General features: G+C 42.5%; 1 protein-coding gene across 1 annotated transcript; it reads left to right on the forward strand.

Moving 5' to 3' along the window:
• The first annotated feature begins 12,367 nt into the window (after positions 1 to 12,367).
• bean1 (brain expressed, associated with NEDD4, 1) lies at positions 12,368 to 89,737 on the forward strand. Its single transcript, XM_079559983.1, is given in 6 exon segments — positions 12,368 to 12,875; positions 24,992 to 25,121; positions 69,179 to 69,385; positions 71,543 to 71,687; positions 88,832 to 89,027; positions 89,029 to 89,737. Coding segments are annotated over 5 exon segments (798 nt in total). The 5' UTR covers positions 12,368 to 12,875; positions 24,992 to 25,096; the 3' UTR covers positions 89,254 to 89,737.
• The last annotated feature ends 54,442 nt before the right edge of the window (positions 89,738 to 144,179 follow it).

The raw sequence follows: 144,179 nt of genomic DNA on the forward strand, positions 1-144,179 counted from the left end.
ATGTTTTTAACACGTAGCCAGAGACTTTGAATCAGAATCTCACTGTCAGTGATGTTTTCTGGAACTATTTGTTGATTTCTGCCAGACATCGCTGATCCTTAATGGGAAAATAGCGAGAGAGGAAGGACCGCGGTGTCCGGAGATCACACTCGCCTGTTCACCTTATTCCGCTCCGCCCACTTTTGCCTCTTTTTGCTTTGTCTCAGCACTTCCTTTGAATTGACTCTTCTGGTAAAACGCGAAGCCCGTGTAAAATGTCCAATGTTCATTTGCACCAACAAGTCCACACTGCACCGTTTCTCTGTGAGGCCGAGAAACAGCTTTGTTTTCATGTAGTAACTGATTTTATCTGGACTTCTCCAGTCCCATGTTAGGTAATAGGAGAGAAGGGGGCAGGCACAATTCATACCGGTGCCCACGCAAACCTCCGTAATAAGGTGAATGTTATGGAATACTAAAGTATTCCGGGGAAATGTGAATGGAGAGATGGGGCACAGTCTGGATGTCTTAAGTGGAAGAAGTTACCGTAATAATTATAGTAATAAAATTACCGTAATATAGGCCTGGAGACATTTGAACAGTGTTCAGAGCATTGATCATTCAGAGTCTGGCGATATCCTCAGTCTATGCACAGACTATGTGACACGTTGATAGGCCACCAGTCGTATAGAAGGTCGGCGCCCAAATGTTCCAATTTGACAGTACGATATGATAAAGGTCAGTAAATATTTGTGAGGCATATGTGAAGGCCGAATAAACTATAATTCTCCATCAGTGAATAGAACTGTCTGACATCTCCTTATGATAATGCGTAAAAAGACGTCCAGTGACCAACAGCTCAACATATTGTTTTTATTCATTTTATTCACTTAGCATTGGTCTAAGAAAAAAGAAAAATGAGAACTTTTTATACAAACCTGGTTTAAAACTGTCACGTCATCATGTTTGGCTAAATAAACCTAATCTTTCTTCACCTAAATCAAATAATTTTCCTCACCTTAGCCTTAGTTGTTCTCCTGTTTCTAAACTTAAAAGTGTTTTCCAACTCCTGGCCCTTAACCAGTTAGATATTGTCTATATCAACTGGCTTTTTGCTTTTTCAACTGGCTTTTTGTTGAGTTTTTCAATGGACTTTTTGCGTTTTGTTGGTTTCAAGTGGCTCTTTGGCGGAAAGCCAGTCCAAGAGCTTCCCCTTTCGCTGTCAAGTGACACCACACAGGCTTATGGAAAATATGGCGCTGTCGCGACTGCACACATCTGCAGTTGCGTGCATGAATGACCAACATTTAATTCACACACACTCATTACGCTATTCACATGTTTTTAGTGGTAAATTGAATTCTTGAAAATACGCCAAAATGCTTTTCACTTTAAAACGATTTGTATAAATGGTGTGTTTTTTGCCATTAGTTAGCACAAAGCTGTAGCCTGGCTAACACCAGACTAAAATCACAAGCGTTAGCCAGGTTAACAAAGCTGTTAAACTGTTGATAGATTGACTGTTGCGTGGTGTTAGTGAGTGACAGGCAGCTTACCCAATCACAGAGGGGGGCGGGGACACCAATGTTTAGACACTTCCTGGTTTTGCGTGTAGCTCGGAGCTCGCGTCACCGTTACGTTTATTTATTATTTCTATGGGGGCTACGGTCACATTCTTTGTTTTAAAGAATGTCTAAAGGCCAAATGCTGAGAGTTTTCGTGAACCAGCGTCTGTCTGCGGCCGCGGAGGAGATATTCATGCTGTTCGAGAGGACGATCCTGGAGTACGAGGAGGAGCTGTGTCGCTGCGTGGAGGAGAACCGGAGGAAACAGCGGCTCCTGGACACGGTGCTGAGCCCGGCAGCCCTGCCTCCCAGAGCGGCCACGGGGCTCCACGTCCCCTCGCCGAGTCTCTCCGGTCCCGGTCCTAGCGTGAACCAGGAAATGACCACAGAGACTGCACGGATTAAAGAGGAGACCGAGCAGAGCGTCAAAGAGGAGGAAGAGCAGCTGCTGCCAGTGTACGACTCAATCACAACACTGTGAACACACATAGAAGAGGTTTAAACTACACCAACGGCATTTATTTTATTTGTTTGTTTTATTTATGAGACCCTATGGTAACGGTCAATGGGTCAAAAACACAACTCGTCGCCATTATGGAGGGTGCAGATATCAGCCTATCAACACTCACGATTGATGCCACGCTGATTCAATGGCGTGTGTTGATAGGCTGATATCTGCACCCTCCACAATGGCGACGAGTTGTGTTTTTTTTTTTTGACTGATTAGCAAACTACAGAGCTCCACAGTCCCACCCACTCCCGGTCAGGGTCTGACACGAAAAATCTCATGTATTTTAGCGTTGACTTTTCGAAAATGTCAATTATTAACAGTTTAATGGCACGACACCGGCTAATCAGCTATGTGCTAACTACCGACACTTTCGCGGGTATTTTACAAGAAAGAAACAAACAATACTCATTTTCGACGGAAATGCAACACGTGACCGGGAGTGGGTGGGACTGTTGAGCTCTATTCACCTTATTCCGGACGTTCGCGTGGGCGCCGCCATGAATTGTGCCCGCCCCTTTTCTCCTATGTGTTAACATGGGGCTGGAGAAGTCCGCATAAAATCAGTCACTACACGAAAACAAAGCCGTTTTCAGGCCGCACAGAGAAACGGTGCAGTGTTGACATGTTGGTGCAAATGAACATCGGACATTTTACACAAATCAATCGACTAAACATCAGATTTGAGCGGAGAATATTTTCCCTCGTTCTCCGTTAAAATGAACGGGCTTCGCGCCCGACCGGAAGTGTCAGGAAAAAGAGGCGCCGAGACGACGCAAAAAGTGGCAAAAGTGGGCGGGGCGGAATAAGGTGAATAGCCACCTGCTATTATTTGTTAATCAGTTATATCAGGTGCAGATGTTGAGGAAAATCTTTAAAAACAGCAAAAAATGCCTCCAAACACAAGTATTGTGTATTGATATAGTATCGGTACTTGGCATTGCAGCAAGAAGTATTACGATAAGATATTTTCGTCCCAGCCCTATTGACTAATAAAATGATTGTTCGTGTGTGACTAGTCCAGTCACATTATTGTTATTTTTTTTTATTATTGAGTTAAAGTGATCATCTGTAAATTTAAATGTTTTACTAATGTACTTGGTTGCGTATAATTGACCGTCTAAAGGTGCGTACACACCAAAAGCGTCCGCGCCTCCAGCTTCCATGTTAACCCTATGTAGAGGCGCTTCAACGCGCTTCGAAATGCAAGCAAAGCTGTCCGCGCGTGTCAAGCGTAGCAAACGCGAGCGGATGAGGAAGGACGCGCGTCAAAGCCAGGGAGAACAGCGCGGTGAGCGAACAGGGAGGCCACGCCCACTGCTTCATGCACTCAAGTAATCCAATCTACACGTGCGTTCATTTATGCCTTGTTAACCAATCAGGGATGCTGACTGGGCTCAGGCGTCACCTGTTACCTGCAACAAACCATGCCCGAGTCGGACTCGGTTCCGGACTTTGGCCGCTTGGAGGAGGGGGGCGGAGCGCGGCTCGCGTTTGCTCGTGTATGCGCACACGCACGGATACAAGCGGCTGTTATATGGGCGGGTGCATTTGTCACGTAAAACGGTGAGAAAAGGCTGTATTTATCAAACAGAGCAGCGGCTGCCTCGCTCTCGTCTCCCCGGCCCCCGACCGCTTCGCTCCCGGGCGGCTCCCCGGACCCCCGGCCACATACGCTCGTCTCCGCGACTGCTCACCCCGACGCCCTGGCCGCTTCACGCACGTCTCGGGCTGACTTTACGGGAGCGGCTGCGCTTCTCACGCCCTCTCTGCTACTGTACCCGGTTTAGCCGCAGGCTTTAGTGGGACAGATAAAACCTGCGGGTGATTTTATCGCTTGTGATTTTGGTGCGCGTTCGTGTTAAGTGCTTTGTCGTAACTTAAAGCGCAGACTTCCAGGAGTTCACCAACATAAAGCTGTTTAACCAGTGGCCGAAGCAGCAATGATTGACATAAACTGAGCGTCATATCTTCTGTTCTCGTAGCCTTTTTTGAAGGCTGTATGACTCCAAAGAAAGGCTCAGAGCCCCCCCCCCCCCCCCCCCCCCCCCGCCTCAGCTGAGCGGGACAGAGGGACGCGCACTTCTCTATTTGTCTGCTTTATTAAAATCGACTGTTATATTAACCATAGCCCTTTTTGTTAAACTGTAGTAAAATGCAAAGAAAAGTGGAGTGAAGAGATTTGACAGGGGCTCATAGACATTATTTCACGCAGCTGTTTTAGGTTTTTTTCTTCTTCCGCATTATGTTGCGCTGCTGCTGCTCACGTACACTTGTAAACAATTCCTCGTGTTCGGCCACGGCTCGGTTCGTTTGTGTAAGTGTGAGCGCGGGCCGTTCGGGGCATCCAGGTCTTTCCTCAAATGAGCTGGAGAGTGGCAGGTTCGGAAGTCAAGTGGGAGTGCGCCCTGAGTCGACAGACACGCCTCCTATGTTTGACGCTTGCAAAACTTCACGCGCCAGCAAACAGGCGTTTGTCGCGAGTGTGAAGTATGTGAAGCGGCGTTGTTTGGCGTCCAACGAGAGGCAGATGGGGCGTGGACGCGCGTTTGGTGTGTACGCACCTTTAGCGTGCAATTCAGCACAACATAAGTGACGGTAAAATAGGTTTTTTCTAAAGTCCCCTCCCTTTGCTGATGTCAGACATTAAAGTGCAACTAAACCATAGACTGTAGAAAATAATGGACGTCTTATGCTCACTCCTCCCCGTTTACCAGAATGACCACGGCCGTGGGGCAATTCATGGCGGATTTACAGGCTCCCCCTCCCCAGCTCTGACGAAGCATGTTCCTAAAAAGGACATACGGGCGGGATTTTCACCGTAGACTCGGCCCTTGCGTGACGTGTAGCTCGCGCTGCTCCAATGCTAACAGTCCGAGCCTCATTAAGTACGAGATTTCAAAAAATCATATTACGAAAACCAGCCTGGTTTCATATAGTGTTATTAACCCAGCGTTATCTCAGGAGGAAGATCTAGCCTAGTCTAGCGTTGAAACAATTGAAACCAGGCTTTAAAGTAGTTTTTAACGTGTCTAAAGTCCAATGCTTTTCAATGGGGGCCTAGCGGCGATATGGAGGTACTGCAGCAACGGCGGAGCAATGGCGGCCCCCACGTTTGTGGTCAAAAAGCAGAGCAGCCAGCGGCCATTGAACTAAACAGGCGTGGCAGAGCCTTTCCCCACCCACAAACAAAAGTCAAAAAGTGCTGAGAAAGGGGTGGTCTCGGAGGCTTTGGGGGAGACGAGGGGGGGGAGTGTGTGGGCGGGGTCTGCTCTGTTGACAGTCTCAGACCAAGCCCCTAGATCTGACAGGACTGACAGACTGCTGTTACCGCTGTCACGACTGTGCGCAAGGTTGATTTTTTCGTAGGAGAGTTGGTACATTCTCATGACTTGTGATTGCTTGATGTAGCAACTAGTGATGCGCGGGTGAGGGTTTTTTTCAACCTGCGGGTCCCGCATTTGAAGCAGGTTCTAACCCGACCCAGCCCGCCCCGCAACGTTGTTCTATTTTTACAACCCGCCCCGCCCCGCACCCGCAACCATTAAATATTACGCGTTACAAATATGATCCGTATGAACAGTACCGGCGTGTCATCGCGCGCTCTCGCTTTCTCTCCCTCCGAAGAGCGCTGGGCAAGAGGGAGAGAGGAAGAGAGCAGAGGTCGGCCTAACGCAAAGTCACACACAGTCGCACATACGGTGGAAAATAGGAGACATGAGCTCCACAAAAGCGTTCTCTGGATCACAAGCTGCAAAACGCTGCTTGTTTTATGAAAATCCGACGTATATTTACGCCAAAAACCTGCTGTAAAGACGACGGTGGAACCCGCAACCCGCGTATCACTAGTAGCAACTATCCTACGAAAAAAAAAAAAAAGAAGATGGCCGCTGGTAGACGATTCGCTCGCTGTCAGTGACTGCGAACAGAGAGAGAGCATCGCACAGTAGCTTTTCTAAGGGATTTATTCCTCTACACCACCTCAGCCCAAGTGTGAGCATCGCAGGGGCGCCATCTACTGGTTTGACTCAGGAGCTCAGGCGGTGTGTGCGCGACGCGTGTCCTGGTTGCTACGTGACGGAGGCGGAGGCGTGTGTGGGCGGGGCCACAGAGGCACAGAGGCAGAACTGATGACGTTTTGTGGACGCCGTGGACACACTCTCCTCCAACCACAAAATATCAAATGTAGTTGCTGCGTGAAACCAGTAGGGGGCGCTAACCCTGCGGTTTTAGACACAAAAGTGAGATTTTGAACAAGTTTGCACCAAATGTCAACATATTGACTGGGACATGTAGCTAACTCTATTCAACAACCATTTAGACCGTTTATCAGCAAAAAAAAGTGGATTTGGTGTTTAGTTACTCTTTAACCAGAATCCCCGGTGCCATCACATTGACCAATAAGACGAGCTTTCCTGTGAACTGGCTGCACAGGTCCAATCAGGAGGGGAGGGGGAGGGACCTGGATCATTCATTTCTTCCTCTCCTCATTTTGCAATCTTCCAGCCTATCACTTTAATTTCCTAATAGTTATTTCATCACTACCGAAATAACATGATTTCTTTGCCGCTTTGTGACTTTACTTATTGCAACAAATTCTCTGTTTTCCAGGCCCGTCCCAGAGTTCACCACCGTCTGCGTGAAGACCGAAGACTCCCCGCTGCTTCACCGCGGACAAACCGAGCACGAAGAGGAAACGCCGGGAGACGACGTCGGCTCAGAGCCACGTTTCCACACAGAGCCTGAGGGGGAAACTGAGCACTCTCCAGACACTGACGACGACGACTGGGGCGCTCCGTTCAGCTGCTCGGGCGCGCTGATGCCGGAGACGGAGGCTGACGGGGAACACTACGACCGCGTCCAGGCCGGGGACGGAAGCGCGGCCGCGGCGGAGACGAGCAACGGAGACGCGGCGGGAACTGGCCAGAGAGCCAAGAAATACCAGTGCTTCGTCTGCCACAAGAGATTCGAGAGTAAAATCATCCTGCAAATCCACATCAGGGTCCACACGGGCGAGAAGCCGTACAGCTGCCCCGTCTGCAAGAAAGCGTTCGCCCAGAAGAACAATTTAAACGCGCACAGGAAGATCCACACGGGCGAAAAACCTTACAGCTGTTCACTGTGTGAGAAAACGTTCGGCCGCAGGTGCACGCTGAAGAGACATATGAAAATACACACGGCTGATAAACCGTCACCCGGTAGCGACGCCTTTACTGTGAACTGTGACCTCCAAAGATATCTCACTTAGTGCGAGGGAATAAACACGGGATCAAAGTTCACCCTTCTCTCAAGTGCTGGAGAGAGAAACTAGAGTCTAATCAGTCCATAGAAGTTACGCACACTGTGTTTTAATTTATTCAGTCATGTTCCAATGGCCACCGTTTTTACATACTGAGATATGTTCTTACCTTAGCTTTGACGAGTTCTTTAGGACCTGTCTGATCTTCACCCGTGCCTTCAGGGGTAATTTGGCATCCGCACAGTAAAGTGAAGATTACTGCGCAGATTTCGAACTACTCCTGGTATTACTACGCCTTACAATATAGTTCCCCCTTTTATCCGCTTAGAAAATCCACATTGTTTAATTTTGTGTAATTATACTTTGTAGTGTAACACTTCACGTAACCATATTTAAATAGGGAAAACGTGGAAGAGCTTGGTAGCTTCTATCTTGACCTGTTTTGGAGCTATAGAGGAGAGCAGGAGAGGCTAAATGCTAACGCCGTCTGTGCTGTGTTTACGTGACTGAAGGCACGGGTGAAGATCAGACAGGTCCTAAAGAACTCGTCAAAGCTAAGGTAAGAACATATCTCAGTATGTAAAAACGGTGGCCTGTTCCTTTAAGACTTTTTGACGTGTTTTTGTCTCTCTTTTTTTTTTTGCGCTTTTCTGTTGTGTTTTTGTTGCTTTTTTTTTGTAAAAATGTGTATTGTTGCTTCTCCAGCACATTTTGGTTTGCTCTTTTGTCGCCTTTTTTCTTTTCGGGTTTTTTTTTTTTCAAGAAGCTTTTACATTTGGGTAAAGCCAAACTGGCGGAAATGTGGTGGGTGAACAGAGCACATATTCTCCTGTTTGCTATTACCCAAATTAAAAAAAAAAAAACAGTCGTCTAAATAGCGACGAAAACTTAAACAAAGAGCAACAAAAAACAATGAAAAAGTGACAAAAATATGTGATAAGCACACAGCAAACAGACAAAAAAGGTGACAAAAAATGTAATAGAAAAGTGATGGAAAAAAAAAGGTGACAACACAGTAACAATGAGAGGAAAAAGACTCGGGTTAGATGAGTTTTGTAGGTCTTAGCTTTCAAATGAGGCACTACACCTCACAGATTTGGGTAAAGTTGAACTGGAGAAAATGTGGTGAGTTCAGGGGGGGTTAAGAGGTTAAAAGGGGTCGATGGAGGAAACCCATCCAAACGTTCAAACTTAGCAAAGAAAGGCGCTCACGGTTCTGCCGGGATTTGAACCTGGGACGTTATTGCTGTGAGGCAAAGGCTCTAACCGCTGTGCCACCGTGCTGCTTGAGAGGAAAGTCATTCAGAAATGTTTCTTTTGATAATAAACCTTTCAAAGCTAAGCCTTGGAGCCGGGGTCTGTTTTTGACCAGAGGCAGAGCTGCAGCTTCTATAGAGTTCGCAGGTTATCATTTCTGAAACGCAGACGCGCTTTCACTCCAGGTCGGCTTTACCCAAATCTAAAAGCTTCTGGAAAAAAGCGTCAAAATAGCGAGGATGAAATGCAACAGAAAAGTTACAACAAAAGCGGCAAAAGTGCAACAAAAACATGCTGGGAAAGCAACAGTAACACTCAAAAAGGCGACAAAAAGATGACTAAGGCTCAGTCACCTCTGGACACAGACCTCAGAGCTCTGGGAGGACGGCAGATCTGCAGCAGCTCTGACTAATACTTCAGGCACTTAAAAATAATCAGCAGATGTTTAAACTTTATTTGAAAAGGAAGTGGGAGCCAAAGTAAAGAGGACAGAATGGGAGTGATGTGCTCTTGTGCCGGTCAGAGCAGAGCAGAGTTCAGGTCCAGGCCTGTGTAAAAGGAGTCACAGTAATAATGAAGTGATTAAGGCGTGGATCACTTTCTCTCCATATTAAGATGTTAAAGTATTGCACTGATTTAGTGTTTCTCCATTGTTTTCTCACATGGGGTCAATATCTCCACAAACTTCTATAGCGCCTACAAACTTCAAATGGTCCAGTCTTGAACTATATTTCAAAGTCATTGTTTTTTTAATATCTAGTCCCTATTCTAATATGTAATTGCCTGATTTAAAAAATAAAACAAGGCACAATTTCAATTTTTACAGATCTTTCCACTAATAAACAGCTCAAACTAAAAAGGATGTCCTAAATCCCCTCTGGAAAAAACTGCAACGAATATGTCACAGAATGAAAGCATAAATTGAAACCTGGTTGGTGCTTTTCCCTATAACCTGTTATAGCATAGCATTCCTTGTTGTCTTATGGCCTGTGTTGTGCATATTTATTATTTAGATTGATCCTGTATTGACTTACCATGAGCCATGTGTATTTGAACATGTCTATGTGTAGAGAGCTACAGTGTATTCCCAATGATAAAAGAGAAAAGATAGAAATGCATTGAAAACGCTGAAGATGCAGTTGAAGTAGCGGTGTTGTGTCTCCCTCTTGTGGTCAGAAGGCTCCAGTGCAGCACTAGTTAACTGAAATTCTGGCTCAAACAGGATAAATTATGACCACGTTTTTGCAAAGAAGCATAAAGCATCTTGTTCAAAGTATACTTTGACTCGAAGTGGAAAGTAAGTCAGGTTAAATTAGACCAATTATGCGGCCAATTTATACTGTTTTCCTAACCTCTTAACTTAGCCTGAGCCAAACACGTTTTCTCCAGTTCAGCTTTACCCAAATCTAAAAGCTTCTTGAAAAAATCATTGGAAAAACGAGGATGAAAATACGAACAAAAAAGTGACCAAAAAAAGCAACAAAAGAGCGACAAAAAAAAAACAATGAAAAAGTGATGAAAAATCAGAAGAAAAGCAAAAGAAAAGCCACAAAAAAGTGACAAAAAAAAAAAAAAAAAAACCCAAACTACGAAAACAACAAAAAAGTTACGATTAGTTTTGTAGGTCTTAGCTTTCAAATGAGTTTTTACACCGGCCTAGAGGCATATTTAAATATACCGTGCATTTCCTACACAAACTAACTCAATGCGCTCTCCAGTCGAGAAGCTTTTAGATTCGAGTAAAACTGGACAAAATGTGCTCGGTTAAGGCGGGGTTTAGAGGTTAAGAGCATGTAGTGGAGTAGAGAGTATTATAATTATCTTTCAACTGTGATCATTAAGTTAAAAAAACAAACACTCATGCCTCGTTCACACTGCTTAGAAACAAGAGTCCCCATAGGAAACACTGGGCTGGTCTCATGGACGTAATGGTTCCACTGTGGGACCTCTAGATCAGTGGTTCTCAACCTAGCGGTCGGGACCCCCAAGGGGGTCGCGAGATGAATTTGGAGGGTCGATAAAACATACATACTTCTTTTGTGTATACTATAATATTGTATTGTTGTATGTTTGTGCTATTTTACCAGAGTGCCATTATATGTTCGTAATTTGATGAATTTTATTTTAGCCATTTGTTTTTTTCTTTGTTTTTTAAGAATTATGCAGGCTAATGTTCCGATTTCTCACAGTGTGACCCGGGCGGGGGTCACGAACCCCTTTAACTGTTATAATGGGGGTCGCGGCTCCAAAAGGTTGAGAACCACTGCTCTAGATTACTGGAAACAGAGGAGGTCTATACAGTAGATGTGCTTAAACTGCACTCATAGATGTGGATACTAAAGTAACATTATTACTATTTATCCAGAAGAAGGCTCACCCATTTTCCACCGGGTATTTTCACCTTTTCAGCTTTACCCAAATCTACAGGAACAAAGCGTCAAAACACTGACGAAAACTAGGATGAAAATACAACAAAAAAGTGACAAAAGAGCGTCAAAAACACAATAAATATCAGCAAAAAACAATTAAAAAGTGCTGAGAAAGCAAAAAAAAAAAAAGAGCCACCAAAGTGACAAAAACAAAACAAAAATGCGAAAAAGAAGCAACAACAAAAATGTGCCGGAAAAGCAACAACACAATTAAAAAGCAACACAAACATGACTAAAATGTGACAAAAACCATAAACCATAAAGACATGTAAAAAGAAAACTCAAAAAAGCAAGGAAATTAAGCGATGTAGAAAGCAACGAAATCTATGTAGTTTACGAAAGTCTATGAAAACCAGACAAACAAAAGCACAAAAAGTAGGTCTTGTAGGTCTTAGCTTTCAAATGAGGCGTTACACTGGCCTATAGGCCGTGAACTCCAGTCGAGAAGCTTTTAGATATGGGTAAAGCTGAACTGGAGATAGTCTACGCTCGGTTAAAGCGGGGATTAAGAGGTTAAAGGTGCATTGTGCGACTTTTTATGCAAAAAAAGGTGATTTTTGTGCGTAATTGACCTTGAGGTGACCCAGCGACTGTATGAATGGTCAGCATGGCGCCTTTACTGTCCATCACAGTGGTCTCTAGGAAAACCTACACCAGAAACAATCGATTCTAGAGATAACTGTGGTGGACATGCTGACCACTCATACTGCCACTATGGGTCACTGAAAGGTGAAACAATGAAGTGTTTTTGTTTGTTTGTTTGTTTTTCATATAAAAAGTACCATTATACTGTATATCTTTAAAGCACTTACAGAGCAGATTTTTCAAAATCTAGTTCTGCGAATCATTAGTGGGGCTCAGACCCCGGTGGAAGATTGAATGAACGACAGGAATGGGTGAGTGGTTGGTGGTGGTCGGAGGGGCCGATGGCGCAGATTGGTTCCCTCACTTTCGTCAGTCTGCCCCAGGGCACCTGTGGCTGACTGCACTGAGTGTGGAGTGAATGAATAATGACTACAGTGCAGCACTTTAAGAAACTTGGTAATAAATACAGGCTTGTGTAAAGTATATATATATTTAATACAATGACAATATATAGGCTAAATAACTAATAAATAACTAAACTAATCATTTTGATCGATAAAACCTAGTTCTTCTGTACTTCAAACTTCAAATCAAACTTTTTCACTCGAACGGTTACTCACAGTACTCAAGTAACATTTTAAGTACTTTTATTTGAGTAATTGTTTCGGTCACTACTTTTTACTTGGCTACCCTACACAATCTTGTCACAAAAACTACACTGACTCACCAAGTGCGAATAAACTATCAACACACGTACTACTTCTTATGTTACATAATTTGCACATTTTCGTGCAGATCGTTCCTCGAGTGTCCTCAAGTCTCTCCCATCCTCTTCCCGTCGTCCTCTCGGTTCGCGCTCATCCGGACCGCAGTGCTGTTGCATCCGCCACGATCCCTCTCTAGTGTCCCCCCAATGCCTCCCCTACACCGAGCATGACACGCTTCACCCGGGCTACCGCCGCTTCCCGCCTGCCTGCTCCTCTACGGGACACGGCACCGACACACCGACAGCTCGCCCCGCCGCCTGAGGAGCAGATATCGGGATTCACGTCCTCCGGCGACGCGTGCGCTATGCTTCGGAGTACGCGTACGGAGAGAGTTTCTTCTTCTTTTTCTTTTTTAACGCACGGCGCGCTATTCTGAGGAGGTGGGCCAAGTCCCCGGAGGAAGCTACGGGAGCGAGGCGGTAGAAGGAAGGAGGAGGGGCAGGACAAACGAAAAAAAAGAAAAGACAAAAAGAGGAAGCGAAAAGTGTCCGAACGGAACGGAGCGCGTAGGAGAGGATGCGAGGACGGCATGGATGACCGCACTAAGTAAGTACCCTCATCTACAGTTGTGTTCCCCCGCGATTCTGCTCGTTTCCGCGGACTGTTGGAGCTTTTTTGGGGGGTTGTGTGTGTGTGTGTTTTGTTTTTTGGCAAACGTGAGGGAAGAGGAGAGGAGTACGGAGTGCAGGACGCGGCATCTCGGGCTGTACACATACTCGCTGCTGTTACGTAACGACATTAGCGGGGAGAGAGTGGTGCACTGCCAGCAGAGGAGGAGAAGGGAGACTGCAGTTTGGGCAAGTTCAGAGTCGCGATGGTTTCGGAACTGGAGAGATTCACGACACGGAGAGGGCTGCGCAGGACCGCCAGGTGAATCTGCCAAACACTTCTCAAGCTGTTTCACTGTTTACGTTTGTGGCGAAGAAGGGCATCAGCTGAAACGGTGTGGAGCGGGAAGAATTGTGCTTAGATTAGGCGTGGAGTTTGACTATGATGTCGGGAGAGCTGAATGGGTTATCTCAGTTCTCGCACAAGTAGTGAGTCTTCCTCACGTAAAGCCTGTGATGATCACAGATGTGTGCGGCTCACGTGGAGTCTCCCCAACACCTGTTGGAGAAGTCTGCTCGTTTCAAGTTAAAGGCAGAGTGTGCAGTAGTCTAAGGTATGTTTCCAAACATGACCGATCTGTGTCCCCAGATCAGAGCGAGGTCAGCGTGTTCGAAGCAAATATTGTTTTAACTGATTACTATTGTAGTGTAACTGGGCACTGAGTTCTGGAGGTGCTTAGCTTTCAAATGAGGAATGACATATACAGTTGTAGTTGTAGTGCCTGTTTAAGAGTTCAAATGGTTCTTTTGGTGTTCTAGTGTTCAGCCAAGCCTGCTGTCAAAGCTGTATCAGTATGTGCCTCTTTAAAGCCGGTGTAACCAATTGATCTTGTTGTTGTAAGTGCATTTTGTTTGCCAACATAGATCTGTAATGATCATTTAAATTATTGGTTTCTTTGTGTTAATGAACACACCACACCGGATTGTAGGCATGGGCTATTTTGCATCCGTTGTCCCACCATCGCACTCTCAAACATCTTGGCCTATTGTACATGTTTTTTGTGGCAAGGGAAACCAGAGTACCCGGAGGAAACCTATGCAGACGGGGAGAACATGCAAAATCCACACAGAAAGGCTCCATCCAGGTCAGGATTGAACCCGGGACCTTCTAGCTGTGAAGCACGAGCTTTAAGGCTGCACCACTGTGCCACCCTAAACACTAGGTTACAAAAAAACAAACTTTTTGTGAGGTGCCTGAAAGGTCAGGTCAGGTTTTTGTGCCAAGTGGATTTTCCAATCTCTGTTTTCCTTGAGGCCCATGATTTTGACTTTCTGTAGTTCTGGTAAAACCAGCCCTAAGAATGTTAGGACCAGCACCAGCGATTGAGTCTGGTGACCGTGGCATCAACTACATTTCCATTCACAAGCAAACAGGAAGCGGAGTAACCCAATCAGCGAAGGATGGGCGTCTGCCGTTGATGTGGTGTTATTAGCGGTTCTGTGTTAATATTTGCACAAAACTCACGACTGTCGATGTGTTTTTGATCATTTACTGTTAATTATAAAAAAGCTCTCTGTCTCTCTCGTGCACCGTTTGTAGATTCTTATTGAGGAAGTTCCACGTCCCGTGAGTGACACTGCTTGCGAACAACACGTGACCGCAAATAAACAAATCTGATGGCTCGGGCTCGTTTGAGTGTTGCCTCAGTTCGTCTGTTTAAAAAAAATACAGAGGGGAATCATTCTGGTCCCGCCAGGCTAAGCCAAGGGGCCGTTTTTAACTACATTCTTCTGCCATATTTTTTGGCATCATTTGGCATTAAATGAGTCAACCTGAAAAGACTCACAGAGACAGAAAAGGCTTTAAGAAAGTTTTATTGAATGAACGCGAATCATGATTGGGGCTCAGACCCCGGCGGAAGATTGAATGAACAATAGGAGCTGCATGGCGTTGATGAACGATAACCAGAATCTTCCCCGGAGCCTGGAGACTGGTGGTGGAAGAGGAGACCGGGGAGACCGGGGAGACCAGTCGACGACGAGCAGAGTTGGGGAGAGGCCAGGCGGTGAAAGGGGTGGAGGAGGGCCATAGCACGGCTGGGAAACTCTGAGTGATTGACCAGGGGGCTTAAGAAGGGGAACCCGTGGGAAGAGTGGCTGGAGCAGGGACGAGCGCTGCAGTGATTGGCTGACGTGAAGGTGTGGCTTGAGCTGGGTCTGTGATTGGATGATTGAAGAGCTGCCGTTGATGAGGCGATGATGAATGCAGCTGGTAGGTCTTCCAGGTTGAATTTGTGCAGAAGCTTCATTAGAAGTACCTGCAGAGTACAACCGGCCCCAGTCTCCCCCTAACTGTGGACAGACCGGCCCCAGGACGGAGGACATTATAAACCTTCAGACAAATTTAGCCAAGGGGTAAAAAATGGACCTGATTTAGCAAAACCTCTGTAATTGGTTGTGTACGAGTGTAAAACAAAAAACCTGTTGTGTTTCCCAATGCGAACATTGACGTAAGAGACTAAATCAGAACACTGTTTTCTTTGGCGGTCCACCCCGTTCACTTCTCAACAGTCAGATGACAGAAACGTGCATCTGATGAAATGAATAAAACTTTAAACATTATGAGAATCACTCCTCGATTACAGTAGAAATAATAAACGCAATCATGTTAGTCATAATTCAAATCCCCATAACAAAGAAAAAAACAAATGGCTAATTACAAATGACACCAGGTATGTGCTGTAATCAAACGCAGAACTCATTCAACTGAGTCTGTATCCACACGAAGACAAAACGCTTATATTTTCAGAAACCTTCTTTGTAAGCACGAAGCCAGCTCAGTAAATGTGTGCGTCCACATGGGTCGACTCAGCTCGGTGAAAACAGTGTGATTCATCTTCCAGGCCTGTGTGAGGCGCTGTGACGCTAACACAGATAATAGAACAAGATGTAGAGGGCGCATGCGAGGTAAACTTCAGTGGGATGTAAACAGTGAAAATGAAACTGATTCAAGGATTTAGGATCTACAGGTCAAGGTCAAGGTCAAAGTTTATTTATAAAGCACATTTAAAATACAGTTGACACTGCCCAAAGTGCTGTACATGTTTCAGTGACGAGTAAAGAGATGAGGAGGAGTGTTTATTCTTCAGACATAACATGACTAAAGCAGAAAAACCTGTCAGTGACTTTTACTGTCAGTCCAAAAACACAGACTGACTCGTGTTTTTCTACTTGTCACCTGTGGCTTGTGGACGGCAGTGGAGCAAAGAGGAGCGGAGTAAAACCATCATAGATCCATGAGTAAAACTCATTATAAGATCAATAGATTATGGATAACAGACACCACTCTGGTGCTGTGATGTCATCGTTTTAGTAAAAGCTGCACAGACGTCGTAACAACGGCGCCACGTAAACGGCGTTTTGAGATCTTTCCACTCTGGGACCGAGTTTGGAAAATGTTCCTTTACAGACCCCCAAAACGTTTGACTTCGTATGGACAGGGCCTTAGACTTATGAACTGCATAGAGTGTATTGAGGGGCGGGGCTAGGTAGCCTACGTGTGCGTGCATTACACACATTATAAAGTTAGTGTCAACAATCTTTTCTAATTGATTCATGTGAAATTGTAATTGAATTTCAATTAATTGCAAAGCCAAAAATCATTTATCATCTTTTTTATTATTATGTATTATTTTTTTATTTAAAGGAGACATGGTGTATTGCAAAAATGTACTTAAATCAGTTTGAAGACAGTGTTAATATTTCTCAACACCCTCAACACTGTTGAAAAAGGTGATTTTGCCAGTTGCTTATATTTTCATAACTCCATCAAAAAGGTGATACTTGTCCACAGTGTTCACCTCGTGGCCCTTGACCCTATTTGAATTGTCTTCATTGTGCGTAATGCGTCCGGTTTGCCCTGATTTTACCCTTCAGCACCTGGCGCTTCTTGGGAAGGCAACATTGTCTTCGGAGAATACAATTTTGTGACAGAGCAACAACAGTGACACAACACCACTTTACTGAGGAACAAAACAAGCCAAGTGCGCGCCTCACCTCGGCGGGCCCCGTGCAGGAGCTGAGAGGGAGTGAGTTTTTGGATAGTGCACACGCTTCCCTCCTACTCGCTCCTCTGTGAAGTGAAGTGCCCGCGGATCCAGGCCAGCGCGCTGTTTTTAATAGGCCTCTCCTCCATCACTGAGAGGGCCATGTGATCTCCCCCGTGTTACATAAAAGTACCAGAGGAGAGGGGACCCAGGCAGGTGCAGGTGACGTCAGCCGCAACAATGGACTAATCACAACATACATTACTCCTCAGTATACTGGATAGGTTACTTCATGTGTTTAAAGGGCTTATACACTATGATAAACTGACAGGTGCGAGATTATGACCATGTTATAAAGTTATAGCCTCATCAGAAAAAGTTATTATTTTTTATATTTATCAAATATAATTTCATTATTATTGTTTTTTAGGGATTAGTGGTGTGATTTGTTTCTTAAAGCAGTACTAAGTAGCGTGTTTACCTTGATGAATCCTTTACGTAGTCCCTGTGGGGGTAATGCAAGTGTTTATGGGATGATTGGAGGGTCTTTCATCTTCCCCTGGTGTCTCTGGCCAGAAAACCATGTGTGCAACTTGACTGCCACTGGGCCGGAGCCACCAATACACACTAATAGAATTACGAAGAAGAAGCTAACATGCTAACGGGCAAAGCTAACTGTGGGCTAGCGTCACTTTAAACAGTATTTACAGCCAAGTTTGAGTGAAAAAAAATATTTCCATTGTATAATTGGATGAACAATATCCCTCTCTCCCTTCGCCTTTTCTTTCAGCGTAGTATTTACTCTCCAAGACAGTTAATAAGTTAAAAAATCGTAACATGCTACAACACCTGCAGTTGCGCTTATGGCCTCTAGGGGCAAGAGTTACTTTGTACTGCTTTAAAGGAACAGGCCACCATTTTTCCATACTGAGATATGTTCTTACTTCAGCTTAGACAGGTTGACACGTACCTGTCTGTTTTTTGTGCCCGAGGAAGAGCGTGGTCGTTTCTAACTTCACCCTGTTTGGAGCCATAGGAATGCATTGGGAGAGGCCAAATGCGAACAACATCTTTGGTCGGTTTGCGTGACTGAGGGCACGCACAAAGACCAGACAGGTACGCATCAACTCGTCTAAGTTCAGGTAAGAACATATCTCAGTATGGAAAAACGGTGGCCTGTTCCTTTATGTCTCACGATGTTGATTTATAAAGATGTTAAATGGAAATGGTGAAGTCCACACTGTGACTGTCCATACTAAACAGAAGAGCCCATGTCCAAAAGTTTCTCAGTGCCTGATGTTTTACTTATTTATTTTGTCTTAATAACAGTACTGAGATGGTTACTTGCTACTTCTACTACTAGTTGGCCTCTTTTTGCGTTAGCCTTACTGGATTTCCATACGGATTTTCTTGTTTGTTTGCGTGAAGCAACTTCAGCAAGTACAGCATTTCAATAATTTTTTCTGCAACAAAATTTCGCTCGATACAGACATAATAATAATAATAATGCATTGGTTTTATATAGCGCTTTTCTGGACACTCAAAGACGCTTTACATTGCACTATTTGTTCACTCCATATTCGGTGGTGGTAAGCTACTATTGTAGCCACAGCTGCACTGGGGTAGACTGATGGAAGCGAGGCAACCAGTCTGTGCCATCGGCCCCTCCGACCACAACCACTCACTTATTCACGCATTACATTGGCTTGGCTTCCTGGTGTTCCCAAACGGTCTCCCATCCAAGTCCTGCCAGGCCCTTCGCTGCTTTGCTTCCAAGGTCTGACGGGATTACATGCTGTATCTCTTTATTATGCATTTTCGCAGTTAGTTTTACAGATGCAAGTCCTTAAGCATAAAGCAACTTAAGAATCACCAGACTCGTTAGCAGCTAAGTTAGTTAGATGAACAGAACAGATGCCCTAGCCACCACAGCTGTCCACGTCCTTTCGACGTGAAGGAGCAGCGACTCTACTCCGAGCTCCTCCCGTGTAACTGAGCTCCTCACCCGATCTCGAAGGGTGCGCCCAGCCACCCTGCGAATGAAACTCATTTCATCCGCGAACTTGTCCTTTCGGTCATTACCCAAATCTCATGACCATAGGTAAGAGTGGGAACATAGATCGATCGGTAAATCGAGAGCTTTGCCCCGACTCAGTTCCCTCTTCACCACAACAGTCCGATACAGCGACCGCATCACTGCTGACGCCGCACCGATCCGTCTATCGATCTCACACTCCATCCGTCCTTCACTCTTACTACGTATCTAAAGATTAGAAAAATAATGATAATACTTTGTTGCTTTCCACCACTTCATTCTGTAACCATTTGTATCCTCACTTATGTGTATTACTTGAAGTCCCTCCTGGTTGAAAGACGTTGGCTGTGTACATGTAGAGCAGTACGCTGACAAATTGAAGTACTTTATATGATACTCTCAGTGCCTCTGGGGCGTATGAGCACAGTGTTCAGCATGTTCACTCCGCTCTCAGCTCAAACTCTCCGAGGATGTGATGGGAGGACTTGGCAGCAGAGACTGTTAGATTTGAGAGCATTACGAGTCTGTGGAGAAATTACATCATCATTTCCATTTTAAAAATACTCTTGGCTAATCTGACTTTGAACAATGTGTTCGCTGGGCATATGGACTTTTTCAGGTTTTAATGGTTTGTTCCATGTGTTGCGTTGTGAAGTCGTGGACAACAGTGCTCGACCAATACTAAGAAGTCTAAAGACATAAAAACGTGTATGTTAGCATCATGTGGACAATAGCCATGCTGCTAATTTCTCATTTCAAAATGCATCGCTCCCTATTTTTCCCAAAAAGATGATATCAGGCTCCCCCAATCCATGCGTTCACAGTCGGACATGGGGGTCATTCCGCCAAAATGGTGCCTTTTGTGTCCCAAGAAAATAAACAGCCACAAAATGGCAATCACAACCAGTTGTTGAAAGACAACTATTACATAAAATTATTTAGATATTTTTTTAGGCACTTTCTTCAAGAAGCTAAAGTTGACTCATTCTCAAATATTCGTTGTTGTTTTTTTTGTATTTGTATGTCGAGGGTGGAGTTATTTTGGGTTTGTTTGCTTCACGCTTTCTACCATACTAAAAATATTTTCCCTCACCAAAAACACACCTAGAGTTGTGTTTTATTCCATCTATATACAGTATCCTTTACACAAGAATTATTATGCAAATTGTATTTCAGTGCCATAAAGGTAAAAAAAAAAACATCAATCTCAGACGCCTGGGATGATTAGTTGTCATTTAAGCCCAGTTAAAGGAAAAACTACTGAAAAAGGACGTTCCAGACAGATCACCATTTTCAAGCAATCTGGGAAAGAAAAAGGATCTCTCTGCTGATGAAAAGCATGAAATAGTTGAATGCCTTGGACTAAGTATGAAAACCTTCGATGTTACATGGAAGATCAAGTATAATCATCGTACTGTTAAGAGATTTTTGGCTGATTCAGAGCACACATGGGTTTGTGCAGATAAAGGCACAATGAGGACGGTTTCTGCCAGACAAATACATCAGATTAAGAGAACAGCTGGAGCAAAGCAGCAAACGGGTGTTTGAAGGTGTAGGATAGGGCTGAAGGATATCGTTATCATATCGATTTGGAGATATGAACATTCAAAACATTAAAATTAAAAAAGCAAGATATAAACGATATAGATTTTCATCAATAAAACTGCACTCTTTTGTATTATGTTTTTATTTTTCTGAAAAATGCTTGGTTTTCACCTAACCCATAGTTATATCGTATTGTATCGATATCAAAATATCTGACATGAATATCGAGATATGAAATTTTGTCCATATCATTCAGCACAAGTGTAGGACCCTCCAGAGGCTGCAGTTGTGCATAAACCGTCTATCTGGCCTCCCCTAAACTGTTAATTGAACTCATGAACAGAAACGGCTGCAATTTTTTTTTTTTTTACCAAACTCACTATAACATTACGACGCTCTCTGGTCTTCCCACACTTATTCATTCACTAATATTGACTTTTTTTTAAATTTCCACGTGTAGCACGAAAGTCGACAGAGATGATGCTGTAATTCATCCATGGTCACTTCCTTCCTGGGAAACAGCAGTTGTAAAAGACAGCAGTGACACGCGCACATACGTTAATACGTTACAAAAGTTAAGGCCCGTTTTCAGAGGAGCACTGAAGGCAGTACTCCGGTTTCCCCAACCTGAGCGCTGTAATCTTTTCCAGATTTATACAAATCAACAATTCTCGATCTTAGATCTTCAGACAGCTCTTTTGAGCGAGGCAGGGTGAAAATCAGACAATGCTTCCCAACAAGAGAACAATTCTTAACTTTTTCAGTGGCGCGGGCTGCTTTAAACCACACCTCAGTCATTGGACTCTAAATGTCTGCATAAATGTGTCTAATTAGCTCTCCGAGGATCCTTAGCCAGGAGGTTCACCCACTTATTCCACGCTGTCCTGTGAATGTTTACATGTTATGGCCATTAATAATAGGACAACAAGTAATTGTTTGGGTGGTATTAGTTTAAGCAGACACTGTTTACTCATTCTTGTGATTTAAATAAAGATCAGACCATTTTATGACCAATTCTGGCAAAAATGTGAGAAATTCCAAAGTGTTCACATACTTTTTCCTCCCACTGTATCTCCTAAAATAACACGCGTGTGCCATGCTTCATCCTGACACGCGCCATGAAGAACTCCAGTCCATAGGCGATAAAACTGCCTCTCGGATCCCCCTCAGTGCGCACTCCGTCTGTAAAAATAGCACCGTGACATCCGTCCGGCGCGGTAATAGCACCTCTGACCTCTCTCTCTCCCGGACGCACTGCCCGGGCCCATTACCATTACAGGGACCGGGGACCCACGGGCGCGCGCCCAGAGCCTGGGTTCCGATCAGGTTTGTGTGCGTGTGGGAGGCGGCCGTACAGAGCGCTGACAGGGTGAATGGATGACAGGGCGGCTCGGGCCTAAATAGACTGTCAGAGGAAGGGGGGAGGAGATGGATGAGGGGAGGGACAGTGGGACATGGGTACAGGTGAGGGGGGGTGTGGTGGGGCGGGATGTAGAGCCTCGGGAGATGCGGTCCGCTTTCAGGGAGGTTATCGCCGTCCGACCTGGCTGTGACCTCAGCTCCCGGCGTCTTATTCTTCTCTGTCGTGGTCTCCCTTAAAGCAATACAAAGGGGATGATTGGAGATATTGTTTTATTGCATTGAGACCTATAACAAGATATAGAATACAGTTGATGAAAGTACCTGAATATTAATCATGAACAACAGGAAACGTAAAAAATCCATGAAAAGAAGTTATTTATATTCGACGTATCGGCGATAGCGTCACATGTCCAGTGAAGCTAACCAGAGTAGACTATCTTGGAGGGCAGCACCTTGTGACATCAGCAGGTGGTGAGGCGCTCGGTCTGTGAGGGGAGAGGAGCAGCGTTATGTAAGAGCACAGCCAGATCTGAGCCGTGAGTCACACAGTGCAAGTGCTGAGTGCGAACAGGAAGTGAGGATTTTAACTCTGAGCGCGATTGGTCCCAATACAGGAAGTGCACTGTGATTTCTCGTCTGGATTATTGGACAATGGCAGTGTTACCTGACAGCTTACTCACAAGTGTCCGGACAAGTCCTTTTCAAAGAGGAATGTCTGCTGTGGATTTGGTGGAACCTTGGGGGACCGAGCCTTCGCCATCGCCGCCCCCACCCTCTGGGACTCACACTCCACCTACAAATAACTGCTCAAAACTCACTTGTTTCAGCTCACTTACAACCTACAATAGCTCTCCCATCTTTGTTTGTTTGTCTCATTTGTAAAGCGTCTTTGAGTCCCTTGAAAAGCGCTATATAAGACTTATGTATTATTATTATTATTATAATGATTAATCGAGACATTAAAAAAACATGATTAAGGATTTGACTTTTTGAAGGAACGCGGTTCATTTGGCAAATGACATTTAAATATACACTCAAGTAAGAGCAACGTTACTTTAAAATCTTCATATAGAAGTCTATAGTGGAACTGCAAAGGCTGCAAACAACAAAATAGCATGTCTAACATGTTTAAAACTTGACTAGTTTAAATGTGGATTGTGGATGACAACTTGTTTTTAATAATTGCCTAATCTAATCTTAATGTTTTCTTTTTTTAAATTAAAAGTCGGTGTTGGGATCGGTCTCACAGTCTCCTGGTTGCAATCCCCCTAGTTTTCTCTGTTGTAGTTTTATTTTCAAAGTGTAAAAACAGACTATATGAATATTTCCTTCCCCCCCCCATTAACCTGCAGTGATATGCCGAGTGTTGCCTCTGATACAGTGGCCTTGTTTGCGGCGTCCGTGTGGACCGAGGGCCAGTGTTTGTGTGTCCGCCCACACACTGTGTTATGGTTCCACAGGGACATGACCTCAGGCCTCAGTTCTTCTACTCAATAAACCTGCGTCTGTGTGTGTTTGTTTTACAACACACACACCCCCCCCCCTTTTGTTCAAAGATTAAGTGCGATTACATAAGAGTAAAAGTCTGGGTGCAGTCCACAATTCTTTTTTTTTTTGCCATGTAACCCCTCCCCCTGTACGCCAACCGGTCGCCATGGAGACAGATGTAGTAGATGCAACAGATGGAACGGCGGTGGCCCCGGGGTGTGAACTATCAGCCGGACTGTCTCCTCTCATCACTAACCAGTTTACTCTCACTCTCTCCACCTTCCCCCCTTCTTTCTTTCCACGTCATCTCTCTCTTTCTCCATGCAAGCTCTGAAATGTAATGGAAAAAACAATAGTGCACATTAGAACCATAGGAGCATCAGGAGGGGACGGCGTCATCCCCTTTAGTCAAATAGACCTTCTTTGTCCAAGCTTTTCGTTTTGAACAATCAGAAACAGAAACGCATACAATTTATTTAAAAATCAACAAAGAAACAATGACTCCTCGAAAATCATAACTGTGAGCACTGACAAGACCACCTCTCGCTGCCCCCTGCTGGGCTCTTGGCTCCTGTTTCTTCGTTGTCCCTTGTCTGTAACAGTAATTATTGTCATAACAATTTGATGACACATAACATCTGTCCAGGGACCATGGATGAAAAATGGCCTTCAGGCTCTGAGCTTGCTGAACACAATCGGCAATCATTTGAGTCAATGTAGTAAAGTATAAGGATAGCAGCATAAGTAGCTCTAACGTTTCAGTTGCAGTAAAGGAGCTGTTGTTGGCGCTCCCTAAATGGGATTTTTACTTCTGTGACTGGGCGGAGCTTCGACTGTTGAGCTCTGTTTGCATCTGCCCTTCATCTGAGATTATGACATGATCAAATTCTAGCACGTGAACGCAACCTATTGTGTCATATTTACAGTCATGTGTAGGTACTGATATACACTTAATCATTCATAAATGAAATAAACAATGAAAATGAATTATTTGAATTAACCTCTCACTCCGACCTCTCTCTTTGTCTCACCCTCCCTCTCTCGGTCTTTCCTTCCTTTTCTTTTTACTTCTTTCTCTCTCTCTCTCCATACTTACCTCCCTCTCTCTTCCTCTCTCCCTCTTGCTCTCTCTCGTTTTCTACCCTCTTCCTCTCCCTCCCTCCTTCTCCCCATTCCTTTTTCTCTCTCTCTTCCTCTCTCTCTCCCCTCTTTCTCTCTTCCTCTCCCTCTCTCTCTCCCTCCCTCTCTCTCCATACATACCCCCCTCTCTCTCTCTTGCTCTCTCCCCTTCTCCCCCTTTCTTTCCCTTCTCCCTCCCTCTCTCTCTCCCTCTCTCTCACTCTGTTCCTCTCTCTCCCCTCTCACTCTCTCTCCCCTCCCTCTCTCTTCCTCTCTCCCCCTGACTCTCTCTCTATATCTCCCTCCCTATCTCTCTCTCTCTCCATACATACACCCTCTCTCTCTCTCTTTTTCTCTCTTTCCCTCCCTCCCCCTTTCTCACTCTCTCCCCCTCTCATTCCCCCTCTCCCTCCCTCCCTCCCTCCCCCTCTCTCACTCTCTCCCCTCTCACTCTCCCTCTCTTTCTCTCTTTCCCTCCCTCTGTCTCTCCGACCTCTCCCCCTCTCTCTCTCTCCACAGTCCCGGTGTATAAGAGCGCTCGGGGAGGAGCTGCGGAGCAGCAGACAGAAGTTGGGCTGCCTGTTGAGATGTGCCAATAGGAGACTCTCACACACGGAGGGGTTCATGCTGATGAAACTGATCTGCTCAGGTAAAAATAAAAACACTTTTCTACAACCTGTTTCTTTGTAGGAAATAAATAATTTTAAGGCGAGATTGTGAGATTTCTGCTGTAGAGTTCTCTATCATTGGATGTTGGAAAGCCTGATGCAAAGCTTTATTTTGTTGACGTATTAGTTTATTAGTTATTTATTTTCTTTTTGTTATTTTAAATCTCATTCATTTAAGCTGCTTGATTTTGATGTGGAGATGTAATTCCTATAGAAATTGAGGAAAAGTGTTTCAGTTTGTTTTTGTCTCTTTGGAATTAAGCTTGTTTTATCCTTTGTTATATTTTAAAAGCAGTCATTTGTGAAACTTTTTCTCAATCGTGAACTTTATGTACAGCTTCCCCAGACATGTTTTCTAAACAGTTTACCTTCTGCTATCGCTCATCTACACTGCTTCATTAGCCTCTTGTGTGCCACTTCACTATTTTGTTGTCAGTCAACACTATTAACACTATTAATTCTTCATTTATGTACATTTCATATACCAAATTCATTTTTAAATGTACCGTCTTGCAGAGGAATTATTTCAGATTAAGAAAAAAAATTGAAAGTAGCAGAATTTTAATATTAATTTCAAAGGACATAGTTTTAATGATGTTTAATGATGACTTGGAGAGTATTTTAGCTTCACTTTGGACACAACACACTCCTACGTATACCAAACAATCTTAGTTTAGTTGGTCACGTTGTAATAATATTGGCAAGATCCTCGAGATAGGGGGTGCTCGGAGTCTAAATGAATAACACTTCTAATGAAGTGTTACACGAGACTAAAACGTTTGAGAACCGCTGCATGTTCAGTTTTCGTCGTCTGCACTAAAACACCAGCCCACACTCCATGAAGCTCCGGTTTCATTTGAACCTGCCTGTGGTCAATCTCTCTTGCGCATGTCTGCATGTTTACCAGGAACATGCAGATATGTGTGTGGTAGACAAAAGCGCAGGGATAGATGTGCGCCCCCTGCTGGCGTTTTGAATAACTACATTTTATAACATCTTAAAGGAGACACACTGTATGCAATGACTTTTTTGAGCATTTAATCACATTATCCCCTCTTCACAAACAAACCCGGTGTAGTATTTTGCTTCATTTTGCATAGTTTTGAGTAATCCTGTTCACTTGAACATTCTTGAACGCAAAACTATCAGCATCGTTTACATAGCAATGCTGTTTGCTGTGACTGAGGACTTGTTTTCACTGTTTCTATGTCTGCCTGCCTGCAGAGGGCGCAGTCGGAAACTCTGATCAGCCCAGCTTCTAACTCAAAGAAATGTCATAAAACGTTGTGTGTCGCCATGTAGTGACTGGCCGGCGAGGCTAAGTCATTTAGCCAATGCAAAACCACGACAGGAGCTACATTCTCATGGACTCAGCGACAGAACGGGAGATACACTCATTGTTTGTGATCTGTTTATTACTTCTAAGTTTAAGTATCTCAGTCAGGATCAGCTCATTTATTTGAAATGTCTTTTTATTTTGTCGTGTTGTTTAGCCACATTAGCGTTGTTTTGTCTATTCAATCCCTGGGTTCAGTAGCATTCATTGTGTCATTGTTAAATAAACATTAATGTTTGATATAAATAGAACTGAATTATGTGTTTGACAGAGGAAAATCCATTAACAAATGTAGTGGGGCTGCCAGGTTTATGGGTGTTGACTGCTGCTGTAGTCTACAGTTTGAGTGATAGATGTCGCCGATCAGAATTGTCAAGCCTTGCGATCTCACATAGATGTGATTCCATCCCGGGCATATTTTAGTCACGTGTCTGTCCCCCAGAGGTACTCTGAATGTTGGGGAAAGGTGGAAGCCAAACTCCTCCAGAAGAGGGCGCTGTTTACATGAAACTAAATATTTCTGAAAGTAGATTATTGTTTATTGTTCTAATGTGGGGACATTTGAGCAAGAATATGTTGTTTGACGTCTGAAAGTCACATGACTTCCTTCACTCATTGTTTTAGCAGTTTATGCATTTAAATCGAATCACAATATATGTCTGAAAAATCGCAATTAGGTTTTGGTGTCAAAATCATACAGCCTTAAAATGTATCTAAAGTATGTGCATCCTCTAAAACTGAAATAACATTTGAAAATCTGCAAACCACATATTCTTGCCAGACCTGACATAAGGTCAGTCACAATGAACAAAGAGTCATGAAATGAACAAAGAGTCATGAAATAACTCAGAATTGATCGAAATAAGTGGTGTTTGATTATATTGCACTGGATTAGAAGGGCCAGTCACAAGATGGCCGCCAGAATCGCCATTCGTTCCAACGTATTGCTATGGCCATGTCCTATCTAGAGTTTTATTGAAGATCTTCTCTCCTTACTTTGAACTCCTTACTTGATTTTCTTTCTTTACTTTTCATAGACAATATTTCCGATGTTTAAACATAATATTGTAGAATGTTTTAAAGCCTCAAATAAATGATATGTCCATTTTAAGTAATAAGTTCCTATTCACCAAATATACTAAATTATTAGCAAAAAGCCGAATAAGACGCATTACTTTTGTTATCAGTGTTATTAGGACCTCCTACAAAACACCATCCTGCTAAAGTGGAGAGGATTCCCTTGATCTATTTTTCACCCAATTTCAGTTACAGCTTTCAAACTGTCTAAAACAGACATTTATGGACTCCCGCTAAAAGATGCATTAGTGAGTTACGCAACAGTGCCCGATCACAGACAGACTCTGACAGAGAGAGTAGTAGGCGACGGACAGGGGACAGATGGAGAGGACGCAGCTCCATGACCTCTGCAACGTGTGGAGATTCGTCAACCTTGACTTCTGAAAACATGTTTCCATCAGGAGACATCGGTCGAAATTTTCAAACCTCAGCGTGCTCTTCACAATCGCACTGCAAACAAAGAGTCGTCACGGGAGGTTTAATCGTGATTCAATTCATTTTACTGCCCCACTGTCTGCGCTCGCTGGTGTGAGGTGAACGTTCAAAGCAAATAGTCATTTATTAGTAGTTGGTTTATTCACAATCGCACACAAAAAACAGAAAAGGCGAGGCAAGTTCTTTACAGTTGAACTAGCTTTGATGTAAATACAGTTGAAACTATAGGGCGGTGTGGAGTCGACCCACAAGGCGCTCCAACATGTGTGAATAGAGATACTTTGGTGTGAGTTCATGAAGAGATTTGTAAACAAGCATAGCTGTTTTAAAGTCTATTCTCTGAGCGAGTGGAAGCCAGTGCAGAGACCTGAGCACTGGACTAATATGGTCTTTTATCCTGGTTATAGCCAGGACTCATTCTGGTTTATAGACACAATACCTTTGATCTTGTCTATGTCTTTATTTGGTCAAATCTGCAGTTATCATTGATTTAACGTGCTTAAACGGAGTTTAAAAATGTTCAAATGAAGTATTTTCCATACCTGAAAACATTAATGACAAAGACCAACAGTACATACTCCGCATTCTTTTGCTGATTGCGCGGAAGATGATTACTGTTAAGTGGAGGAAACCTTCCCCCCCAACAACGACAGAATGGACGCAGAGACTTAAACAAGTCTACATAATGGAACAGCTGACCGCAAAACTCCAATTGAAAATGGAGTTGTTCTCACAAAGATGGACCCCAGTGACACACTATTTGCAAATGTGAATGTAAAACCCTCTGTCAATGTTGTATTTAAACATAACATTCATACTTTATTTAAATAAACTTGAAGTTCAAATTAAGTATTTTCCTCCCCCTACATGTTCCAGCCATGTCCGAATGAGCCCAGACCTGTTCACCACAACTGCCTCGAAAAGTTGTTACTTCGGGTCCAAAGTGCCGTCATGCAGGAGCTTAATATAGAAGCTGCAGTTACACGTATGACCTGAGGTGGCAGTGAGTATAAAATGGCCAGCTTGCATCTAGTCCCTTTAAGTTTAGGTCTGAGTCTGTTATTACCCGTAGAGTTCTCACCTGATTTTGAATTTATCTTTTTAGTTTTTGTCTTGAACTGTTGACAAAAAAAAGTGTTAATCTGTGTTAGCTGGAACACATAGGTGAATTTGCAGTCCACTGTGGCTCCTTGCGATGTGGATTTCTAAATTTCTTGAGCTCTTATTAGTTACTGTAAAATGCAGCAGGCTGTGAGTGACTGACAGGCGGATCAAAGGGAAAACACAGTCTTCCTGTTGGACACACTTCCTAATATCTCCCTGTCTTTATCTGCTATCCATTATTCACTGATTTTTCCCCGCTTAAAGCGCCCTCCTGCCATGATGCATTCATGGTCCCCCTGACAGTCCGACACTCCACGCGGGATAAGAGAAAGAGCGATGAATAAAAGAGCGGTCCCAGATAAGGCTCTGTATGGATATGTCAGCTTTTCTCTGCAGGAGGTTGGCCCAAAGGCTGACATTTTCTGCTGCGTCTCATAAAGCTAACACTGGCAGATCAGCTGGAGATAGGTTTCTATGTTCATTTTCCAGGCATTGTGAAGCCGAAAGAGAAAAGTTAGCAGATGGCACGTTTAAAGGCCTTACATTATAAACTAAAGTAGACATATCATGCACAATTGTTGCTGATAAAACCGCTTTTGGGCACCTCAGCATTGATATTTTGCAGTTGTTGCATCCCACATTGCATTGCGAGTGGCGCAACCTTTGAAACAGCGAGCTAACTTTGTCCCGCAGAAGCAGAAACAAGCTCCACTCCTCCTCTGCCTCACAGTGCACCCCCAGCACACCCCTCACCTGCCCAACACACCCCTCACCTGCCCAACACACCCCTCACCTGCCCAGCACACCCCTCACCTGCCCAACACACCCCTCACCTGCCCAATACACCCCTCACCTGCCCAGCACACCCCTCACCTGCCCAACACACCCCTCACCTGCCCAATACACCCCTCACCTGCCCGATACATCCCTCACCTGCCCAATACACCCCTCACCTGCCCAGCACACCCCTCACCTGCCCAGCACACCCCTCACCTGCCCAGCAAACCCCTCACCTGCCCAACACACCCCTCACCTGCCCAACACACCCCTCACCTGCCCAACACACCCCTCACCTGCCCAGCACACCCCTCACCTGCCCAACACAACCCTCACCAGCCCAGCAAACCCCTCACCTGCCCAATACACCCCTCACCTGCCCAGCAAACCCCTCACCTGCCCAACACACCCCTCACCTGCCCAACACACCCCTCACCTGCTCAACACACTCCTCACCTGCCCAACACACCCCTCACCTGCCCAACACACCCCTCACCTGCCCAGCACACCCCTCACCTGCCCAGCACACCCCTCACCTGCCCAGCACACTTAGTTCTGGAGCACTGATGTTCTAAATGTAAAAAAAAACACAGACTTGCATGAAAGTTGCAGTTTATCAAATAAATATACAGTAAGTCTCAAAATGTTTACTCTGCTACATATCTTATTAGTCCTTATCGCTTTGTCTGCCCGACCCCGTCAGATCTCGGAAGTGAAAAAAAACAAAAAAAACACCTCTGAAGTTGTGTTTCGTGCCACTCGCACATCTTTGAGTGATTTTTGAATCTTCCCCTTTTCTCAGCACATTAGCGACAGCTCCCAAAAAAGCTCCTCCTGATTTCCTACGTGCCCCGGAAATGCTTTCCTCACCTCCTCGTCTCTTGCTAAGCTTAATGCTTTCACTGCAGAGTAAAAACACTCTCCATAGCTTCACAACAGCCACACTCGCCATACGGTCTGTTTTTCCTCTCTTTTTCTCCGTCTTTATTGAAACAGTGGCACAGGCAAGGGGAGCAAGTGATCTCCACATAAGCCCCTCCCACCCTCCTCGGGTGGGAGGGGCTTATGTGGAGATCGCTTCAAAATCTGGAAGTGTGTCTGCTGGATATTTAGTTTCAGCTGTTCGAGATCAATGTGGCATTTTCAATCCAACAAAGTCTAAGATGATAAAGATGTGTTTGAGATTATTAACAAATAGCTGCAAAATAAATAATTCTCCCTCTTTATTTCTTCAATTGTATATTATTTTTAAAGAAAGTGGAGACAATTTGCAAAGGCTTGTCATGAGGTGACCGTGTGAGCTAAGCTGTCGTCTCCATGAAGTCATTCTGAACTAAATTGAACTAAGTCAGTGGGTTGGAGTCCCGGCTCTGACAACTTGCCGAATGTCTCTCCCCGCTCTTCACCCTGTTCTGTCTAGTCAAATAAAACCTACAGGCTCAAAAATCCTTCATAAAATCCTTTAAATGAATGTCGAGCGATTATGTAATCCCAATCTGGACCACCCTTGGGTGCTGTCTGGGCCTGAGATAGAAAGCTGACATGAGCCTGAAGGTTAAACGGTGCTGGCAAACATCATCTGTCACGGATGTTTGTAAAATATATACGTCATGAACACATCTGGGTCCAAAGTTGTTGTTTTTTTATCAGGTTTTAAATGGAAGGCTCACATCCCGGACGAGCTATGGTTCATGTTAGGAAGCTTAATTTAGATTCATTTTAGAATGTTTAGACTTGAAGCTAAAACTGCTCCAGGTATGTCTGTGTTGGCTCTCAGTTGTACAGGAGTTATCCATCTTCAATAAAGGTACTTGAGTCATCTTGTGTACTCTGTAGTTGAAGTGTAGAACGTTTCGCCTCTCATCCAAAAGGTTTTGTCGAGCCCAGATCTATTCAGCACAACTTCTCTAAAATCCTGCACTGTCACTCAAAAAATGGTTACTTCGGGGCAAGCTTCATATAGAAACTGCATCTAGTCCCTTCAACTTTAAATGTTGGACAATTCAACACGAAACAGGAGCAAGAAAAAACGAAGATGAAGCATCGACATCTACACAGGTACATTCTTGTTAAGTACATCTAAGGAAATCTTGTACTTGTGGTTATCGGTTCCTGTCGCGACAACATGCTCTGTGAATGGATCGATATAAAACAGATTTGATTGGCTGTTAGCAAAGTTCCAAACGGTCCTGCTTTTGAACAGATACAAAAAGCAGTAGAACTGAACACTACATCACGGAAAACTTGTGACACAACTCTTTCCCTCTTCTATTTATGTCAGTAATCTGCAATTAAAGGTTACAGCAGTACTAAATAGCTCATACCCCTAGAGGCCATAAGTTGCGTTTTTTTTACTCATTAATTGTCCGTGAGAGTAAATAATACGCAGACAGAAACGACAAAGGGAGAGAGGGATATATTGTACATCCAATTACACAATGGAGATCATTTTTTTCACTCAAACTTTGCTGTAAATACTGTTTAAAGTGGCGCTAGCCCACAGTTAGCTTTGCCCGTTAGCCTGTTAGCTTCTTCTTCGTGATTCCATTAGTGTGTATTGGCGATTCCGACCCGAAGGCAGGGAAGTTGCAAGCATGGTTTTCTGGCCCGAGACATCAGGGGGAGATGAAAGACCCTCCAATCATCCCATTAACACTTGTATTACCCCCAGAGGTACTACGGAAAGGATTTATTATGGTAAACAAGTTACTTAGCTTTCTTTAAAATTTAAAACTCTTTTTTTCCTCTTCACCTGCAGCGTCTTGCCTTAAAGGAACAAGCCACTGTTTTTCCATATTGATGTATGTTCTTACCTGAGCTTAGACAAGTTGATGTGTACCTGTCTGGTCTTTATGCGTGCCCTCAGTCACGCAAAATGACCAAAGATGTTGTTAGCATTTGGCCTCTCCCAATGTAGTCCTATAGCTTCAAACGGGGGTGAAGTTAGAAGCCACCATGCTCTTCCACGGGCACAAAGACCGGACAGGTTTGAAAAACGGTTGTTCAAACAGTTGTTCCTTTAAGTTGAAGTTTGTCTAAATCTATGGCGTAATGTTGATAAAATAGCGATTGCTGTTTCCGGGTGAAAGCATGCGTTAGGAGAGCACTGACCCAAAGTCCTGCAGCCTCTCTTTGGTATTGACAGACTGTGTTCTTCCTCTTCCTTTTTTGGCCCTTTTGTACCCCTATTAGTTTTCCGCTCTTGCCCTGTTGCCCCTGAGCAAACATGTCAGCAATAACAAAACCCTTAGATGGGATCGGTGGCATATCCATTCATTTCATGTGCGTTTGTAACGTATTCCCCCCTCACCCTATGCATGCCAAGATCAAATCTACATATTTGCCATTAGAAACGGAATCTGCCTGTGTTCCCCTTGACTGCGCGCATCATCTCCGCATCTCCGAGCCATCAATCACCGCAATCACGCTATGGAAAACTCACGGGGGGAAAAAAAAATACACCAGATTTAACGGCGAAAAAAGAAGAAAGGAAGAATAAAAGGGGCGACGTAGGGATCGCTCATTTGAAATTGAAATTCCGAGGGGTCAGGAAAATAGCAAGGTTGTTCCGCTCGGCTAACCTCCTCCCATTAGGGCCAAGGCCGGGCGAATTAAAGGCGCGCAAAGGTGAAGTGAAAACGGGGGGTATCACACGTCTTATCAGCGGGACCGTCGCTCAATGGGGAATCTATGAGCCGTGGATGAGCAGAGGGGAAGAGCGGAGAGGGAGATGGAAGTGGCAAATGAGGCGTAGGGCCGGCCGTAAAATTAGGCCGAGAGTGAGTGCGCAGTGGGACTGGAGAGAGGGGAGTCGGGGAGACAGTGGAGGGATCATATGTCAGGCGTGCCCCAATGCAGCTTCAAGACTCTACTGCCACCGTGATGTTATCATGTCTCACATTAAAGGTGTTCATGAAGAGGATGGACTTTTCTTTTCTTTTTTTAGCGGGACATTCAACTGCTGATTGACCTTATGAAGAAGAGCAGTTGTTCTCATCCTGCTATGGCCCTGAGACTCGCTAGGCCTCAGAGGAGCTGAGAAATGACGCGGTGAAAAATCTGCTGCAAGTTTGTACACCTCGAAAAAATGTTACGTTGCAGACATTTACTTTTAATCTTGGAATCATACGAGACAGACTTTTGTTTGGGAATCTGCTGCTTTTTGCTCCTTTTGAAGTGCCTACTAAACATCAGTGCCCTGAATAAATCAGCCCTATATGCACCTAATAAAGCGCCCCCTGCTGTCAATGCTCGACATCGACGGGCGGCACGGTAGCGCAGCGGTTAGCGCCTCTGCTTTACAGCTAGAAGGTTCTGGGTTCGATTCCCACCTGGACGGGGCCTTTCTGTGTGGAGTTTGCATGTTCTCCGGGTACTCCGGTTTCCCCTACCACTAAAAACATGTGCAATAGATGAATCCTCCAGCCAGGTGATTCTGACCATCAGCCTGACTCCACATCATGGAGACGGGTCCCCGGGCGCGGAACTGCTGTCGGGTTGTCCCAGTGGCATCGAAGGATGAGTTAAATGCAGAGGACAAATTTCCCTACGGGGACATTAAAGTATACAAATCAAAAACACATTTATAGTACTATTGGCGGTATATATCGGTATCAGCCAATAAAAATGCCCAAAAATTGTCATCAAAACCCATATCAGTCGACCTCTAATATTACGGCCCAATCTCAATTCTCGCCCTTAGCCCTCTGCTTAGCCCTTCCCCTCCGATTTGCGCTTTCACAAGGGACGAAGGGGTGTCTCAATTCTATTTAGCAGCGAGGGGTAGGGGTGTGGGAGGGGGCCACATAGCCCTCAAAGCGAGGGTTTTACTGATGAACACTACAGACGAAGGGGTAGGAGGAGTTTGACAAAACACGGAAATAAGCTGGGAAATCAATTCACGAACATCAACACTTAACACTCTTACAACATTTATTAAATTGCCTTCGTACCTTTAGTCGCTTTGAGCAACAATTATAACCGTCCATTGCTATAAACGTGTCAGTTCTACGTTTTCCCTTTGCTGCTGTAAACGCTCTGTTTATTTGCACTGTATTGGCTGACTTTGGAGTTTCTTTCCCAACTTTAAATGCATCGCTATTGACATGAAAAGAAAAGATAATTGAGATTGGGCCTAAGCATATTAGGCACACAATGATGAAGATTACTGAGATAAGCACAACAAAAACAAAACATATGTCTCAGTCTATTTTTTGATCAGGCCTAACAAAACTACAAAAGTTGGGACTAAAGCTGAACTTTGGCACATGGTCAAGTCAAGTTAAATTACTTATGGGAAGATTTTAAAATTGAGAGCATGGCAATAAAAAAATCACAGTTTTGGTCGTAATGATAGTTTACCGATATGTCTTGGTGTAGCAATGGGTCTTAATGCATTACCCAGAACAGGACAGATGCTGGCTTTACTTTAAAATCCCCCCACCATCCAGCTGCTGCTCGGGGGGGAAGCTGGAATGCTCTGTTTTAGGATAATGGGTTAGGTAACAACATTGTTTCAGACGCATTAAAAGATTTTCCTCTAAAAGTGCATTCTTAACAGGAAGGATATACCTCCGTGTCCCAGCTGCTCGGTCCCATTCTAATGTAGTGGGGTTTTGGAGGGCACTAAAAACAGAAGCTTCGTGTCCCTAATATGCACTGGACACCTGCTCCCGGGTCCCGCTAATCTGTCTGAGCGCAGAAATACTTTGGGAAAATATTTACTGAAGAGTATGCTCAGCTGAAAGTCCATTGTGATCCCGTCACTTTGTGTTTGGGAATGTTTTTATGCATTTGGCTTCCAGTTAGAGGATAGAAAGGTTTCTGGACAAGTCACTTCTGCCACGTAGTCCATTAAGATTAATATTGTTATTGCAAGTTTTTTCAATATCGTGAACGAGAAGCCCTACTCTCAAATTCTAAACCAGCGTTTACCTGTCATAAATCAGCCTCATATTAGTGGGACATGTATTCATTTCTGAAGGAGACGGGCTGTTTTCATCAACATTGATAAAAAATCTCAAAGAGATGATCAGAGGATGAGGAGAGCAGCCACTTTTGGAAAAAGTCTGATCAAAATGACACTTCTGCCAGTGCCTATTGTTGAGTAATCTGTCTGTCAAAAGTTATTTAAAGACAGAGAGAGAGAGAGATTATTACAGCCTGCCAACCTTCATCTCAATTTCCAATACTTATCGAAATACATTATACATTTTACATTGAAGCTGACTAAAACTTGCCTAAAACCTTTTGAATTTTCATCGGAATAAAATGTGATTATCACATTTAGAAATGGCTAAAATGGGACTGAAACTAGAAGCATTTTTGTAAAGACAACAAAAACAACACTGACGTCTATTGTAGATTCTGTTGATAAAATGTTCAAACATCTAGTTTGTCAAAGCTGTGGTGTTTTGAGGCTTAACAGACTGAACAGCAGGAGAAGTTTCAGATCTAGCCTATCGGAGCAGGATGGCAGAGGGAACCATAATAATAATGGATATAGTTCCGAGGGGTTCCCCAAGTTTTCGTGCTGAAACCCCCAAAATCACTAGACCAACAACTCGGGACGCCCCACTGTATAATGTAATTAGCATTTCAAATAATTTCAGCAGCCAAAATTTTAAATCTAATTTTGTGATGTTTATTTGGATACTATATTTTCATATTCAGTTTAGTACGATTAAAATATTAGTTCATTAGTATTAGGTAAAAGAATCCCACCCCCGCTAAAATCAAGGGTAATCCCTTGTTTACAAAGTTTGCAAATGTGTCTCTTTATCCTCCCACAAATCTGCCGTTCTCATTTTGGGTCATCCTGATCTGCTCACCCTACAAAATGTTATGATACAGTCCCCTTTAGGTAATGGTACAGAGTAAAAAGTATGGGGGAAATCACACCGACCTGAGGGGAACCCCTTGTGAAAATAATCTATTATAGGGTTTAGAATCCCTCCTAAACTATAACCCAAAGCTAAATGGCCATGTATTGCTTTAAAGGGTGGCAGCATTAGTGGAGGGAATCTACACGCTGCTTCACACCAGCCTATTCCCCTTGCGACAAGGCAGTCATGATTGCTTTTTGCACCGAGAGCGCGTGTGCATGTTGAGACCATGGCGAGGCTGTACTCAGGGACAGAGCGACTCATTTCCAGTGGCTTTCTCCAGCTCCCCAGCCCCACACCTGCTCATACGGTCCACTCACATCTCTCAGCCACACTCATGCGGGTACAGAACGCGAGGACGTGTCAGGGGCTAGCTGTGGTAAACTTCAGCTAAATGGTGATATCAAAGTCTGTATTGAGTATCGAGGTTTTTCTTTGTCTCAAGTTTGAAATCAACAGCGATTACTGATCAGCGGAAAGCTGGCTGTCCTGTGCACTCTGTCTGACTGTTGATGATGTGCGGTTGGCGCAGATTAGAAGCCACGTTTATGGTCCGCCCCATGGCAGTTTTGGCTTATTACCAGCAACAGCCTCTCCCTTTGAAGCTGCTAGAAGGGGGAAAACAAAGAGGGGAAAAAACGACTCTTTCACCCACTACTACTGTAACAAATGCTGAACTATGGATGTATTTTTTTCTCCCAAATAAAGACAAAGACAAAAGCACTTATATGGACCCAATTTCAACTGTGTGTGTGTGCTAAATATGCTTACAGTCCGCCAGAAAACATCTAAACAAGCTAACAAGTTTTCTTCCCCCTCGGCTGGTATGAAGCGATGCCGTCTGTATCTGGATTCGCTTGGTTTCACAACCAAACGCCAAACGTCTTCAGGGCTGGGTTGGCGCTGATTTCGTGGTGGAACCATTCTGAAGTTCTACAAACAAGGGATGCACTGATCCGATACTGGTATTGGATATTGGCAAAAATACAATATTGGGTATCGGCAACAAATATCTGTTTTGGCTCTCACCGCTTTAAAAACACAACTTTCACCAACTATATCGTAAAGGAACAGGCCACTGTTTTTCCATACTGAGATATGTTCTTACCTGAGCTTAGATGAGTTGATACGTACCTGTCTGGTCTTTGTGCCCGTGAAAGAGCGTAGTAGCTTTCAACTTCACCCCTATATGAGTATCAGCACCTCCAAATCCGAGGCCATGGGTGTTTCCCCTCTACAGGTCGGTGGAGAGGCCTTGCCTCAAGTGGAGGAGGTTAAGTGTCCTGTTCACGAGTGAGGGACGGATGGAGCGTGAGATCGATAGATGGATCAGTGCGACATCGGCAGTGATCGTTGTTACTGTGTTTGTTGTGGTGAAGAGGGAGCTGATTTACTGATCGATCAATGTTCTACCCTCACCTATGGTCATAAGATCTGGGTAATGACCAAAAGGACAAGATCGCAGATACAGGCGGCTGAAAGGAGTTTCCTCAGTCAACTAAGAGGAGCTTAGAGTAGAGCCGCTGCTTTTCCCATCATAACTTAGCAGATAACAAACCTGATGATTGTGGAGGTTTAAATGTAGAGTTGTGCCCATATCCTAAATTATTCATGCTCTTCAGAATATGCTGGAAACAAATCTTTTGGCGATGGCACTTATTGAGTTGTCATCCTGGACTGTGCCACCTCTGCAGGGTTCAGTATCACCTCAGGCTGACAATATCGAGCCCAGTCAAATGCAACTAGAAAACTGTCTCTCGGAAGCTCAGCAGGCTCCACCTCTGAAACCATTCCTGTTTAGGATTGTCTCTTGTTGCCTCTTGTGCACATTTTATCTCAACACCTCAACAAGTGTAGAGTGAAAAAAGAACATGCAAACTGTATCATGAGAATACTTTATCCAGCACAAGGAATGTATCACAAGTGTCCTTTTGTTGAAATTTGTGTTTTTGAAGATACTTCATATTCTCAGACTGGACTCAACAAGGTGCACATGAATGTTGTATAAGGAGATGAAAAACAGCAAATATGCAAAGGGAAGTGGTGAGGACAATGCAGAAGAACAAGAGTCTGAGGCCGATTGATTTTAGATTTGGACATGCACAGAGTAGGGATCGAGGTCCAGAAGAAGACAACGAAATGAAGATTTATGGATATTCTGAACTTTTACAACTGTTTGTGAACTGTAATTCAGATAATGCATTTCAATTGGAAGCTGTACGTTATTGTCCCTTTACAATAATTAACCATTTAACCCATCCATCTGCCCCTGGAACATGTCAGGAACAGTGGACAGCCATGCTCATGTTCAGAATCACCAAGTTAGAGGATTATCCTCCTGTGCATCTTTTACGTTGATGGAAGAAACCATCCATCCATCCATTCATCCATTTTCTTCCGCTTTATCCGGGGCCGGGTCGCGGGGGCAGCAGTCTCAGCAGAGACGCCCAGGCTTCCCGATCCACACACACCTCCTCCAGCTGTTCTGGGGGGACCCCGAGGCGACACCAGGCCAGCTCGGAGACATAGTCCTCCATGGTCTCGCTCCTTTTTATTTGTCTGAGTTGTTGACCGTACATCGCCCCAGCAGAACTCTCCGGTCTGCCAATCAGATGGTTCTGGACGTGCCCAGGTCCCGGTACAAACAGTGGGGCGATTGTTCCTTTGTTGTTGCCGCGCCTAAACTGTGGAACAGCTGCCCCTCAGTCTGCGTGTTCTCACGGACCTGTCCCTTTTTAAATCCAGATTAAAGACTCATCTCTTCAAACTTGCTTTTAATACTTAGAGCACTGAATTGTGTCTAGGTTGCAATTATTTGGTGTTTTTAAATGTGTTTTATCTTTCTGTGAAGCACTTTGGTCCTCCTGGTGTTGCTGTAAAGTGCTATATAAATAAACTTTGATTGATTGATTGATTGATAGTCCCACCACCGTGTCCTGGGTCTTCCACGAGGCCTTGTCCCACTAGGACATGCCTGGAACACCTCCCGCGGGAGGTGACCAGGAGGCATCTGGAACAGATGCCCGAGCCACCTCAGCTGCTCCTTTCGACGTGAAAGAGCAGCGACTCTACTCCGAGCTCCTCCCAGGTAACTGAGCTCCTCACCCGATCTGGAAGGGTGCGCCCAGCCACGCTGTGAAGGAAACACATTTCGGCCGCTTGTATTCGCGATCTTTTGGTCTTTACCCAAATCTCATGACCATAGGTGAGGGCGGGAACGTAGATCGATCGGTAAATCGAGAGCTTTGCCCTGACTCAGCTCCCTCTTCACCACGACAGACCGATACAGCGACCGCATCACTGCTGACGCCGCACCGATCCGTCTGTCCATCTCACGCTCCATCCGTCCCTCACTGAGAACAAGACCCCGAGATACTTGAACTCCTCCACTTGAGGTAAGGACTCCCCACCAACCTGAAGAGGGGAAGCCACCTTTTTCCGGTGGAGAACCATGGCCTCAGATTTGGAGGTGAAAAAAATCTGTCCAGACACAGACAGAGGATGTAAACTCCACACAAAAACACCTAAATTGAACTTCATGCTGAGAGGTGAGAAAACGCTAAGCACTAAGACTAACCACTGAGGGCATGCAATCTCTCCTGCGCATCAAACACTTTTTGGGCCAGATCTTCCACCTGGCGCAAGGACAGCGCTGCTCCAAACAAGACAAGACCCACATTCTTTTCCTAGGTTACATCGTGCTTTAGTGTTATGGGCGTCTATAAGCTCTATCAGGTCAAACTAAAAACTTGAGTTAACCACTGTCCGTGTCTGAGAGAAAAAGATGTGAAGCCGGTCCTGCTATGTTTCCAGGTTGTACTCAGCCGTAATTCACCCCCACTCTTACACCACTTTTCCTACCTCGCCCCTTCCCGGTCGCGGAGTCTGGTTGGAAGAAAACACAACATTGCCATTGGTCACGAGTCGCCATTGTCAACTGTTGCAGGAAAAGCTTGGTTCTTGGATAACCAACTGTCTAACCAACTGCAGTTTGTGTGTCTTCTTGGACATAAAGGTTTTCCCTTCGCCCTTTTCTATCAGCATAATGTTTTTTGTACAAGGGGATTCAAGAGTGACTGAATGTCTAGCTGTCACCTCACAGCAAGACGTTCCTGGGTTCGATATCCCAGGCCATGTGGGACCTTTCTGTGTAGAGTTTGCATGTTGTTCTTTTCGTTTCATGTCCCCTGAGTCAATTTTCTGTAGAATCCAGTTCTAGTACGGTACAGAACACCTTGGTACTTCTAACCTAGCTTTTGGCTCAAAATCTAGCGATAGTAAACCCCCTTTTGTCTTTTTGGCCATTCGACGGCACAACTCTCTAGAGGCAAAAGATAATGGTGTCTGCAATGTTATATCGCTAGAAACTTTATTTATTTACCAAATACAAATGTAAAATGATGTGGTTTCAGTAGTGAATGAGTGAAAGTCAATGAGACTGTCAGTGAGTGCATTGTGTAGGCTACATAATATGGATTTTTTTTTACAATTTAGGATACAGTTTATATTATACAGAATAATTGTAATTTTTATAAATGTAATTTCAAGTTGCATTGGCCTGTCCTGGACAGAAAGTCTCACCAGCTGTTCCAACCTTAGAATGGCAGATATAGGCTTATTTCAATGGGAGAGGCTCATGTGAGGTGGACATTCTTTTACTTCATGGCTCACAGTGAGGCCTTAAGCTGAGAAAGTACTGACATGTTATACATTTCCTGAATCCTCAGAGTCTAGAGAGTTACCCAGTATCAAACATTTGTCTCTGTGATGTTCCTTGAAGAAACAGCGTTAAACATAGTAAAACTGTTTTTGTGAAAATGGTGAAAAAACGTCCTCAGGTTTGTGTTTGAGGAGCTTTGGTTACCACGGTAATAGTCACAGCGTAGTACATTTGGGCTCAAATGAAACATGAAAATGTCTTCTTTACAATGATACCAAATACAATGGTGTAAATCAGTATCTAATGGGCTGGAAATGGCCTAAACCAAAATATGGACCAGTGTCAAAAGCGACTTTTTTGACATGGCGTTGGTTCACTTCAACAGCTGAAAACTATGATAAAGCTGTAACTCTGAAAAGGCTATCATACAAAAATATAAACCTCAGACATGGACCTACTTAAAAATCAACGATAGCCTTTGCCACCTTTTCGGTACCGATATTTGGTCTGGCCCATGGACTACCCTGTTTGGAGCTATAGGAATACATTGGGAGAGGCCAAATGGTAGCAACATCTTTGATCTTGTGGGCGTGACTGAGAGCACAGAGTTCTTCCATACTGAGACATGTTCTTACCTGAGCTTAGACGAGTTAATACGTACCTGTCTGGTCTTTGTGTGTGCCCAGACAGTTACGCATCAACTCGTCTAAGCTCAGGCAAGAACATATCACAGTATGTAAAAATGGTGGCTTGTTCCTTTAATGAATATTACATGCTGTACCTCATTTTGAAGCTCTAAACCTGGAAAATTCAATCGCTGAGTTTGTTGTATTCTCCGCAAACACAATAGCAACAGTATGCTAATGCTAGCGGCAGCCTTTTAATTCTAGCGGCAACTAATCAAGGCTGGGACAGAAACTATGATTGGGTCACCTGATAAAATAATGATCTGATCACTTTGTACTGTGAGTTAATGTAACCCAGTTGCCTCATATCCTCAAGTATAATTAGTAGAAAAGTCCAGTGATCCTTGTGTAATGTTTTTCCATGAGTTTATTAATAGATATAATTCATAATTAATAACATCTTGTTTGCATTTATTGATCTCATAATGGACTTCACCCTTCCCACTCAAAAAGCCACTTTTAAGAAAGTCTCTTGGTATTGGTTGATATTGGATCAGCAGATACTCAAACCCACAGTATCGGCATTGGTATCGGTATCGGAAGCATCAGTACATCTACAAACAATGCCTTCTATTTTGTTTGCACCATCTTTAAACCCCTTTGCTGCCACCTGAAGGCAAGAAACTAAATTCAAATTGCACCGCTTTTAATTTAAAAACCTTTAAATGACATAAGCCTTTCCCCATCTCAAACCGCAGATCTTTTATTGTATTATGTTCCAGACAGACTATGGCGCTCGTTCTGGCCGCCGCCGGGTCAGACGGAGAGGCCGGCTGCCGGCTGAAGTACATAAATAACACATTAGGCCACATTATATCATTATGCTATCACACGGGCCCCTTTGCCTTTGCGACATTAAACACCGCCGTTGCCTTCACTGACCCTGGGAGCTCCGGACCTTTCTTCTCTTCTCGGTAATTCCCCGTGAAGCGCCGTCTACTTACCCGCGCCGCTTCCCCCCACCCCCCCACACTCCTTTTGTTCTTTTATCATCTCGGCGTCTTCAAAGGCCCCGTCTAGAAGTGCAGATAAAATGGAGCAGAAAGCGCGGACGGCGGGGATCATCACAAAGGAAAGGTCCAGCATTGTCCAGCCGGTCGTTAAGGACGTAATGGCAGCTATGGCTTTTGAGTGACTTACATCAGACGGAAGGCTCTTTTCTGTGGCAAAGATGAGGGGACATAGACAAGATCGACTCTTAAACATGCCATAAGGTTGTTTCCTCATCAAAAAGCGAGCGGGAAGTCGTATTTTGTTTCATTCAAGTTTGAGAAATCCTGTTCATTTCTTCTACGACAGCAAAAGTGCTCAGATTTGTATTTTCAGTATTTCCTGGATTTCGCAGGCTCATAGACTGGATGAGAGCACAGCGCACCAATGGAGTCAAGGTATAAGAAGTCAGGAACAGGGTAAACATTGTTGTTACCACAGAGGCGTCCCATTTGTACCTAAACTTTTTCATGCCACCGCTTACAAGTAGTTTGTAGGTAAAGAGATGCGCAACCTGTGGATCAAAAATCAAGAATGATAATGAAAAAAACAACAAAATAAACCACTTTTAAATAACACTAAATGCTTACTGCGTTATCCTTATTTGATGAAGATGAACGTCGGTGTTGATCTTACAACCTTGAGTTAACAAACTGGGTGCTCTTCACGTTGAGCTACGCAGGCGGAACGTTACGGCGCCGCATCTATTTAATGGACTGACCCGCGGGAGAGAAAGCTTTCGCGATCTACAGGTTATATCTTTTTTATCATGTGTGCATCTCTCATTATATTCTCTGTCTGACTCATTATATTCTCTGTCTGACTCCATTGATTTCCACTGTGTTCGTGACAATCAACTAGCATTTCTGTGTCAATTTCAGCTGAATATCTGCCCAAACCACAGAATAATGGTGACAAAGCTCTGCAGCTATGGTTTGTGTCAGAGCCATTCAAGATGCTGTGATAAGGATGACATCTTTCTGTGTTCCATACTTCTTTTTTTACATTTATATTTTTATTCATTTTATACATGGTACATGAATCACTGCAGAGTGCATATTACGTTCAACACAATATGAAGTTAGATACATAGAAAATAAAATAGAGCTATATGTATCAGGGCTGCAAATTATATCGTAAAAAATATCGCCTGGCAACACTAGGTGACGCATCGCAACATCACCAAAGTCCCTACCTGACTGAGATCAGCAAATTTGTTGATGAACTCAAACAATGCATTGAACTCATAAATGTGTAAAAGCCTCAGCCTTAAAGTGATAGTCTGCAAGTTTGCAAAGTAAGGAGAGATAGAGTGAAATTTGAAAGTAAAGGCCTTCCTAGTTTGTAAAATGAGTAGCGCAGGAACAGAAATGTCAAAAGTAAATAATCAAGCTCCTCCCCCTTCTCTTCTGATTGGCCCCGACAGGCCAGTTCACAGGAAAAGCTCGTCTCATTGGTCAAAGTTGTATCCCGCGGATTCTGATTAGTTGCTGAAATCAGCAAAGGGAGGGGCTTTAGAAAAAATATTATTATTTAATACTTACGTTACCTTTAATTTCAGACCCAGGCGGTCAATAATACACAATCTATTAAACTTGTGAAATATTTAAACTTATAGACTATGACTTTAAACTGAGTTCAGTTTTAGGCTTACTTGGTCCTGGTAGTCTTTTTTAAAGTCATCTTTAGACATTGATTGCTGGGAAAAAAGAAAAAAAGTCACCTATGACCTGTGTTTGGTTGGAATGGAACACGTGTTGAAATGGTTCAGTGAAACATCGTTATAATATCGCTATTGCAGCATTGCTCAGCCACATCACAAGAAACTTCGTCATTGTTCAGCCCCAATATATACATACTTACGTATATGTGCATACATACATGTACACATAAATCAGTAAATCCTAATGCTGTCAGTCTGTTTTACTCGTTCCATACTGTTCCATACTTTCATAAATGCATAGCGAAGCCCATAAAGTCACCAGCTTTGTCATTTGTGCAGCTCCACTGACAACAAAATCCCACAGAGCTTATAGACCAAACTACATTAGCTCAGCCCCGTGTTACTGAAGGGGCAAACACCAACGCTAACTAATGATCGAGTAACTTCACTCAAATCATCAAACTCTCTGAATTATTAATGCAAATGTCCTCAAATTAACTACCACGAACCGCTACCGTTTCATTGTCATCCATCCCTGGTACTGTGCCAGTACATGTTCAGGATTATTTCTGTTTTTTTTCCGGCCGCAGTAGTAAAGGAGTTTGTCACTCGTTGTTAAGATTAGAGTAGTTAGAAATGTTGTGTCTACAGTCATTTTACACAAAGCTGCGGCCGATGTTAAGGATGTTCGATCATATGACAAAGAAACTTTTAAAAGTGATCTTTGAGAAGGATTCTGTGGTAAACGCCTCGTGGCCAGTGTTTGTCCGAAGCATACAGGACTTTTGAGGGGCGTGTTATCAGCGGCGATGTCATTCAGATGCTGCGCCTTAGTCCTAACACCGACCTCAGAACGCAGGAAGGATCATCCCGACTTAAGAATGTATCATGAGTCTAGTGAACTTTTCTGACACATCGTAAGTACAGATATTAAGAGGTTTTTTCAGAAGATGTTCATGAGCGAGAGCCATTATTATTTCACCCCTTGTACTACAGCCACTGCTGCCCTGGGACTGGAGCGAGACTGCCAATCAGCACAATCAACACCTCAACCAACACCAACCAACCATCCACAAATTACATGCACAGGCAGAGTGGGAAAACATGTGGAGGACCCATTATTTTCTCCCCATCCAGGACTGGTGATCATAAAAGGCCTTTGGCGCGGAATAGCCGCCACTCTTCCATCATCATTTCCCCTCCACGCTAATAGAAAACGCCTCCAACTGGCTCACTGTCTCTCTTTCACAAAAGGCATTGCATATGTATTCCTAGGATTCAGGCCGCTTGAACACCCTTAGTCAACCGCGGGGCAAAAACTGGGGCTGGCACGACTGCACTGACACAATTAGAGCAAGGAATATCCAGGAGTGCACCTGTTCGTTCCAGGCTTCCCTCCCCGCCCAGGCCCAAACCCAGACCGGAGCAGCTGAACCCGGGAATAGCCTTGTGCTTCTAAAAGTAACTGTGTGGAGGTAAACACGGTCTGATCCACGGCGCACCTGTATAAACACCATCACTCGCGATGCAGGAACCGGCCCGGCTATTTGTGTCCAGATGGAGGCGCTGGTAAGAATAGAAGCTGGGTTATTCTGATAGTCTGGAGTTCAAAACAGGGCTGAGAAGTGAGAAGTTTAGTTAAAGTTTACAGCACCACACTTATTTATCAAAAGCTTTCCTCGCGTATTCTTCTTTTATCCACGCACATTGGTTGTTTCTTCTTCCTCTCCTGAAGTGCTCCCATTCCTATTTCCCTGGATTCTGTTGCCTCCCCGTCGTACAGGGAACAAGAAACTGTCCTCCGCATTTCTAAAGTCCTTCGCTGGACCCGCTTGTGTTCATCACGGTGCTATCCAGTTTCCAGCATGCTGTTAGCAAAAAGTGAAAGCTTGTTTTTTTAAATTGTATTTTGTGATTTCAATGCAAAGGAACTCTAAAGAATGTTTTGTGTCGAGTTTTACAGGTCAAGGCCTGCCCTGCATACAATAACGCCAAACATACTTTTGGGAACTTTGACTTTTTCATGACTAAAATATACCCGGCACGTTTGAGTAAGCTACATATTTAAACCAACCCATTCTTGACAGCTCAAAAGGCTTCACCTCTTTGTGCTGCCTTGCCCTATGTTTATATCTTTTATCAGCAGAAATCAGGAGTTGCAGAGTTTGAGTTTTTAATCTTACAGAAATCCACCTCGTAAGGCGTTTGTTGTATGACCTCAGCTGCTTACATTTGACTGTGAGACAGAGCTGGCATTAAAGGCTCAATTCCTGATTTTTTCCCCCCAAGTGGCGCGACAAATTTAGTTTTTTGCTCAGTCTTTTGTGTAAATAATGCGGTGCGTCTAATTATGAAGCATTTGTAACAATTTCATGAACTTACAGGCTGTTTGTCTCCCATTTCTGTGACAGTGACCCTGAAAAGTGAGCCTGAGTGAGTTGTGAAATGTGAAATGTGCTCATGAACTCAACCCTGTGAGTCGGGATGTTAGAAATGTGTTAGGAAAGTTAAGAACGGGTTAGGAGTCACCAATCCCGCTTTTTTGCTTCCAATACCAATACTGGGGGTTTGAGTATTTGCCGATATTAACCGATATTAAGAGACTTTCTCAAGTGGCTGCTGTGAGTGAAAAAGTGAATGGTCCTCTTGTCTCTCTTTCGAGATCAATAAAATCCTATCTTTCCTTGCAAGAAAGACGTTACAGATCAATTCAATATATCTATTAATAAACTGATGGAAAACAAGATCTAACAAGAGTTACAGGACTTTTCTACACTACATATCCTTGAGCTACAGGACAGGCTGTTAGGTTGCAACAGCTCACATATCTCAATAGTCAATAACATTAGTCAGTTATGATAGAAGGTGTAAAAAAGAAAGTCATCATTAAAATGGACGTTCAGTGCTGGCCTGTTTGATTACTAAGGAGCCAAAGTGTCAATGATGAGGGAGACAGATTATAATTATTGATTTCTCTGATTTTTTAAACTTCAACAGAGAAGGCTGACGGCAGTTTTCCTGGGTGGAATGACACAGTCTCCTCTGGATGTTCCTCTAGAGAGGCGACTGGTGTTGGACCTTACACTCAGAAATTCACTAAGAGGTGGCGGAGCCAGGCCATGAAGGATTTTATATGCTAAACAGATATTTGTGAACTTAATAAGATTTTCCCAATTGTATTTTGACAGAATATTGCAGTGATGAAAATGACGTGGTTTCTTATCCAGTGTAGGGACTGTATTGGTTTCATAGTGGTGTGGTTGGCCTGGGACCAGCTGGTGAGGCATTAAGTCATATGCAAATAGATCATTGAATGCATAAATATTTGGCTGCTCAGGTGGACTTTGAGTTTCTGATAAATCGAAAATTTAATAGATTAAATTGTGCTTTTTTGACAGTTTTGGTGATATGAGAATGAAAGTTGAGTTGGGAGCCTATGAGAATACTGAGATACTTAAACTCTGTAATGACTCTGGCTCCAGAATTAGGTCAGCTTTATTCCTATTATTACAGAGAGTAAACGGCACAACCCTGAGTGTGGCGATGACTGATGACTCTTTCTGCTAATCCCTCTGAGTTCTACCTGATGTTCATTGTCACTAACTGTCTGTCTGTCGCCCCGAGTTGTAACCGAACCTCAGTAACATAAACACATGAATGAGCGTGGAGCCTGTCGGATGATTAAAGCGGCGCAGGGCTGGAATATGGGCCAGGAGGAGGTGTGGTCATCCGTCTCCGTCCCGCTGGGGAGGACTTGCCGAGATTAGGGGGATCTGTGATGTATTCTGACCCACATTCTCCCGTTAACTGGCCCACATGTAGATGCAGACCGGGGCAGCGCGAGCAGATGGCTTCGTTGTAACTCGGAATACCGGGGTTTTAAAGGGTAAAGGATAACAGTGAATGTGACGGCGATTCCGAGCACGTGTCCTCAGACGGGTCGAGCGCTCGCCTGGTCTGACCCCGGCTCGTGTAACAGGACGGTCAGCCAGGACAGGGCCGGGGATAGGTGTGACCCGCTCGCCAACGGAGAGCGTTAATTACAAAAAAAAGCAAAACAGAAGAGGAGGGCCTGATATTAGCGTTGGCCAAAATAGAAATGATGTATTTTTGGCTAGTATGTTAAATCATTGAAGTCATTCGGATTTCATGTATACTTATATTATACTGTGTTTTAAAGCCACACTGTGTAATATTACCACTGTAGGAAAAAAGTGGGTGTCACACTTTGATTTGCGTAGTTGCCGATACCAAATACCAATTAGAGTACAAGGCATTTTCTTCACTTTTTGAAGTGAATAGACGGTTTATAGACTGACTTTTCCACAGCAGATTGGTTAGTAATGAATTATTTGACTCATTTACAGTTACTTGTGTAAAGTACACTTTTAAGATAAGTTAAATCAAAATTTGACTTATGCTCATTTATTTTAGGCCTAATAATGTTTCATTCTGTATCATTTTAGATTTTGATTGGATTTCTTATCATTAGGCGTGATCAGCCTCAGGGCTCGTATCATCTTACAGCAGAGCGTACGCTCCTCTCGTCGTGCACACATGTATTGAATATTGTATTCGGCCCGCTTTGCGCACTGCTGTACAAATACAATTTTCATTGTAAATCTGTTGATTGAAGCCGTTAAGTAAGTGCTATATTTGTCATTGTACAACTGTGGGACAACCTGTCCAGCATGTTTTTGGAGGTCGGGGAAACTTCTACAGAAATCATGATAAAACATGTTTTAACACAACAATTGTATTCATTTGTAATACTTTGTTTGCTTTATGACCAGAGGTGTAGCTTGCCATTAGGCAGGGCAGGTAGCTGCCTGGGGCCCCCCAACAGTCAAGGGCCCCCACAAACTAATCCATTATCTATAAGCTTGCATCAGCTTGATATTCACAGTCTTCCTATTGACTTTGGTGCTGCAATTACACCATCTCTCCACCAATGCTTTCTGGCGCTGTTTATCCCCATCCTGCTTGTGAGTCATGTTCCTTAATATAATGTTAACTTATAATGAGCAGTGGACAGACTTTTTTACTATGGCTCCAATAGGTTATATTTTATAATAGTGAAAGCAGCTTATTGTAACATTATCGTGACCTAAAGAACCTCAGCCTTCTGTTCTGAGGAAATCTTATAGAGAGAACTGCATTATGGGGGCCCCCCTACCGACTTTCTTGCTTGGGGCCCCTTGGTACCCTTGCGACGCCACTGTTTATGACAAATGTATGTTCCGAGTATTTCACCCTGCTTTTATGTTCTGGAAAAATATCCACCAAACCTAAATGTAATTCTTATGTTATGCAGTTTGGCGTTTTGTATCATCATTTTTCTATTTTGAACTGCGATATAAATTTGAGCCCATGTCATTCACGTTTCCCATGGTTTCATGGAGGTTGAATGTGCAGTTCCAGTGTACCCCCGTCCTGCCACTCACCTGTCAGTCAGAGTCAGGCGCTGTCACCCTGAACCAGCCTGAGGAGGTGCTGTGAAGACTAAAGCTCTGCCCAAACACTGCCGTGGCCTACTTACACTGCGCTAAAGGCGCGTTTTAAACCTGGCACACGCATCACAGTGATATCTGCAGCTGCAGCGCCCTGTCAGCGCTGCCACCTCAGTCACTGTGATACCACACGCAGTAGAGGAAATATGTTTTATACACAATGAAGCTCGAAGAAATTGCTTATGCTAGTTCCCAGTCCTGCTAGCCTTCCACAAGTTTATTCTCCTCACAGACCCTCTCAGCAATATGCTAGCCACTGACTGTAGTGCAAATATTTACCAAATATGCTGAAATACTTACATACATACTTATACTTACAACTCCTCAGTTCATGAAGTTTTGTAACTGTAACTAAACAATTTCTCTGTTTGGAAAAGACACTGGTTGACTGTAGATGTTGTTTCTTGTGTGGAACGTCCTCTGCTGCAGTGTTCATTTCACCCACCAAAATATTATGATTTCAGTCAAAGTCATATTTTTGCAGAATAAAAGACTAAAACTAGATGAAAAGTTGTTTATGGGACATTGACTAAAATAAGATGACATAGCAATGAAAGGAAGAGACTAAAATAATAAACTGAAACTGTCCATAGAGCCTCATAGCCTCATATCATTCACTCCCAAAGGAGTGAAGTAAATGTTAAGTTGACAAAATCCATCTTTAATTTAGTCGACTAAAGTTACATTCAATTTTAGTCAACTAAAACTAGACTCAAATTGAACAGAATTATTTGACTAAATCTTGACTAAGATCAAATGACATTTTCGTCACTAAATTACAATCTGTAGTCAAAATGAACACTGCTCAGCTGAAGAAAACAAAATCCAAGCCACCATTCATTCATCTTTTTTTTAACAGCTGAGTATTCAGCAGATGACATGACAAAAGCAAGTAACAGTTCAGTATGACACAGAAGCAAAGAGCCTGTAAGCGCTTGTAATCTTTGGCTAATGTGCTAAATGACTGCGATCTCCGGACGCCGCGGTCCTTCCTCTCTCTTGTTACTTTTCCATTAAAGGGTCACTGTTTTTCCATACTGAGATATGTTCTTACTTGAGCTTAGACGAGTTGATACGTACCTCTCTGGTCTCTGTATGTGCCAGTGAAAGAGCGTGGTCGCTTCCAACTTCACCCCTGTTTGGAGCTATAGGAATACATTGGGAGAGGCCAAATGCTAACAACATCTTTGGTCGTTTTGCGTGACTGAGGGCATAAAGACCAGACAGGTACGCATCAACTCGTCTAAGCTCAGGTAAGAACATATGTCAGTATGGAATAACGGTGGCCTGTTCCTTTAAAGGGGATAGAAGCAAGTTAGCCATTTTATACTCACTACTGCCACCTCAGGTCACATGTGTAACTGCACCTTCTATATTAAGCTTGTGCATGACGGCACTTCGGACCCGAAGCAAAACTTTCTCAGTGACAGTGCAGGATTTTAGAGGCAGTTGTGGTGAACAGGTCTGAGCTCATTCTACACATGGCTGTAACATGTAGGGAGAGGAAAATACTTAATTTTAGCATCCCTTTAAGGATCAGCAATGTCTTGCACAAATCAGCAAATAGCAGTGGCGGCTGGTGATGTGAAAACTAGGGGGGGCTGTTGCCTCTACCTACCTATTATTTATTTTTTAGAAGATACTTATAATAAACATTGATTTAACTTAAAAAAGAAAGTTATCTTTGGGGCATTTAATATTATTATTTTATGTAGAATATATTCAACTTATTGTTTAGTTTTATTCAACTAAAAAATAAATAATTTCTGACTAAAGTGTAACGATAGTCACTATACATATTTGTTTTGTGCACCACTGATTTGTGTTTTGCACCAACAGAACCAGAACAAAGGCAGGAGGTGTTTCCTCTTTGATTTCATGTACAGTTTTAGTCCCAGACCTGCTATGGTTTCATTATGAGCCTCAGAGCCACAGGTTTAAATCCGTATAAACCGACAGACAAATGATCCGCTCAGAAATAATGTGCAGCTCACGTATAGACGAGAGTCCTCCTCCTGGAGGACACCTGGTGCTCCACCTCTGTTTCCCTCAGTGAATGAATGACGTTCCCCTCTCCTGTCGTAGCTCCTCCTCACGGTCCTGAATCTTCTCTCCATCAAATGTCCACGTCCTGGGACAGAACTGTCTGTCCAAGTCAGCGAGTGTTGTCCCAAAGTGTGAAATCAACAAGCAGCAGCTAAAGCAGACGAGCTAGTTAGCATCGTCATGCTACATCCAGGAAAGTCCGTTTAGAAGTGACTTCTGACGGAAGAAAGTTGTCCCAACTAAGTCCATTAGTTTGACTAAATCCTTTCACCTCCTCTCAGGAAACAACACAAAGCTTCTCCGGTCTCTCAAATGAGAAGTTTTTCCTCCGATCGTCCGTGAGCTCAGAGCTGCTCTCACCACGAGCTACTCGCGTTTGTTTACAGGAGACGCTTCCCTGTCTTTCACCTATTAAATCTCCGATGGGCGCTGAGGCCAAGCGCCCATGATTTTGCTAAACTTAAAACTTTTTATTTTATTTGCAAAATTGATAGGAGGGTCGGCGCCCCACCGCCCATAATGGACCAGCCGCCACTGGCAAATAGTTCAAGAAAACATCACTGACAGAGAGATACTGATGGACGTCACTGGCTACGTGTTAAAAGAGCGGCTCGTTCAAAACCTTCACATTTTGAATTAGTGTTAGCCGCTAGCGTCAAGACAAAAACACCTGCTGTACAGTTATTGCGTTTTCATTTATATTCTTTGTAAAATCCACAAACCAAACAAAAACAAAATTCATCAGGGTATGTACATTTATGAGCACAACTGTATAAACACAATCCATTTTTTCTTCATATTTATGTCAGTATTATAGAGTAAACGTTTCAAATTGATATCTCGCCTCCTCCAGGTTCTACGTTACGCAAGAAAATGACGACTCCAACTTGTGACCAGGGAGCGAGGGGGGATCCTGCCTGATACTTGCCTTCACCGATGTGGAGTCAAAAGTCATGACACGTTTCCTTCCCCGCTCCGGCGGCACTGACCTGTGACGCGTCCATGTCGTGACTCGAAATCCCTCTGGCATCAGCTCAGTGCGGCGCAGGGAGCAGGGCGGTACAAGAGAGGAGAGTACGTGGACCGGGCAGAGCGAGGCCGGGGTCCTTCCACCACACTGCACACGCGAACAGATCCAAGCTGTCACTGCGCCACCGCTAAAAATACAGACACATACTGTAGGACGGAGCTGTGAGGGGCGGGAGGCATGTCAGGGCTAAATGTGAGAGCTTTAGGGGCAGATACTGTAGGCCAAAGCATTTACTCAGGAACATCTACTTGAGTGACTTTTTCAAGTGACGATACCTCTTGGATCAGTTTGGACGCATCGCATTTTCTCGTATATTTATTTCATTGACCTCTGTGAAGAACCTTTTGGCTGCTGCTAGAGGCGCTATACAAATACTGTACATGTCAATGGATTTATTACTTTTAAGTAACAGCAGAAGCAACATCACTGCATCACAAAAGTGCATAAATGGTGCTGAAACTCATCCCATAAGCACCAACACTGTGAACATTAGCACAACAAAAACAAGAGGAAAACTGTCTCCTTGAAGGTTTTCAGTCCGGGTTTAAACCTACTTTAGCACAGAAACCGGGTTAGTAAAGTAAAGTAGTAAGTAAAGATCTACTCTTGGCTGCTGACGTCAACATGGTCTCTGCTCTTGTTTTACTTTTGAGACCCTGAAATGCTCCTTCAGAGATTACAGTCTGATGTTGGGATCTGTGGCTCCGCTCTTTAATAGTTAAGATCCTACTGTACCTTCTAGATGGACAGTATGTTATGATAAACAACAAATCCTCTCGGTGCCTCTCAGTAAATTTCAGTTATTTTCCAACGATACCCAGTTGCATCTGTCAATTAAATCAGAAGTCCATGATCAACCCAAAGAACTTGACGAATGTCTTAGAGATATTAAATCCTTATCCCAGGGACCTTCTTTTTGTTCATAGCCTCATCCTGAGAAGTTGTCATAACCCCAGGTGCTACAGCCAAGACCCTCTGAGTTATTTTTGACCTAGATCTTTGATCTCATATATAAACCAAATATGTAAAACCACCTTCCTTTCATTTGCGGCACGGTAGCGCAGCGGTTAGCGCTCGTGCTTCACAGCTAGAAGGTCCGGGTTTGATTCCCACCTGGACGGGGCCTTTCTGTGTGGAGTTTGCATGTTCTCCTCGTGTCTGTGTATGTTTCCTCTGGGTACTCCAGTTTCCCCTACCACTAAAACATGTACAATGATGAATGTATGGTGGTCAGAGGGACCGTTGGCCCAAATGTGTGCAGCCTCCCCCAGGGGAAACTGTAGTTACATACGTAGCTTGCCACCGCAGTGTAGAGTGAATGTATAATTGTCTCATGTAAAGCGCTTTGTGCCAATGTCTGTGAAAGGCGCTGTATAAATGCAGCTTTTCGTCTTCTTCATTTGTCACAAGGATCAGATACTTTTTGTCACATAGTGACAGAGAAATTGATTTGCGTTTCCTTACAGATTGACTACTGTAATGTGCTGTTGGCTCGCTGCCCAAATATTTCACTTAATGGTCTCCAGCTAATCCAAAATGCTGCAGCGAGGCAGTTGCCCAGGAAAAGCAGACGGGAGCATTCTGTATAACCCCTGTACTCACTTCCCTGCATTGGCTCCCGGTTGTAGCCAGGATCTAGTTCAAAGCTCCTTCTTATATTGTAGGTATTGTGAGGTCCCAACTAAATCAGCTTGAGGTCGTGACTGTCGTGACTTTCGACATACAGTGGGGAAAAAAGTATTTGGGCGAAATCCAAAAGAAAGTCTATGGGGAACTGACCAAATACTTCCCCACTGTAGGGTCTGGAAATATTCATCTATTGCTCTTAAAAGGTTGTCTAATTACATATCAGAACTGATTTATGAATCAATAGTTTTGTCATTACATATGATCTTATTTAAATGTTATTACAATTGTTCAGATAATTGTTCATTCAGCCTTAAAAATTAAGTATATGGAGAGGATGAAAAGGCTTTGGGGTCCGGACTAAAGCCTCTGGAGGTCCGGATCTGGACCCAGGTCCGCCAGTTGGGGACCCCTGTTGTAGACCTTCTGATGCCATACCGTCCTGAGCTTCAGTCAAACCACACGCCTTCAGTGCGTAACATCGTAGCAATGTTAGCAAGTTGGCAAACTCTGTTTCGAGCTTGTTCTCAGCTGTCGAAAAAAACATGTGAAAACCTGACAAAACTCATGGCTGTACAGCGCGGCTTTAATACCAATGTAAACAGACAAGCCTATATACACAATATATGCAACAATTCCACATTAGACAGAAAATACATTTGGGTGTAACAATATTGTGCCTGTGTTTGCCACCGTTATATATATAAATATATATATATATATATATATATATATATATATATATATGTAAGGATTCTAACGAAATCTGAACAAGCCTCTGACTCATGCTTTGCTCACACGCTACACAACAAGAAGACCATGTCAGTGAGATGAGCTGATAGACAATGGTCCACACCATAATCATTCTGAACATAACGCAAAGTAACAGATAATATACAAACACATGGACACAAACAACTGACTCACTGATAGGCCTCATCCTCTCTGCGTAGAGGAGTGCAAGACTAGGATAAAAGGGGACTGTCAACGGAGTTCTGGACTTCACTTCTTCTCTTTCTCTGAAGTCACCAGCTGGTTATACTGCTTTGTAACTAGGAACAATGGCAATAAAAGCCTTATCTTTGAGACGACTTCTATCTCCAGTGTATGCTTTGGCTATATCCAAAAACTGTTCTCGCGTGATACAAAAGAACCAGATCCTAACATATATATATATATATATATATATATATATATATATATATATATATACAGTGCCTCTCGGAAGTATTCATACACCTTGAACATTTGCACATTTTGTCATGTTTACAACCCTAAACATAAAGATTTTATTTTGAGTTTTTTTATTGAACGTCCACACATAAGTAACAAACAACTGTGAAGTGAAAGCAAAATGATACATGATTCTGTTTTTTTTCAAAAAATAGAAAAGTGAAAAGTGGGCGTGCATAAGTATTCATACAGCATTTTCTGAGTGCATTAAATTGCCTTTATAACATTCCTCATGACTCCAGAATGTTCACACCTTGGCCTAACCATTAAATAGAGGCCACCTGTGTGTAATCTACTCTCAGTATAATTTCAGCTGTTCTTTTAGGCCCTCAGAGCTGTGGTCGGAGTGTATTGGTCACTAAACAACATCATGAAGGTCAAGGAGCACCAGAGAGGTCAGGGATAAAGCTGTGGAGAAGTTTAAAGCAGCGTTAAGTTATACAAAGATTTCCCAAGATTTAAACATCTCCCGGAGCAACTGTTAAATCCATCATTCAGAAATGGAAAGAGTATAGCACCACTGAGAACTTACCAAGACGTGGTCGTTCATCTAAACTAACAAACCGAACAAAGAGAGCACTGGTAAGAAATACAACCATGTGCCCCAAGATGACTCTGGAGGAGCTGTGAAGTCCTGCCGCTGAGCTGGGGGAATCTGTACATGGGACAAATATAAGTCGTACTCTACACAAATCTGGCCTTCATGGACGAGTGGAAGAAGAAAGCCATTATTGAAAGGAGGCCATAAGAAATCCTGTTTGAAGTTTGCTAGACGTCATGTGGAGGACACAGCTCCATGTGGAAGAAGGAGCTTTGGTCAGATGAGACAAAAATTGAACTTTTTGGCCCAGATGCAAAACGTTATGTATGGAGCAAACCTGACACTGCTCATCGTCCTGAGTGCACCATCCCCAGTGTCAAATATACGGGGGGGAGCATCATGCTGTGGGGCTGCTTTTCCTCAGCGGGGACTGGGGAGATGGTAAGAATAGTTGTGAAGATGGATGGAGCCAAATTTGGGGACATTTTGGAGGAAAACCTGCTGGAGTCAGCAAGAGAACTGAGGAGATTCACCTTCCAGCAGGACAATGACCCTAAACACAAAGCTAAATCTAAAATGGAATGGTTTAATAAAAACATATTAATGTGATAGAATGGCCCTGTCAAAGTCCTGACCAAAATCCTATTGAAAATCTGTGGAATAATCTGAAAACTGCTGTTCACAAACGTTCTCCTTTTAAAGTGACAGAGCTTGAGTTGTTTTGTAAAGAGGAATGGGCTAAAATGTCAGTCTCTACATGTGCAAACCTTGTAGAGTCAGACCCAAAAGACTTGTGCTGTTATTGCAGTAAAAGGGGGTTCCACAAAGTATTCATTCATGCTGTATGAATACTTATGCAAGCCCCACTTTCCAGTTTTCTATTTGGAAAAAATAACAGAATCATGTATCATTTAGCTTTCACTTCACAGTTGTCTGTTACTTGTGTGTGAACGTTCAGTAAAAAAATCAAAATAAAATCTTTATGTTTAGGGTTGTAAACATGACAAAATGTGCAAAGGTTCAAGGTGTATGAATACTTTCGAGAGGCACTGTATATATATAGTAATACACGCTGTCCTCTTTCGCTGTAAACAGAGCGCTTGTAATCCGTAATGGCAGGCTGTCAGGAGCGAAGCTTCTGTATAATGTATGTGGCTAAAGTACAGTACTGATGCAGCAGTCAATACCAGGCTCCTTAACCTTTATTAGTCCTGACACCTGCGAAAGAGCGGCTTTACACCAGGGCGGCCTGGGAACTGTACCCGGAGAGGGTGTGGAGATCGAAGATATCCAGAGGGCAGGCCTGAGGGCGTATGACAAACAGGACGCGCACTTATGGGATGGAGATGAATCTGTGGACCAGGAAGGACTCTGGGATGGATAGAAGGTCCATTATGGCAGAAGAGGTGGAGATGTGAAGAAATTAGGAGATGAGCAGAGCAAACAACGCAAGGGAAAGGTTTTAGGCACAAAAAATGACATAGCAAGGCAGTTGTAGCCTCTTTTCGTTACTTGTGGCCTGAATTATTTATTTTCACGACACATAGTTCAAAAGGTAGAATGAATCCTAATGGAAGCGTAAGTTATTTTCATTAAAATGCTCACATTAGGTCGAAGATTTTGTTTCTGGGCTCAGTATATAATTAGGGAACGGCAAATGTAATGTAAGTTGTGTTTCACTCACACTTCTCTCACACATATTTTTTACAAAGTAGAAGGTCTTGGCTTTCAAATTAGGTATCGCTGTAAGCTCTCCAGTCAATACGCTTTAAGATTTGGATGTAAATTATTTTTTTGATTATCAACTGTGGAATAAACATCCCTATGTTTCAAATCACAAAAGATTTGTGTCAACTTTTGACAAAGAGCGAGAAGAAGCATCTGAAGTCAGGAGTGAAACCTCCTAAACTCAATCAGCCCAGTCCAGTTGACCATATTCAAATCTACACTACAGTAGAACATTCATTCTTAGATTCACTTTGAGAAGAGAGGAGAAACTGTTCGATTCTGGCTGCCTGTTTGCTTTACGTAAATGTGACGTATGACTGATGCGAGTCCAGCGTGGCCCCAGCTCCAGAGGCAGTACATTTGCAAGTCTATATAGGAGGCTCTGTGCTGTAAGCTTTAGTGACAGTCTGTCAAAAGCAATTATTCTGGCTCGGTTTCATCCCGTATGAACGTATAGCATACCCTCAGTGCGTTGAGTTAAGTCAAGCGCTAACACGGCGCGGGGTGGGTCAAAGGGAGCAAAACCCGTAACCCCCATAGCCACTCGTGGGATTCTGCGTGGCCGTGGGATGCTCTAAGCTTGTGAGTAACCGATTCTTGAACATGGGTGCATTGAGCCAAAATGCCACGAGTCAAGGTCATGGAGGAAGATCAGACTGTCATGTTTTAAAGGTTAAATGACCTATATGGAACCAGGAACTGCGGTCCAGCCTGTACTTGTCCTCCCACCTCGGCTTTGTGGAACAGAAGTCCTCCCAGACTCAGACAAGTGCCGCTCTTCACCACGTAGTCCTAATGCCTTCGATCCCACATCAAGAACTCAACCCTAACTCCTAACTTTAGCTCTAACCCTGAATCCGTGGAGATAAATAATACAATAGAGACTGGTGGCTGGCTCTAGAAGTTCCTTGCTGTAATGGATTTTCCATTAAAACTTTTTTTTAGGCTCTTTCAGTCATTTCTGGACACAGGCTTGTCCTTCAGACAACATTTTTTCCCCATTTTTTCCCCCTTTTGCTGTATTAGTTTTAAAGGTGCACTATACAACTTTTTGTGTGCTTAGCGCCTTTACTTTCCATGGTGGCTCCTATGATGCTTCAGGATCAATTTAATTTCAGGGTTTTTTTGGATTTCTGGTAGGTTTTCGGAATGGAATGTATATGTAACCATGGATGAGGTCAATGATCAGTGAAAACTTAAAAAACAATCGATCCTGAAGCGCCCTAGGCCATCAGGATGGTAAATGCGCTATGCTACCCACCCAAGCATCCAGAGGTCAAATACGTATTATTATCAACTTTAAGGTTTGCCCTATTCTAAATAAAGCCCAGTGAAATTACTAGCATGAACACTTAGTCCACCGCTATTTTACAGTATTTGGATGATGCACCGAGTTTGCTCACAAATTTATATCTCTATATTTTTTAAGGACTTTCAACAAAAAGATTTTGCAGAAAAATCGCTCAATAGGACAATTTTGCGTATTTTTTATACTCAATATTGCATAATTGTTCTCCAGCTTACAGTTATTTTTGCTCTGAGATATTTTAAATTGAAAACCTTTTGACCCTGCATAAATGTGCAAATCCCACATCAAATCCAAAACATATCTTCTGTTTCACAATAGGAACATCAGAAGTCAAAGCATTTGGCGCCTAAGAGCGAAAAGTTGTGGCTAAATGGACTTAAGATTGAAATGTTCTAGTCCGACTGTACAATGTGACCAGGATTCCCAATCAGGTCATTTAGATTTATAAACAAAGAAAAATAGCCTTAAATTAGTTTTCTCAACCAGCGAGAGGTCGTCAAATATGTCAATCATTAAATCACTATACACTTAAACAGCCACATCAAAGCAATAACATCATCAGCTTTTTACCATCTGAAAAACATTGCTAAGATCAGAGGAATAGTGTCAAAACCAGACTTAGAGAGACTTATCCATGCATTTGTCTCCAGCAGGTTAGACTACTGTAACGGCCTACTCACTGGCCTCTCTAAACGAGCTGTCAGACAGCTACAGTACATCCAGAACGCTGCTGCTCGAGTCCTGACAAGAACCAGGAAATACGACCATATTAGTCCAGTGCTCCGGTCTCTGCACTGGCTTCCTGTCACTCAGAGAATAGACTTTAAAACAGCTCTGCTTGTCTACAAGTCTTTTCATGGTTTAGCACCAAAGTACATCTCTGACATGTTACAGCCGTATGAACCATCTCGGGCCCTGAGAACTTCAGGGAGGGGCCTCCTGGTGGTTCCCAGAGTCAATAATAAACACGGTGAGGCTGCGTTTCAGTTTCAAGCAGCTAAAATCTGGAACAGTCTTCACGAGGATGTGAGACAGGCCTCAACTCTGACAATGTTCAAATCCAGGCTGAAAACAGTTCTTTTTACCGATGCATATGACTGAAAGTATTTTATCTGCACTCTCGCCTTTTACTGTAATTGATTAATTTTATGTTGATGTTTTTTATTGATTCTATTTGTTTTCTTGTATTTATGCAACTGTGAAGCACTTTGAATTGCCTTGTGTATGAATTGTGCTCTACAAATAAACTTGCCTTGCCTTGCCTTGCCTTGCCACTATTGCGGTACATCATTTTCGCACAGTCCGAGCATCAAGGTGCAACTGCTAGACCGAACGTATTTGTCTGTTTTCATAATTGATAGTTAATAGGTTGATGACTTTTACTCTGTTGTTTCGGGTTGAGGCTAATGTTCGAATCCTCCAGCCCTACAGTCTCCCAGTCGGTGACACGGCGGCTCCACAAACTCAATTCTGCTGCTCTGCGTGCAGCTGTGCCCGCCCCAGGCTTCTGAATATAACATCACCATTTATTTATCAGCCCGGGCCCATCTCTGCTTCCTCCGTCCGAGCCACTGTGCTAAATCATGTGCAAGTGAAGCCAGCAAGCGGAGAGCGCAGAGCTGCTATAGGGCCAGGAGGTCAGAGCACGCGACAACACATGGGTGCGTAGATAAGACAAAAACCACGGGTTGGATTTCAAAAAAACGAAGCTTACATTAACCTTATTGTTCGGGGTAAAGCATTTTTTCAACCAGGCTTAAAGGAAGAGCGGCTCCATTAGATAAAGAGTGCAACTTGCTTATGCATTCTTACTGATCTAAACTTTTTTGTCGCCATTTTCTCATCACTTTTTTAACAATTTTTCCCCTTGCTTTTTCACTGCTACTTTTTCGTGGTGTTTTTGTCAAATTTTCATCGCTTTTTGTCACATTTTTGTTGCTCTTGTGTTACTTTTCTGTAGCGTTTTCATTCTCGTTTTCGTCTTGTTTTTGTCACGATTTCGATGCCTTTTTCAAGAAGCTTTTAGATTTGGGTAATGCCAAACTGGAGAAAATGTACTCGGTTCAGGTGGGGGTTAAGAGTTTAAAGGGTCTACATATTGTACATCGTTCTGATTTTTCAAACAACTCTTTGACATCTTAGCGTTGGACTGGGAAAAGCCAAACTCCACACTCTAACGCCGCGCTAATGTTTCTCCACAAATACATACTGTACAGTAATTCAAAACATGCTAAATAACATTACATTGAAAGCTATGGAGAGGAGGAGCCGGCCAATAGTCGAACCTTGGATCCAGGAGGTTTTCGTCCTGGTCGCGGCACACTGGACCAGCTCTTTACCCTTCATTGGGTGCTTGAGGGTTTGTGAGAGTTCGCCCAACCAGTCCACATGTCCACTCTGCTAAGGGCTGTCCGATCCCTGTATAACCGCAGCAGGAGCTTGGTTCGCATTGCCGGCAGTAAGTCAGACCTGTTCCCGGTGCGTGTTGGTCTCCGTCAGGGCTGCCCTTTGTCACCGGTTCTGTTTATGGACAGAATTTCTAGGCGCAGCCAGGGGCCGGAGGGTGTCCTGTTTGGGAGCCTCAGGATCTCATCTCTGCTGTTTGCAGACGATGTTGTTCTGTTGGCTTCATCAAATCAGGACCTTCAGCTGCTCTGGGGCGGTTTGCAGCCGAGTGTGTAGCGGCCCGGAATGAGGATCAGCGCCTCCAAATCCGAGGCCATGGTTCTCCACCGGAAAAAGGTGGCTCCTCCTGTTCAGGTCGGTGGAGAGTCCTTGCCTCAAGTGGAGGAGTTCAAGTATCTCGGGGCCTTGTTCACAAGTGGGGGATGGATGGAGCGTGAGATCGATATACAGATCGGTGCGGCGTCTCCAGCAATGCGGTCGCTGTATGGGACTGTTGTGGTGAAGAGGGAGCTGGAAGAAAAAAATGGATGAAAGCTATGGCCAAAAGTACTATTCACTTCACTAATGCATTGGTTTTGTTTATGTTTTAACCAGAGCTGCGCCCACCACTGGGGAAAACCACTACTGTCATCTCGCATCCGAACTCGGAGCTCTCTGGAGGTCTCCGATATACCAGTTACCAGTGTCCTGGACCGCACCATTAGAACAGTGGTTCTCAGCTGGTGTGCTGTTGTTGAATACACATTGATTACGCCTGCGAAGCTGAAAAGTCAGACTCAACTATTATTATTAAATAGATGAAAAAGAACCACTGCCCTAGACGACTGCAGTATATTACAAGCGTCTTATTTCCTCAGCCACATTGACTCTCTTTCCCTCCTGGCAGTGTTCCCTTACAACTGACTGCAAATCTGTGCATTGTCTGGTAATGTGATGAAACCACTTCAGGTGTGATAATGTCATAAAACGGAGTGCAGCCTCTTGATTACATAAATCAATATAATTATCCATCTCCGCCGTACGTTCTCAGCGGAGTTTGACGGAAAAAGCAGTTTATGTTCAGAGATGGAAGGAGGGTGTAAAATGTGAGGGATGGTGGAGAGGGAGACAGCAGGCTCCATGGCGCGAGAGAGACGAGCCGAGGTCTGCCGGGAATCATTTGGGGAGTGAGAGAGAGCACTCCTCTTCTCGGGATCCGCGCGCCAAACCGAATTATTGCCGGCAACCAACACGCAATGATGTGTCGCCGCAGACCGGAGCAGCTGCAGATTCAGGACCGCTGCAGACAGTGTGGAAGTGATCCTTTGACTTTCCAGGTTACTGCTATTTGTGATGTGGTTGATTTAATGTAAGATGATCAATTTAAAGTGCATATGACACATCGCAATTTTTGCTAAAGCACATTTAAGACAGTTATATTTAAGGTTTTGCTTCAACTGATTTCTTAAGTTTGACAGTTTTTTGTGATGTTTATAGTTTCACTTCCTTATTGGACACTGACAGGAAGTGACATAGATAGAGGCAAACAACCTGTGTCAACCATGTTTTGTCAATGGGTGAGTCAAACTGCTATGGAAGTTTACCTCTATATATGTCACTTCCTGTCAGCAGCTTAAAATTTACTTTCATTCCCAGCATTTCTTCTTCATTAAAATTGCTGCCTCACTAGAACAAAAATGATAGCTGTTACTTACAACAGATGTTATCCATCTAAATAAGTCATATTTTCAAAAGCATTATAACCTTTTATGCACTGTTTTTTTTCCGGTTGAACCTTTCTCAAAGCCTTCTCTGGAATTCTCGCAAGTTTCAGTAATCCTGCAAGTCTGTCTCTCTCTTCCGAACTCAAAACACCAGCCCCCACTCCGACGCGAGGCCGTAACCTTGGTGTCAACATTGGGAGCGATTATATGTCCATTTACGTCAGTGACATTTTTTAAGACGTGGAAGGCAAAGCTCTCAATTTACTGCTCGATCTACGTTCATTGTCCCACCTGTGGTCATAAGATTTGGGTCGAAATGGGCTTCCACAGAGAAGACTGAGGACACTCCTGCCTCCTCAACCTGGACAACACTAAACAAAATTGGATGGATGGATGGATGGATGGATGGATGGATGGATGGATGGATGGATGGATGGATGGATGGATGGATGGATGGATGGATGGATGGATGGATGGATGGATGGATGGATGGATGCAATTTTAGGCAGGTGAACAAAGTCAATCAACGAGACTGTAGAGTGAACAAAATGAAAGAAAATATTAGCAAATTAGCAATACTCCATATAAATCAAGCCTTTTTGGTTTTAAAACAGTTGAAGTCTGAAAAGAACTGTTCCAATTAGGGCTGAAACGACTAAACAACTAATCGATTAATCGACGACTTATCGATTATTGAAATAGCCGACAACTATTTAATTGTTTTCTAGATCACACAGACTTAAATGGAGCAAAAATGACATAAAAATGTAGTATTTTTGATGAAAACCTACTTTGTTTTCATAGGGTCTGTAGTGTTTTGTACATGAATAGAGCCTCCAACAAACTACTACTAAACCTGCTGCAATAGCGACTCAAACTTGCTGAGGGACTACAAATTATCAAGGGATTATCAAGGCCGTCGTGTTTGAGTGCTTTCTGACACTGCTCCTGCCATAGTCCAAAAACATTCATTCGATCTGACCGACGGTGCTGTCACACAAGAAACCAAAGGGCTTAAATTCAGGACGGTAAAGCTGCGGTCCTGAATCTGCAGCTCCTCGGCGTCTGCACAGTCACGCTGCTCCCAGCGCGGGCCACTCCCGCACAGGCGGAGACGAGGAGAGAGGCGAGGAACTGGCAATAAAAGAGCACGCTGAGCCAAATGAAGACGATACCCCGAGTAAATCATTTAGTCGTTTTGATTGTTTCGCCTGCTTTATATTCAGAGGGGTGGCAGAGGCGGCGCGGTAACAGGCAATACAAGGAAGGGTGAATATTACCAGAGGTGTGCGTCACAAGCAATCTCAGACGGCATTTTGTTATGATCGAGGCGCAAATAATAACTCTCTCTCTCTCTCCCGGGGTGAAGTCAAAGCCTGGTGAAAAATCCCGACTGAATTCACAGACCTTTGTGATTTTGCGTTGGATAGACAGTAATTAGTGTGTGTGATACGCTGAATTACAGTAAGTGTCCAGCTTTTTGTGGTGCCGGAAAAGCATTTATTGGCCACTAACTCTTATGGTCAGTATGGTTATAATGAAATTACCATTCATTCAAACTGACCTCTCCTCACTCAGGCCATGCGGACACTGACCTCACCTGGACCGAACCACTGCCTCATCCTACACAGAACCCGAGTGCGCAATGACCCCCAGCTTTGGATGAATTAAAAGCCCCACTCAGTTTATCATGTGATTATAGGCTAACCCAAACCTCGCTATTGGCAAATACAGAGTCTGCCGTCTAAATAAGGATCCTCTTACGTTCTAAATGTTTTATAAATGAGGCCCCAGTCCTCTGGTAGAATTTGCCTCTGTAATAACTCGTCCTATATTCACACGAAACAAAAACTAGCATTAAATTCAATCTTTAATCTGTCAGTCAGCATAATCATATCATTGTCTAATGATAAAGTTCAGTATTTATTTTACTTTTAAAACAGTGAATCACCAACTCTCCATCTGAGACGATCACATTCTATGTGCAACCAACGCACATGAAGTGTCGATACGAGCTTAACTTCCAGTAGCATACATAGTGCTTGACCTATTGATTAAAGGTGCATTATGGAACTTTTTATGCAGAAAAAAAATGTATATTTGTGTTTTTGTATTTGACCTTTCAGTGACCAAACGCCTGTCGCAAAGTTTGGAGAACAAATGCTAGATTTAGTTTGATGTGAGATCTCACATTCACGTTTCCTCACATGAGCATCAGGGTTAGCTTTAGCTCTCATTAGCTCCAAGACATGGAGGTGACCTTTATATACATGTCGTTTGGTGAAGTTTTCACATCTCTGTAAGATGTGAAGGTTTAATGTTCGCTCAGTGGTTATCCAAATGAAACTTGCTGTCCAACCGCCAAATATTTGAGTATTGATAGTAGAGTATTGATAGAGACCGGCTGAAAACACATAGGCTTAACACAGGACAGAGAGTGTACATCCTCAGCACTGACAAACTTGGCAGAGAGAGAAAAACTTGGACGCCATTCATATGATTAACCCTCTATTTAGTTTGTTGGTCTGTGTTAAAATGGCACCTGTTTCTCTGTATGTAAGAGTTGGCAGAAAATAAAAATATTATTCTTTTTAAAAGAAGCCATAAAGGTGAGTAAGAAGCAGAGCACGTATCTTTAATCTCGCTCTGTCAGTGTGTGTATGTTAAATTACATTTGGAATAATCCGTAAAAGGAGACAGATGGAGGAGAAGCCGAGTGTACAGACAGCACAGACATCAAACAGGATCAGTGTAATCTAACAATGAGTAAGTGTGTGTGGAAACTATCCGTAATGATCTGTCACACTGTGGAACTTCACAGAAAGCAGCGCCGAAATCTGACGCCGAATCCTTCTCTCTGGAAATGCCTTTCTTCTCCAAGCAGTTTTAACAAAGATTGAGGAGCTCGCAAGAAAAAACAAAACAAAAACTACACCACACAGCGAGACGGGAACGAGAGCACATGCTAAATCCTGATGTTGCGGCTAATCTTTTCGTTGGTGTTTTGTTTGAGCTTTTGTTTTGTAGTTTGGAACAGTTTTTTTTCCAGTTGAAGATTAAGAGAGTCTCTCATGAATGAAGAAATAGCTCAAGATTGCGTAGCGGACAGTGAGTTAGCGATAGCGTTCACTACAATAGCTGTTTTTGTCTTGAAGCGAACGGCTAACACAAAATGAAATTGAAAGTAGCGCAAACATTTTTTAGCTTCATGCCATCGTTGTTCGTTCGTTTCTGGTTTCTTCTACTGCTGAAGCGCTCCGATCTGTACTTCCCTGTTACATTGCAGCATAGTAAAAACCCCAAACTGCGCTTTACGTTTTTTAACCACAGCGCTAAGAAGTTGCCAGCCACACTGTTTGATCAAAGTGACAGTTTTTTATAAGCCAATCCCACTGCTGCCTACAGGGGGAGCCTTTCTCTTCTGAGGAAATCAGGAATGCACACGTATTCATTCACAAATATTGACATGTCTGGTATCCACGTGTAGCACCAAAGGGGACCGAGATGAGTATTTTGTCCGAATATGGTCATTTCCTTTGTGGGACTCGGCAACGGTTAAAGACGGGGGGGGGGGGGGGGGGACGTCACGAAACCTTTGTTGTATAGTCTTAGGCTTAATAAGACTGACGCAATTTTGGCAATTTTTATGCTTAAAATGCATTATTTTTATTTGAAAACACAAAATGATATGAAACTTGCCGTTTTCTTTTCCAGCAAAGGTTTCAAAATGATCTCTAAATTATTATTTTTTCCTCTAATTGCCTGCAGTGTCTCGCCTTAGCACAATAGTGTTTCGCTCTGAGATCTTACGCTGCGTTCCAAATTATTATGCACATTGTATTTTTGTGTCAAAAAGGTAAACAAAAAATATATATATGAAACTTGTGGATGGTGTAGTGTCTTGGGGCTCTATGAATCACTGACATTAATCTCAGAGACCTGGGATGATTAGCTTTCAGGTTAAGCCCAGTTAAGGGAAAAACTACTGAAAAAGGACGTTCCACTTTATTATGCAGATCATCATTTTCAAGCAATATGGGAAAGAAAAAGGGTCTCTCTGCTGATGAAAAGCGTGAAATAGTTGAATGCCTTGGTCTAGGTATGAAAACCTTTGATATTTCATGAAAGATTAAGCATAATCATCATACTGATAAGAGATTTGTGGATGATTCAGAGCACACTCGGGTTTGTGCAGATAAAGGCACAATATGGATGGTTTCTGCCAGACAAACACATCAGATTAAGAGAACAGATGCTACAAGCAGCAGACAGGTATTTGAAGCTGCTGGTGCCTCTGGAGTATCCCGGACATCAAGCTGTAGGACCCTCCAGAGGCTGCAGTTGTGCATAAAACTTCTATCCGGGCCTCCCCTAAACTGTTAATTGAAGCTGAAGAACAGAAACGACTGCAGTGGCTCAGAAATACATGAAGACTCATTTTCAAACAGTCTTGTTCACTGATGAGGCCGTGTGACCCTGGATGGTCAAATCAATGGAGTAGTGGATAGTTTGTGAATGGCCACAATGTCCCAACAAGGCTGTGACGTCAGTAAGGAGGGGCGGAGTCATGTTTTGGGCCAGAATCATGGGGAGAGAGCTGGTCGGCCCCTTTAGGCCCTTTTAGGCTCCCTGAAGGTGTGACAATGACCTTTGAAAAATATGTGGAGTTTCTGACTGACCACTGTCTTCTATGCTGCAAAAAGAAGAGCCGTGCTTTGGCTATGGGCATAAAAGGAGAGAAACTCATGATCCTTTCCTGAAAAAAACTTCTATGAGGGTGGGAGGCATCCAAACGGCAGCTCTGGGAGGCTATTCTGACATCCTGCAAAGAAATCCCAGCAGAAACTGTCCAAAAACTTTAAGAATTTTGAAGCTGCTATCACACAAGGGCTCCTTTGGTCAAATACAACTTGACCTGTTAATATTTTTTTGATTGAAATAGCTTTTGATTTCAGTAAATATGACCTCCTAATGCTACAAATTCAACAAATTACCATTTTCAGTTAATTACAAGCTTTAAAATGTATTGAAACGATGAGTTGCATAATAATTTGGAACAGTGGATTTTGAGGTTTTTACTATATTTATTTAAATACTGTTGTCACTGGGAGATTTTTTCAACCACATTTAAATGAACCTCTACCAGTTAAAGACTTGAAAACTGATGACAGATGACTCTCATTTGAGTTGACAATTCAGAAAATCTTGTCATTTGCATAATAATTTGGAATGCAGTGTACTCACTTTCACATCTGTTCACCGTTGCCCGGACCTTTCCCTGTGTGTGTCGGCAGCAGTGAGCTCCAACCAGAGCCATGGCGAGTACCCGGAGTGCAGGAGCGAGCGAGAGCCTGTGGGGGAGCCCTCTCTGCTGGTGTCTCCTCTGGTGGTGGCAGGGATCGTCATAGGCCTGGTGCTCTTCCTCTCCTGCGTCACCATCATCGTGGGCAGTCTGCGCAAGGACAGCCGGCTGCGCAACCCGCACCTCCGAGCCAGCTACGGTCAGTGCCACTCACAATGTGGGGGGGAGACAGAGACTAGAGAATAGACACATTTCCTGGCGGACTGGCAGAAGCATATTTAACACACAGAAATAAGTGAAGTTAAAACTGAGTGTATATGAGTTACACATGAATGTTTTGTCTCATTCTTACATTAGAACATTGAAGTAGAAGGTGATGGAGTCGTTCTTTCCCCCCTCTGGTTCCCCCTTTAGCTGCATGAAACTGAAATGCAGCCTCACCGTGTTTATTATTGACTTTGGGAACCACCAGGAGACCCCTTCTTGAAGTTCTCAGGGCCCGAGATGGTTCATACGGCTGTAACATGTCAGAGATGTACTTTGGTGCTAAACCATGAAAAGACTTGTACACAAGCAGAGCTGTTTTAAATTCTGTTCTCTGAGTGACAGGAAGCCAGTGCAGAGACCGGAGCACTGGACTAATATGGTCATATTCCTGGTTCTGCATGTACTGCAGCTCTGACAGTGAGCAGGCTGTTACAGTAGTCTAACCTGCTGGAGACAAACGCATGGATAAGTCTCTCTGTCTGGTTTTGACATTATTCCTCTGATCTTAGCGATGTTTTTCAGATGGCAAAAAGCTGTTGATGTTATTGCTTTGATGTGTTTAAGTTCAGGTCTGGGTCCATGATTACTCCTAGATTTCAAACCTGATTGTTTTTTAGATTGGTGCTGTCTTTCCTCTCCCTGATTTCTTACATTCACAATTAGCAGGGTCCCACAGAAATTAAGCGATAGGATGTGACTGGAGCAGGTTAAAAACATTTTGTGAGATGTAATGACTTCACTGGAGGAAACTCCCGTGTTCATAACGTCTTGAGGCTAACGGCTAACGCTAAATAAGAATTAAAACTAGCGCAAAGTTTTGAACGAGCCTGCGCGAAAAAGAATCGGCCTGTAAGTAGTTTGAATTTTATCGACTTGTTTACATGTTTTATTGTCATTATTTAACACTAGCCTTTAGCTCTATCCAAGATCCAGTTCATTATGGATAGAGCTGAATGATTCATCATGAATTCCTCTATGTGAAACGAAAACTCGCCCTGGAAACCACTCGAAAACAATGGCTCAGCGCGACATCCGGCATCTCACCAGAAATGACGCCCATCTTCGTTTCTTCATGAGCGACCCCAGGAGTAAGGGGGAAAGGCTTTTTAGAAAGTTTTGATGTCACATTAACGTAACCTATAATAATAACTCTGTTGTGGTGGGCCAATCAAAACGACAGAGACTGAGAATGGTCTATTCCAGGGGTGTCAAAGTCATTTTGGGTCACATGCCAAAATTCAGCTTACACTTGTATTGCTCTTTACAAGCCTGTGTCATAAGTTCCTACATAGTCATTATTCATTCATTCTACACTCGGTGGTGGTAAGCTGTTATTGAAGACTGTCCATTTACCACGTGGCTATGTAATGTGTTGTTCATATCCTGAGCTCTTATTATGTCAGTGCCCTCTGCTGGACACGTGTGAAACTCTTTCCTTTTTTTTTATTTAATGCCCCCTAGTGGCTAGAATGAGCATTCTGGTTATTATTTAAAAATTCATACTCCACACAGGAATGGGCTAGAGACTTTTTTTTTACATACTCTGGAATTTATGCTTCACAGGGCAGAGGCCGGAGTGTATGTTTGACACCCCTGGTCTATCCTTAAATAGTTACTCATAGTTAGTGCATTTTCATCAATTACTTTTTTCCTCTTGACTGTGAAGAGTCAAAGCAGTTTTATTTGGAAGGAAAACAGCAATTAAAAGATTTAAAATCAAACAAGCATACCTAAATAAATTCAGCTGCCACAAGGTTTTCAGCCAGGTCCTTGTCACACTTGTCTATCTTAAAGTGCTTCGTAAGCGTCTCAATCCCCTGTACCTGAAATCACTGACCATCTTTTCAAACTAATGTGGAGTTTGACTGATTACGACACAGCGTTCAAACTCCACTTTTCACCTCAAGAACCATTTCCCCACATTTGCCACGCTCCTGAACTCCTCTCATTTAACTGACATTATCAACGCATCGGTCACAGCCGGGGGGGTCATCAGCCGCAGACTCCGCTCTGAGTTATGGGTCGTTTGAGCTGTAACTTTTCCTATCACTCCTGCGGGAAGTTTGTGAAAGATGCTTGTCGTCTGCAGGTCAGGATGGCTTCTCGTACGGCGGCTCTGTGGGGGAGCTGAGGTCCTCCACGTGTCTGGAGGAGTTCCCCCCTGGTTTGGACTTCCACTCGTATGGAGACAGCCTGTCCCAGATCAACAGCCTGTACCCGGACTCACCGCCACGGTAAGACTTAACGTGGTACGAGCAGCACAGCTTTGTAAGACAAGACAAGGTGAAAACAATGGTCAATGTTTTCTCCCTTAACGTCTGAATGTCAGAGTGAAACAAAGACCAAACTCACCCTTTAAGTGGCTTATTTTATGATGCTTTGTTCTGAGTTTCCCCGGAAATCGTCTTTCCCAAGCACATTTATTCACAATATTGACATGTTTGGTATCCACGTGTAGCACGGAATATGACCAACATTAGAAACCTTGTCAAAATTAGGTTTTCATTACACTCTCGCAGCGGTGTCTTCACTGTAGTGGCCCCTACAGGCTCTTGTAGAGATTTTTAGTATCTAATCTTGCGCATTGAACCGAAAATTGTATAATTTTCCTTTAAAAAAAAAAGAATTTCACTAATAAATAGTTTCTTGAAAAATCAAACAAAATCCCCTCTGAAATAAACGTTGTAACTAAGGCCCTGTCCATATGTACTTAGATATTTTTATAAATGTAGATATTATTCTGCACGTGGGCCGTCTGCACAGGTCTCTGCTAATGCGTGGGAATCTTCTGGAGCCTATAGTGGCTGGAAGTGTGACTTTCCTTCATGAGATTTGCCGAAGTGGATTCATGTGGTTTGACTCTGGCACAAGCGGTGAGCGCCCTGTGGCATGTCACTTTAAAGGGACACTGCGTAACATTTTGGACTATATGTTGCCATCAGTACAAAACATGCTCCTAATGACCAGCTCGACACTGAAAATACTATCACTGCAGTGGGTAATCAAAGAATGGATTTGCAGATTCTGCTGATTTACATCTCAGTGGAGACGAGCTGGAGGCGCACCCACTCCTGGTAAAGTCACAGTCAAGTCTTAGCAGAGCTGAGTCGCTCACAGGAAAGGCTCATGTTTGTTTGTACATTTATGAGGTATTTTTCAATGATGAAAATATGAACACTTGTATTTACTTGTATGTACTTGTAACACTTGTTATTTATTGGGTACAATTCTACGCGGTGTGGCTTTAAATTGCAGAATTGGTGGATTTTTGTTGTTTGTTTCAATAGAAATCTGTTGTAGCTGTTAATGTCAGGGGTGTGTGTGCACACAGATGCAGAAAGTGCAGTGCCAGCGTTGGCGTGCATGTTGTATGACCTGTGAGTATGTGCAAGAGTGTTTGATGATAACATTTAATCACTTTTCATCATACTGGGTCAAGTTGTAAAGTCGTACTAGCTCTGTCGTAGCCTTGACTGTGGTGCTCAGGCGCCCACTCTCTGCCACTGAATGTTTGCTTGCGTATCAGTATGACGCTCTGAGAGGGTATTTATCCCTCTTCTGTGGAAGCATGGACAGACTTGAATGGTAGGACTAGTGCAATGTCTCGAGTTCATGTCTCCGGGTCTCGCACCGATGGTAAATGAACATCTCCTGTATAAGACATCCAGACTGATGCCTATTCTTCATCAATCCTCTCCAACACCGTTATTAATTCTCTAACACATAATACACAATCATTTATCATGTTAATGACTTAGACAGTTTTTGGTCCACAGCAGTGCTCCTCCTTGATGCAAAAAGCTGAAATCAGTTTATTTATGAGTCGGAAAACCTCTTTGCATTTTACAAAACAAAGTCACATTTATTTGACTTATTTTCTACCACTGTCTGTGTAAACATATACCGTAATGACTGAGACACAAGGGCCATGTCTGGTGGGGACATCGCCTGGAGCTCCCTCTGCAGGCAGCGGTTGGAATGACACAATGAAAACAAGCTTTCAGTTTCTGCTCACCGCATGTGAGGAAATTCAAGGCACACTTTGGCCACAGAACTGCTCTGAACGAGTTTGGGAGGTGGATTATTGGTCTTGAAAAATGTGGAGGATAGTTAAGTGTGTATCTATGATGCAATACAATACAGGAAGTACAGATCAGAGAAGAAGTGAAAATCTACTCCATGTTTTTATGAAAAGGGAAGAACGCAATAACATGGTTAAAAAACAAAAGTCAATTTCATGTGGTATGTCTCCTTGCATGCATTTCAACTTTGTATTTAGCTGAATTGACTGAATTTGACTTTTTAGCGCCCAGAAAGCTCTCCCACTATGTTCTAAGGTGTATGTTCCCATAGAATACATGGATCCCATTGGCTCACAGAAGGCCCTCCGTCTGCCAATTATGTCAAATGCCGTCGCGAGGCATCACTGTCCGTTCCACTGGCCTGGGTCGGCTGCTCTGACCCATCCCGAGCTCCTCCATTTGTGAAGGAGCCGCCCGCTGCCCTTTGTAACAGTGCAAGGCTAAGTGTTTGTGGGTAAACGTTTGAGGAGGGAGAGAAAGGGAGAGAGAGAGCTAAAGGCCAATGTCATGGTGTTTTTGATCCAAATGTCAGCCGCTCTAATTGGCACCTTTAATAATTCACATACTTTCCTCTCCTGTAGAGAGGAGAGAGAGGCGGCCCGCTGATTCAAGGGTATTTACGGGGAAGATAGATCTCTTTTGATAAGCGATGATTTCTCACGTTTACTGACTCTAAGCTGGAGTACACGCCTTGTTCTCATGTAGTAATGTTGATGGATTGACACGGACGCACAGCGGGAGTCTGAATCAGGGGGATTTATTTTTCGATGGCGGTAAAGCTGCACATGCACCCGAAATGTTAAAAGTGATCGCTTCATGTGAACAATCCGGATGTGTGAGAGGGTTGTTGAGTGTGAGAGACAAGGTGAGGCAGCAGCTAACAGTTAAACTCCACTATTTTAATTCAGGAAAATATGGCGGACAGTGATTTACCGATGGACAGTCAGGCTATCGGGATACTCGCGATTAATCAGTTAATCAATGAATCGTCATCATGGACTGAATTGACTAAAAAGCATTTTAACAAGTAGTCATTGTGCTGTATGTTAGGGGAAAATACAGTATGATCTAAGTGCAAATAAGCATGACACAAAGTTTACAAACCTATTACCGTATTTTCCAGACTATAAGTCGCTCCGGAGTATAAGAAGCATTAGCCATAAAATGCCTAATGAAGAAAAAACAACAGGCTGAATAGGCGTACGGTATGCTAACATAGCACATTGGTGGTTAGCTACATGAAGCATTAACAACAAACTAAATCGGTGTCTGGTATGTTAACCTCATGTAAACAGATAACTATAGCATAAAGAACACACCGCTGCACCGCTGACAAATCTTTTCCAACACCGGCAGCACGGTAGTACAGTGGTTAGCGCTCGTGCTTCACAGCTAGAAGGTTCGATTCCCACCTGGACGGGCCTTTCTGTGTGCATGTTCTCCCCGTGTCTGCATAGGTTTCCTCCTGGTACTCTGGTTTCCCCTACCACTAAAAACATGTACAATAGGCCAGGATGAATGAGGGTGTTTCTCTTTCACTGAGGGCTATGCTACGAAGCTGATTGAACTGAACCTGGAGTCAGCGCCAAGCGGCCAATCACGTAAGAGACACAGACACAGTTCATCTGAGTATCAAAATCTCTCATGACGCATTTATTATACAGCGCCATGCCCCGCACGAGTCTGAACCGAGCAGCATGTAAGGAGAATGTTCACATTTAACAATCTTTATTACAACTTGAATGCAACTGATAGTATTATATGAACGAGAAATAACGACTGATTTTCAACAGTTACTCGAAAATCGTTTGATAAAGTAATCAATCAATTGTTAAATGCAATTGAGCAAACTGTACATCCCTAGCAGGGTTGCCAGATTCTCTAAACCAATATATCGTACCAACCTTCCGAAACTATCGTATTTCAGCACAAACTATCGTGCACCAAGTATGTCAATAGCACAAAATATGGCTCATTTCATCACCACCCCTAACTACAACACAGGCTCATGCACTGTCCCATTTATTACATTACGCACACGCATGACATGACAACATAGGCACTCAACTAGAGATAAACTCCACCTCCTCGTCGGAGTCATTCCCTTCTGCATTTCTGATGTAGACGGCAGGAGGATAATGCGATAGTGGAACTGTAAAACTGATCAAGGGACAGTCTCTCCTTCACTTACGTGAATATGGAGGCTAAGTCTGACTCCAGATCAGAGTGAAAGCAAAGCGCTGTTGAGAGGGGCTAGCTTAGCTGTGGAGTGTTGTGTTTATGTGGCCTGAACTTGTAACAACTCATGCTAATCGTTCTGAAGCTCTGGTCAGAAATTAAACATGTCTGTTTTTAGGCTATAAATGAGGAGTGGATGTTTTTTTGTTTTTTTTATGTCAGAGCTAATGGCTGGTTTCTGAAAAATGAATTATAAAAAAATTAAACAACACATATAAATCATCCTCTCTGTGTCCTTGCTCGATGGAACAGTTATGTAACCCATACGTTTGCAGTATTTGCTTTAGTACTGTATAGCGTTGGCAGGTGGCAGGTCCCCTGGCAGATAGGCTGGTCATGTGACCAGTGTGGGCTATAGCATAGCGCCACAGATGGTCAGAGATACCTGGATCACACCAACCTGTGCCTTAAACTCACTCCAAGGACAAACAGTCTCACGGGGAGCAGAGGAGCAGCTGTGGGATTCTGGGAGTGTGATCCTGTGTGTGATATTATGTTTAGTTAATGCCCTATACTCCGAGCTTTAGAGTTACCTGCAGTGCTTTGGTGCCAGTGGCATGCTGGGTAATCGGGAGAGTAGGTGTTCTTTATGTATATATATCAAATAATGGGGGAGGCGTTGGAATAAGAAGGAACTTTTGCATTGCTCTTCTCTTTCACTGAGGGCTATACTACGAAGCTGGTTCAACTGAACCTGGAGTCAGCGCCAAGCGGCCAATCACGTAACAGACACAGTTCATATGAGTATCAAAATCTCTCATGACGCATATATTATACAGCGCCATGCCCCGCACGAGTCTGAACCGAGCAGCACATAAGGAGAATGTTCACATTTAACAATCTTTATTACAACTTGAATGCAACTGATAGTATTATGTGAACGAGAAATTAGCCTTTTTCATGTAGTCATGTAAAATCTGCGTCAGCGACATGTGTTGTAATAGTTATAGGTATTATACATGTGGGAAGGATTTAACATTTGCCGCTAAAAGTGAGTTTGCAACATCTGAAAGACGGCCTCTCTATTTGTTCATTTATCTGAGATGCCACTGACTGACAAAGACAGAGTCTGCATCAAAGTTTGATGGGAATGAATTATGTAGGCCGGGGCGAGCGGTGGGAGCGCGGAGGCTTGTGAAGGTGCATTGATTGGAAAGGAGCGCGCAGCGGGGCAGATGTGAGGTCAGCTCTTCTGACTGTGAGTATGACACTCTGGCAGACAGCAATAAGGTCACCACACGAGTGAGAGACAAGCACAGAGGCACAGTCAAGTACAGTGGGAGGAAAAAGTCAGTGACGACACCTTTGGAATTTCTCACATTTCTGACTTAATTGGTCATAAAATGTGGTCTGATCTTTATTTAAATCATAAGAATGAGTAAACAGTGTCTGCTTAAACTAATACTACCCAAACAAATACATTTTATCATATTTTTATCGGCCAGAACATGTAAACATTCACAGGACAGTATGGAATAAGTGAGTACACCCCCTGGCTAAGGATCCTCTAAGACGGGCCCGCCAAGCACTTTAATCCAGCCCGCTGCTCTGAAGATTCCAAAGTGGTGCCATTCCTTCTGTCCGCACATCTGAGGGAGAGGCATGTTGTTTGAGGATCTCGGTGAAGACCTTATTCCTCCCCCGTAGCCTTTGTCTTGTTTAGTTTTGTCGTAGACCTGTTTTTAGCCTAGTTTACATGTGGTTTAAGCCTGAGTTGGTCTTAGTCCGGTTCAGTACTTGGCTTGATATGGCTAAATATTTACAAAATAACAGTATCAGCTATTCAAAATACACAGTTTAGTACAATGTACAATAAGCGGGTTCGGCATCTCAATGAGCGCAAAGCATGCTGGTCCAGGTTAGAGGTCGGGACTACCCAGATCTTATATCCCTGTTATATAACTGTTAACATGACCGAGTGTGACACAGATATTGATTTTTTTAATTAGCATGTTTTAATTTCCACACAGGCAGGATTTGAGGACTGCATGTTGGTCTAAAAAAATAAAATAAAAAAAAAGTCACCTTCACTGGTCACCTATCCTGTTTTCTAACCTGTTCTCTAAACCCATTACCCAACGTAATAGACGTATCGGTTACAAATAGCATTAGTAGTTAGCTATATGTCAAACTTACTAATTTAATCGATTCGTCACCACGTTCTGGATCTTTTCTTTCAGTAGGAAATATGATGAGTACGTATGGTGGTTGACATGTACAACACTGTTACCCCAGGCTCACATTAGCTACGGTCCGGGTTCGGTCCGGGTTCGGTCCTGATCCGGTCCGGGTTTGCCCCAAACTACCACTCACAGTGAGTCTGGCTGACACTGTGGCCAGCTCCGGCGCCAGACGCTGCGCCAGGCACAGAAACGGCACTCCCGAGAACAGAAGTGCACGCGGGTTGCCCGCTTGGTGCGAGTTTACGTGATGATTATTCCCATATATACGTCTCTCCCCAGTGAAGTGGATGCTTTGCAACACACTACTGCCCCGTGACACTGGTAATGGAGAAATGTTTACATTTACGACGTTACGCGCGTGTACAGGTGGTAAACGAGACCAAATAAGTAGCGAGCAGACCGATTTTATTTTGAAATACACCGGATCTTCTTTCCTCACGAGACCTGACTTCCTGCTTGGCTCGTGTTTTTCTGCCAGCTTGATCCGCTGGGGCTCCAGCGTCTGGCAAAAATAGACTTCTTCCGTTGACGCTGGAAGGCCGCCGGATGGCCTCGGTAGCCGGACCCGGACTTCGCGGAGCAGTGTGAGTGTGCAACATTGGTTTGAATGACTTTCTAAGTTCGCGGATGCCGTACCAGACCTTAAACGGATTTAATGTGAGCCGGGGGTGAGGTTCCTTTATTGCACTTGTCAATAGAGCAAAACTCTTCCATAGACTGATTGAGGCCACGTGGACAGTCGTACTGCAATGGAGAATGAATGCGAACCTGCATATCGCCGTAAAACCACTTTAAGCGACGTAATAATCACTAAATAGCGGTTGTTCTACTATGGTAGTGGTTTTAATGGGCTTTGTTGACGCCGTGGGTAGTGAACTTTGACCAGAACATTACCGCGCATGCGTACTGACAATGCTGATTTGGCTTATAGGAATAACTTCAAGTTAGGGCTGCTCGACTATTGAAAAAATAAAAATCACGATTATTCAAATGATTATTTTTTGCCTTTAAAAAAAGTCTTTATTTTATTTATATATTTATTAATAAAAAAAACTATGCTGAATATTTTCTGTTTTCTGAACAGTCATAAAAGTACAAATGATTTCAAGTATGCCTCGATTAAGGAGAGGTCTCTGTTTCACACCTGCCCCCTGCTGGCCAGCCCTCACACCTGCGCAAGTAAACTGAGCAGCGCGGCCTGATGACATCATCACACAGCGCTGTTTGTTTTTATGTCAGGCAAAAGCATGAGCCATGGCACGTGAAATGCGAAGGGAAAATAATCCCAGCGCCAAAACGTTTTTTTTCTTGATTATGCTAATTTTGTAATCGTTTAGTGTAATAATCGAAATTGTAATCAAATTTCGATTAATTGCACAGCCCTACTTCAAGTTATTGTTGGTGTGACTCTATTCAGGCTTCTTATGTGGACCCTTGAAAATGAATTGGCCACCCCTGCTTTAGAACATTCTCTAAAGCTTCAAAAGTGGATCCAGTGTGAGGTGTGATGAACACCTTATTGAATGGATAAACTTTGGTGCGTACAACAGGAGAGGAGGATGGAGGATCGGAGCAAGAGAGGGTTAAGAGACTGAGATTAGGCAGATTGGCGTTGTAGCTACACGGGAAAGAAGACTGGGACATTTATACGAATAGCCCGTCATGACAGCAGTTTGCGAGGACGGTCAGCTTGTGTTTAAATTTCTTGTCAAAGCTGTTACCACATGCAGTGAGGAGAACATGTGCTTCCTCGCTCACTCGCTCGCTCCCTCGGTGAGGGGACCATATGTCGGAGCCAGGCTTGTCCCGGCTCCAGATCTCCAACGTCACAACAGAACAGGACGAGAGCCAGCCAGGTCCTCCTCAACAACAGGGCCGTTTATGCTTTGCTTTCACAATATTCAGCACACAGAAAGCACACATTTTTCCATCATAGAGAATGTGCAAATGTACCATAATAATAGTGCCTAACAAAAGCAAAGGATGGCCACTGGTTGCGATGACATGAATAGGTGTTCATATAGGCCAGCTCGCAAATTGTGGAAACCAACTAAGAAAATATTTGGGCAAGTTTGTAGTCGATCAACTTGATTTATATCTGCACTCAGCATGAATGTCGCTGCAACATGTGGCGCATCAAAGTCTGAGCACTGCACATCTGGGAAAATATAGTTTTGGACAAAAGAGCCTGTAACTGATGGGATTACTGTGTATTTCATCACTTCTGTCCTCTAACAGTGGCATGTTTTTTTTTAATATGTGGCCATACCGCTTTTGCTAGGCCCGATCCCATCAGACCTCGGAAGCTAAGCAGGGAAGGGCCTGGTTAGGACTTGGATGGGAGACCGTTTAGGAACACCGGGAAGCCTGGCGAATGTAGTGAGTGTGTGAGTGGTTGGTGGTGGTGGCTGATGTGCGCAGACTGGTTGCCTTGCTTATCATCACCGAGTATGGAGTGAATGAATAATGCACCAAATTGTAAAGCGACTTTGAGCGTCTGGAAAAGCACTATATAAGACTAATGCATTGTTATTATTATTATTATACTCATTAAAATCCATTTCCATCTTCTAAAATGCGTATTAACTTCGCTCCGAGTCCGTCTGAACCTGTCCCCGCTGTAAACTAGTGATGGGCGAGTGAAGCCTTGTAACACTGAGGCTTTCCTAGCAAAAAAGTGTTCTACGCTTCGAAGTCTCTGAGCCGTTTCATTCTGTTTGAACACTGACCTCTTGTGGACAATACTTTATTATCGCGCCTTCTCATAAACACGACTGAAGCACCAACCCAATCATGTGGAAGAGAAGTTTCAAAAAGACGTGTGGCAGTTTTATTATTTACAGCCTGATATTGAAAACGAGCAAACGAGCAGATTGGTAAGAGGCCAAACCGGATGTGCGTCAGCGTCCGCCATGACAAGATGCTTCTGAATTGGTCTGTCAGTTAGGACGTAGTTAGGAAAAGGAGCCTCAATGCTAACTATCATAGCCACTTTAGCAAAGGGGCCTCTGATGCTAACTTACCGGTGATTAGGAGCTATGTGCCATCCCATAAACCACTATGCCAATCCCCACCCCCCTCGCCCCCACCCTAGAGTGATTCATGCGCAACCACTGTTGATTGACAGGTGCACATTTAATAATAAATAATAATAATAAAAAATAAAAAAAGATTCTGCACAAGCCAAACTTTATAAAAGTGACAAAATACATGTTGTCACCAAAGCTCAGTCACATGTGAGTGTGTTAAAGGGGGGTATTATGCAAAATCGACTTTTTCAAGCTTTACATCATGTTATTATGTCATTCCCTCATTAAAAACATGCCTGAAGTGTTGCCTTGGCACATTCACGTATTTTTGAGTAATCTGTAAAAACTCTGATGGCAGCCATTTTATGGATAGGTTTTCCTGAGTCCTCCTAGGAACGCCCCCACCTCCTGGAGACGCCTCCGAGCTTTCGTCACCAGCCGAGTAACCAACCACTGCTCCTCAGCAGAACCCCCTCCCCACTGATGCCACAGACAGCGTGTGGAGGGGGGTCGGAAAGTGTCAGCGGTTCTTAAAGAGACAGGGGCCTATTTCAAGACATTTGCTACAGCCATTTTGAAAGAGCAATTTTATACAAGGCAGTTATTCTAATTTACGGCATTTACAGACCAACAGAAGGTTTCGTCATCATTGTAGTGTGCTATAGACTGGTGCTATGTGATTGAAAAAAACATAATACCCCCTCTTTAAAGAGTAATCAGTAAACGGATTAAATGAAGGCAGTTTGTGCTTTTGTTTTCATTTAGTAGAAACTTAAGCCACATGGCTAATTTTCTGTTGTTGTTGTTGTTGTTGTTGTTGTTGTTGTTGTTGTTGTTGTTGTTGTTGTTGTTGTTGTTGTTGTTGTTGTTGTTGTTGCTGTTGGTGATGTCCCTTCCCCTGGGTAAGGACAGTCGGATTGTGCAAAATAGCTCTGAAGAAAGAGCGACACAAGCTCCGGAGTGCCAAGTTTTTTGGCCATCACTACTATAAACACTTCTAAATGTGCAGCTGTACTTCAGAAGTACTTCAGAACCAAAACAATGGGCACGTGCAAACACATGTTCGTCTGCGCACTCGCACGCCACTATTTAGACTCTTGATCAGTGTTTTTCAACCACTGTGCCGTGGCACACTAGTGCGCCGTGAGATATTGTCTGGTGTGCCTTGGGAAATTATCCAATTTCACCTAGTTGTTTTTTTTTTTTTTTAACAAATGCATTGTTATCCACAAATAATGTACCGTTTTCGAGTGTCTGTGCTGTCTAGTGATTGGAAGAGTAACCAAATAATACTCTTCCACATGAGGTAGTTAATTTCTTTGAGACAAGAGAATTAGTGATGCATTGGGGCATTGTGGCTTGCGAGAATACGGTGTTCCTATTAAAGACACTTTGATGAGAACGACTGAATATAGGCTACAGTTGCATTTTTGCCTCGTGATTTTTTCAATGAAAAAATGTGCCTTAGCTCAAAAAAGGTTGAAAAACACTGCTCTAGATAATGCAGAGCGAGCGCCACAGAGGAGCTGACAAAGAAATTATTTTACCCCACGTTCATAAAAATAGAGACATCGGTGAGAAAATCACCAACGACATGTTTATGTGTTAGACGTAGCTCCTCCTCTGCGCGACATTTTCAACACTGGCTGCATTTGTTGAATTAGTCAACACGCATTTTTCTTTTGAAATCGATAAGAGAATTTATGAAGAACCGTATTGATAAGAGAAATTGATCTTGATAAAACTTTCCCATTCCTGCTTGTCACTTAGGCTACGTAAAACTTCAAATTGTGCGTTCAAATCAAGTGATAGAAACGCAGTGGTTGTTTTTACCACATTCCTACCTCCAAACCCGAGAGGCCGAGTATTGTGTACTTGTATCTGAAAGAGTTCTTCTCAAGTCTCGGGGTAATGTTGAACCAATGGAGTTGTACAAAATCAAGCTGTTTTATCATAAGGGACAAATTACCATCATCAGCAACACCTCGCAGCCTCACGTTAGCATACCGTTAGCACACATGTTAGCACGCTGTGGCACATGTGCGACAGCTTTCTCATTATACAGTGTGATACTGGAGTGCTGGGCCTCCCTGGAGGTTCACCGGCGTGAGATGGAGGGTGTCCCGTCAGCCCCATTCGTCCCACACCGTTGTGCCACGCGCCGGTCCAATTTGCACCTCCACACGGCGTATTAGCACATGCGGGGTGTGGAGGGCTCCCAGTGTGACGCCGGCTCATCACCGACACTCCCGGGGGCTCCAGCGCTGTGGCATGTGAGACCAACTCAGGTGTTCTTCTTCGGTTTGATTCAATTACTGCAAATGTAATCTCGTGTGATAATTTGGACATGGGGGAGTCGAAACTGGCTTTCCAAATCCACAAGCATGTATTTGACGTGTCTATGGTGCCTTTGCCAGCGATCTGGACTCCTCTCTCTCACAGAATGAGCAGCTTCGATGGCTTTCGGCTTGAGCATTTGTCACTAGGAATAGGTATTATCATAAAGAATCAAGCTATAAAATATGGAAAACAGCTTGGCCAAAACCCAGTTTATCTCACCCACAAAAACGCTGTATTTCGAGGTAATAGTACCCGACAACCTTGATGGTTAGTCTGGAACGTTATCTTGTAGCAAAGGTTGATACTGCCTTCATGGCTACTTATAACTGGGAGAGTTACCAGTTGAAAATTACACGTTCCAACCTGAGAGCGTTCCGGCTGAATAAACTCGTGTAGCCTAAACAAAACGGCTAACGTAAGCTAATTACATGTTAGCATTATACGAACCATTGAAATCACAGAAATGCCTTTCTCCCCGTGTCTGTGTAGGTTTCCTCCGGGTACTCTGATTTCCCCAATCACTAACAACATGTACAATAGGTGAATCCTCCAGCCAGGTGATTCTGACCATCAGCCTGGCTCCACATCTGGAAATGGGTCCCCGGGTGCTGCACTGGCGCTGCCCACTGCTCCTTACGGGTCATCCCAGCGGCGTCGAAGGATGAGTCAAATGCAGAGGACAAATGCTGTTGTACAGTTGTTGTATGATGACAAATAAAGCACCTTAACCTTTATCATTGAAGAGACTAGATGCAAGTTGGTCATTTTATACTCACTGCTGCCACCTCAGGTCTTGCGCCTAACTGCAGGTTCTATATTAAGCTCGTGCATGACGGCACTTCGGACCTGAATTAACAACTGTCTGAGTGACAGTGCAGGATTTTAGTGGCAGTTATAGGGTTATAGGTCTGAGCGCATTCTACACATTAGGACATGGCTGGAGCCTGTAGGGGGAGGAAAATACTTAGTTTTAACATTTTTAAACTCTGTATAGTACCTTTAATATCTAATGATGATGTTTAGTGGCCACTGGATCCAACCCCACAAAAAGCAGAAACTGAATTTAACTAAGCATTTAGCTAAGAGGCACTTTTATTGAGTTCAGGATTAATAATAATATTAATACATTCACCAGGCTTCCTGTTGTTCCCAAACTGTCTCCCATCCAAGTCCTGCCAGGCCCTTCTCTGCTTAGCTTCCGAGGTCTGACAGGATCGGGCAGAGCAAAGACGGTGTGGACTGTGACGTCTCAGCAGCGAATGGAGTAGTTCCACTGCTTTTTTCTCCACTCTGTATACTGTTTTTATCTAATGTTAGTCTATGAAAAATATATGCTAGCACCCACAAACATGGTGGATATTCATGGTAACAGTGGATTTTCCCGAATGCTATGCTAGTTTGTATTGTTGTATTGTTTGTTTTGTTGCGGCACGGTAGCACAGCGGTTAGCTGTGACCCTTCAGCTCCGGGACATAAGAAACTCAAGAGAAGGTGTCCGTTCGAAGAAGTCTTTATTTTATCAATAGTACAAAATACAAGTCACATCTTAACAAGTATTTTTTATGGGATGCCTGTCTATGGAAGTCTGTCTTAGTACCTTGACTCAGCTGGTATGTGCAAGTTCAGCAAAACAAGTTTGTTTTCCATCACTGATCTTATACTTTGGCCAACATTGATCTGCTAGTAATTTTAAAGGCAGGACATTAATGTAACAATGACACAAGCAAATCATTACACTAAGTTCACGTTGTTCTTCTCCAAACGGGTTGTTTCTAAGTTTTACACAAGCAGATACAATTATAATTCTTACAAACGTCTAGGGTTCAATTCCCACCTGGACGGGGCCTTTCTGTGTGGAGTTTGCATGTTCTCCCCGTGTCTGCGTAGGTTTCCTCCGGGTCCTCCGGTTTCCCCTACCACTAAAAACATGTACAATGGGCCAGGATGAATGATGTGTGTGAGTGAATGTCTGGTGGTGGTCAGAGGGACCACTGGCACAGACATGTGCAGCCGCGACAGCACTTCTGTCAGTCTCCAAACGTAGCTTAACCACCACCGAGTATGGAGTGAATGTACAATTGTCTCATGTAAAGCGCTTTGTGACGATGTCTGTGAAAGGCGCTATATAAATAAAGATCTTCTTCTTCTTCTTGTATCTAAAGTAAAATCTAAAAAGGTCTGTGCAGTTATTAATATTTTCTAAATGTGCTTTGACCTCACCAAAATGTGGCCGATTGGTTGACGACAGCTGAAATCTGGATTCTTCATAATTTGCAATGTTTGATGGCTAATGCTAACGCCTATAGGAAAAATACATTGAGCAGCTAACTGTGCCCCACTCCTCCTTATTATTTCTATGATACAAACGTTTCGTCACACCAGATACACTGTAATTCAAAACATGCTAAATATCTTCAAAGTGAAGATAATACTGGGGGAAATCTACTCCAATATAAGTTAAAGTCACTGAGTCAACATATTACAGTACGAATCTTTATAATTGTGTGTAATAACTTTGCAGCCTCAAAAACATATGACGACGCCCAAATTCCAACCTGTCCAGCAGCACAAACCTTGACAGTACGTCTGCACAGCGCCACCTACAGTTCCGGAGTGTTCATCATACGTTTTATCAATCAAATATAGTGGAGTAAAAGTGCAGAAATGTTGGCGGAAATGTAATGCGCTTTTGAGAGACAAAAACACCAAACTTGTGAGAGAAACGTAGCACGGCACGGTAGCACAGCGGTTAGCTGTGACCCTTCAGCTCCGGGACATAAGAAACTCAAGAGAAGGTGTCCGTTCGAAGAAGTCTTTATTTTATCAATAGTACAAAATACAAGTCACATCTTAACAAGTATTTTTTATGGGATGCCTGTCTATGGAAGTCTGTCTTAGTACCTTGACTCAGCTGGTATGTGCAAGTTCAGCAAAACAAGTTTGTTTTCCATCACTGATCTTATACTTTGGCCAACATTGATCTGCTAGTAATTTTAAAGGCAGGACATTAATGTAACAATGACACAAGCAAATCATTACACTAAGTTCACGTTGTTCTTCTCCAAACGGGTTGTTTCTAAGTTTTACACAAGCAGATACAATTATAATTCTTACAAACGTCTAGGGTTCAATTCCCACCTGGACGGGGCCTTTCTGTGTGGAGTTTGCATGTTCTCCCCGTGTCTGCGTAGGTTTCCTCCGGGTCCTCCGGTTTCCCCTACCACTAAAAACATGTACAATGGGCCAGGATGAATGATGTGTGTGAGTGAATGTCTGGTGGTGGTCAGAGGGACCACTGGCACAGACATGTGCAGCCGCGACAGCACTTCTGTCAGTCTCCAAACGTAGCTTAACCACCACCGAGTATGGAGTGAATGTACAATTGTCTCATGTAAAGCGCTTTGTGACGATGTCTGTGAAAGGCGCTATATAAATAAAGATCTTCTTCTTCTTCTTGTATCTAAAGTAAAATCTAAAAAGGTCTGTGCAGTTATTAATATTTTCTAAATGTGCTTTGACCTCACCAAAATGTGGCCGATTGGTTGACGACAGCTGAAATCTGGATTCTTCATAATTTGCAATGTTTGATGGCTAATGCTAACGCCTATAGGAAAAATACATTGAGCAGCTAACTGTGCCCCACTCCTCCTTATTATTTCTATGATACAAACGTTTCGTCACACCAGATACACTGTAATTCAAAACATGCTAAATATTTTCAAAGTGAAGATAATACTGGGGGAAATCTACTCCAATATAAGTTAAAGTCACTGAGTCAACATATTACAGTACGAATCTTTATAATTGTGTGTAATAACTTTGCAGCCTCAAAAACATATGACGACGCCCAAATTCCAACCTGTCCAGCAGCACAAACCTTGACAGTACGTCTGCACAGCGCCACCTACAGTTCCGGAGTGTTCATCATACGTTTTATCAATCAAATATAGTGGAGTAAAAGTGCAGAAATGTTGGCGGAAATGTAATGCGCTTTTGAGAGACAAAAACACCAAACTTGTGAGAGAAACGTATTTACCGTCGGCCTGGTCGCGGCGGAGCAAATCAAAACACTGCTGCAGAAAGTCACTCGGCTTTGTCGTCGATATTTAGTTCCCCGCAGAGGTCTCGCAGCACTATTTACCGATCGCGACCATTCAAGTTGCAATTTCGATTTGATTGCGGTTAATCTTTCAGCCCTGCCACCCTCGGAGCTGGCGATGTGCTCTGGCCCTGATACAGTTAACCTCAGTCTGATCGAGTTACAATGATCTAGGCCTTCCTCTGTCTCCACCCGCTCCCATTACACTCCCACACACACACAAACTCCGCCGCAGCACAAGGCCATAACTGTGTTTTCATTTACTCTGATTCTATTTGAGATGTTCCCCTCCCTGCGTCCGGACCGCAGGCTGACTTTAATGCAATCCCAGGCGGGCGCTTTTTGGGGGCTGTGCCAAGACGGAAGTAAGAGCGGACAGGCTGGATGTGTCATGTTTGATGTCAACAGAGGGACATGAAATGATCTTAGTTTGAAAATATACAGAGTAACAGGTTGCATTCGTATGACGCGGTAAACCAAGAGTCTCCGGGCCTTCAAACCTTTTTCAGGAGGACTTCTGAACTTCTGTTAACCGGGTATTATCAACTGTTATAAACTTTAAGGTAAATGGTTCAAACCAGATCTCAACTGTGAAAAGAGACCGATTTCTGTTTCCGATTTTCCGCTTCTTTCAGCTTGTTCTTCCCTGAACAACCCTGAACAAACACAGCGAAAGACTCAACCCAACCAAGGCCGGCCTTAGCCAATTTGCTGCCCTAGGCGAGATCGAGCTTTGGTGGCCCCACACCCCTGGATTTACACATTTTCACCGCGATGTTACACAGGTTATTTTGTACTGTGTGTATGTATATGTATATATATATATATATATTTGTCTCTCACTGAAACATGTGCAGCACTTTGGGCAGTGTCAAATGTATTTTAAATGTGCTTTATAAATAAACTTTGACCTTGACCTTGACCTTGAAAACTTGACTGAAAGAAAGATCCAGTTCTTTTTACAAATCTGGTTCAAACCATTAATGGTTCCCCCCATGGTCCTTCAGGCGTAACCCACTTTGGCCATCAACTATATGGTCAGAATTCTGTGTTTACTGCGTGAATGTTTCGACCTCATGGATAACACTGTATCTCTGATCACTTGGGCTGGCGCTATTGGTAGCGAAGTGGTTAGTGCACTTGTTTTCACAGCAAGAAAGTCCGATTCCCACCTGGAGGGGGCCTTTCTGCGTGGCGTTTGCATGTTTTCCCCGTGTCTGCACAGGTTTCCTCCAGGTACTGCGGCCAGGATGAATGATGTGTGTGCGTGAATGAATGATGTCAGTCTCCCCCAGGGGAAACTGAAGCTACAAAGTTAGCTTACCACCACAGAGTATGGAGTGATTGTCCCTTTCCTCAAGCACTTCAACCCTTTCCTTCAAACTAACCCGTTTCTCTCTCATTTAGTTACGAGGAGTGTGTCGGCCCGGGAGCAACTGAGATCTACATCCCCACGGACGACCCGCCCCCTTACTCCCTATTGGACCCGTATCAGGAAGCGACGGAGCGGGGGGCCGAGGAGCTTAACCACCACCACACTAGCACCAGCAGCAGTACGGACAGCCCAGCCAGCACTTCCTGGTTCTCCCCCGGGGCCCCCACTCCACCACCACCACCTCCTCCACCACCACCACCACCACTGCTTCTCGGGACAGCACATCGCCTCCATCTCCTACCCCATGGAGGAGGCGCCGCCCTACGAGTCGGTGCTGATGGACTCCGGGCAGCAGCCCCTCCCTCTCATGCCATGTGACCTTTACAAACACCAAACAGAGGCGGGAGGGGAGGGCGGGGGCTCGCGGCTGGCGGAGGCAAGCCAAATCCGGTAATGACTGCTCTTCTCGGGACAATGCGATGGAGAAGTCGCCAGCACTCCAGTTTTCAAAGCGCTTTCCAAGGAAGTGACGCCTTGAACCGACGACCAACACCAGTCTATTTTTACCGCTTAAAGTCTGACTGATTTGATCTTTTTATTCCAATGCTAAGACAAACAATGGAGCTCAACAGTGCCTGCCCACTTCTGTCATTTATTTTCCCCATAGACTAAGAATATGGAGGCTAATCAGCTAAGAAACCAACTTAACGACGTAATGACCTTAAAACCGCCAGTACTGCCCTGGGATTGACTGACGGGGGCATGGCTGATTGCTCTCACCGGCCCAACACCCGAGTTCTCACTCAAAGTAGTTTATGTTTTGTACAGTGGGTTACGAGTGTCATACATCATTAATGGAGTAATTAGGATTAGGGGGTCTGGGGGCCTCTCCCCGGAAAGAAAAGGAATTTACCACATTTATAGTATTTTAGAGTACTTAAACCTCTCCAGTTCAGTCTTACCCAAATCTAAAAGCTTCTGTACTGGAGAGCTTACAGCCTATAGTCCAGTGTAATGCCTGATTTATTTATTTATTTTTTGTTGTTGTGAGTAAAACACAACTTACAGACAGCGGATGGCAGGGAACTGGTTCAAGGTTTCAGAGTCAGAGTCCATTGGCTCCTCACTGACCCGTCTGGGACATTTCTGTCCAGCAGCTACACACGGTAAACAAAACCGTGACAGAAAACCGCGATAAAAATGCGACTTAAAAGCGTCAAAAACACAAAAAAGCAATGAAAACCAAAACGTGACATAAACACAGTGAGTTCTGTACGTCAAGTGAGATGTTGCACTGGCCTTATAGACTGCACGCTCCAGTCAAGAGGCTTTTAGATTCGGGTAAAGCTAAACTGGAGAAAATGCACTCAGTTTACCTCTTAACCATCGCCTTAACCGAGTGCATTTTCTCCAGTTCGGCTTTATGCAAATCTAAAAGCCTCTTGACTGGAGTTTATAGCCTGTTGGCCAGACTAAAACATCATTTAAAAGCTAAGACCTAAAAAAACTAATTTAAACTGATCTTTTTCCTGTGTTGTTGCTGTGTTGTAGTCACTCTTTTGACATTTCTTTTGATTGCTTTTTTTTGTTGCATTTTCATCACTTTTCTGTTGCCCTTTTGTGGCTGTTTTATTGCTTATTTGTCACTTTTTCATCGCATTTTGTCACTTTTCAGTCATTATCTTGTCCGATTTTGGTCACTTTTCCATTTTTTGTTGCTATTTTAATGCGTTTTTTCCCCCCAGAAGCTTTTAGATTCAGGGGAAACCTTCACTGTTGGATTTACTACATGTTTGAATGTATGACACAAGTTGCCCCATATCTGATTAGCCTCCATCAAACTAGTGTTATTTTAATTTTTTCTTTCCTAACCAAAACCACTTTTGAGCTCCGTGTGTGGAGAACTCCTGCTACAGTCTGTTTTCCTCACATTGTACATGAGAACGTATAGGTTAAAGTCATGCACAGTGTTCTTCCCTGTGTCACTGCCCCATAGTTCATGACTACATGTGGTAGCCATCCTCTATGTTTGGATCCTAGTACTCGGACTATGTTTAGGAGGTGAATTAAGTGTCCTCCTCTGTGGTGCGTTCTGGTGATCGTGTAGGAGTAGTGTGCCATTTTGACCAGTGGTTGAGGTTTTTTTTTAAAGACTGGCGTCCGATACAGCACATTGGCACTGCCTGTAACGTAATCACTGTAAACACATGAGGAGTTACGTCTGTGCAGCACTGACCCACAACGCAACACATTCTGTCGCACTTTCAATGTAATTTCATCATTTTTTTATATTCTAGATTTATATTATGTTTATATAGATGGGTGGCACCAATTACAAGGTCAATCCCTCCCTATGAGAACAGTTTTTTTTTTAAAGTACAGACATTGTTGCTGACGAAGCCTCTTAAGGTGAGAGGCAAAACGTCCTCAGCGCTGAAGCAGGCCAGTACAGACGTCAGCTTGAGAACCTTCGTCTGCGGTGGAAAACTGCTCGTTCAATTTCGGTTTGGGGTTAAGGCGAGACACGGCAGGTGAAAGGATCGTTTTTTTCTCACACTGGTCAATGTTGATGAGAATGAGATGTGTAGCTTGTTCTTAGTTTTAACATCAGTAAAAAATAGACCAATGTCGACCCTTTGCGATGCTAACGCTTCATCCACTACACTGCAAAAGGTCATCTCCAAATAAGTGACAGTTTCTTGAAATAAGTACATTTGTGCACTTGATTTCAGAGTCTAATTTCAAGAAATCTGTCCATGGGGCAAGATATTTACACTTAAATGAAGATAAAACACCTACAACAGTAAAATAAAAAAAATATATATATATCAAGTTTTGAGTGCAGTTATTTCTTTTGTCTTAAAGGAACAGGCCACTGTTTTTCCATACTGAGATATGTTCTTACCTGAGCTTAGACAAGTTAGACAAGATACGTACCAGTCTGGTCTTTGTGAAGAGCTTGGTCCCGTTTGGAGCCATAGGAATATACTGGGAGAGACCAAATGCTAGCAACATCTTTGGTTGTTTTGAGTGACTGAGGGCACGCACAAAGACCATATTATTATATATTATTGTTTATTTTAAATAAAACCTTTAATTTAAACCTGGCTCGATCCATTATTTAGATTTTGTCAAAGAAAAGATTTAGATTTTATTTATTTTTCATACATAATATACCTTATTTTGATATGCAATCATAAAAATTACAATACTTTTTTTTCCCTTTTTTGTCAGTAAACGACAGCCATTGATATCTGTAAAAAAAAGATTCCCCTATTCCCCTGCAGTGTCTCGCCTTGATTCCAAAAGGGAAACTTAAGCCGTCTACCATAACAGTCCATTTTACGTACCGATACCCAGCAGCATCATGTAGCGCGGTGCTTCTCAACTGGTGCAGCCTCGGGACCCGCCTTCAACATTCACTTTGTAATGTTGATTTTGTGTCATCATAAACAATAATTGATGCATGTAATGATAGAATCCACAGCATCGAAACCTACCAAACAATGTATCGCAGTGATTTTGGACCCCGATGTAGCACACGATCCTGTTGACGTCTGTTGGGTCAAATACTGTACCAAGCATATGGATACTTTGGATCAACTGCCCATAATGTCCAAATATGTCTTTCTAACTCCAGTTTCTTACACAGTGGATGTACCTGTACCATCACCAAAGGCCAAAATTAATTCATTTTTATAAGATTATTTCTTTTGGCGTCTTTCCATCGTAGCACACAGGGCAGGACGAAGCGGTTTGATAGTGTTTCCACTAAATACATTACAGTAGTGGTCACCAACCTTTATTTGGCTTGCGTACCCCCTTGACATTACTTTTATACTTCAAGTGACCCCTGTGTCGAGAGTTCTGCCAATTATTTAGAAAATGATGAACTAAAACTCAGATTTTAGGTATAAAAACCATGGGCCCGATCTTGTGTTTCCAAACGCAGGCTGTCGACCAGACTTAAGGGGGCGCTCTGGACAGTGTGCTGTGCGCTTCAACATTAGCACTATAGAGCAAGGGCCCATTGATATATTCTCTCTCTCTCTCTCTCTCTCGAGACACGGACAGTGTTTAAATCAGTGTGATTAATACTTTGTAGTTTGTCTAGTGAGAACTTAAAGGTGCACTATGCAACTTTTCATGTTAAAAAAAAAAGTTGATTAGTGTGTGTATTTGACCTTTCAGTGACCCATCAGCTCTATGGGTGGTTAGCTTGGTGCCTTTACTTTCCCATGATGCTTCAGGATCAATTTTCTTCTTATTATTATTTTTTTTCGGATTTCTAGTTGGTTTTCGGAATGTACTGCATTCGTAACCATGGATACGGTTCAATCAGCAATGAAAACCTAAAAAATAGTTGACCCTGGGGTGTTCTACAGGCCATCAGGAGGGTAAGTAAAGGGGCTATGCTAACCACCTAAGCATCTGCTGGGTCACTGAGAGGTCAAATACGTATTAAGAATAACTTTTTTTTTTTTTTATAAAAAGTTGCATAGTGCACCTTTAAAGAGACGATGCAAGTTGGTCATTTTATCCTCACTACTGCCACCTCAGGTCTTAGCGAAGAGGAAGCAGCAAGCGCTCATTGTAGTTTGCGCTGTCTGCACGCCACGCCTCCACCAAAACCCCCTTTTTTTCTAAGCGACGCCCTCAGGCTACCTGTGAAAGCACTGGGGTGCCGTTGTTTGTGCGCCAGATACCAACTTCGTCTTGAGCAGTCGCTGTTGTTGCGCCAGGCGGAAATACCGGGCCTATGTGTTCTGTTCAAAACAATGCTAAAACGCCGTCTAATCCATAGATTTTACTGCAAAAAAGCAACAACTTTCAATTAGCATTTAGGAACTTTATGAATCTGAAATATTCCCCTGGTTGGGAAACACTACATTACAGCATGACATTTGTTAACAGTGAGGCAGAGAGGTGAACAGGAAGTAGTTTCCCTATATCTGCTGTAACCCGATCGTAGACTCATTGATCAGTCCCACCGTAGACCTCTGGCTAGGTTTCCACCTGCACCTTTCTGAACCGCTCTCCTGTGACCCGCCCTGTTCCGCTCCGCCGGGAAAGACGCTGTTTGTTACTTGTCACGTGTAAAAAAGTACTCCACAATGTTTTGGTCCGATGTGACACCAGCAGTTTTCCCTTTAACAGCGTGGTGTGTGTGTGTGTGTGTGTGTGTGTGTGTGTGTGTATGCGTGTGTGTGTGTGTGTGTGTGTGTGTGTGTGTGTGTGTGTGTGTGTGTGTGTGTGTGCGTGTGCGTGTGCGTGTGCGTGTGCGTGTGTGTGTGTATGCGTGTGTGTGTGTGCGTGTGTGTGTATGCGTGTGCGTGTGTGTTTTTTGGAAGAAAAGCCTTCGCGGTTTTCACGGAGACACTAGACCTGTAGACGATAAAACATCAAAAACAATCGCCCATCCATTCTCCACGCGTCCCGAGTCGGCCATGTTTGTAGTTTTTGTAGTCTCTTTTGTGTCGTCATTGAAATACGTGCCTATCTGCCCTGAGACTGTTAGCGTGATCATTGTAGCCGTAAATGACTCGATGCAAACTGTAAAGTGCACACACTGTCAAATGTTTTGTCATCATTGGTTTGAAATGTAAATGTTATTTTTAGTGAATGTTGTTTTATTTGGTAGCTTCCCACAATGTTGGCGATTGTGTAACTTTACGTATTAAACCACCACTATTAGACCCCCTATAAAATCATGCCAACTTTAAAAACGTGATGTTATCTAAAGTTGGTACAACATTTTTTCCACCACGCCACACCTTCCTGAAACTTGTCTGTCGAGTCCCAGCCTTAAAGTGCATATGACACATGAGACACATGAGACACATTTTTTGCTAAAACACAGTTATCACAATTATATTGAAGATTTTGCGACCAAACTGTACCCAGCTTGCTTTGGTTTGACCATTTTTGTGATGTCTATAGTTTCACTTCCTTGTTGGACTCCGACAGGAAGTGACATAGACGGAGGCAAACTTTTTAAACTGTTGCCGTGCCGACCATGTTATGTCAAAGGGAAATGAGTCAAATTGCTTTACCTCTATAGATATAGAACACTGTTTTTTCTTCTTTTTTTCCTTTTTTTTTACAGACATCTCTGTAAGCCCATATATGGTCATGTTTGAAGCAGCCAGAGGGAAAACAAAGAAGAGAAAAATATGAACTTTCTCCCATTCATCCACCATTACTTTAACAGAGTGGTTCTCAACCTTTTGGAGTCGCGACCCCCATTAAAACAGTTAAAGGGGTTTGTGACCCCTTCTATGGAAGCCCGTTTCCGCCATGTTAAAAAAATAAAAGCCCAACAGGAAGTCGAAATTTCGAGATTTAAACTCGTAATTTCGAGATTTAAACTCGTAATTTCGAGTTTAAATCTCGAAATTACGAGTTTAAATCTCAAAATTTTGAGTTTAAATCTCGAAATTACGACTTTTAAAACTCGGAATTTCGAGATTTAAACTCGGAATTACGAGTTTTTCAGATCCGTGATCATAGACGTGGGTACGGCGGGGACAGCGGAACCACGGGTGCAGATGTAAACAAACAGTCATGGAGGACTAGCTTCATCGTGTTGTGAACCGGAGCTACAGCAACTCTGGGACTTTTGCAAAGACAGAGAAGTGTTTATTTTACCTCAACACCCAGGATTAAAAGCAGTGACAAGAAAAGTTATTAAAAATGGCTGTATCCACGATAGGAATGTGTTTAGGCCTTGATGATGCATGGGCATTCCCAAAGCTAATGCTACGATCGTAGCATTATGAACTTCGATGAACTTCGGATAATCATGATCATGTGAAAATGGGAAATATGCATGAATAAAGTCAATAAAACCACCGTCTACATAAAGCATCCCTTTAACAACGATCACACACTGAGCCGGGCTGATTGATTTGGCAGTTTATTACTCACACTTCATGTACAACTGGCCGTAGCCAATTGCATAGCACCCGGAGCTACCTAGCTTCTTAGCATCTCTAGCATCCAGCTCCAATAATGGATCTTGTGGAATTAAGTATTATACACTTAACACGTCAATAAAGCCGTAACCACATAATTCAGCCATAAAGATTATCACACACTGGGTCGGGATTGACGCATTGGTGGTTAATTGCAGACTTTTTTTTAATCAACAATGAGCTGGATTGCACATGCTAACCGGGCAAACTAGCCATTGTTCACCGGCATCGCCCTTTTATCAAGCGGGGAGACCATAGGGGGTATCCATAAGACATGGCAGAGGCAAAGAGGCACGAGTTTGCCCCAAAATAGCAGTTGTTTTTCAGGCATGATACGATTCCAAGATACGGCTAGGCTGGCCAGATCAAGCTCCACAGTTCAGACCGCATCAGACAGGAAAGAGACCGGCAACAACATCCGGATTTTCAAAGTAAAATACGGCTGACGTCTATGATTACGGATCTTAGAAACTCGTAATTCCGAGTTTAAATCTCGAAATTACGAGTTTAAATCTCGAAATTACGAGTTTTAAAAGTCATAATTTCGAGATTTAAACTCGTAATTTCGAGATTTAAACTCGTAGAGTTTAAATCTCGAAATTACGAGTTTAAATCTCGAAATTTCGACTTCCTGTTGGGCTTTTATTTTTTTAACATGGCGGAAATGGGCTTCCATACCCTTCTTGGGCCACACCTTTTGAAATAGTATAATTCTTAAAAAACAAATAAATAAAATGGCTAAAATAAAATGAATCAAATTAAGAACAAATAATGGCTCTTTGGTAAAAAATATTAAATAATATGCCAATGAAAATATATTATTTTTATCCTCAAGATCTGGCGACCCCCCCCCCCAAATTTGTCTCGACCCTCAGGTTGAGAACCATTGCTTTAACAAATGCTGTATTATGAATATATGATCCGACTACATAAAGATACAGAGACATGGAGAGGAGAAAAGTGGTTCAACAGCCCATAAATACATAATAAACAGACAATGCTAACCGGGAAGTATGCTAACGTTAGCGAAGCGATGCTATCGAGTGCTGTTTTTTGCTTCTACTGAATAATTTGCGGGAAAAAAAGAGAAAAAAATTATCCATATGGATCCGATTTGGTTTGACTTTATTGATGTGTGATATGTTAATGGTCCGCCAGAGAACGGCTAACGTAAAGTAAAAAACGTTAAAAAAAAAAAGTGATTTCCATGAGAGGTTTTCTTCCCCTTGGCTAGGCCACGCCCCCTTGTATGACTCATCGCCGTCTGTATGTCACTTCCTGTCAGTAGCTCAAACATACAAATAAACATTTTTTTTTGGCTCATTTGCTGCTGAAATAAAATGATTATTACTTACAACAGATGTTACTCATCCAAATAAGCCATATTTACAAAAGCATTAAAACCTGTCCTGTGCACTTAGCAGCAGGTTATGGGACTAACAGAGGGGACCAGGGGACGTCCCGCTCAACAAAATCAGAGAATTGTTTTTTCTATATAAGAATACATTAGAAGAAAAAGGCCCTGAAAACACATATTTATTTTTGATCATGCCAACAATGCATACTGTACATCTTTTGACACGGAAAGTCTAGAATTTAGAAGTGTTTGAGTAATTGTACTTTATAGTAAATAAAGTGAATGTTATAGGATTCATAATGTCAACTTTAGAGCTAGATGTGTCTTTTGGCCAAAGCCACAAAATGTCAATGACCCCAATCAAACCTGGATTCTGAACCACCAGAGTATTAGCTGAATACATAGTGTGTGACCACTAGAGGGTGCTGTGCATCATAAGATTCTTACAACATCTTGTTAAACTCAAGGTCTGAGGACAAAACCAATGTATAATAATAAACAAACAAACCGGAATCTAGAACAAAGACTGTTGCTTTGGCCCGTTTCTCAGATCAGAACTGAAACTGTCAAATGTAATTGTTCAATCATTTGCAAATTGTTTATGTGTTAAAGTTCCGACTGTGTGAAATGTGAGCGATGTCCTGTGAACTCGCAGCAATATTCTAAAACACCAAAATGAAAGACCCCCCCCCTCCCCAAAAAAAAAAATCTTGTAATTGTAGCTGCCCCACATATTGAGAAACGCTGAATAAGCATAACTGTGAACAACCCGATGGTGCACTTGGCCGTTATAATTAGAACAGAGCAGCAGTAATGAAGGTAGAATACGCTGGATGTGCCAATGTTGGTGTCACAAATATTCACAAGTCCGTCCACTTTCCGTCACTGTGCACATGATGATTTTTGTGCTGCAGATGTGTTTTTTTTCTCGACCACCGTCCGAGCCTCATCCCCTCAGTGTCCGCAGTGTCATGTACATAGTAAAGAGTTCCGTTCTGGTCAGTGTTAGAGGTTTGTGTTCCTTCTGTAGAGGAGAATGGAATAAATCTCAGCTCTTGAATGAAACCGAGTGGGTGTGGTTTGTGCTCGGGGGTTACACAGACACCTGGAGTAAACGTCAAGATAATGTGTGCTATTTCATGTCAATGAACAAGGACACAATCATTTAAAAAACACATTCATGATTACACTTGCATCGGTGTTGAAAATCGTATCAAATTAATGTTGCGACCCCAGTTCAGTGCATTATTGATGGGCGCATTTTCATGGCAGCTACATGGGGCCAGCAGGGGTCCCCAGAGGGCCAACAGATTTGACAGGAACGACCAAGAGAATAAAGTCACTGCAGCAGCGAGAAGGGGAAAGACCTGGAGCCGAGACAGATCCACCATGAAGCGAATCCACTGTGATAGTGCGCCCTCTGCTGGATAAGGTGGATCTAAACCGATCAGCTTTTATGAATTTTGATGTGTTGATCTACTTCAAGCACGTGAGGAGTTAGTAGGCTGAATTATTTTTATTTTTCATGAAACAACATAACTTTGAACAGCATTCAAATTGCTTGTTATTTTTGTTCCTAGATGACCTTAATCTTAACCTGACCCTAATCCCAACAATCCTAACCTAACCTAACCTTAACCCTAATCTTTAACCTAACCCCGACCCTAACAACTCTAACCTAGTCCTAATCCCAACAACCCTAACCTAACCATAGCCCTAATCTTTAACTAACCCCGACCCCAACAACTCTAACCTAGTCCTAAACATAACAACCCTAACCTAACCTTAACCCTAATCTTTAACTAACCCCGACCCTAACAACTCTAGCCTAGTCCTAAACCTAACAACCCTAAGATAAGATAAGATAAACCTTTATTTATCTCACAAAGGTGAAATTCACTTCACAGTCTTATTGTACAGTCTGACAGCAGTGGGGATGAAGGCTTTGCGGTAGCGCTCCGTCCTGCACTGAGGGTGTCTCAGTCTGCCACTGAGAGAGCTGCTCAGCTCTTCTACAGTCCCGTGCAGTGGGTGGGAGGTGTTGTCCATGATGGAGGTGAGCTTGGCTAACACCCTCCTGTCCCTCACCTCCTCCACAGAGTCCAGAGGGCAGCCCAGGACGGAGCTGGCCCTCCTGACCAGCTTGTTCAGTCTGTTCTTGTCCCGCTCTGTGCTGCCCGGGGCCCAGCACACGGCAGCGTAGTGGAGAGCAGAGGCCACCACAGAGTCATAAAAAGTCCTGAGCAGAGGCCTGCTCACAACCTAACCTTAACCCTAATCTTAACCTACCCCTAATCCTGACGATTTTAAACTAACCCTAACAATAATTGTAAAGCAAATACCATCATGGATCTGCTCCTACCAGCAGAGGGCGCACTATCACAGCGGATCTGCCTCACCGTCGTGGATCTGTCTCGGCTCCAGGTCCGCAGCGAACTACTATTGGCAGCAGTGACAAGGTGCATATTTCCTGAAGGGGCCCCATGAGCCCAGCCCCTCCCCCACCTGCTTCTGAGAGGAGAAGGAGAGAGAGAGAGAGAGGGAGAGAGAGAGAGAGAGAGAGAGAGAGAGAGAGCAAACCCACGTGTTAGAAGTAAACAGAGCAGCCAAGCATCTCCTCCAGCAAAATGAGGAGAAGTTCTGTCTCTGGCAGCAATAACGAAAGGGGGATATTTCATGGGAGGGAAGAGGAAAACCAATGAACCACTTGTGTAAAGAAGCTTTTCTCTTTTGTTTCTGTTACAGACTTTATTCCACCAGAGGGAAGGTGAACTGAACACCAGCGAAATCAACAATCATCAAATGCCGCTTTAATGAATCAATAAATGAGAAAGAATAAAATCATGTCTTTCGATCAGACTGTGACGTGTGGTGATGTTTGCAGCTGGAGAGACACATATAAAAGAATAGACTCCAATATAAAGTCAACAAAACGGCAGGAAGATCTACGGTAGCTGTGGGAATGTTTGTTTTATTGAAATAACATTATTATGCATTAAAAAGCGAATTTTCAACTCAAAATGTATTGCAAATAAAAATGCCTGTCAGCATCACAGAATGATAATGTGTGATGCATCTATTTACAAGTTTTGTGTTGAAAAAAAAGAGTGTGAGGTTTTCTTGGTTCATTTCATTTTAATTGCAGACGTGATACATTTCAATAACATTAAACTCCTAAACCTAAAAACCAAAGTGGGAAAATAAGAGCCTTTCAACATCACGCTCATGTTTTTGAAGGCCTTTGTGAGAAAACAACTGAGTTCATTTGTGCTGACAGAGAGGACTTGGAATTTGTGCCAGTCTTGAGGAATTCCAGACACGTTGACTATTTTAAACTGAGCCAAAAACAACAGCATTTTCACAGTTATTCTTACTGACGTCTGTGAGCTGCTCACCACCTCAATTTGAACCCAAAGGTTCTTTAAAATGAAGTGCAACCAAATGACTTAGCACTCAATGTTTAGAAAATACCTATATTTTTATTTGTGCAATGAAGTCAATCACTTAACCCCCACCTTAACAGCCTGCATTTTCTCTAGGCGGAGTTTAAAAATGGTAAAATGATGTATTTTCCACCCCCATTGCCCCAGCAATGTCCTAATATGTAGAATGAGCCCAGACCTATTCACCACAACTTGTCACTTCATGTAGAGACTGAGGCTCTACTTTGTTGTGAAGTCATGTGTTATGAACACCACCATCCTGACCAATTCGTACAGGTGCACCATCGAGAGCCTGCTGTCGGGCTGCACCTCGGTGTGGGGAGCAGTACCAGCCAGACTGGCAGGGCAGAGAGTGAACAGATCACTGGGTGTAGTCTCCCTGCCATCCATAACATCAAGCAGTGCCGGTGTTCCGGTTCTCGCTGTGATCATGTGATGATGTGATGTTGACATTTTGCATGAGCTCGGCACATGGATCTGTAACGCCCCCATGGGTCGATCAGCAGCTAAAAGAGCATTGACTTGTGTGTTAAAGTGCATATGACAGGTTGTCAAGTTTTTGTCATTCTTCATGATTTGGTGAGAATCATAAAATCAATCAGAATCATTCATCAAATATCTGTTGTGTGTGTGCGTGCGTGCATGTGTGCTTGTGTGTGTATGTGTACTTGTACTCACAACATTGTGAGAACCAGTTTGAGTTTTTAACCAACAAAGTGAGGACATTTTTGTAAAATGAGGACATTTTGGGTGGTCCTCACTTATTTCAAGGGCTGTTTGAGGGTCAAGATGTGGTTTTAGGATTAGAATTTGGTTTGGATTAGGGCTAGGATTAGGGGCCTTAAGCATATAGGGGTCTACATTATGTCTATGAGTGTCCTCTATAAGATAGAAGTACCAGATTGTGTGCTGAGTCAGCAATTTGTATAAATGTACTTCTGGTGGAGTTTTCTTCAGCTCAGGCATACCTTGTTTTACTTTATAATGTTTTTACAATTCTTTGCATTCATTAAAAGGTTGCACCTTATTTCTATATGTTATTGTGAAGTTGGTTACTTGCAGCAGCCAAGCTCCTCCTTCACTTGGGCAGCACAAGTGCAAACAAAACAGGACATCTGTACACACGAGGACTTTATTTTGGCCGCGGGACGAGTTCGCTTTTCTTACCTTACTTTGCCATGATGGATATTTTAGCCGCGGAGTGGAGCAATGTCACTATATTGTCACTATTCTTAGACCTATGTGAGAAAATAGCTTCCCCTGAGTTCATTTGTGCTGACGGAGAGGACTCGGAATTTGTGCCAGTTTTGAGGAACTTTAAATACAATGAAGTTAAATAAGTAGAAGATCAACTGGACTCAGACCAGAATTTTAACAATCACATTAAGTCCATTATATCAGCGGCCTATTACCATCTAAAAAACATTGCTGAAACAAAAACCATAGTGTCCAAACCAGACTTAGAGAGATTGATTCATGCTTTTGTCTCTCGCCGGTTAGACTATTGTAACGGCTGCTCACTGGCCTTTCTAAACTAGCTGTTAGACAACTGCAGTTTATCTAAAATGCTGCGGCTCGAGTCCTGATAAGAACCAGGAAATACGACCACATTAGTCCAGTGCTCTGGTCTCTGCACCGGCTTCCTGTTGCTCAGAGAACAGAGTTTAAAACAGCTCTGCTTGTGTATAAGTCCCTTCATTGTCAAGCACCAAAGTACATCTCTGACATGCTAGAGCTGTATGAACCACCTCAGGCCCTGAGATCCTCAGGGAGGGGCTCCTGGTGGTTCCCAGAGTCAGGATTGATTTTGATCGAATTTTTAATGCTTTTTATTGTGGTTTTAAAGTTTTTTATTGTATATTTTATTGTGTTTGGTGTTGCTTTGAGGCACATTGCGTTGTCATGTATATGAAATGTGCCATACAAATAAACTAATGTATTTAAATCTTACATACTTAAAGCCAAAGTAAAGCAGATTCACCTCCATGGAGAGGAGCTATACCGCTCCAGTTTTAAATATATTTTTCATCATCAAAGTGTCCGCAATTAAACAACTTATTATTTCTATATATTATTATTTCTTATAATTATGGGTGAAATGTTATGTAGTATTATCCTGGGATTACCCACGCTGCTGTGTGCGCTTGAATCATTTCGAACTGCACAGCAGTCTGGGGACCATGGCCGAAATCTTCGCATGGATTTGGGAACCAACCACAGAACGAGGAAGGACGGCAAGACGATGACAAGCTATTAGAATATACGGAAGCTTGTAGTTACTTTAGGGATAATAATTAAAAAAAGTTTATTTGCAGATCCAACATGACAGCAGCAAATGCATCTTTCAATCAAGCTTCAGGCCGTGTTCTAAATAGTTTAGCTCGAAAGTTTACAGCGAGTACGTCATACGTCATCAGATACAATGATACGATTGGCTGTGGCATGATAGACATTCGTATAGACATTCGTATCGCCCAATAAACGGCTATGGACGATGGTAAAGCACACCTCTCCTACGAGAAAATGAATTAGTGGTCCCCAGACTATCACTTGTGATAAGCACAAAGAGATAGAGGTGTGGCAGGTCCATTCTGTTCATTCAGTCATTAACAGGCTGACTGTAGAGGTTGGAGAGTTTTCCTGTGCTTTATTTATTTATTTATTAGTTTATTTGGTCGGGACAGTGCATAGAACATACATGGGTCTCATGCATGTAAACAAGCCACACCGGATTGTAGCCTTGGGCCCCCATTCGCACTCTCAAACACACTCACATTCATCCTGGACTATTGTATATGTTTTTAGTGGTAGGGGAAACCGGAGTATCCAGAGGAAACCTGCGCAGACATGGGGAGAACATGCAAACTCCACACAGAAAGGACCCGTCCTGGTGGGAATCGAACCCGGACCTTCTAGCTGTGAAGCATAAGCACTAACCGCTGTACGACCGTGCCGCTTTAAAGAAGCTTCTCTCTCTTTTCTGTCTTACAGACTCTGGTCCTCATCGAGGAAAAGTGAATTCCATACCAGCCACATCAACAATCATTAATGCTGTATGAATAAATGGGAAATAAATACATGTCTTACAGTTGTTTGGATTTGATGTGTACATAATCACTTAGGAATAGGTTCTGGGAATGTAGCATAGCAACATGATGCTAACTTTCAAGGGTGCGGACAGTCCTGTCTGGGTTTTATTCCTATGGAGAGTTAGCTGTATTTATATATACACAGCAGGAACCACATGTTTACATACACTTTATAACAACCTGTCACTGTCCGACAAGAAACCAGAATTAACTTTAATTATTTTTTTCTCGGTCACTAGAATTTAAAAAAATGTTTCTGTATCAGTGATGGTCTGGGGAGGCATTTCATTGGAGGGCCGCACAGCCCTCCATGTGCGAGCCAGAGGTTCCCTGACTGGCATTGGAGACCGGGATGAGATCCTCAGACCTATTGTAAGACCATATGCTGGTGCTGTGGCCCTGGGTTCCTTCTGATGCCTGATAATGCCAGGCCACATGTGGCAAGAGTGTGTCAGCAGGTCCTGCATGATGAAGGTATTGATGTTATGGACTGGCCTGCCCGTTCCCCAGACTTAAATCCAATAGAGCACATCTGGGACATCATGTCTCGGTCCATCCATCAACGCCACGTGGCACCACAGACTGTCCAGGAGCTGACTGATGCTCTAATCCAGGTCTGGGAGGAGATCCCTCAGGAGGACATCCGTGGTCTCATCAGGAGCATGCCCAGGCGTTGTAGGGAGTGCATTCAGGCACGTGGAGGCCACACACACGACTGAGGATGATACAGACTCGTTTGGAGGAATTTCTACAGAATTTGGCTCAACCAGTGACCTGAGTTGTCACTTTGATTTTGACTATAATTTTAAATCCAGACCTTCAGGGGCTGAGAATTTGATTTCCATTTATCATTCTTATGTTATTTTGTTCTCAACACATTGCCCGACACTATGAATAAAGATTTTCATCTGAAAAATCAAATTGATTGACATCTAGGATGTGTTTTTTGAGTGTGCCCTAAGTTTTTGTGAGCAGTGTATTATACAGAATAATTGTAATTTTTATAAATGTATGTTCAAGTTGCATTGGCCTGTCCTGGACAGAAAGTCTCACCAGCTGTTCCAACCTTAGAATGGCAGATATAGGCTTATTTCAATGGGAGAGGCTCATGTGAAGTGGACATTCTTTTACTTCGTGGCTCACTGTGAGGCCTTAAGTTGAGAAAGTACTGACATGTTATACATTTCCTGAATCCTCAGAGTCTAGAGACTTGCCCAGTATCAGACATTTGTCTCTGTGATGTTCCTTGAAGAAACAGCGTTAATCATAGTAAAACTGTTTTTGTGAAAATGGTGAAAAAATGTCCTCAGGTTTGTGTTTGAGGAGCTTTGGTTACCACGGTAATAGTCACAGTGTAGTACATTTGGGCTCAAATGAAACATGAAAATGTCTTCTTTACAATGATACCAAATACAATGGTGTAAATCAGTATCTAATGGGCTGGAAATGGCCTAAACCAAAATATGGACCAGTGTCAAAAGCGACTTTTTTGACAAGGGGGTGGTTCACTTCAACAGCTGAAAACTATGATAAAGCTGTAACTCTGAAAAGGCTATCATACAAAAATATAAACCTCAGACATGGACCTACTTAAAAATCAACGATAGCCTTTGCCACCTTTTCGGTACCGATATGCCAGATTTTGGGGTTTGGCCCATGGACTATATGGAGAGTTAGCTGTTCGTGGCAGAAAACAAGCAACTGTTGGATTCTTATTTATAACATGTTGAAAACTTTTCTCTGAATGTAAACACTTGCCGGAGAAGACTGCTATGTTCATAATGTTTTAGCTTTGAAGCTAAAGGCTAATGTGAATTTAACACTAAAAAATGGTAAAATAATGCATTTTTTTATTCCAACAGGAAGTTAGACAAAAACATTGAGTGCACAGAGTGCCTCCCTTGCTCTAAGTGAAGTCTATTGTAAAAGTATCGGCCTGGAGTTACTGCAGTAATACGTGTTTTGTTGTGGGGGAGTGGGGGTGAACATGTGCTTTTGTTTTGGTCTTGTTCCGCATTTACAGCCGAGCGAGTGCTGATCCGTGTGCCACAGCGGGACCGGCTGTAGACGACTTCTCTTTCTCTCAGGTCACGAACAGTCATTATTTTACAATGGGGTTAATAAAGATTTAGTTGAGTTTAGTTCATTTGAGCTGTTTACATTCATTTACTTACAGAAGTCACATCATTACACAGTAATGGAAGCTCAAAAGGAGCAGGCTGAAGCAAGGAAGCTTACTGAGCCTACTCCTATCTAAAGTTTTTAGTTTGACCAGTGAGAGCCTATAATGCTTAAGGAAGGACACAAGGCAGCGCCATGTAAATCAGGAAAAGTCAGTGTTAAGTGTTTCGTTTAGTTTAGTATTTCACAATTTCGCACATACAATCAGGAAATTCAACCTATAAACCATCAAGCAAAGCTACATTGTGAAAACGGACACCCATAAAGCTACATGCTCATCAACGGGGGTCCATAACCCACCACCCTGGGCAAAGAAACTTAGCATATAAACAAGCAAAGAATGGTCACATAGAGCTAATTCCCGCTGACATCTTTCAAAAGGTGAAGGCGGACAATATCACCACAAAACAGGTGGCATGTCGACAATATACAATATTAATTTATATATATATATATCCTTCTTTTAACTTAAATTAATTTAATGTATTTTCTTTTATTTATTTATTTTTTTGCCTTCCAATTATAAGAAATACGTCATCCTGCCAAAGTATCAGCGGGGCTGTACAGGGTGGGCTTTTTGACAGTCCAACTTATTTTTTATTTTTTTCAATCAGTACTGAAAAAGACATTTGAAACAGAATACATTGCATTTGTTAACTAGTCTGGTCCTAGTTACATCCAAGCAACTAAATAATCGCATCACCTTGTATCAGTGTAATACCTCGTGCCTCAAAAATGTTTCCATGCACAGAGAGAAACCAGTAAAACCCTGGGAGTCCTCGGCCCCAAGCAAACCAGAAGCAGAGCTCTCCAAAAGTCGACTCTTTAGTCTCCTGTTAAATACAGTTAAAGTAGGAGATTGTTTTAAGTCGTCTTCCAGCTCGTTCCGTAGGTTTGGACCACTGTGGCATATGCTGAAACTAGAACACTTTAACTTCCTATATTTCCCTGTTAACAGTAACTTTTTCCTAGTATCATGTTGGTGAACGGGTGAGCATAACGGAATGAGTTCACACAATCTAGCATTTAACCTGTTTAAAACAATATACATAGTACACTGCGTTCAAATTATTATGCAAATGACAATTTTCTAAGATTTTCTAAATTGTCAACTCAAATGAGAGTCAGCATTATTTTCAAGTCTTTAACTGGTAGAGGATCATGTAATGCCGTTGAAAAAATCAAACAGTGATAACAGTTTTTTTTTCAAAAATGAATGTAGTAAAAACCTTAAAATCCACTGTTCCAAATTATTATGCAACTCATCGTTTCAATACATTTTAAAACTTGTAATTAACTGAAAATGGTCATTTGTTGAATTTGTAGCATTAGGAGGTCATATTTACTGAAATCAAAAGCTATTTCAATCAAAAAAGCATTAAAAGATCAAGTTATATTTTACCAACGGAGCCCTTGTGTGATAGCAGTTTCAAAATTCTTAAATCCATTAAACTTGTGAGTTTTTGGACAGTTTCTGCTTGGATTTCTTTGCAGGATGTTAGAATAGCCTCCCAGAGCTGCTGTTTGGATGAAAACTGCCTCCCACCCTTATAGAAGTTTTTTTTGTTGAGGCTCCAAAGGCTCTCAATAGGTTTGAGGTCAGGGGAGGAGGGGGTCCACATCATGAGTTTCTCTCCTTTTATGCCCATAGCAGCCAGTGATGCAGAGGTATTCTTTACAGCAGGACATGGTACGTTGTCATGCATGAAGAGAATTTTGTTAGGGAAAGCACAGCTCTTCATTATGTAGCATAGAAGACAGTGGTCAGTCAGAAACTCCACATATTTTTCAAAGGTCATTTTCACACCTTCAGGGAGCCTAACAGGGCCTAATGGGGCCGACCAGCTCTCTCGCCCAAAACATGACTCTGCCACCCCTTTGCTGACGTCACAGCCTTGTTGGGACAATGTGGCCATTCACCAACCATCCACTACTCCATTGATTTGACCATCCAGGGTTACACGGCCTCATCAGTGAACATGACTGTTTGAAAATGAGTCCTCATGTATTTCTGAGCCGGTTGCAGCCGTTTCTGTTCATCAGCTTCAATTAACCGTTTAGGGAAGGCCCGGGTAGAAGTTTTATGCACAACTACAGCCTCTGGAGGGTCCTACACCTTGATGTTCGGGAGACTCCAGAGGCACCAGCAGCTTCAAATACCTGTATGCTGCTTTGTAGCATCTGTTCTCTTAATCTGATGTGTTTGTCTGGCAGAAACCGTCCATATTGTGCCATTATCTGCATAAACCTGTGTGTGCTTATCAGCATGATGATTATGCTTAATCTTTCATGAAATATCGAAGGTTTTCATACCTAGACCAAGGCATTCAACTATTTCACGCTCTTCATCAGCAGAGAGACCCTTTTTCTTTCCCATATTGTTTGAAAATGATGATCTGCATAATAAAGTGGAGCACCCTTTTTCAGTAGTTTTTCCCTTAACTGGGCTTAACCTGAAAACTAATCATCCCAGGTTCTGAGATTAATGTCAGTGATTCACAGAGCCCCGAGACACGATACCATCCAAGAGTTTCATTTTTTTTTTTTACCTTTTTGACAGAAAAATACAATTTGCATAATAATTTGGAATGCAGTGTACATGCATTATGATAAAGATTAATTTTAGGAAGCTTTAGGAGGCCACATCTGTGGAAGAGAGCATTTGTAGGAGAATTTCTCATGGACCTTGAAATGCTTTCTTTTGTAATACCAGATGCTTAGTAGTGTAGGTAGAGTAAGTATTATTCCAAATAAAGTTACAATAGTTCATGAGGCTCAAACAGAGATCTATACAAGGACAAGAGCACAAATGGACAATTTTGGACAATTTCTCATCAAACTCATCAATATGTTTTTTTTTTTAATTATTATTTAGGAACTGATCAATGTAGATTTCTAGGAATTTTATAGAATCAACGTTTTTAATATCTTTGCCATTTATTGAGATATTTATGATTATTTAATGAAAAATAATATTAAAAAGTCAATTTGTTACATTTAAACCACGTTTAACCAATTCCTCATTTATGTGTTTCTCAAGCTGTTCCATGTGATTTTATCAGCAAAAGTATTTTGTGGATATCACTAGAACAATGTACAAAATCATTAACATAAACAATAAACAAAAGAGGTCCCAGATTGGATCCCTGTGGATCCCCAAATTCAATGTTTGCCATTGTAGAATTTCCCCCATTTATGTTCACATATTGCCGTCTTCCACAAACATAGTCCCTGAACCACTGGAGAGCCACGCCTCTGACACCATAGTGAGAGAGCTGATCAAGCAAGATTTCAAAATCGATTGTATCGAATGCCTTTGAGAGGTCGAGAAATACATCAACACCGATTTCATCATTTACTTTTTCAACAAGATCTAGAATGGCCATACCTGTACTGCTATTTTACCTAAAGCCATAGTGTGAAGATACCAGTATGTTCTGTTTATCTAAATAATTCGCAACTCTTGAGTAGACCACTTTGTCATGGTTGGTAGAATTGATATAGGCCTGTAATTTTGTGTGTCATTTTTGTCCACAGACTTATATACTGGTATTATTTTTGCCACTTTAGTCTAGTTAGGAACAATACCATAAAGACAGATTAATTATATAAGCAAGTGGTTCAGCGATTACATTCACAATGGCTTTAAGAATCTTACTACAAATACCATCAGCACCAGCTGAGTATGAACATTTCATTTTGTTGATGATAATTGTTACTTCTATTTTACAGGTGGGTGTAAAGCAGCAAGAGCTGGGATATTTTTTTTCCAACAGAGGCAAAAAAAAATTAAAAACAGTTGGTAAATGGTCTTCTTCATTTTGGCCATTTGACAAAGTCAGCGCTGTGGTGTCAGGGATAACTAATGATTTACTATTGAGGCTAAATATCTCATTCAATACCTTCCAGGATTTCTTCTGGTCCAGATGCAGCTTTGAATCGGTTGGTGAAGTAGTTTTGTTTACTGGCTCTTATTAAACAAGTCAATTTGTTCTTATATTTGGTGAACAGAGTTCTATTGATACTATTTGGATTTTTTCTGTATTGGCTGTAAAGTGTTTCCTTTTTTTGGATAGACTTCAGAATTCCTTTTGTAATCCATGGATTGTTTGTCTTATTGTGTTTAACCGTCCTTTCAGGAATAATGATGTTAATAGAATCAGTTATTTCATCAACCAAGTAACCATGTGAATAATTGGGATCCGCAGAATTGTATATTTCCTCCCAACTTTTAGTTTGGATGTGCTGAACAAGATATGTGAGGGTTTTATCATTGAGAACCTTTATTTTTCTCTCTGAGCAAGAATTCGGTACTCTCTTGATCCAGTTCGTACAAAACACAACAGGATTTTGGTCTGAAATGTCCGAATATAAAACACCTGATTTACAGCCAGTGTTTTGTATATTGGTTATTATATTATCCATGGTAGATTTACTACTTTCAGTAACACGTGCAAATTTATCAATAGTTGGATAAAAGGATGAAGAGTGAAGGGTATTTTGGATATCAACACCTATTATATCCTCCTTTGACAAGTCGATATTAAAGTCCCCCAAAATGATACAGTTTTGGTTCATCTGGTTTAAACAGAGCAAGAGATTGTCAAAGTGGTCTCTGAACATTTAATATTTAGAGTCAGGTGGTCAATATATTTCTCCAATGATGACACTTTTTCCACTCGCTGTTTTTATCTCAAGAAATAATGAGTCAGAGCCACCATCATCTACAGGCAGATCATTTAGGGGATTTATATCAGATATTCCCATTGTTTTATTGTAACATAATAGTTGTAAGCATTCATTCTATAAACAGAGCTTAGGACCACACTATACTTTTCCAGTAGTGAAGCACCATGTAAAATAGGAAAAAAAAAACATAATAATAAACAAAGCAAAAGAGGTTGGACTCCTATCCAATCATTCTCAATGTCCATTTTCCAACTCTCCATATGTGATGAAGCACCTATATATTTGAAAGCACACACTGTGTCCCGTATTCCATAACAGTCAATCCGATAATCAATAGTTTTTCTTGAAATAATGGGGTGGTAAACACTCTTCTTCTCACCCTTTTGGAACAATAGACCAACTTTACCCGTCATGTGAGGGTTGAGAGGAAAGCTTTGGCCTTGTTGGGGTCTTTGAAGGACTTGCGCTCTCCGTTGGCCTCAAAGGACAGCGTGGCAGGGTAGGCCATCCTGAAACGTATGCTCCTCCTGATAAGCTCCGCACAGGTAGTGTTGAACGCTCGTCTCGCAGCCCGAACATCTGGAGGTGTATCTGGGACACTTCGCAGGGGCCGGCCATCATACTGGAGATTCCCTCTGCTTTTCACTGCTGCCATTTTCATCGAGACGTCTCTGGAGCGATCCTCCTTGGGTCTAAGGCCCCGATGGGCACGGTCGATGGATCTAGTCGGGACAGGCAGCTGCAGGAGCTTTGGGATAAACGCTTCAGAGAATGCCATCGGGTTACTCCTTTCAATATCCTCCTTTAGATTCATCAGCCTGATGTTCCTCCGTCTCTGCCGACATTCCAGGTCAGATACTTTGTCTTTCAGCTCCTTGTTCGCTTTCTCCATCGCGTACAGTCGGTCTTTAAGTGGAGCGATGTCATCCTCCAGCTGAGAGATGTACGTTTCAGTCTCGGCTTGGCGAGCAACAAGTGCCTCCGTCGAAGCCACGGCATCATCAATGGGCTTCATCATGTTGTCCATTTTGATCTCAAGTTTCCCAAGTGACTCGTTTACAGACCGTAAGACGCGCTGTCCCTCCTCTGCAACCGCCGCAGAAATACTCTTTAGCAGAGCGTCAGTCATCATAAGAGCAGTTCCTTCAGGGCTAGCGCTGGCATTAGCACCTACGCCGGTGCTACCTGGCTGGCTGACAGTTGTGGTAGCAATAAGGTCCTTTGAAGCATCGCAATCTTTGGCCGGTTGTCTGGGTGGTTTGGCCATTTTTGCAAAAGTCCTTTGTTCAATTTCTTGGCATTAAGGCTAGAGTGCAGTCGATAAGTGAGTAAAGTTAGACCAGTTTTGGGTGGAGAGGGGGGCCTGCCGTCGTACTCACGCTGCTATCTTGTTCTGGTTCAAATGTTTAGGCTGCCATCAGAGACCGCTCTCAGTGCTGCTTGTAATAAACCACACCTCAGTCCTCTCTCTTTTTATAAGTGATGTGCGCTGTGCCCAGAGCAAAACAGCTTACGTGATCAAAACCACACTCATTATCGAGTTAATTTGCTAACACCATGTTTTTTTCTACTCAGAAAACACTTTGTTCAAAATCCTCGCTTAATGAGCACAACTGGAAACACTGGTAAGGCTGGTTCATTTTCAACATTTAGCCTATTTAATAAAGCCACGCAGACGACGGCCAGATACACTTTTTTGGCAGTTCAACAACTTTGAGGATCATCTTTTCTGGAAAATGAAGTTACAGCTTATCTGTGTTCTGCTGCTGACGGCTTTGGTTCTCAACATCACAGCAAAAACCATCATGAAGAGAGATGTCCAAGGTAAAAAAACAACAACAACATATATAATGAGCACAACTGGAAACACTGGTCGGGCTGGTTCATTTTCAACATTTAGCCTGTTTAAAGCCACGCAGACGACGGCCAAAGTAAAACAACAACAACATATATATATATATATATATATATATATATATATATATATATATATATATATATATATATATATATATATATATATATATATACTGTATATATACTGTATATATATATATAAGCGCTTTGAGTGCCTAATGTAGGTGGAAAAGCGCTATATAAGTTGAGACAATATATATATATACTGTACACTGCTCACAAAAACTTAGGGCACACTCAAAAAACACATCCTAGATGTCAATCAATTCGATTTTTCGGATGAAAATCTTTATTCATAGTGTAGGGCAATGTGTTGAGAACAAAATAACATAAGAATGATAAATGGAAATCAAATTCTCAGCCCCTGGAGGTCTGGATCCAAAATTATAGTCAAAATCAAAGTGACAAATCAGGTCACTGGTTGATCCAAAATCTGTAGAAATTCCTCAAAACGAGTCTGTATCATCCTCAGTAGTGTGTGTGGCCTCCTCGTGCCTGAATGCACTCCCTACAACGCCTGGGCATGCTCCTGATGAGACCACGGATGTCCTCCTGAGGGATCTCCTCCCAGACCTGGATTAGAGCATCAGTCAGCTCCTGGACAGTCTGTGGTGCCACGTGGCTTTGATGGATGGACCGAGACATGATGTCCCAGATGTGCTCTATTGGATTTAAGTCTGGGGAACGGGCAGGCCAGTCCATAACATCAATACCTTCATCATGCAGAAACTGCTGACACACTCTTGCCACATGTGGCCTGGCATTATCATGCATCAGAAGGAACCCAGGGCCCACAGCACCAGCATATGGTCTTACAATAGGTCTGAGGATCTCATCCCGGTACCCAATGCCAGTCAGGGAACCTCTGGCTCGCACACTCCCCAGACCATCACTGACCCATCACCAACCAAACATGCTGGATGATGTTGCAGCAGCAGAACGTTCTCCAGGGCGTCTCCAGACTCTGTCACGTCTGTCACATGTGCTCAGGGTGAACCTGCTCTCATCCGTGAAGAGCACAGGGCACCATTGTCCAATCTGTCAATCGCTGTGTTCTCGGGCAAATGAAATGAAAGTTGGTAAACAAAGCCTTGTAAAGTAAATATGCGGTACATGTATCTTTTAAGGGTCGAGCGCCATCAGGGCTGGCGAAGGGGCTCTTGAAATCATATTAAGTGCACTCCCTCAAAGTGTGCTCACAAAACGAGCACGAAGCTCGTTTTGAATAATGAAGTAACTTCACTTATTGCTGTGATATTTATATTTATTTTACTGCTAATAATGCATGGGCAGATCCGCTCGGAGAGAGGGGGTGGAGTTAACTGAATCGAAGCGTCTTGTCTTCCAGGTTTGCAAAATACTCCCAGAATATACTTATATTTATCACATAAAATAGTACCCCATAGTGCTCGAGGTACAATATATCATATAAATGGCTATACTTTACTTTGGGATGGCTAAAATAGCAGGAAACAGATCCTTTACTGCTGTATGAATAAATGAATTTATTTATATAGCGCTTTTCATACATTTCACACAAAGTCCTTTACAGATTTAAAAACATTCTCTCACAACTATGTCCTCCCACAAATAAGTTGTGTGGATTTGATGTGTACATTGTCACTTGATGACGACTAGGCTCTGGGAATGTAGCATAGCAACATTATGCTAACTTTCAATGGTAAGGACAGTCCTGTGTTTTGTTAAAAACAAATAAATATTGGAACAGGATTATAACTTATAACATGTTGAAAACTCTGAATGTAAACGCTTCCCTGGAGAAGACTTCTGTGTTCATAGCGTTAAATGTTTTAGCCTTGAAGCTAAAGGCTAATGGTAGCGGTAACAAATGATAAAACAGCGCCACAATGTGAGCAGTTTTTTTTAAGACACACTTGGCTTGACGTTTTGTTTTGTTTTCTTCTCCTTCATCTTATTTCATTTATATTTAAAATGTGAACAGGAAGTAGTCTTTTCCCAACACAGGCCAACAGGAAGTTAGCCAAAAGCATTGAGTGCACAGAGTGCTTGCCTTGCTCTAACCCAGTGGTTCTCAACCTGGGGGTCGGGACACCTAAGGGGGTCGCGAGACAAATTTGGGGGGTCGCCAGATCAGGTAGATAAAATATATATACCTTTTTAGCATATATTATAATATTTTATTGTCGCATGTGTGTGCTATTTTACCAGAGGGCCATTATATGTTCGTAATTTGATTAATTTTATTTTAGCTATTTGTTTTTTTCTTTGTTTTTTAAGAATTATGTAGGCTAATGTTCCGATTTCTCACGGTGTGACCCGGGCGGGGGTCACAAACCCCTTTAACTGCTACAATGGGGGTCACGGCTCCAAAAGGTTGAGAACCACTGCTCTAACCTAAAGGAACAGGCCACTGTTTTTTCATACTGAGATATATTCTTGCCTGAGCTTAGACGAGTTGATGCGTATCTGTCTAGTCTTTGTGTCCGTGGAAGACCTTGGTCACTTATAACGCCATCCCGTTTGGAGCTATAGGAATATAATGGGAGAGGCCAAATGCTAACAACATCTTTGGACTGAGGGCACATAAAACGACCAGACAGGTACACATCAACTCATCTAAGCTCAGGCAAGAACATATTTCAGCATGGAAAAGGGGTGGCCTGTTCCTTTAAGTCAATTGTACAAGTATTGGCCTGGAGTTACTGCATAGTAATACGGTGTTTTGCTATTGTAATACGATGTATTCACTGTTTGTCAGTTTGATCAAAAGCATTGGTTCCCACCAAACCTTTCAGGTCATGACCCCCAGAAACACTGATGCCAACAACTGGGGACATGTTGTTAGTGTTTATACTCATATCAAAGCATTAGACAGCAACCCCTTAACGCTTGAATCTATTTCTATATATAAAAAAATATATTATCAGTGTTTTTGCTTTGAAGCTGATGATAAATTAAGTGGAGATTGTTAATTTATCTGTAGCACATAGTACAGATATAGTTTTCGGTATGTTGTAAATTTGGAACCGGCAAAATGGTAATTGTATTCAAATTACAACATTTATTTGTTCTGAATGATTACAAATGTAAATGCACTGTAAGATACACTGAACACTTGTGCATTCAGGTTAGGATATTAGAACAGTAAAACAGAGCTAACGCTTTTCACAAAATACTTCTAAACTTGTGATTTTGAGCAGCTGATGCCGTCTTGCAGCAGGAGCACTGGTAACAGGAAGGGCATCATGATTATCAGTAACATCTTCATTACTGCTGTTCCTGTCATCAGTGCCTTCCCTGCTGCTGCTGCTTTCATCGCCTGATGTAGGGAGGAGAAAAAGCACTTTAGAAAAGTACAAACAATTTATCTACAAAATATCTCCACTTTTTATGACTAATTATCATATTTTGCTCCCTTTCCTGAGGTTTTATTATACATTGTACATCAGATACCTCTATTTACCATTACTTATTTGCAAATTATATTATAATTGCACATTATTTTCGGACATGGAACTCTTGTTTATGGTCCAGTAGTACCACCTTGTGGTCACTTTGCATACAACACCAACGGTTTCATTTTGTTCTGTGTAAAAAAAGGGAAAACTTGTTTTTTTATATCCTTGTATGTTATTGTTTCAATGATTATACAAATTCACTAAAATGGCTGTTCTAAAAAACGTTTTAGCACTGTAATAAATCTAAATAATACTAAAATACGGTCACTGTGGCCACCAGATGGAGCTACTGCAGTTTTCCTTTATGGCCTGATGTTGCAAATTCACGACGTAGCCTACTGAAATCTTCAAATAACAAAAAAAACAAATCCATCACACGAAGTTCATTCCAATCAATAATCTAAAGATGGAAACGAGGAGCTGCTACATCATTTTATTTTAGCACAACTCAACTTACATTTGAAGATTTCATCAAAGTTGCTGCCTCGATTTGCAGAAATGCTATTTCCGCTAAATAGCTACGATGACCCGGTTGAACTCTTCTCTGACCGGTCCTACAAGAAACTAGTGCTTGCAAAACGTTCCTAGGTACGGCATGGATGTGCAAACAGGCATCAAGGGAAAACATGCCCTATTATAGCCACAGTCTTGCAAGAAGAGGTATGTCGTCAATATGTACCAGTAGGTGTTAAGGGGTTTTAATCTGATTTAATAATACTTCTCTTAGTTGTTTACTTTGCTATTTCATGTGAATGAACTAAGATATAGAAGGCCCGATCTTGTGTTTCTAAAAGTAGACTATAGTGCAACATTTTGTGCTAAGTAGGAGCGCACTTTGAGATCTTGCCTCTCCGGTCTTAGTGCCTTTAAGTGGGAAGGACGTGGAGTGGAGAAACACCTATGGTGATGTTATGTACAACAGCCTTTTCCCTCCAACCAGTGAGAGCCTGTAATGCTGAAGGAAGAACACAAGGCAGCGCCATGTAAATGAGGAAAAGAATGTGAGGCTGACATCAGAGGCCACTCTCAGTGCTGCTGGTAATAAACCACACCTCAGTCCTCTCTCTTTTTATAAGTGACGCCCTTGTAGGGTATGAGGGTTTATTAATCAATTAATCTGTTTATTAATTAATTCATAGGTTGTAGATTAGCCTTAAAAATTTAACGGGGCACCAGTTCGAAAAGCGGATAAAATAAAAGTAAGAATAGGAGGCTAAACTACAGATTTATCTGAGGGAAGTAAGGTCTTGAACGTACACATTGACCTTTAGGCTAAAATAATAAACACAGACATTACCAAAGCAATCAGTGGTTTATGGAGGTTTAATGATCAAAATCAGATTAACAGACGGCATTAAATATTAAAATGCAAACAGGATAACCTAACAAGGATTCTTGTGGTCCATCTGAGGCAAAGAGAGGTCAGAGTTCAGCGGGGGATGTCGCCATGTGCTCCCTTCTGGCCTTCTGGCCTTCTCTCCTTCTCCTTCTGTCTGAACTCCAAGAGAAACTTCAACCCCCCAACTCCAACTTCTCACAATTCTCACATTTCTGTCTAACTAGTTCCATGCACCCTTCCTTTATACCGGGGGCGGCCCCTTTGTCTCCACGGGACTCGACCAATCGATTCAGTCCGTAACTTGATATGATTGGGGCCCAAGTGGGATGGGAGGAAGGCTTATCTTGGGAGAGAATTCAGGAAATACATTTCTATTGCGATAAACACATTAACAACTTCACAAACTTTCCAAATGCATTACCGACATTTCGACAGTATATATGTACATTGAATTTTTGTTGACCTTGGGAAGAATTCATCATTAGAACAGATTGGTTGAGTTCATTCTCGCTGTCCATGAATTAAAGAACTGGCTTATTACTCAAATCGGATGTTTGAGATTCAGTCTTTAGTCCAATTCGAAGGTCAATAAAGAGTTCTCATCTCTGGTTGTGAAGTCTAAAGGATAAGATCAACACTTCATTTGTCCTGTGTTTGATCTGATCAGCCATTCACAAGACAGGAAGTGAAGAAATACCAATGCCATAAAATGGTCATGGGTTTTTGGAGTGGGGGATTTGCTCATCTCTGGTATGCGGTAACCATGGCAATAGGGCATAGGTAACCCTCACATGCTACACCCTCTTGGCACATAGTGCAACAGCTGCACCACTCGGAAAATAACCATATCATAGGAGCTTTCGCTGTCTGTAGCACAAGGAACAAGATCTATCCTAATACTTTAAAAAATAAATACAAAAATTGTGTCTTGAGTGAATGTTGCGACTCCAGCTCAGAGCGTTATTAATGGAGGCATTTTTCTTTTATTCAGTACCAAAAACATCTTACGTGATCAAAACCACACTCATGATCTAGTTCATTTGCTAACACCATGTTTTGTTCTACTCAGAAAAAATTTGTTCAAAATCCTCACTTTACAAGCAACACTGGAAACACTGGTCGGGCTGGTTCCAACATTTAGCCTGTTTAAAGCCACGCAGACGACGGCCAGTGAGAAACGTCACTTTTTTGGCAGTTCAACAACTTTGAGCAGCAAAAACCATCATGAAGAGAGACGTTCAAGGTAAAAAAAAAAAAAAAGTACTTATACATAAATGCATGTAAGATTTGTAAACAGTGATTTGTAACATCATTTCTATGCAGCGTTAGCACAAGATGAAGTGCTGGAAGTGAATGTCAGGAGAGGTCGAGGGGGGAGAGAAACCAATGAATACAACTCAGGTAATAATGATTTAAGTGTAAAGTTAAACTATGGGTCCCCAGGTTGGGAACCACTTGTGTAAAGAAGTTTTTTCTCTTGTGTTTCTCTAACAGGATTGATGGGACCTCCACAGGGTTAAAGTGATTGAATACAATAATCAACAATCATCTTACTGATTTAATGAATCAGACAGAATAAAAAATATGTCCTACAATCGTGTGGATTTGATGTTTACATATTTAGTTATTATTTGATAAGGAATTGCTCTTTGCCTTTTAGTGGAGTTAAAAAAGTGCAAGGGATTATTGACTAAAAGCTTTTAAAACAAGAAAGAAATGAAATGAACAAAGCTTTGTTAAGCTAAGTCATTAAATGTTCATGTATCTTATTAACATAGGTCTAGTGTTTCTGTATAGTATAGTAGTGTATTTACTGTCACTTTTATCTAGAGCATTGACCATGCTATAGCACCATTGTCATGGGAATGGATTCATTTCGATCCAGTTTATAAGTGATGACAGTTCCTACTCAATCTGACGAGGTCCGTGTGAATGATGAAGGATTATGGGCTGTATGCTCAGTGACCCCACGTGATAACCACATGGACAGCAAACCCAGTGCTGTCCTTCCTGTCCGCTATCTCTGCCCATTCAAAAGAAAAACTTCCGTTGTGGGTCCTTCGACACAAAAATGTGCTTGTACGCAAAAAAATATGATTCATTTATTAAGCTAACTCTCCTCTGTTCATATATAGAAATATTATAACATTTTAAAGTTTTGAACATTTTCATTGCCAACTTTCTGCATTTCACTAAAATGTATTGATTTACATAGTAGTCCATAGACTTACATTGTAATCACTATTTTTCAAAGCGTTTCTATAAAACGGACTAAAAATGTGATTTCAAATTCCTGCACATTTTCTTAAGGCCCTGACACATTTTTTCACCATGAGGTCATTTTACAGCTTTCACACAGTTTTGTGTCGAGGCACCCACAACACAACTTTGTCAAAGGTGTGACTGAGGGTGAATCAAGACTGTGGGAACCCAGGGTGCTGAGGGTGATGCAGCTCGTGATGCCATATAATACACATCGTAAAGGGCACATACGCACTCCTCTGACTCTGGTGCATTATTTATGACCGTATTTTATTTTAATTAAAGTACCAAAAACATCTGTCATAACCACACTCACATTATTATTGTGCTGACATGTTTTGTTGTTGTTCTCGGTAACACGCTGTTCCCATTCTGCGCTTTCCTGGAACACCTGGAAACACTGGTCGAGCTGGGTCATTTTCAGCTGTTTGGTTTAAAGCTTTATAAACCACTGCCAGTGAGAAACTTCACTTGTTTTTGGTTTGTTCCACAGCTTTGAGGATCATCTTTTCTGGAAAGTGAAGCTACAGCTTCTGATGCCATCATGTTAGGGTCCCCCATTAAAGTTAATATCTGGGATTGATTATGAATAGCAACCATTATTTTACCATGCCAGAGTCAGTCACAAACAAGACAGACTTGATACATTTCAATAACTCTGTCTATACTCTAAAAAAAAAAGGAAAAAGTGTGAGCATTTCTGCAGCTAAAAGAGCATTGAATTGTGTGTCAAGTCCCCAGACCAGCCATATTCATCTTTTTGCTGGAGGTCTTTCCAACACCTTTCCCCTGAGTTCACTTGTGCAGACGGAGAGGACTTGGGATTCCAGACATGTTGACTATTATAAATCAAGCCAAAACCATTTGAAACTATAAATGAAGTGTATATGAGTGCAGCCAACTGACTTTGCACACACAAGCTTCCATTAATGATAAATATTTTCATCTTTTGTTGAAGAAGTAAAAGCTTTCAGTTCAGTACAATGAAGTTAAATAGGTAGAAGAAAACTTAAACAAAGATAAGACAGAACTAATTTGTAAAAGGACCTAATTGTACTGAAACCTAATATTGGCCACTTAAAGCCAAAGTCAAGCAGAAACAGATGAAACCGCTCACAGTGAATGTACATGTTTTAATTCTATGAAATGTTATGTAGTGTGGCTTTAATAAGTAACAACATGGCTCTGACAAAGAGATAGAGGTGTGGCAGGCACATTCTGTTCATTCAGTCATTAACAGACTGACTGTAGAGGTTGGACAGTTTTCCTCTGCTTTAAAGAAGCTTCTCTCTCTTTTCTCTCTTACAGACTCTGGTCCTCATCGAGGAAAAGTGACTTCAATACCAGCCACATCAACAATCATTGATGCTGTATGAATAAATGGGAAAATAAATATATGTCTTATAGTTGTGTGGATGTGATGTGTACATACACTTTATAACACCTTTGCATTTTTTTCTCACTGTCTCACATGAAACCAGAATTAACTTTGACTTTTTTGTGGGTCAATTAGAATTTTGAAAATTATTTCTATTTGCTAAATGCCAGAAGAATGAGGGATGCAATTTTCAGGAGGAATGGACCAAAACTCCTGTAACTATTGTGATGTAAATGAGGAAGTGAATGTGAGGCTCCATCAGAGCACTGCTCTCAGGGCTGCTCATGATAGTTACTTTGCTAACACTATGTTTTGTTCGTGTAAGCAGTTTTAATTTTGCGGGTCTGCTTCCCGTACAGCCACAGCCCCGTTTCCTTTTACCTGTGGGGTTCATCCCAGGTGACTTCCTCCTCCCCACTACTCCCTGTGACTGTGGCTGGTGGCGTGTGGTTTTGGGAGCTAAGGCTACTACTAGCGCCGATTCCACGTTAATCCACGCTCAAATTGACACTCTGATAATGGCATCACGCCTGTGATGAACGTTCGAGCCCCACACCTTCAAACCTCTCGGGCTGGGACCACTTCTACCCGAGTACTTTAGATAGTCTTCAACGGTCGGATTTTTTGTAAAGAACTGAACCAACCATCACACCTTTTCGAATCACAACGTTTCAACTTTCTACTCTTGATGGCGAGCTATTGACCTGCCAAATTGGTAGGATAAATCGAACCTGAACTGAAAACTCAAAGAAAAACAACCTCTTTGAAGTGCATTCTGCACCGCATTGTTTTTGTTTTGTATTTGTGTGTATTTTTTTGTAATTATATCTGACTTTTATATATATATATATATATATATATATATATATATATATATATATATATATATATATATATATATATATATATATATTGAATACACTATTATATTGACAACTATACAATATATATTCAATACATTTTTTTGAAACGTTCCTTCCTGTATATGTGTTTTATTCACACACTCTGGCTCCGTGGCCGAATCTTCTTCTGGCACAGTCAACCCTTCTAGTCATAAAGCGTTACATTCTACTCAGAAACACATTCTCTAAAATCCTCACTTTACGAGCACAACTGGAAACTCTGGTCGGGCTGGTTCCAACATTTAGCCTATTTAAAGCCACGCAGATGACGGCCAGTGACAAACTTCACTTTTTTGGCAGTTCAACAACTTTGAGGATCATCTTTTCTGGAAAATGAAGCTGCAGCTTATCTGTGTTCTGCTGCTGACGGCTTTGGTTCTCAACATCACAGCAAAAACCATCATGAAGAGAGACGTCCAAGGTAAAAAAACAAAAAAAAAATGTACTTATACATAAATGCATGTAAGATTTGTAAACAGTGATTTGTAACATCATTTCTATGCAGCGCTAGCACAAGATGAAGAGCTGAAAGTGAATGACAGGAGAGGTCAAGGGGCGGGAGAAACCAATGAATACAACTCAGGTAATGATGATTTAAGTGTAAAGTTAAACTATGGGTCCCCAGGTTGGGAACCACTTGTGTAAAGAAGTTTTTCTCTTTTGTTTCTCTTACAGGCTTGATGCTTCCTCCAAGTGGTTAAAGTGATTGAATACAATAATCAACAATAATCTTACTGATTTAATGAATGAGACAGAATAAAAAATATGTCCTACAATCGTGTGGATTTGATGTTTACATATTTAGTTATTACTTGATAAGGAATTGCTCTTTGCCTTTTAGTGGAGTTAAAAAGTGCAAGGGATTATTGACTATAAGCTTTTAAGGCAAGACACTGCAGGTGAATAGGGAAAAAAATTATATTTACAGATATCAATTTGAAACTGTTGCTGTAGATCACTGGCATAAATGCGAGAAAAAAATCCATTGCAAGTTTTCTGTCATTTTATCTTTTCATATAAGAACAAGGTGTTTTATGCCTAAAAATGCCCCATATTTCCCATCTTTTCAGCGTCGAGATCTGAATAATGGATAGAGCTACATTCAAATTTATGGTTTCATTTTGTTGATGAATGAGTTACCAAGACTTTCTCAGAGGGGATTTTGGATTTCTTGTTTAGTTTTAAAATAAGCCGTTTTTTAGTGGAAAAAATTGTAAAAATGTAATTTTCGCCTTATTTTTTGACATTCAAAACTCAATAAATGGGGCTAGGGATTAGATAATAAAAAATCCCTCTGAAAAAAACTTCCAAATATTGTTCAGTCCAAGGCTGGAAAATTTGAAGTCTTTAGGTCCTACTGACGTGGACATAGTGTCGCCACAGTGTCAGAAAAATGTGTTTTGAGAAAAAGGGCCTTGAAATTGCATTGTCCCATATAAGTCTATGGGGGACCATTGAATCAGTGCAATATTTAAACATGTTATTGTGAAGATTATGCATGTTTTCTGTTTCCGGGTGAAAGCTTATATGTTCAGAGACCAATTTGGCCAAAAAAACCTGAAAACTGAAAAAATTGAGTTTTGCCTGTAGTGTGAAAACAGGAAAGAAATGAAATGAACAAAGACTTGTTGAGTCATTAAATGTTCATGTATCTTATTAACATAGGTCTAGTGTTTCTGTATAGTATAGTAGTGTACTCACTGTCACTTTTATCTAGAGCATTGACCATGCTATAGCACCATTGTCATGGGAATGGATTCATTTTCATCCAGTTTATAAGTGATGACAGTTCCTACTCAATCTGACGAGGTCCGTGTGAATGATAAAGGATTATGGGCTGTATGCTCAGTGACCCCACGTGACAACCACATGGACAGCAAACCCAGCGCTGTCCTTCCTGTCCGCTATCTCTGCCCATTCAAAGAAAAACTTCCGTTGTGGGTCCTTCGACTCAAAAATGTGCTTGTACGCAAAAAAATATGATTTATTTATTAATCTAACTCTCCTCTGTTCATATATAGAAATAAAATAACATTTTAAAGTTTTGAACATTTTCATTGCCAACTTTCTGCATTTCACTAAAATGTATTGATTTACATAGTAGTCCATAGACTTACACTGTAATCACTATTTTTCAAAGCGTTTCTATAAAACGGACTAAAAATGTGATTTAAAACTTCTGCACATTTTCTTAAGGCCCTGACACATTTTTTCACCATGAGGTCATTTTACAGCTTTCACACAGTTTTGTGTCGAGGCACCCACAACGTAACTTTTTCAAAGGTGTGACTGAGGGTGAATCAAGACTGTGGGAACCCAGAGTGCTGAGGGTGATGCAGCTCGTGATGCCATATAATACACATCGTAAAGGGCACATACGCACTCCTCTGACTCTGGTGCATTATTTATGACCGTACCAAAAACATCTGTCATAACCACACTCACATTATTATTGTGCTGACATGTTTTGTTGTTGTTCTCGGTAACACGCTGTTCCCATTCTTCGCTTTACTGGAACACCTGGAAACACTGGTCGAGCTGGGTCATTTTCAGCTGTTTGGTTTAAAGCTTTATAAACCGCTGCCAGTGAGAAACTTCACTTGTTTTTGGTTTGTTCCACAGCTTTGAGGATCATCTTTTCTGGAAAATGAAGCTACAGCTTCTGATGCCATCATGTTAGGGTCCCCCATTAAAGTTAATATCTGGGATTGATTATGAATAGCAACCATTATTTTACCATGCCAGAGTCAGTCACAAACAAGACAGACGTGATACATTTCAATAACTCTGTCTATACTCTAAAAAAAAAAAAGGAAAAAGTATGAGCATTTCTGCAGCTAAAAGAGCATTGAATTGTGTGTTAAGTCCCCAGACCAGCCATATTCATCTTTTTGCTGGAGGTCTTTCCAACACCTTTCCCCTGAGTTCACTTGTGCAGACGGAGAGGACTTGGGATTCCAGACATTTTGACTATGAATCAAGCCAAAACCATTTGAAACTATAAATGAAGTGTATATGAGTGCAGCCAACTGACTTTGCACACACAAGCTTCCATTAATGATAAATATTTTCATCTGTTGGTGAAGAAGTAAAAGGTTGCAGTTCAGTACAATGAAGTTAAATAGATAGAAGAAGGTAGAAGGTAGAAGAAAACTTAAACAAAGATAAGACAGAACTAATTTGTAAAAGGACCTAATCGTACCTAAACCTAATATAGGCCACTTTAAGCCAAAGTCAAGCAGAAACAGGTGAAACCGCTCACAGTGAATGTTCATGTTTTAATTTTATGAAATGTTATGTAGTGTGTCTTTAATAAGTAACAACATGGCTCCGATAAAGAGAGAGAGGTGTGGCAGGTACATTCTGTTCATTCAGTCATTAACAGGCTGGGTGACCTACTTTTGTGCTGCATGTGGTTAATACTAACTCTTCCATTCACTGTCAATGGTAAATATGGGTGCAGTACACTTTTTGACCACCAGGTCAAATTGGGGGCGCTGTTTCACTCCTTTTGCAAAGTTAAGGAAACACTGTTGTCTTGGTGTTTATCAAATACAGAGCGTTGTAGCATCAACTTTCACAGTTTTCCAACTTTTATTGCAAAGGTTGTTAAAAAAATGACGATAAAAATAAAATAAAAGAATTGATGCTGAACTGACACTTTCAAAATAATCTAATAAGGCATTTTCTTTGAGTTAACGAATGAGGTAAAGTCACTGTAGGTGCTGTAAATGGAGGCATGTTATTTGCATAGATAGAATCAAATTATATGTATCAGTTATTTGTGTTTTTTGTGCTTCACATCGTCCTGTTTGGCCCGTGACTCACAGGCACTTTTTCATTTTGGCCCTCGGAGACAAAAAGTTTGGGCACCCCTGCTGTAGAGGTTGGACAGTTTTCCTCTGCTTTAAAGAAGCTTCTCTCTCTATTCTCTCTTACAGACTCTGGTCCTCATCGAGGAAAAGTGACTTCAACTCCAGCCACATCAACAATCATTAATGCTGTATGAATAAATGGGGAAATAAATACATGTCTTATAGTTGTGTGGATTTGATGTGTACATACACTTACAACAGCACTGCTCTCAGGGCTGCTCATGATAGTTACTTTGCTAACACCGTGATCAAAACCACACTCATGATCTAGTTCATTTGCTAACACCATGTTTTGTTCTACTCAGAAACACTTTGTTCAAAATCCTCACTTTACGAGCACAACTGGAAAAACTGGTCGGGCTGGTTCCAACATTTAGCCTATTTAAAGCCACGCAAACGACGGCCAGTGAGAAACTTCACTTTTTTGACAGTTCAACAACTTTGAGGATCATCTTTTCTGGAAAATGAAGTTACAGCTTATCTGCGTTCTGCTGCTGACGGCTTTGGTTCTCAACATCACAGCAAAAACCATCATGAAGAGAGACGTCCAAGGTAAAAAAAGAAAAAAAAAAGTACTTATACATATATGCATGTAAGATTTGTAAACAGTGATTTGTAACATCATTTCTATGCAGCGTTAACACAAGATGAAGAGCTGGAAGTGAATGTCGAGGGAGGTCGAGTGGGGAGAGAAACCAATGAATACAACTCAGGTAATAATGATTTAAGTGTAAAGCTAAACTATGGGTCCCCAGATTGGGAACCACTTGTGTAAAGAAGTTTTTCTCTTTTGTTTCTCTTACAGGCTTGATGGGACCTCCATTGGGTTTCGGTGATTTAATACCATAATCAACAAAAATACTGACTTAATGATTTAATGAATGAGACAGAATAAAAAACATAACAATAACAAAATGATTTTCATTATCAAGAGTTCTCTGTAAGCGAGAACCCCAGGTTGGGAACCACTTGTGTAAAGAAGCTTTTCTCTTTTTTCCCCTTACAGTTGGTCCTCCAACGGGTTAAGTGGATTGAAAACCAGCGAATCAACAGCCCAGGTCATAATTATTTTCTCAAGAATTCTCTGTTAGTGTAAAGTTAAATGGTTCAATATAAAATAAAGCAACCATTATTTGACCATGCCAGAGTCACAAACAAGACAGACGTGATACATTTCAATAACTCTGTCTATACTCTAACAAAAAAAAAGGAAAAAGTATGAGCATTTCTGCAGCTAAAAGAGCATTGAATTGTGTGTTAAGTCCCCAGACCAGCCATATTCATCTTTTTGTTGATGAATTTGGCCAACACTTTTCCCCTGAGTTCACTTGTGCAGGACTTGGAATTTAAGCCAGTTTTGAGGAATTCCAGCCATGTTGACTATTATGAATCAAGCCAAAACAATCTGAAACAACAGGCTCTTTAAAATGACATGTATATGAGTGAAACTAACTGACTTTGCACACACAGAAACCAAACATTGGAAAAGGATCTAATGTATTTAAACCTCACATACTTAAAGCTAAAGTCAAGCAGAAACATGGAGAGGAGCTGTACCGCTCACAGTAAATATACATGTTTGAAATGTGTTTTTTTTTTCAGCATTAAAGTTTAATCAAATGCTATTATCTCTTATCTAAATGTTATGCATTGTGGCTTTAATAAGTAACAAGATGGCTCTGACAAAGAGATAGAGGTGTGGCAGGTACATTCTGTTCATTCAGTCATTAACAGGCTGACTGTAGAGGTTGGACAGTTTTCCTCTGCTCTAAAGAAGCTTCTCTCTCTTTTCTCTCTTACAGACTCTGGTCCTCATCGAGGAAAAGTGGATTCAATACCAGCCACACCAACAATCATTAATGCTGTATGAATAAATGGGAAAATAAATACATGTCTTACAGTTGTGTGGATTTGATGTGTACATTATCACTTAGGAATAGGCTCTGGGAATGTAGCATAGCAACATGATGCTAACTTTCAAGGGTACGGACAGTCCTGTCTGGGTTTTTATTCTTATGGAGAGTTAGCTGTATTTATATAGACACAGCAGGAACCATATGTTTACATACACTTTATAACAACCTGTCACTGTCTGACAAGAAACCAGAATTATCTTTAACTTTTATTAGGGCGATTAGAATTTTTAAAATTATTTCTCTTTGCTAAATGCCTGAAGAATGAGGGATTGGATTTTCGACACGGTTTTATATAACTTTTTACAAAACCAAAAGTTTAGATACATTTCATTAATATTTGGCAGCATTGCCTTTAAACTATATATTCAAATGTTTTGGATTTCCTTCCACAATAGTTTTGGTCCATTCCTCCAAACAGAACTGTGTAGCTGAGACACATTTGTAGCCGCCTTGTGTGCCTATGCCTTTTCAGCTCTGCCCAAACATTTTCAACTGGACTGAGATCAGGACTTTGTGATTTCCACTTCAAAACATAGACTTTGTTTTCCTTAAGTCACTTTGTAACCAGTTTGTCAGTTTGCTTTGGGTCATTGTCCACTTGGAAGATCCAAATGTCCGACATAAAACGATCACATTTAAAGCATTTGCTCACATTTCATGAACTAAATATTCAGTTTGGTCATTGAAAAACAGTTTAGAACGGGGATCGTCTCCAGCCCTTTCTTGGTCGCTCGTCCAGGGCTTTCCACATTTCTACACCTGCTTCATAAGTCACATTTTAGAGACATTTTCTTTGGTGCTGAACATTTGGAATCTGCAAACCTTTCGGTTCATAAAGTAGAGGATAAGGACAAACTGAAAGTCATTGAAAGCATCATTAGACAAGTGGAAGCTCCCTGTCACTTCACTTACCTCGTCATCATGTATAAAGGTTGGAGACTCCTTTCTTCCTGCTTTGTCTTTCAGATCATGCGTATGATGTGATTAAACATACACATATTTTGATTGTTGATTAATTAAATGACAAAAAGCAAAGGCGATTGTTTTTTTTTTAGGTCATTTAAAATTTTTAAAAATATTTCCATTTGTCACATTTCAGACGAATGAGGGAGAAACCAATGAATACAACTCAGGTAAATCCGTGTACCCTTCGATCATTAGTTATTCCGTTTCAAAATAAAATCAGAACAACAACATTTCCATTTGTTTTTTGTTTTTTTCCCTTTCTAAACTTTAATTAGAAAAATAAATCTTGTATATGTCAATGTCAATGTGTTTGTTTTGGCTCTAGTTGTTTTAAATTCCCCTAAAATTATGACGTTACTATTATTTCGTTTTATTATTGTTTGCGACACCGGAAGTGAGGAGAGACCTCAGCTCAGAGCCGCTCCTGTTAGGTTTAACTAAAGAACCCCAAAGCAGAGGACAGAAGCAGGAGGCAAGTTACACAGTTTATTTTACAAACGGATGGTGGCAGGCAGTGGAGGCAGGGAGCTGGCCGACGAGGAACAGGTCACCAGGAACGAGACACCAGGAGAATCTGTACAGATGAGGACACAGCAGGTAAGTATAATCCAGGTAAGTAAAAACACAAAGTACTTCCAAGACATGGAGCTCAGTAACGCTACCGAACAAGACGGAATTATCTGGCAGTGTGGTGCTGAGACATCCAGGCCTTCATACTGTGGTTGATTAGGTAATGACGTGCAGGTGTCTAGTCTGCAGCACCAGGAGGAGTCAGCCACGCCCCCTGCCACACACTGCTCTGCTGCAAAAAGAAAACAAAAAGGGGAGGGGGACAGCACACAAACCAAATCATAACAGCTCCTACACTTGTTTGGAAAGTTTTATGCAGATACTTTTTAAAAATTGGGCAACACATGCAGAGATCAGAGATGCTTTATATTACGACGGAGGGAATGGTTGCTCAGAAATATCCGTGAGGAGATTCTGCTTGGAAAACAACCTTAAAAAGCTGGGCAGACACTGTGCGTCTCCATACCCGTCGCTATGGGCGGGCCATAGGGGGCCGGGCCCGTCCCCCAAGATGCTTGTGCCCCCCCAGACACAGATGTGGTGTCGTCTAGTAAGGTTGGAACAGCTGGTGAGACTTTCTGTCCAGGACAGGCCAATGCAACTTGAAAATACATTTGTGGAGAAGAACAGTTCTGTATTTTCACCAAAAAGTTGTTCATATATTTTATATTTTATAGCTATTTATCATATACTATGCCATACACACAATGGCATTCTGTTTCTTTCACTACTATATGTAGTCCTGTACATTTATCTAAAATGTCTCAATAATCCAACATAATTCCAAAGGTTTTGCACTTAGTTGTTAATGTATTTGCTGTAGAAAACTGTGCTCTGTTCTGAAGCTGAATTTGCCATAAACCACACGTTTACTATGAACATCACCCTTTTTTACTGATTAGTAAATAAATAAAGTAAATAATTTTGTAAGGTCATTTCAGTAAAGTTGTTTTATTTCATTACTAATAAATCAAATATAGTAGTATAAAGATGGTGAGGTGTGAGTTGTTAAAACCAGGACATGAAGAGTCAACACAAAACTATAGCTTAGCCTCATCCAGAACTAAATCACAGAGGCAGTCGACTAAGCAAAACAGTCCATATTTTTATTTGATTAAACAATTTCTCCAGCTTTTCTGAAGTTATTTAATATACTATAATGTACATGGATTGTTTTTTTGTTTTTTGTGTGTGTATGTGCTGTATTAACGTATTTGAGTTTATTTTTTATTTTTTATGTTGTATAATTTATTTATTTTCTTCCCAGGCATATTGAGTCTGTGCACATGAAATATGCTGTATAAATGACTAAACAAAAGTTTACTTATTAGTTCTATGGACAGAACTTAAAGACACAGCCAGGAACCCCAGGATCTCAGGTGTTGTTCTGGTGGCTTCATCAAATCAGGACCTTCAGCTGCCCTGGGGCGGTTTGCAGCCGAGTGTGAAGTGGGATGAGTATCAGCACCTCCAAATCCGAGGCCATGGGTGGCTTCCCCTCTACAGGTCGGTGGAGAGGCCTTGCCTCAAGCAAAGGAGTTCAAGTATCTCAGTGTCGTGTTCACAAGTGAGGGACGGATGGAGTGTGAGATTGATAGACGGATCAGTGCGACATCGGCAGTGATCGTTGTTACTGTGACTGTTGTGGTGAAGAGGGAGCTGATTTACTGATCGATCTATGTTCTACCCTCACCTATGGTCATAAGATCTGGGCAATGACCAAGATACAGGCGGATACAGGCGGCCGAAAGGAGTTTCCTCAGTCAACTAAGAGGAGCTTAGAGTAGAGCCGCTGCTTTTCCCATCATAACTTAGCAGGTAACAAACCTGTTGATGATTGTGGAGGTTTAAATGTAGAGTTGTGCCCATATCCTGAATTATTCTTCATGCTCTTCAGAAAATGCTGGAAACAAATCTTTTGGCGATGGCACTTACTGAGTTGTCATCCTGGACTGTGCCACCTCTGCAGGGTTCAGTATCACCTCAGGCTGACAATAGTTATATCGAGCCCAGTCAAATGCAACTAGAAAACTGTCTCTCGGAAGCTCAGCAGGCTCCACCTCTGAAACCATTCCTGTTTGGGATTGTCTCTTGTTGCCTCTAGTGCACATTTTATCTCAACACCTCAACAAGAGTAGAGAAGAAGTAGAAAAAAGAACATGCAAATTGTAGCATGAGAATGCTTTATCCAGCACAAGGAATGTATCACAAGTTGAAATTTGTGTTTTTGAAGATACTTCATATGCTCAGACTGGACTCAACAAGTTGCACATGAATGTTGTATGAGGAGATGAAACACAGCAAGTATGCACAGGGAAGTGGTGAGGACAATGCAGAAGAACAAGGGTCTGAGGCCGATTGATTCTAGATTTGGACATGCACAGAGTAGGGATCGAGGTCCAGAAGAAGACAACGAAGTGAAGATTTATGGATATTCCAAACTTTTACAACTGTTTGTGAACTGTAATTCAGATAATGCATTTCAATTGGAGCCACAGATCGAAGCTGTACGTTATTGTCCCTTTACAATAATTAACCATTTAACCCATCCATCTGCCCCTGGAACATGTCAGGAGCAGTGGACAGCCATGCTCATGTTCAGAATCACCAAGTTAGAGGATTATCCTCCTGTGCATCTTTTACATTGATGGAAGAAACCAAAGCACCCCAAAAATCTGTCCAGACACAGACAGAGGATGTAAACTCCACACAAAAACACCTAAATTGAGCTTCATGCTGAGAGGCAAGAGAACGCTAAGCACTAAGACTAATCACTGAGGGCATGCAATCTCTCCTGTGCATTCAACACTTTTTGGGCCAGATCTTCCACCCGGCGCAAGGACAGCGCTGCTCCAAACAGGACAAGACCCACATTCTTTTCCTAGGTAACATCGTGCTGCCTCATGTTCTTCCTTTAGTGTTATGGGCTTCTATAAGCTCTATCAAGTCAAACTAAAAACTTGAGTTAACCACTGTCCGTGTCTGAGAGAAAAAGATGTAATGCCGGTCCTGCTATGTTTCCAGGTTGTACTCAGCCGTAATTCACCCCCACTCTTACACCACCTTTCTCCCTCGCCCCTTCCCGGTCGCGGAGTCTGGTTGGAAGAAAGCACAACATTGCCATTGGTCACGAGTCGCCATTGTCAACTGTTGCAGGAAAAGCTTGGTTCTTGGATAACCAACTGTCTAACCAACTGCAGTTTGTGTGTCTTCTTGGGCATAAAGAGGTATTCCCTTTTCTATCAGCATAATGTTTTTTGTACAAGGGGATTCAAGAGTGACTGAATGTCTAGCTGTCACCTCACAGCAAGACGTTCCTGGGTTCGACATCCCAGGCCATGTGGGACCTTTCTGTGTAGAGAACGTTATTCTTTTCGTTTCATGTCCCCTGAGTTAATTTTCTGTAGAATCCTGTTCTATACGGTAGAACACCTTGGTACTTCTAACCTAGTGAGTGTGTCAGTGAGTGCATTGTGTCGGCTACATAATATGGATATTTTTTTACAATTTAGGATACAGTTTATATTATACAGAATAATTGTGATTTTTATAAATGTATTTTCAAGTTGAATTGGCCTGTCCTGGACAGAAAGTCTCACCAGCTGTTCCAACCTTAGAATGGCAGATATAGGCTTATTTCAATGGGAGAGGCTCATGTGAGGTGAACATTCTTTTACTTCGTGGCTCACTGTGAGGCCTTAAGTTGAGAAAGTACTGACATGGTATACATTTCCTGAATCCTCAGAGTCTAGAGAGTTACCCAGTATCAAACATTTGTCTCTGTGATGTTCCTTGAAGAAACAGCGTTAAACATAGTAAAACTGTTTTGTGAAAATGGTGAAAAAACGTCCTCAGGTTTGTGTTTGAGGAACTTTGGTTACCACGTTAATAGTCACAGAGTAGTACATTTGGGCTCAAATGAATCATGAAAATGTCTTCTTTACAATGATACCAAATACAATGTGTAAATCAGTATCTAATGGGCTGGAAATGGCCTAAACCAAAATATGGACCAGTGTTAAAAGCGACTTTTTTGACATGGGGGTGGTACACTTCAACAGCTGAAAACTATGACAAAGCTCTGAAAAGGCTATCATACAAAAATATAAACCTCAGACATGGACCTACATAAAAATCAATGATAGCCTTTGCCACCTTTTCGGTACCGATATGCCAGATTTTGGGGTTTGGCTCATGGACTAAATGTATTTAAACCTCAAATACTTAAAGCCAAAGTAAAGCAGAAACATGGAGAGGAGCTGTACCGCTCACAGTAAATATACATGTTTGAAATGAATTTTTCAGCATAAAAGTTTAATCAAATGCTATTATTTCTTATCTAATTATGGGAGAAATGTTATGCGGTGTGGCTTTAATAAGTAACAAGATGGCTCTGACAAAGAGATAGAGGTGTGGCAGGCACATTCTGTTCATTCAGTCATTAACAGGCTGACTGTAGAGGTTGGACAGTTTTCCTCTGCTTTAAAGAAGCTTCTCTCTCTTTTCTCTCTTACAGACTGGTCCTCATCGAGGAAAAGTGGATTCAATACCAGCCACATCAACAATCATTAATGCTGTATGAATAAATGGGAAAATAAATACATATCTTACAGTTGTGTGGATTTGATGTGTACATTATCACTTAGGAATAGGCTCTGGGAATGTAGCATAGCAACATGATGCTAACTTTCAAGGGTACGGACAGTCCTGTCTGGGTTATATTCCTATGGAGAGTTAGCTGTATTTATATATACACAGCAGGAACCACATGTTTACATACACTTTATAACAACCTGTCACTGTCTGACAAGAAACCAGAATGAACTTTAACTTTTATTAGGTCATTTAGAATGTTTAAAATTATTTCTATTTGCTAAATGCCTGAAGAATGAGGGATTGGATTTTCAACACGGTTTTATATAACTTTTTACAAAACCAAGAGTTTACATACATTTCATTAATATTTGGCAGCATTGCCTTTAAACTATATATTCAAATGTTTTGGATTTCCTTCCACAATAGTTTTGGTCCATTCCTCCAAACAGAACTGTGTAACTGAGACACATTTGTGGCCGCCTTGTGTGCCTATGCCTTTTCAGCTCTGCCCAAACATTTTCAAGTGGACGGAGTTCAGGACTTTGTGATTTCCACTTCAAAACATTGACTTTGTTTTCCTTAAGTCACTTTGTAACCAGTTTGTCAGTTTGCTTTGGGTCATTGTCCACTTGGAAGATCCAAATGTCCGACATAAAACGATCACATTTAAAGCATTTGCTCACATTTCATGAACCAAATATTCAGTTTGGTCATTGAAAAACAGTTTAGAACGGGGATCGTCTCCAGCCCTTTCTTGGTCGCTCGTCCAGGGCTTTCCACATTTCTACACCTGCTTCATAGAGACATTTTCTTTGGTGCTGAACATTTGGAATCTCCAAACCTTTCGGTTCATAAAGTAGAGGATAAGGACAAACTGAAAGTCATTGAAAGCATCATTAGACAAGTGGAAGCTCCCTGTCACTTCACTTACCTCGTCATCATGTATAAAGGTTGGAGACTCCTTGCTTCCTGCTTTGTCTTTCAGATCATGTGTATGATGTGATTAAACATACAAACATATTTTGATTAATTGTTGATTCATTAAATGAAAAAAAGCAAAGGTGATTGTTTTTTTATAGGTCATTTAAAATTAAAAAAACATTCCCATTTGTCAAATTTCAGACGAATGAGGGATAGAATTTTCTACACAGTTTTATATAACTTTTTACAAAATCAAAAGTTTAATACACTGGGATTTCTATACCCATGAACAATGTGGGAAAGCCCAGATCACGATGTAATGTCCTTTGAAGCACAAGTCTGGTTCATCCTTGGGTTCAATTTCAAGACACTTGAAGGTTCAACTTCATTGGTTAAAACAATGATGGAAATGTCCAGCCATCATACAGATCAGAAAGAAGGCGGGTTCTGTGTCCCAGAGATGAACGAGCTGTGTCTGAAATGTGAAGATCAACCCAAGAACAAATGTAAAAGACCTTGAGAAGATGCGCAACCTGGTAAGAGTTTGTCATTATCCAGAGTGAAACAAGTCCTGCACCAACATGGGCTGAGAGGGAACTCTGCTGGAAGAAGCTCTGACTCCAAAAGAAACACAAAAAGCTAGTTTAGAATTGGACTTATTCTATACTATAAAAATGACCAAAAAAAAGACTTTAATTTTTGGAGACATATCCTGTGGTCTGATGGAAGACCATCAAAGTTTTTTGGCCATAATGACCATCATCACGTTTGAAGGAAAAAGCCTGAGAACACCATCCCAACTGTGAAATCCAGGGGGGCAGCATCATGCTTTGGGGTTGTTTTGCTGCTGGAGGGACTGGTGCACTTCACAAAGTAGATGACATGATGAAGAAAGAACGCTATTTGGAAATATTGGAGCAACATCTCAAGACATCAGGACTTAACTTTAGGTGGCCGCAAAGATGCCTAAATAAAAACTAAACTGTACTAGTAAAGTCACCACTAGGGGGTGCCAAAACTGCATGAACAGGGGCAACCTGGCCTTTTTAACAACGATCGTCGTTAAAGGTTTTTAGAGCCGCGATGAGAACAAATGTGGACAAACACTGCCCTCTGGTGGGAGTTATGGAATCATTCAGAGGAGCAAAGCTATATCACAACAGAAAAGAAACCGCTAAATACACTTTGAAGGTAAGCTACATGCTAATGTTATGCTAACATCAGCTAGAGCTGCGCAAACAGCGGCTAAATGCTAATATCGGCAAAATCCCCTTTTAGAACAGCCGTATGATAATACGTGTGAAATATTAAATCCGTATGACCTGCGTGTGAGGGTTGTCCACTCTCTCGTTGCCAATCAGAGGTCAGAGTCTGTTCACGTCACATCAGACACAGTTTGGCCACAGAGGTCGGTTTCAAAACCTATACCTGAATGCAAAGTAAGTAAGTCGGCGGCACGGTGGCGCCTGACGGCGCTTGTCAGTGGTGTTTGAGCGTCACAAATCAGCCAATCAGCATGGCATTGAATCCCAAGATTTACCAACATTCGACCAATCACCAGGCGTTTCGTTACGAAGATTGCGGCACTTATGCCCGCCCCTACCAACATTTGTCCAATCAGAAGTCACACCCAGAGTTCTGCCTCCGGCATCACAGGTCAATACAGGTGGGCTATCGATCAAGGCGACACATCTTCACTGAACAGCGCTGTTTTGAGGTGAGTATTCGTTAATTTTAAAGTTGTCTGCTGTACTTTTTGACAACATAGATTTCGTAAGTAGAGCCAGATGTGTGTGACATTGAATTTATACTTTTTTAATCCCCTACACATGTATTGTTATGGTGCTACGATGTGGATTTGATTGACTGAGGACTGAAGTTTCGGATATTGAATGAAGCGCTATTTGTGCAATCTATTGAAATATCTAAAAACTATATGTCTTATCCCGCGTTTGTAGTTTTGTAGTAGGCGGAATATTATAGCGCTTTTTTTTTTTAATTCAGCGCGCTCAGTAAAAGTTGAGTTTTTACGACCTGAAAATGCTCACATTTGACACATACCTTTTTATGTATAGCCCATTATATGTGTCCTTTTTCTAAACGTAAGCAGTTCGGCCTTAAATTACATGATCATATGTCAATGCTAAAATGATACTTTAGCATTACAGATATTAGTCAATCTGTAATCTGTGGTTTGTATAACAGTACCACATAGCATTAGATTCAGTAGATCATGTGCCTGTGCAGAAATCTTTGATATTTTCACACCTATGTGAGAAAGCCTTTTGCTCAAGGTGACAAGTCATACCCCCCATTGTGTTTAGTCAACTCAGCACTTGAGAGAAAGAGGCTCAACATATTTGGGTGAAAACACCCATTAATTCCTACACTCCTGTCCTACACTCCTGCCTATTGTAACCCTTATATAGATTGAAGCACGAATGCCACTGTGATGATGTTGATTATCATTTATCATATATTTCAAAGTGTAGACCTATCTGTTGTTATTTTCTCATTACTTGGTTGTATGATCATGTAAGCACTGTCAACTTCCTTCTATATTTTAAGGTTGCTGATTGCATATTTTGTGGTCTCTTTATTTTTCTAGCTTCCTAATGGCCTAATGGAACCAAAATTTAGAAAGCAAGCTGATGGCAGTTTAAATTTAAGTGACTCCCACGAGGCAAAACGGGTGAAGGAGGCCAAAAAGGGAAGGCCATGGATGAGACCTTTGGGACCAGACCAAGTCCTGGAGAAGGCAAGAAGACAACTGCAGGAGCTGAAGGGGGACATTGCCAACAGAAAGCACCTGCTGGGCTGTTATGAAATACAGTTTGGCTTGTTCCATGGGCATGACATTTAAATGGCTGTTGGAAAATGCGCTTGGCTATGCTGCTTATCTAGCCATGTCAATAAAAAAAGATCCAAGTGGTGGCAGGCAAGACACGATGGAGCATGCTCATAACAAGAACTGTTTACTTGAGTATTTAGAGATGTTTCCTTGTGCCAAAATCGCTATTTCCATGAAAGAAGAGCAGCATGTACAGCCATCCATGTCCCCACCCTCCTCTGCTCCCTCAACGCAGACATCCACCAGGTCTACGCTCTCCTCTGCTCCCTCAACGCAGACATCCACCAGGTCTACGCTCTCCTCTGCTCCCTCAACGCAGACATCCACCAGGTCTACGCTCTCCTCTGCTCCCTCAACGCAGACATCCACCAGGTCTACGCTCTCCTCTGCTCCCTCAACGCAGACATCCACCAGGTCCACGCCCACCTCTGCTCCGTCAACGCAGACATCCACCAGGTCTATGCTCTCCTCTGCTCCCTCAACGCAGACATCCACCAGGTCTATGCTCTCCTCTGCTCCCTCAACGCAGACATCCACCAGGTCCACGCCCACCTCTGCTCCCTCAACGCAGACATCCACCAGGTCTATGCTCTCCTCTGCTCCCTCAACGCAGACATCCACCAGGTCCACACCCACCTCTGCTCCCTCAACGCAGACATCCACCAGGTCCACGCCCACCTCTGCTCCCTCAACGCAGACATCCACCAGGTCCACGCCCACCTCTGCTCCCTCAACGCAGACATCCACTGGCTCCAGGCCTGCTCCCTCCTCTGCTCTCACTTCCACACAAGGAAGGCCTGCAACATCCTCTCTGCGCTCAAGTTGGTGCGTTTCCACCTTTGCATCTTTTTCCCTTATTCTGTATTTTTTCTATTCATTATCAGCAATAATGAATGATTAAAGTTGTTATATATTATACATATTAAATAATAAAATTCATCTGTGTTAGGTACCGCACTAGAGAGAGGCAGCAAGAGCGGGCTGTTTTAAATCAGGGAATCAAGGCTCCGGGCAGCATTTCCACCAGTCCCGAGAGCCTGCCATCTGCAGTGGAGGTGAAGGGAAAGCTCTGCACGCCTTCTGGTAGTGAGGAAGATCTTCATCCTTTCATGCTCCCGCCTAACACTGCAGGGATGGCCCAAATGAAAAGGAGGCGCATAGTACCTCCACCTGCACCCCTTCAGCAACAAACAGGTTCCACACCCTTCTTTCTTGCACCCAGCTTGCCGCCCGCCGCCCAGAGTCTACAGCCAAACCAGCACACTGCACCAACCCCAGGCCCTCTACTGCCTGCTCCTCTCGTCCGACCTCTGCTGCCTGTTCCCCATCCAAAGCACTATCCTCATGACTACCCATGCCTCTACAGCAAGTCCCTGCCACACCACCATTTCTAATCAGGCCAAGCCTACTTCCCTCTTCTTCTCTGGCACAGGTGTCCTCTACACCTGTGGATGTGCCTTACACCACACAATGGAGCAGAAAAAAGAAATTACAGGAGGAGGAACAGGGAAGGAAAAAAAGGAAATATGTGCGAAAAACAGACAAAATAAAGTGCCATCAGTGTAGCAAGGAGTGTGACACTGCCACCCACCACCAGTACTTTGGAAACTGGTATTGCCAGGCCACAGCCAAAGAAACGTTTACTGAGTGGAAAAAGACACTTGAAGAACGAGGATATAGTAGAAAAAAAGATTCTACAGACCCTTAAGGCAACTTCTAGTAGGGCTAGGATGATTCACTTTTGTCACGATCTGATACCTATCACAATACTCAGAGGCCGATCCGATACATATTGCAAAGTAATTATTATAAGTAACATGTTAACCATAAAATGTGTAAAAATCTATGTGTTCAAACAGCAAAAATATACGCACATCACCAGGTGCAAGGCTACTATTGGGTGTCATTGGGGCCTCAATAAGTTATTGAAGCATCATCACCTCCACCAGCGGCTTGTTTTCCTCTGGCTCATCCACCTGTGCCCCCCTCAGCCCTGCACAATCCACCGACATTCTCCTCACCCACTTGCCTCCAGCCCAGTCTCCTCAGCCATGTCTCCTCAGCCTTCTTGCCTCCAGCCCAGTCTCCTCAGCCCAGTCTCCTCAGCCTTCTTGCCTCCAGCAGCGGTCTCCTCACCCACTTGCCTCCAGCAGCAGTCTCCTCAGCCCAGTCTCCTCAGCCTTCTTGCCTCCAGCAGCGGTCTCCTCACCCACTTGCCTCCAGCAGCAGTCTCCTCAGCACAGTCTCCTCACACACTTGCCTCCAGCAGCGGTCTCCTCAGCCCAGTTTCCTCACCCACTTGCCTCCAGCAGCAGTCTCCTCAGCCCAGTTTCCTCACCCACTTGCCTCCAGCAGCAGTCTCCTCAGCCCAGTTTCCTCACCCACTTGCCTCCAGCAGCAGTCTCCTCAGCACAGTCTCCTCACCCACTTGCCTCCAGCAGCAGTCTCCTCAGCCCAGTTTCCTCACCCACTTGCCTCCAGCAGCAGTCTCCTCAGCACAGTCTCCTCACCCACTTGCCTCCAGCAGCAGTCTCCTCAGCACAGTCTCCTCACCCACTTGCCTCCAGCAGCAGTCTCCTCAGCCCAGTCTCCTCACCCACTTGCCTCCAGCAGCGGTCTCCTCAGCCCAGTCTCCTCAGCCCAGTCTCCTCAGCCTTCTTGCCTCCAGCAGCGGTCTCCTCACCCACTTGCCTCCAGCAGCAGTCTCCTCAGCCCTGTCTCCTCAGCCTTCTTGCCTCCAGCAGCGGTCTCCTCACCCACTTGCCTCCAGCAGCAGTCTCCTCAGCACAGTCTCCTCACCCACTTGCCTCCAGCAGCAGTCTCCTCAGCACAGTCTCCTCACCCACTTGCCTCCAGCAGCAGTCTCCTCAGGCCAGTCTCCTCACCCACTTGCCTCCAGCAGCAGTCTCCTCAGGCCAGTCTCCTCACCCACTTGCCTCCAGCAGCAGTCTCCTCAGCCCAGTCTCCTCACCCACTTGCCTCCAGCAGCAGTCTCCTCAGCCCAGTCTCCTCACCCACTTGCCTCCAGCAGCAGTCTCCTCAGCCCAGTCTCCTCACCCACTTGCCTCCAGCAGCAGTCTCCTCAGCCCAGTCTCCTCAGCCCTGTCTCCTCAGCCTTCTTGCCTCCAGCAGCGGTCTCCTCACCCACTTGCCTCCAGCAGCAGTCTCCTCAGCCCAGTCTCCTCAGCCCTGTCTCCTCAGCCTTCTTGCCTCCAGCAGCGGTCTCCTCACCCACTTGCCTCCAGCAGCAGTCTCCTCAGCCCAGTCTCCTCAGCCCAGTCTCCTCAGCCCAGTCTCCTCAGCCCAGTCTCCTCAGCCCAGTCTCCTCAGCCAAATGACCTCCTGCAGCGGTCTCCACACCCACTTATGGAAGCTTAAAGGGCCATGTTCTAGTTCTATAATTTGTTGTTTTGCTGTTCAAATTGCACTTTGTGAACTTTTTTATGATTGCACTATATTGTTTTTGACCATTTTTATATTTTATTTTTATGTTTCAGTTGTATCTTTGTCCGTTTTTGAATATTGATGTCTGTTTCTTTGTGTTGCTGCTTTTTTAATTGCATGTTTACATTTGTTTTAAATAAACCTTCGTGCCGTTTTATTGGGTTGTTTTTCCATTGTCAACAAATTCCATGTATAACACCTTAAATTACATAAGAGTTAATTAATTTAAAATAAAGCAATGACGCAAATGGTTATAATTAATTCCATTTGTCTCCATCTAGTGGCTCTGAGCCGCTATTTTTCTCAATGAAGCTATCGCTACATAAAAACTGGTATAACATTCGAACACTTTCTTTCATTGAAGAACATGTATTTAGAAAACTAATTTAGCGTAATCGTTTTCAGGTACAGTTAGGCTACTTTAATTTGAGAGTATACTTACTAAAATCAATGGAATACATCAAAATACTCAATCTTATATTTTAGCTTCATATTGCACAGCATTGTAAACAAAGAACTTGAAGGCCTGTTTATCCCCTAAAATAAAATGACGATTTTTTTTTTTAACGCCTTAAATGCAAGTTAATGCAAATGTGTGCCATATGATCTGCTCCTGTGCATTTGCGTTTTAGAATTCCTGCCTAATGGTAGGCTATATGTAACATGTGTAGCCTACATGTTTGTAATTATACACAGCCTATATATTGCAAATCAAGGTGAAAGAATTCAGATTGCAGTTGTATTGGACAAATTAATGCAACACGTTACAAAATACTTTTAGGTAAAGTGCTCTCCCCACTGGCCATGACGCATCATCACCCACAAATCTCAGTCCTTAGGAAGCTGTTTATTTATATGCAAAGAAAAAGGTTTGTCCGAGGCGGGAGGCGAACTCACTGACGGACGGATATATTGTGGTATTGTGCGCTATTAATAGTATCGATACCTCTACAAATGAGTTACGGCCTTAGCGCAGCGCTTAGTGCTCTCGCTTCACAGCTAGAAGGTCCGGGTTCGATTCCCACCAGGGACGGGGCCTTTCTGTGTGGAGTTTGCATGTTCTCCCCGTGTCTGCGTAGGTTTCCTCCGGGTACTCCGGTTTCCCCTACCACTAAAAACATGCACAATAGGCCAGGATGACAGTCTCCCCCAGGGGAAACTGAAGCTACAAACGTAGCTTTCCACCAACGAGTGTGGAGTGAATGTACAATTGTCTCATGTGTTGTGACCATGTCTGTGAAAGGCGCTATATAAATAAAGATCTTCTTCTTCTATACATATATGCATGTAAGATTTGTAAACAGTGATTTGTAACATCATTTCTATGCAGCGTTAACACAAGATGAAGAGCTGGAAGTGAATGACAGGAGAGGTCAAGGGGCGGGAAAAAACAATGACTACAACTGATGTAATGATTTAATGATAATGATTTAAGTGTAAAGTTAAACTATGGGTCCCCAGGTTGGGAACCACTTGTGTAAAGAAGTTTTTCTCTGTTGTTTCTCTTACAGGCTTGATGGGACCTCCAAAGGGTTAAAGTGATTGAATACAATAATCAACAATCATCTTACTGATTTAATGAATCAGACAGAATAAAATATATGTCCTACAATCGTGTGGATTTGATGTTTAAATATTTAGTTATTACTTGATAAGGAATTGCTCTTTGCCTTTTAGTGGAGTTAAAAAGTGCAAGGGATTATTGACTTAAAGCAGGGGTGTCAAACTCAAATACACAGTGGGCCAAAATGTAAAACAAAGTCGCGGGCCACCATTGAACAAATGAACCTTTTAATATGGACCCAAACAAGATTTGCTTTAACATTGAATATGGAACAAGCAACACTTATTACTATACAATATATAACTTAATAGTCCAGATATGCAAAATCTGAAAAAAAAAAAAGTATAATACCGGTGGGCCAGCTCGAGTAGTCATTTGGTATAGCCTCGCGGGCCAAATATAATTACATTGCGGGCCAAATTTGGCCCGCGGGCCAGAGTTTGACACCTATGACTTAAAGCTTTTAAAACAGGAAAGAAATGAAATGAACAAAGCCTTGTTAAGTTAAGTCATTAAATGTTCATGTATCTTATTAACATAGGTCTAGTGTTTCTGTATAGTATAGTAGTGTATTCACTGTCACTTTTATCTAGAGCATTGACCATGCTATAGCACCATTGTCATGGGAATGGATTCATTTTCATCCAGTTTATAAAAGATGACAGTTTCTACTCAATCTGACGAGGTCCGTGTGAATGATAAAGGATTATGGGCTGTATGCTCAGTGACCCCACGTGACAACCACATGGACAGCAAACCCAGCGCTGTCCTTCCTGTCCGCTATCTCTGCCCATTCAAAAGAAAAACTTCCGTTGTGGGTCCTTCGACACAAAAATGTGCTTGTACGCAAAAAAATATGATTTATTAATTAATCTAACTCTCCTCTGTTCATATATAGAAATAATATAACATTTTAAAGTTTTGAACATTTTCATTGCCAGCTTTCTGCATTTCACTAAAATGTATTGATTTACATAGTAGTCCATAGACTTACATTGTAATCACTATTTTTCAAAGCGTTTCTATAAAACGGACTAAAAATGTGATTTCAAACTTCTGCACATTTTCTTAAGGCCCTGACACATTTTTTCACCATGAGGTCATTTTACAGCTTTCACACAGTTTTGTGTCGAGGCACCCACACCGTAACTTTTTCAAAGGTGTGACTGAGGGTGAATCAAGACCGTGGGAACCCAGGGTGCTGAGGGTGATGCAGCTCGGGATGCCATATAATACACATCGTAAAGGGCACATACGCACTCCTCTGATTCTGGTGCATTATTTATGACCGTATTTTTTTAAATCAAAGTACCAAAAACATCTGTCATAACCACACTCAAATTATTATGGTGCTGACATGTTTTGTTGTTGTTCTCGGTAACAGTTTGGGCACCCCTGCTGTAGAGGTTGGACAGTTTTCCTCTGCTTTAAAGAAGCTTCTCTCTCTTTTCTCTCTTACAGACACTGGTCCTCATCGAGGAAAAGTGAATCGGCCTGGAGTTACTGCAGTAATACGTGTTTTGTTGTGGGGGAGTGGGGGTGAACATGTGCTTTTGTTTTGGTCTTGGTAACGCATTTACAGCCGAGCGAGTGCCGATCCGTGTGCCACAGCGGGACCGGCTGTAGACGACGTCTCTTTCTCTTGGGACACGAACAGTCATTATTTTACAATGGGGTTAATAAAGGTTTAGTTTAGTTTATTTGAG

The sequence above is a fragment of the Gobius niger genome (genome assembly GCF_951799975.1).
Source record: "Gobius niger genome assembly, chromosome: 7".
NCBI classification, from domain to species: Eukaryota; Metazoa; Chordata; class Actinopteri; order Gobiiformes; family Gobiidae; genus Gobius; species Gobius niger.